The 122,715-nt window shown below is 67.0% G+C and overlaps 2 protein-coding genes across 2 annotated transcripts; both read right to left on the bottom strand.

Annotated features, from left to right (window-relative positions):
* Positions 1–3,088: 3,088 nt before the first annotated feature.
* Positions 3,089–34,965, bottom strand: LOC136002786 (neurexin-2-like; the record flags this gene model as incomplete). Its single annotated transcript, XM_065658013.1, is given in 19 exon segments — positions 3,089–4,217; positions 4,316–4,435; positions 5,428–5,460; positions 5,463–5,600; positions 5,780–5,970; positions 7,479–7,869; positions 10,356–10,475; positions 11,900–11,926; positions 15,013–15,213; positions 16,954–17,232; positions 17,320–17,424; positions 19,285–19,690; positions 22,034–22,195; positions 26,036–26,059; positions 27,504–27,805; positions 28,989–29,018; positions 31,654–31,674; positions 33,235–33,876; positions 34,038–34,965. Coding segments are annotated over 19 exon segments (5,249 nt in total), but the record flags the coding sequence as incomplete, so codon positions are not given.
* Positions 34,966–38,697: 3,732 nt separating this feature from the next.
* Positions 38,698–50,690, bottom strand: LOC136002785 (RAS guanyl-releasing protein 2-like). Its single transcript, XM_065658012.1, has 16 exons — positions 50,661–50,690; positions 48,839–48,981; positions 48,045–48,147; positions 47,761–47,826; positions 47,216–47,344; positions 46,696–46,885; positions 44,948–45,121; positions 44,030–44,146; positions 43,633–43,938; positions 42,552–42,629; positions 41,256–41,360; positions 40,720–40,835; positions 40,058–40,202; positions 39,927–39,963; positions 38,878–39,060; positions 38,698–38,769 (listed from the first exon to the last, which is right to left on the bottom strand). Exons 2-16 carry the CDS (start codon positions 48,909–48,911, stop codon positions 38,714–38,716), a joined length of 1,878 nt encoding a protein of 625 aa, XP_065514084.1. The 5' UTR covers positions 48,912–48,981; positions 50,661–50,690; the 3' UTR covers positions 38,698–38,713.
* Between the last annotated feature and the right edge of the window lie 72,025 nt (positions 50,691–122,715).

Here is a 122,715-nt window from a genome sequence, read left to right as displayed (position 1 = left end):
CCCCGACAGGAGGCCCCTCAGCGCCCGGGCCGGGGGCACCGGGGGCAGCGGGGGGCAGCGGCGGCCCCCCCGGCGCTGGCCCCACGTCCCCCATGGGCCCCTCAGTGCCCCCCCCCCATCGGTGGGGCCCCCAAAGCGGGGGAGGGGAACGGCCGCCCCGGGGAGGCCCCGATTCGGGGGAGACCCCAAAATGGGGGGGGGGGGGCGGGGCGGATGGAGCCCCCAAACGGGGGCGAGGGGAGGGGGTTGTGCCCCAAAAAATGGGCTATGGGGAGGGTTTCGCCCCAAAATTTGGGTTGGGGGGTTGTGGGGCTGGCGGGGGGGGAGTGACCCCCAAACGGGGTCTGAGGCCCCAAAAAGTGGTTTTAGTGGGGGGGGTTGCCCCAAAATGGGTCTGGGGGAGTTGAACCCCAACAAAGGAGTTTTAAGGGGGGGTTTGTGCCCCAAAATGGGGCTGGGGGGTCACGAGCCCCCAGGGGGACCCCGAGTCACCCCAAAAATGGGGCTGGGGGGGGGAGGAGCCCCAAATCTCCCCCAAAGGGCCCAGTGGGGTCCCCGAATTCCAACCCCCCCCCGTTGGGGTCAAAGGGCCCAAAATCCCCCCCGGGGGTGGGGGAGGGGCCCCAGTTACCCCCAGATCCCCCTCAAATGGGGCCGGGGGGGTCAGACACCCCCGATGTGGGGCCAGGGGGGTCCCGCCCCCCCCGGGCAGGGGGGTCCCGATCCCCCCCCCGGGGCTCAGCGCATGCGGGGGGGGGGGCGCGGGGGGGCCCCGGGGCGGGGGGGGCCAGGGCGGGGGGAGGGGCGCGGGGGGGGCTCAGAGGGGGTCGAGCATCGTCTGGGGGGGCGGGGGGGGATGGGGGGCAGCAGGTGGAATGTGTGGGGTGGAGGATGCTGTGGGTCAGCGGGTGGAGGATGTGGGGCTGGGATGGAGGATGTGGGGCTGGGATGGAGGATGTGGGGCTGGGATGGAGGATGTGGGGCTGGGGATGGAGGATGTGGGGCTGGGATGGAGGATGTGGGGCGGGGGGCAATATGGGGTGAGCAATGGAGGATGTGGGGCGGGGGATGGAGGACGTGGGGCTGGGATGGAGGATGTGGGGCTGGGGATGGAGGACGTGGGGCGGGGGGCGATATGGGGTGAGCGATGGAGGATGTGGGGCGGGGGATGGAGGATGTGGGGCTGGGGATGCTGTGGGTCAGAGGATGGATTCCGTGGGGCGGGGGATGGAGGATGCGGGGCTGGGGATGCTGTGGGTCAGAGGATGGATTCCGTGGGGCGGGGGATGCTGTGGGGCGGGGGATGGAGGACGGGGAGTGGACGGTGCTGTGGGTCAGAGGATGGATTCCGTGGGGCGGGGGCCGGGGGGGCTGCGGGAGGATGAAGATGCTGAGGATGAAGATGAGGCCGGGGGGGGCTCTGGCCTGGGCGGCGGCTCCGGCCGTGGGGCGCGGTGGGTCCGGCCGTGGGTCCGGCCGTGGGTCCGGCCGTGGGGCGCGGTGGGTCCGGCCGTGGGTCCGGCCGTGGGGCGCGGTGGGTCCGGCCGTGGGTCCGGCCGTGGGTCCGGCCGTGGGGCGGCGGCGGCGGCGGCTGCTGCAGCGGGAGGGGCGGGGGAGGGGGGAGGGGCCGGGGGGGAGGGGCGGGGGGAGGGGCCACGGGCGCGACCCACACGGTGCGGGGGGAACCCACGGACGCCCCACGGCGGGGGAGACCCACAGAGACCTATAGAGACCTATAGAGACCCACAGAGACCCACAGAGACCTATAGAGACCCACAGAGACCTATAGAGACCTATAGAGACCCACAGAAACCTATAGAGACCCATAGAGACCTATAGAGACCTATAGAGACCTATAGAGACCCACAGAAACCCACAGAGACCTATAGAGACCCACAGAAACCCACAGAGACCTATAGAGACCCACAGAGACCTATAGAGATCCACAGAGACCCACAGAAACCCACAGAGACCTATAGAGACCTATAGAGACCCACAGAGACCTATAGAGACCCACAGAGACCCATAGAGACCTATAGAGACCTATAGAGACCTATAGAGACCCACAGAGACCCACAGAGAACTATAGAGACCCATAGAGACCTATAGAGACCCACAGAGACCTATAGAGACCTATAGAGACCCATAGAGACCCACAGAGACCTATAGAGACCTATAGAGACCCATAGAGACCCACAGAGACCTATAGACACCTATAGAGACCCACAGAGACCCACAGAGACCTATAGAGACCTATAGAGACCCACAGAGACCTATAGAGATCCACAGAGACCCATAGCGACCTATAGCGACCCATAGAGACCTATAGAGACCCACAGCGACCTATAGAGACCCACAGAGATCCATAGCGACCCACAGAGCCCCATGGCAGCCCCACAGTGACCTATAGAGCCCCATAGGGACCCCTGAGACCCACAGTGACCTCCAGAGCTCCATAGAGCCCTATAGAGGCCACCGAGACCCACAGAGACCCACAGAGCCCCATAGAAGCCCATGGAGCCCTATAGAGACCCATAGCGATCCATAGAACCCCATAGGGACCCACAGGGACCCCTGTGATGCACAGAGCCCCACAGCGACCCATAGAGACCCCACAGAGCCCCATAGGGCTCCACAGAGACCCCTGAGACCCCCCCTGTGACCCACAGAGCCCCATAGAGACCCCAGAGCCCCATAGGGCTCCATAGAGACCCCTGAGACCCACGGCAGCCCCATAGGGACCCCCTGTGACCCACAGAGCCCCATAGAGACCCCAGAGCCCCATAGGGCTCCACTGAGACCCCTGAGACCCACGGCAGCCCCATAGGGACCCCCTGTGACCCACAGAGCCCCATAGAGACCCCAGAGCCCCATAGACCTCCACAGAGACCCCTGAGACCCACGGCAGCCCCATAGCGACCCGCAGCAGCACCCAGCGCCCCACCCTGCCCCACGGCGTCACCAGCCCCGTTCTGCCCCACGGCTGCCCCACAGCGCAGTGGGGCGGGGGGGGGCGTCGCGTGAGCAGCCCTCGCACGCCCCTCATGCCCCGCACACGTGTACAAAGGGGGAGGGACCCGGAACTCACCTTGGTGGCGTGTGGGGACACGGGGGCCCCGTGCGAGGGTCCTCGTGCGAGGGACACGGGGTCACAAACTGCTCGTGCAAGGGACTTGGGGACACAGACCCCTCGTGCAAGGGACACGGGGCCACCTGCACCTTGTGCAAGAGATCTGGGGCCACATCGCCCTCGTGCAAGGGGCCTGAGGACACAAACTCCTCGTGCGAGGGACCTGGGCTCACAAACTGCTTGTGCAAGGGACCTGGGGATACCCGCACCTCGCACAAGAGGCTCAGGACCACGTCGCCCTTATGCAAGGGATCCAAGGTCACAAACCGCTTGTGCAAGGGACCTGGGGTCACCTGCACTTTGCACGAGAGACCTGGGGCCACATCGCCCTCGTGCAAGGGACCTGAGAACACAAACTGCTTGTGCAAGGGACCTGGGGTCACCTGCACTTTGCACGAGAGACCTGGGGCCACATCGTGCAAGGGACCTGAGAACACAAACTGCTTGTGCAAGGGACCTGGGGTCACCTGCACTTTGCACGAGAGACCTGGGGCCACGTCGCCCTCGTGCAAGGGACCTGAGAACACAAACTGCTTGTGCAAGGGACCTGGGGTCACCTGCACCTCGCACAAGAGACTTGGGGCCACGTCACCCTCGTGCAAGGGATCCAAGGACACAAACTGCTTGTGCAAGGCACACGGGGCCACCTGCACCTTGCACAAGAGGTTCCGGGCCACGTTGCCCTCGTGCAAGGGACGTGGGGACACGAACCGCCTGTGCAAGCGACCTGGGGTCACCTGCACCTCGCACAAGAGACTTGGGGCCATGTTGCCCTCGTGCAAGGGACGTAGGGGCACGAACCGCTCGTGCAAGGGACCTGGGGTCACCTGCACTTTGCACGAGAGACCTGGGGCCACGTCGCCCTCGTGCAAGGGACCTGAGAACACAAACTGCTTGTGCAAGCGACCTGGGGTCACCTGCACCTCGCACAAGAGACTTGGGGCCACGTCGCCCTCGTGCAAGGGATCCAAGGACACAAACTGCTTGTGCAAGGCACACGGGGCCACCTGCACCTTGCACAAGAGGTTCCGGGCCACGTTGCCCTCGTGCAAGGGACGTGGGGACACGAACCGCTCGTGCAAGGGACCTGGGGTCACCTGCACCTCGCACAAGAGACTTGGGGCCATGTTGCCCTCGTGCAAGGGCCCCGGGGCCCCATCGCCCCTGTGCGAGGGCCCCACTCACGGTCATTGCACGCGGGGCCCCCGTGCGCGGTCATGGTGCAGTCGCACGTGAACCCGTCCCACTGCTGCAGGCACACGCCCTGGTTGGCGCACGAGTCCTCGGTGCACGTCGTGCTGGGGCCTGCGGGTGACGGCGTCACTGGGGCGGCCCCTCGTGCACCCGCGTGCAGCCCCGTGCGCCCGCGTGCACCATCCGCCTTTATGAGCCCTCGTGCACCCTCGTGCAGCCCCGTGCACCCGCGTGCACCATCCGCCTTTATGAGCCCGCGTGCACCCGCGTGCCCCCCAAACACCCTCCTGCCCCCCGTGTCGCCTCTTGCACCCCGGGCACCCCAAACCACCCCCACCCCCCGTGCCCCCCACATCCCATCACCCCCCATCTCCCATTGCCCCCCTGCCCCTCCATGTCCCATTAGCCCCCCATGTCCCCCCATGTCCCCTGTGCCCCCCATCTCTCACTGTCGCAGCCCCTCTGGACGTGCCCCCCCATGTCCCCTATGTCCCCCCATTGCCCCCCACGTCCCCCCCATGTCCCCCATGTCCCCCCATCTCTCACCGTCGCAGCCCCTCCGGACGTGCCCCCCCATGTCCCCTATGTCCCCCTATGTCCCCCATGTCCCCCCATGCCCCCCATGTCCCCTATGTCCCCCCATTGCCCCCCACGTCCCCCCCATGCCCCCCATGTCCCCCCATCTCTCACCGTCGCAGCCCCTCCGGACGTCCCCCCCATGTGCCTCCACGTCCCCCATGCCCCCCATTGCCCCCCATGTCCCCCCATTGCCCCCCATGCCCCCCATGTCCCCCCATCTCTCACCGTCGCAGCCCCTCCGGACGTGCCCCACCATGTCCCCCATGTCCCCCATGTCCCCCATGTCCCCCATGTCCCCCCATCTCTCACCATCGCAGCCCCTCCGGACGTGCCCCCCCATGTCCCCTATGTCCCCCCATGTCCCCCATGTCCCCCATGTCCCCCATGCCCCCCATGTCCCCCCATCTCTCACTGTCGCAGCCCCTCCGGACATGCCCCCCCATGTCCCCTATGTCCCCCATGTCCCCTATGTCCCCCCATGTCCCCCATGTCCCCCATGTCCCCCATGCCCCCCCATCTCTCACCGTCGCAGCCCCTCCGGACGTGCCCCCCCTGCGCAGCGCGTCTCCCAGCAGGTCGGGCAGCCGCCCGTTCAGGTCCAGGGACGCCAAGCAGCCCTGGAAGCCCCCCCGGGAGGCCACGAGCCGGGGCAGGCGGGACAGGAGCGCGGGGGACACCCCCCCCACGTACAGCTCCCCTGGGGGGACACGGGGACGTCGTGGGGACGCCCCCGGGACACCCCCCACGTACAGCTCCCCCGGGGGGACATCGCGGGGACACCCCCGGGACACCCCCCCCATGTACGGCTCCCCCGGGGGGACATCGCGGGGACCCCAACATCGCGTTCCCCCACCCACGGGCGCCCCTCGCGCTCACCCTTGAGGTCGAGGGTCCGGCCCCCCTGGCCGTGCTGCGTGACCGGGCGCCCGTCCACGCGCAGCCCGTGCAGCGTGCCCCCCTCCCGCGCCACCGACACCTCGTGCCAGCGCCCGTCGTGCAGCGGCTGCTCCGAGTTCCCCTTCATGAGCGAGGGCCCGTCGCCCAGGTCGAACACGTAGTGGATGTACCTGCGGGGGCGGGGCCTGAGCCGGGCGGACCCCCGGGGACAGCAGAGTGGAGGGGCCTGGGGAGGGGCGGGGCCTCGGGGGGCGGGGCCTGGGGAGGGGCGGGGCCTGGGGAGGGGCAGGGCCTCGTGGAGGGCGGGGCCTCAAGGGGTGCCCTCAAAGGGAGGGGCGGGGCCTCAAAGGGAGGGGCGGGGCCTCAAAGGGAGGGGCGGGGCCTCAAAGGGAGGGGCGGGGCCTCAGGGGGAACCTCAAAGGGAGGGGCGGGGCCTCGGGGAGGGCGGGGCCTCAAGGGGTGCCCTCAAAGGGAGGGGCGGGGCCTCAAAGGGAGGGGCGGGGCCTCAAAGGGAGGGGCGGGGCCTCAGGGGAACCTCAAAGGGAGGGGCGGGGCCTCGGGGAGGGCGGGGCCTCAAGGGGTGCCCTCAAAGGGAGGGGCGGGGCCTCAAAGGGAGGGGCGGGGCCTCAAAGGGAGGGGCGGGGCCTCAAAGGGAGGGGCGGGGCCTCAGGGGGAACCTCAAAGGGAGGGGCGGGGCCTCGTGGAGGGTGGGGCCTCAAGGGGTGCCCTCAAAGGGAGGGGCGGGGCCTGGGGGGGGCAGGGCCTCAAGGGGGGCAGGGCCTCAAAGGGAGGGGCGGGGCCTCAAAGGGAGGGGCGGGGCCTCGGGGGCCTCAAAGGGAGGGGCGGGGCCTCAGGGGGGGCGGGGCCTCAAGGGGGGCCTCAAAGGGAGGGGCGGGGCCTCAAAGGGAGGGGCGGGGCCGCAAAGGGAGGGGCGGGGCCTCAGGGGTGCCTCAAAGGGAGGGGCGGGGCCTCGGGGGGGCGGGGCCTCAAGGGGGCTCAAAGGGAGGGGCGGGGCCTCAAAGGGGGGCGGGGCCTCAGGGGAACCTCAAAGGGAGGGGCGGGGCTCAAAGGGAGGGGCGGGGCCTCAAAGGGGGGGCGGAGCCTCGGGGGGCCTCAAAGGGAGGGGCGGGGCCTCGAACTCCTAGAAGGTTCCAGGAGGTCAGGAAGGTCCCCAAGATCCCATCAGATTCTAAGGAGCTGAGAAGGTCCCCAGGACCCCCCAGGCGCCCCCAAGGTTCTGGGAGTTCAGACGGTCCCCAAGCCCCCCAGGCGCCCCCAAGGTTCTGGGAGTTCAGAAGGTCCCCAGGACCCCCCAGGCGCCCCCAAGGTTCTGGGAGTTCAGAAGGTCCCCAGGACCCCCCAGGCGCCCCCAAGGTTCTGGGAGTTCAGACGGTTCCCAGGACCCCCAGGCGCCCCCCAAGGTTCTGGGAGTTCAGACGGTCCCCAAGCCCCCCAGGCGCCCCCCAAGGTTCTGGGAGTTCAGACGGTCCCCAAGCCCCCCAGGCGCCCCCCAAGGTTCTGGGAGTTCAGAAGGTCCCCAGGCCCCCCAGGCGCCCCCAAGGTTCTGGGAGTTCAGACGGTCCCCAAGCCCCCCAGGCGCCCCCAAGGTTCTGGGAGCTCGAGCAGGTGCCCAGCGTCCTCCCAAAAGCTCCCCGGTGTCCCCAGGGACCCCCCTCACCCCTTGACGAGCTCGACCACCAGGAAGTCGTTCCCGTTGCCGCCGTTGAAGAGGATGAGCCCGTCGGGCGCCGTGGTCTTGAACTGGAAGAACAGGTGCATGGAGCCGTAGGCCTGGAGCGTGGCCAGCGCCACGAAGGCCCCGCGCCCGCCGAACGCCACCGGGGCGGCCACCAGCACGGCGCGGCGGCCGAACCGCGCGTTGAGCTCGCAGGCGCCGCCGCCCAGGTCGCCGTCGCGGCACAGGTCCAGGTAGGGGCGGCCGTTGAAGAGCAGAGCGCTCAGGTGGCCCAGGAAGGGCGAGGGGACGCTGGCCTGGAAGCGCCGCTCCGTCACCTGCCCCGTCTCCAGGCTGTGCAGCTCCAGCCGCGTGTGGGAGCCCGACAGGTGGCCTGCGGTGGGGACACACGGGGGACACGGGGGACACGGGGGACAAGGGCTCGTGTGCCTGCACACCTTCAGCCACGTCCCCTTGGCCCCATAGACCTTCAACCACGTCCCCTTGGCCCCATGGACCTTCAGCCACGTCCCCATAGACCTTCAGCCACATCCCCATAGACCTTCAGCCACGTCCCCTTGGCCCCATGGACCTTCAGCCATGTCCCCATAGACCTTCAGCCACATCCCCATAGACCTTCAGCCACGTCCCCTTGGCCCCATGGACCTTCAGCCATGTCCCCATAGACCTTCAGCCACATCCCCATAGACCTTCAGCCACGTCCCCTTGGCCCCATGGACCTTCAGCCACGTCCCCTTGGCCCCATGGACCTTCAACCATGTCCCCATAGACCTTCGGCCACGTCCCCTTGGCCCCATGGACCTTCAACCACATCCCCTTGGCCCCATGGACCTTCAGCCACATCCCCTTGGCCCCATGGACCTTCAACCATGTCCCCATAGACCTTCGGCCACGTCCCCTTGGCCCCATGGACCTTCAACCACGTCCCCTTGGCCCCATAGACCTTCAGCCACGTCCCCTTGGCCCCATGGACCTTCAGCCACGTCCCCATAGACCTTCAGCCACGACCCCTTGGCCCCATGGACCTTCGGCCACGTCCCCATAGACCTTCAGCCACGTCCCCTTGGCCCCATGGACCTTCAGCCACGTCCCCATAGACCTTCAGCCACGTCCCCTTGGCCCCATGGACCTTCGGCCACGTCCCCATAGACCTTCGGCCACGACCCCTTGGCCCCATGGACCTTCAGCCACATCCCCTTGGCCCCATGGACCTTCAGCCACGTCCCCATAGACCTTCGGCCACGACCCCTTGGCCCCATGGACCTTCAGCCACATCCCCTTGGCCCCATGGACCTTCAGCCACGTCCCCATAGACCTTCAACCACATCCCCATAGACCTTCAGCCACGTCCCCTTGGCCCCATGGACCTTCAACCATGTCCCCTTGGCCCCATGGACCTTCAGCCACGTCCCCATAGACCTTCAGCCACGTCCCCTTGGCCCCATGGACCTTCAACCATGTCCCCTTGGCCCCATGGACCTTCAGCCACGTCCCCATAGACCTTCAACCACGTCCCCTTGGCCCCATGGACCTTCAGCCACGTCCCCTTGGCCCCATGGACCTTCAGCCATGGCCCCATGGACCTTCAGCCACATCCCCTTGGCCCCATGGACCTTCAGCCACGTCCCCATAGACCTTCGGCCACGACCCCTTGGCCCCATGGACCTTCAGCCACATCCCCTTGGCCCCATGGACCTTCAGCCACGTCCCCATAGACCTTCAACCACATCCCCATAGACCTTCAGCCACGTCCCCTTGGCCCCATGGACCTTCAACCATGTCCCCTTGGCCCCATGGACCTTCAGCCACATCCCCATAGACCTTCAGCCACGTCCCCTTGGCCCCATGGACCTTCAACCATGTCCCCTTGGCCCCATGGACCTTCAGCCACGTCCCCATAGACCTTCAACCACGTCCCCTTGGCCCCATGGACCTTCAGCCACGTCCCCATGGACCTTCAACCATGTCCCCTTGGCCCCATGGACCTTCAGCCACGTCCCCATAGACCTTCAACCACGTCCCCTTGGCCCCATGGACCTTCAGCCATGTCCCCTTGGCCCCATGGACCTTCAACCACGTCCCCATAGACCTTCAGCCACGTCCCCTTGGCCCCATGGACCTTCAGCCATGGCCCCATGGACCTTCAACCACGTCCCCATAGACCTTCAACCACGTCCCCTTGGCCCCATGGACCTTCAGCCATGGCCCCATGGACCTTCAACCATGTCCCCATAGACCTTCGGCCATGTCCCCTTGGCCCCATGGACCTTCAGCCACGTCCCCATAGACCTTCAGCCACGTCCCCTTGGCCCCATGGACCTTCAACCACGTCCCCTTGGCCCCATGGACCTTCAACCACGTCCCCATAGACCTTCAACCACATCCCCTTGGCCCCATGGACCTTCAACCACGTCCTCTTGGCCCCATGGACCTTCAGCCATGTCCCCATGTCCCCATAAATCTTCAGCAACATCCCCATGTCCCCATAGACCTGCATCCACATCCCCTTGTCCCCCTGGATCTTCAGCCATGTCCTCATGTCCCCGTAGATCTTCAACCACATCCCCATGTCCCCATGGACTGGCACCCACGGCCCCTTGTCCCCAGGTCCCCATAGACCTTCACCCACATCCCCACATCTCCTTAGACCTTCACCTATGTCCCCATGTCCCCATAGACCTGTCCCCATGTCCCCATAGACCTTCAGCCCCATCCCCGCGTCCCCGTGTCCCCATGTTCCTGGTGTCTCTGTGCCCCCACTGACCCACCGTGTCCCCTCTGTCCCCACGGCCCCACCGACCCCTCTGTCCCCCCGTGTCCCTGCTGGCCCCCACGTCCCCGTGTCCCCCGTGGTGGCACCTTCCACGGTGACGTTGTCCACGGAGAGCTGGAGGCTGCGCCCGCGCCGCAGCACCCGCACCCAGTGCCACTCGTTGTCATCGAGCCGCTGCCCGGCCACCAGTGTCTCGGGGCCCTTGCCTGGGGACACGGGACACGGGGTCAGTGGGGACATGGGGGGACACGGAGACAGAGGGGACATCGGGACACAGGGGGTCAGTGGGGACACGGGGACATGAGGAGTCAGTGGGGACATGGGTGGGGACACAGGGTCGGCAGGACACAGGGACACGGGGGGACACGGGGAGACAGTGGGGACATGGGGTCAGTGGGGACACGGGGGGTCAGTGGGGACATGGGGGGACACGGAGACAGAGGGGACACCAGGGACATCGGGACACAGGGGGTCAGTGGGGACATGGGGGGACACGGAGACAGAGGGGACACCAGGGACATCGGGACACAGGGGGTCAGTGGGGACATGGGGGGACATGGGGACATGAGGAGTCAGTGGGGACATGGGTGGGGACACAGGGTCGGCAGGACACAGGGACACGGGGGGACACGGGGTCAGTGGGGACATGGGGTCAGTGGGGACATGGGGGGTCAGTGGGGGACAGCAGCACGGGGGGGACAGCAAGGACACAAGGGACATGAGGGTCAGCAGGGACATGGGGACACGTGGGGTCAGTGGGGACATGGGGACATGGGGGGACACACACGCAAACACACATCCGTGCACACGCCTGTGCACACGTGCACACACACCCGTGCGTGCACACGCACCCATGCAAATGCACACGCTCATGCACATGTGCGCACCCATGCGCACACACGTGTGCACACACATGAGCACGTCCCTGCAAATCGTGCACAACCCCTGAAAAACTGCCCTGTGCACACACGTGCGAACGCAGTGCACATGCACACGTGCACGCACGCACACGTGTTTGCACAACTGCCGTACGTGTGCGTGTCCGTGCACGGCCACAGCGCGTGCACTCGCACGTGCACCCGTGCGCAACGCACAGCGTGCCCGTGCACCGTCACAGCCCGTGTGCACATGCGTGTCCGTGAGTGGCTGCAGAACACGTGTGCTCACACGCATGTGCACGCCCACAGCCCGTGTGCGTGTGACACGCGTGACCACCCGTGTGCTCCTCCCCCGCCTCCCCAGGTTGAGCCCCCGGACGCCTGGGTCCCTGCAGGGCACAGAGTGGGGGGCCCGGACGCCTGGGTCCCTCCTGCCCGTGGGGGCGGGGCGGAGCCGTTACACACACGTGTGCACAGCGTGTCCTCGTGTGACACGGAGTGTGTCTGGAGAACCCAGGCGTCCGGGGTGTGACCGGACTCTATAGAGGACCCAGGCGGCTGGGGCAGGGGGGATCAGGCCCTATAGAGGACCCAGGTGTCCAGGGGTGACACGGGGGGACCCAGGTGTCCGGGCGGGACCCAGGAGTTCGGGGGGGAACCCAGGAATCTGGGGGAGACAGGGGGGGACCCAGGAATTCGGGGGGAACCCAGGCGTCCGGGGGGGACCCAGGCGTCCGGGGGGCGACACTTACTGGGGTGGCAGCCCACGCGCACACAGTCTGGGGAGAGAAGAACAGGGTCAGGATCGGGCCCTTCGCAGCCGCTGGCGCCGCCCCGGGGACGAGGGGGGAGGGGCGGCCGGGGGGACGAGGTGCCGGGGGGACTGGGACGGACTGGGATGGACTGGGATGGACTGGGACGGACTGGGATGGACTGGGACGGACTGGGATGGACTGGGAGGGGAACTGGGACAGACTGGGAGGGGAACTGGGATGGACTGGGAGAGGAACTGGGACAGACTGGGATGGACTGGGAGGGGAACTGGGACGGACTGGGATGGACTGGGAGAGGAACTGGGACAGACTGGGATGGACTGGGAGGGGAACTGGGACGGACTGGGATGGACTGGGAGGGGAACTGGGACAGACTGGGAGGGGAACTGGGATGGACTGGGAGGGGAACTGGGACGGACTGGGAGGGGGACTGGGACGGACTGGGATGGGAACTGGGACGGACTGGGGCAGACTGGGAGGGGAACTGGGACAGACTGGGAGGGGAACTGGGATGGACTGGGAGGGGAACTGGGACAGACTGGGAGGGGGACTGGGATGGACTGGGAGGGGAACTGGGACGGACTGGGAGGGGAACTGGGACAGACTGGGACGGACTGGGAGAGGAACTGGGACAGACTGGGAGGGGAACTGGGATGGACTGGGATGGACTGGGATGGACTGGGACGGACTGGGACGGACTGGGAGGGGAACTGGGATGGACTGGGATGGACTGGGAGGGGGACTGGGACAGACTGGGAGGGGAACTGGGACAGACTGGGAGGGGGACTGGGACAGACTGGGAGGGGAACTGGGACAGACTGGGAGGGGGACTGGGACGGACTGGGACAGACTGGGAGGGGGACTGGGACAGACTGGGAGGGGGACTGGGACGGACTGGGACGGACTGGGATGGACTGGGAGGGGAACTGGGACAGACTGGGAGGGGAACTGGGATGGACTGGGACAGACTGGGAGGGGGACTGGGACAGACTGGGAGGGGGACTGGGACGGACTGGGATGGACTGGGAGGGGGACTGGGACAGACTGGGAGGGGAACTGGGACAGACTGGGAGGGGGACTGGGACGGACTGGGATGGACTGGGAGGGGGACTGGGACAGACTGGGAGGGGAACTGGGACAGACTGGGAGGGGGACTGGGACAGACTGGGAGGGGAACTGGGACAGACTGGGAGGGGGACTGGGACGGACTGGGACAGACTGGGAGGGGGACTGGGGCAGACTGGGAGGGGAACTGGGATATGATGGGAACTGGAACTGGGACGGGACTGGGACGGGACTGGGACGGGACTGGGGGTGTGGGGGGTTGGCACCTCGGGGGTCCCGGCCGCCCTGGGGGTCCAGCCTGGGGGGCGGGGGGTCCCCGGGCGGGAGGGGGCGCCCCAGGCTGGACCCCCCTCGTCAACCGCTGCGGGGCGGGGGGGGCACACGCGCCGGGACCGGGGGGAGCCCCGAAACCAGGGGGGGCCCCCAACACCGTGGGGGGGTCACCAAACCCTTGGGGGGACCCCAAATCCATGGGGGGGTCCCCAAAATCACAGGGGGGTCCTCAAACCCGTGGGGGGGTCCCCAACACCACGAGGGAGTCTCCAAACCCATGGGGGGGCCCCAATCTCATAGGGGGTCCCCAACACCATGGGGGGATCCCGAAGCCTGTGGGGGGATCCCCAAACACCACAGGGGTCCCCAAACCCATAGGGGGCCCCAATCCCACGGGGGGGCCCCGGCGCTGAACCCCGAGTTGGCAGCGGGGGGGACACGAAGGCTCCAAACCCGGAGGGGGACGGGACGGGGGGACCCAAGTTGGTTCCAGTGACACTCCCAGAGGTGACAATTGGGAGTCCTGAGGTCTGGGGACATTTGGGGACCTGGGCACCATTTTGGGGGCAGTTTTGGGGTCCCAGGCTCCAACTTCAGCATCGTTTTGGGGCCCCAGGGACCATTCAGGCGCCACTTTGGGGACAGTTTTGGGCTCACAAGCACGGACTTGAGCATCGGTTTGGAAACCATTCTGGGGTCCTGGGCATCAATTTGAGCATCGTCTTGGGGACCGTTTTGGGGTCACGGGAACCGACTCGGGGGCCATTCTGGGGGGCGGGGGCATCAATTTGAGCATCATTTTGGGGACCACTTTGGGGACCACTCTGGGGTCACGGGAACCGACTCGGGGGCCATTCTGGGGTCCTGGGCATCAATTTGAGCATCGTTTTGGGGACCGTTTTGGGGACCACTCTGGGGTCACGGGAACCAACTCAGGGGCCATTCTGGGGGGTGGGGGCATCAATTTGAGCATCATTTTGGGGACCACTCTGGGGTCACGGGAACCGACTCGGGGGCCATTCTGGGGGGTGGGGGCATCAATTTGAGCATCATTTTGGGGACCACTCTGGGGTCACGGGAACCGACTCGGGGGCCATTCTGGGGGGTGGGGGCATCAATTTGAGCATCATTTTGGGGACCACTCTGGGGTCACGGGAACCGACTCGGGGGCCATTCTGGGGTCCTGGGCATCAATTTGAGCATCATTTTGGGGACCGTTTTGGGACCACTCTGGGGTCACGGGAACCGACTTGGGGGCCATTCTGCGAGGCGGGGGCATCAATTTGAGCATCGTTTTGGGGACCACTCTGGGGTCACGGGAACCGACTCGGGGGCCATTCTGGGGGGCGGGGGCATCAATTTGAGCATCGTCTTGGGGACCGTTTTGGGGACCACTCTGGGGTCACGGGAACCAACTCGGGGGCCATTCTGGGGTCCTGGGCATCAATTTGAGCATCATTTTGGGGACCGTTTTGGGACCACTCTGGGGTCACGGGAACCGACTCGGGCACCATTTTGGGGTCCTGGGCATCAATTTGAGCATCGTCTTGGGGACCGTTTTGGGGACCACTCTGGGGTCACGGGAACCAACTCGGGGGCCATTCTGGGGTCCTGGGCATCAATTTGAGCATCATTTTGGGGACCGTTTTGGGACCACTCTGGGGTCACGGGAACCGACTCGGGGGCCATTCTGGGGGCCGGGGCATCGCCCTGTGGGCCGTTCGGGGGCGCCCGGGGCGGGCGCGGGGGCTCACCCAGGTTCACGGTCAGCTTGAGGCGCCCCCCGTCCAGCTCCACGCGCAGCGTGTCGGCCGAGCGGCGCGAGGCCGTGGCCAGCAGCAGCCCGAAGGCGCGCGGCGACGCGAAGCGCAGGGACACGTCCTCGGCCTCCGTCTGCCGCGGCCCCACCTGCACCCGCAGGAACGCGCTGCCGTCGTAGCTCAGCACCGCCGCCTCTGCCGGACCCCGAAAACCGCGTTGGGGGACCCCGAAATGGGGCTGGGGGGGGACCCTGGGGCTGATGGGGATCGCTGGGCAGGGGGATGGGCTGGAGGGACCCAGGCGTCCGGGGAGGGACCCAGGTGTCCGGGGGGGGACCCAGGTGTCCGGGGGGGGACCCAGGTGTCCGGGGAGGGACCCAGGTGTTCGGGGAGGGACCCAGGTGTCCGGGGAGGGACCCAGGTGTTCGAGGAGGGACCCAGGTGTCCGGGGGGGGACCCAGGTGTTGTTCGGGGAGGGACCCAGGTGTCCGGGGGGGGACCCAGGTGTTCGGGGGGGGACCCAGATGTGCGGGGAGGGACCCAGGTGTCCGGGGGGGGACCCAGATGTGCGGGGAGGGACCCAGGTGTTGTTCGGGGAGGGACCCAGGTGTCCGGGGAGGGACCCAGGTGTTCGGGGAGGGACCCAGGTGTCCGGGGAGCGACCCAGGTGTTGTTTGGGGAGGGACCCAGGTGTCCGGGGGGGGACCCAGGTGTCTGGGGAGGGACCCAGGTGTCCGGGGGGGGACCCAGGTGTTGTTCGGGGAGGGACCCAGGTGTTGTTCGGGGAGGGACCCAGGTGTCCGGGGAGGGACCCAGGTGTCCGGGGGGGGACCCAGGTGTCCGGGGAGGGACCCAGGTGTTCGGGGAGGGACCCAGGTGTTCGGGGAGGGACCCAGGTGTCCGGGGAGGGACCCAGGTGTCCGGGGGGGGGACCCAGGTGTTCGGGGAGGGACCCAGGTGTTCGGGGGGGGACCCAGGTGTTCGGGGGGGGACCCAGGTGTTCGGGGGGGGACCCAGGTGTCCGGGGAGGGACCCAGGTGTTGTTCGGGGAGGGACCCAGGTGTCCGGGGAGGGACCCAGGTGTTGTTCGGGGAGGGACCCAGGTGTTGTTCGGGGAGGGACCCAGGTGTCCGGGGAGGGACCCAGGTGTTGTTCGGGGAGGGACCCAGGTGTCCGGGGAGGGACCCAGGTGTCCGGGGGGGGACCCAGGTGTCCGGGGAGGGACCCAGGTGTTGTTTGGGGAGGGACCCAGGTGTCCGGGGAGGGACCCAGGTGTCCGGGGGGGGACCCAGGTGTCCGGGGAGGGACCCAGGTGTCCGGGGGGGGACCCAGGTGTTGTTCGGGGAGGGACCCAGGTGTCCGGGGGGGGACCCAGGTGTTGTTCGGGGAGGGACCCAGGTGTTCGGGGAGGGACCCAGGTGTCCGGGGGGGGACCCAGGTGTCCGGGGGGGGACCCAGGTGTTGTTTGGGGAGGGACCCAGGTGTCCGGGGGGGGACCCAGGTGTCCGGGGAGGGACCCAGGTGTTCGGGGAGGGACCCAGGTGTCCGGGGGGGGACCCAGGTGTTGTTCGGGGAGGGACCCAGGTGTTCGGGGAGGGACCCAGGTGTCCGGGGGGGGACCCAGGTGTCCGGGGAGGGACCCAGGTGTTCGGGGAGGGACCCAGGTGTTCAGGGAGGGACCCAGGTGTCCGGGGAGGGACCCAGGTGTTCGGGGAGGGACCCAGGTGTTCGGGGGGGGACCCAGGTGTTGTTCGGGGAGGGACCCAGGTGTTCGGGGAGGGACCCAGGTGTCCGGGGGGGGACCCAGGTGTCCGGGGGGCGACCCAGGTGCCCGGGGACTCCCTTCCCCAGGGGACCCAGGAGTTCGGGGCAGGAGCCAGGAGTTCGGGCGACACCGTGGGGCAGCGGGGTACCCGCGCTGCCGCCGCCACGCACCGGTCTCGCAGCGCGGCCCCAGGAAGCCGGTGGCCGAGCAGTCGCACACGAAGCGGTTCCAGCCCTCCCGGCACAGCCCTCCGTGGCGGCAGGGGGCGCTGGCGCACAGGCGCGCGGGCTCCCGCGCGCAGGACGCGGCCACGCCCGGGGCCGCCTGCGCCGCCGCCAGCGCGCGCACGTCGCGGCTCCGCCCGTCCACGAAGAGCGCGCGCACGCAGCCCACGAAGCCCCAGCGCAGGGAGCCGGTCCAGAGCTCGGGGGGCAGCGGCGGCGCCGCCCCGGGGCCGCCGTCCGCAGCGGGGCCCCCGTCCCCAGCGGGGCCCCCCGCGGCGGGCGGCGCCGGGGCTGCGTCGTCGTCCTGCCCGCGGCCCGGGGGGAGACCCCCGAGGTACAGCCACGAGTCCAGGTCCAGCACCTCGCTGTCCCCGCTGGCCAGGAACGGCGTGGAGCGGCTGTTCACGGACACCGAGCCTGGGGGGACACGGGGCGTGGGGACATGGGGACATGGGGACATGGGGACATTGGGGGACATTGGGGACATTGGGGGACATGGGGACATCGGGGGACATGGGGACATGGGGACACTGGGGGACACGGGGGCATGGGAACATTGGGGGCATCGGGGGACATGGGGACATGGGGACATGGGGACATTGGGGGACATTGGGGGACATGGGGGACATGGGGACATCGGGGGACATGGGGACATGGGGACACTGGGGGACACGGGGGCATGGGAACATTGGGGGCATCGGGGGACATGGGGACATGGGGACATGGGGACATCGGGGGACATGGGGACATTGGGGTGGAGCAGCTGTTCACGGACACCGAGCCTGGGGGGACACGGGGCATGGGGACATGGGGACATGGGGACATGGGGGACATGGGGACATCGGGGGACATGGGGACATTGGGGGACATGGGGACATCGGGGGACATGGGGACATGGGGACATTGGGGTGGAGCGGCTGTTCACAGACACCGAGCCTGGGGGGACACGGGGCATGGGGACATGGGGACACTGGGGGACACGGGGGCATGGGGACATTGGGGACATGGGGACATTGGGGACATGGGGACATTGGGGGACATTGGGGACATTGGGGGACATTGGGGGACATTGGGGACATGGGGACATTGGGGGACATTGGGGACATTGGGGACATTGGGGGACATGGGAGACATGGGGACATTGGGGGACATGGGAGACATGGGGACATTGGGGACATCGGGGGACATGGGGACATTGGGGGACATGGGGGACATGGGGACATTGGGGGACATGGGGACATTGGGGACATTGGGGGACATGGGGACATCGGGGGACATGGGGACATTGGGGTGGAGCGGCTGTTCACAGACACTGAGCCTGGGGGGACACGGGGGCATGGGGACATTGGGGGACATTGGGGACATGGGGACATCGGGGGACATGGGGACATGGGGACATTGGGGTGGAGCGGCTGTTCACGGACACCGAGCCTGGGGGGACACGGGGCATGGGGACATGGGGACACTGGGGGACATTGGGGACATGGGGACATTGGGAGACATGGGGGACATGGGGACATTGGGGGACATTGGGGGACATTGGGGGACATTGGGGTGGAGCGGCTGTTCACGGACACCGAGTCTGGGGGGACACGGGGACATCGGGGGACATGGGGACATTGGGGGACACTGGGGGACATTGAGGACATGGGGACATTGGGGTGGAGCGGCTGTTCACGGACACCGAGCCTGGGGGGACATGGGGACATTGGGGGACATTGGGGACATTGGGGGACACTGGGGACATGGGGGTGGAGCGGCTGTTCACGGACACCGAGCCTGGGGGGACACGGGGCATGGGGACATGGGGACATGGGGGGACACAGGAACATTGGGGTGCTGCAGCTATTCACGGACACCGAGCCTGGGGGGACACGGGGCATGGGGACATGGGGACATGGGGACATGGGGGGACACAGGAACATTGGGGTGCTGCAGCTATTCACGGACACCGAGCCTGGGGGGACACGGGGCATGGGGACATGGGGGACATGGGGACATTAGGGGATACAGGAACGTTGGGGTGCTGCAGCTGTTCGCTGACACCGAGCCTGGGGGGACACATAGGACATTGGGGACATTGGGGGACACAGGGCACATGGCACCACGGGGGGGTTATGGGGGGACACAGGGATACCCAGCACCACGGGGGGGCAGAAGAACGTTGGGCGACACGGGGACATTTGGGGACACGGGGCAGGTGGCACCACGGGGAGGGTTACGGGGGGACACAGGACCATGGGGACATGGGGGGCCACCCGGGGCCACCCCCCTCACCTCGCCGCCCGTCCCTCTGCACGTCCACGTGGCACCACTCCCCGTCCGTCACCTTGCGCGCCGTGGCCTTGACCTTGACCCCGCCCGACCCCATGTCCAGCAGCAGGTACAGGTGCCCGTCCAGCAGCTCCAGCGCCAGGTAATCGGGGCGGGGGCCGCGGCCGCCCCCGAACAGCAGCAGCCCGTTGGGTTCGGTGGTGCGGAACTCGAAGGACACGGAGCCGGCGCGCGCCGCCCCCCAGCCCGGCAGCGCCAGCACCGCGCGGGGGGTGACGAAGGTGACGGGCTCGGGGGCGGCCACGGCCTCGCAGCGGAACCGCAGGTCCCCGTGCAGCGACACCCGCGCGTCCCCCTCCTGCGCCAGGCGCGACAGCTCCAGCTTGAAGTCGTTGTTCTTGTAGATCACCTGGGGGGCAGGGGGGGCATTGGGGGGTCGCCTGTCCCCAGGAACCCTGGGCGTCCTGTGCCCGTGTCCCCACGCAGCCCCTGTCCCCATGTCCCCATGCAGCCCTTGTCCCCGTGTCCCCATGCAGCCCCTGTGCCCGTGTCCCCACGCAGCCCCTGTGCCCGTGTCCCCATGCAGCCCCTGTCCCTGTGTCCCCATGCAGCCCCTGTGCCCCTGTCCCCATGCAGCCCCTGTCCCCGTGTCCCCACGCAGCCCCTGTCCCTGTGTCCCCACGCAGCCCCTGTCCCCGTGTCCCCATGCAGCCCCTGTCCCTGTGTCCCCATGCAGCCCCTGTCCCTGTGTCCCCATGCAGCCCTTGTCCCTGTGTCCCCATGCAGCCCCTGTCCCTGTGTCCCCACGCAGCCCCTGTGCCCGTGTCCCCACGCAGCCCCTGTCCCCGTGTCCCCATGCAGCCCCTGTCCCCGTGTCCCCATGCAGCCCCTGTCCCTGTGTCCCCACGCAGCCCCTGTCCCCGTGTCCCCATGCAGCCCCTGTGCCCGTGTCCCCATGCAGCCCCTGTCCCTGTGTCCCCATGCAGCCCCTGTCCCCGTGTCCCCATGCAGCCCCTGTCCCCATGTCCCCATGCAGCCCTTGTCCCCGTGTCCCCATGCAGCCCCTGTGCCCGTGTCCCCACGCAGCCCCTGTGCCCGTGTCCCCATGCAGCCCCTGTCCCTGTGTCCCCATGCAGCCCCTGTGCCCCTGTCCCCATGCAGCCCCTGTCCCCGTGTCCCCACGCAGCCCCTGTCCCTGTGTCCCCACGCAGCCCCTGTCCCCGTGTCCCCATGCAGCCCCTGTCCCTGTGTCCCCATGCAGCCCCTGTCCCTGTGTCCCCATGCAGCCCTTGTCCCTGTGTCCCCATGCAGCCCCTGTCCCTGTGTCCCCACGCAGCCCCTGTGCCCGTGTCCCCACGCAGCCCCTGTCCCCGTGTCCCCATGCAGCCCCTGTCCCCGTGTCCCCATGCAGCCCCTGTCCCTGTGTCCCCACGCAGCCCCTGTCCCCGTGTCCCCATGCAGCCCCTGTGCCCGTGTCCCCATGCAGCCCCTGTCCCTGTGTCCCCATGCAGCCCCTGTCCCCGTGTCCCCATGCAGCCCCTGTGCCCCTGTCCCCATGCAGCCCCTGTCCCCGTGTCCCCATGCAGCCCCTGTGCCCGTGTCCCCATGCAGCCCCTGTGCCCCTGTCCCCATGCAGCCCCTGTGCCTGTGTCCCCATGCAGCCCCTGTGCCCCTGTCCCCACGCAGCCCCTGTCCCCGTGTCCCCATGCAGCCCCTGTCCCCGTGTCCCCATGCAGCCCCTGTGCCCGTGTCCCCATGCAGCCCTTGTCCCTGTGTCCCCATGCAGCCCCTGTCCCCGTGTCCCCATGCAGCCCTTGTCCCAGTGTCCCCACGCAGCCCCTGTCCCAGTGTCCCCATGCAGCCCCTGTCCCTGTGTCCCCATGCAGCCCCTGTGCCCGTGTCCCCATGCAGCCCCTGTGCCCCTGTCCCCATGCAGCCCTTGTCCCTGTGTCCCCATGCAGCCCCTGTGCCCGTGTCCCCATGCAGCCCTTGTCCCTGTGTCCCCATGCAGCCCCTGTGCCCGTGTCCCCATGCAGCCCCTGTCCCTGTGTCCCCACGCAGCCCCTGTGCCCGTGTCCCCACGCAGCCCCTGTCCCCGTGTCCCCATGCAGCCCCTGTCCCTGTGTCCCCATGCAGCCCCTGTGCCCGTGTCCCCATGCAGCCCCTGTCCCTGTGTCCCCATGCAGCCCCTGTGCCCGTGTCCCCATGCAGCCCCTGTCCCTGTGTCCCCATCCAGCCCTTGTCCCCGTGTCCCCAGTGCTCCATGTCCCCGTGCACCGTGTTCCTGCGTCCCCACGCACCCCATGTCCCCAAGCACCCCAGCACTTGCTGTCCCCATGTCCTACATCCCTGTGTCCCCCTGCACCCCAGTGCTCGGTGTCCCCATGTCCCCATGCACCACACCCCCATGTCCCCGTGTCCCCATGGACCCCCTGTCCCCACGGACCCCAGTGCTCAGTGTCCCCGTGTCCCCATGCATGCACCCTGTGTCCCCACGCCCCCCAGTGCTCACTATCCCCTTGTCCCCATGCACCCCATATCCTCGAGCACCCCCACGCTCGCTGTCCATGTCCCCAAGCCCCCCGTGTCCCCACGCACCCCAGCGCTTGCTGTCCCTGTGTCACCATGCACCACATCCTTGTGTCCCCAAGTCCTCCATGTCCCCAAGCACCCCGGTGCTCCACGTCCCTGTGTCCCCACGTGTGTCCCCTCGTCCCCTGCCATGTCCCCCCGTGTCCGTGTCCCCACTCACGTCCTTGAGGCAGCCCATGAAGTTGTTGCTGACGGGGGAGCCGGGCAGGTCGGCCGTGTTGGGGGACCCCCCCACGTAGAAAAAGTCGTCGGAGCCCAACATGGTGAAATCCTCCTGCGTGTAGCCCGTGGTCGTCAGGATCCCATCCACCGAGATCGTCACCTGCGGCACGGGCAGCGCTCAGGGGGGGCCCCGGGGGGGACGGGGGGCAGGGTGGGGGTGCCCCAATGCGGGGGACCGCAAACAGGGAAGGGCGGGACCGGGGGTGGGGAGGAGGACCCCAGATGGGGGGGGTGGAGCCCAAATGTGGGGACCACAAAGGGGGGGGGACCCCAAATTGGGGAGGGACCCCAAATGCGTGGGGGGTAGGACCAGACATGGGGGGGGAAGAGGGGGAAGGACCACAAAATGGGGGGGATAGGGACCACAAATGGGGGGACCACAAATCGGGGGGACAAATAGAGGGAGGACCCCAAAATGGGAGGGATGGAGCCCAAATGGGGGGGGACCGCAAATGGGAGAGAGGTGGGAGAGACCCCAATGCGGGGACAGGTGGGGTGGGGGGACCCCGAAGTGGGGAGCAACCACAAATGGGGAGGGACCCCAAATGGAGGGGGGAGTAGGGCCAGAAACAGGGAGGGACAAACAGGTGGAGGGACCCCAAAGAGGGGGAGACCCCAAAGAGGGGGTGGTGCCCGGGGGTAGTGGGGGAGTAATGGGGATGCGGGGGTGATGGGGACACTGGGGGGGCGATGGGGACAGGATGGGGGTGACAATGCAACAGCGATGGGGGCTGGGGGGTGCGGAGGGGACATGGGGGGGACACAAAGGGGGTGCTGGGGACAATGGGGGGGCATGGGCACAACAGGGGGATGGTGGGGGGCAACGGGGGGACACGGAGGGCGATGGGGGGACATGGGGGGGTGATGCTGGGTTGGTGGCCTCGGGGGGGTGGGGGGTCCCCAGGGCGCCCTCGGCCACAGACACGGGACCCCAGGTGGGGGGGGGGGGGGGACACGCCCCTGTGCCCCGCCCCCCCGGGGGACCCAGGCGTCCGGGTACCCCCTGAACCCCGCCCCGCACCCACCCACCTGCTGCCTCCCCAAGGGGACCCAGGCGTCCGGGAGGCTCCGCCCCTTCCTCGAGGGGGAAACCCAGGCGTCCGAGCGCAGCTGAGCCCCGTTCGCGGCTAATCAGGGCTCATTAGCGGCAGCTGCTAATGAGGGTCACGCGGACCCCCGTGCTGACACCTGCGGAGGGGCGGGGCCCGAACGCCTGGGTCCCCTCCTGCCCCACCCACCCCTCCCATTGCCTCCCAAGGGGACCCAGGCGTCCGGGACCCCCCCCAGGGGACAGGGTGGGGAGGGGGTGACCCGAAGGGACATGGGGATGGGGTGACAATGGGGACAGGGTGACTCTAAGGGACATGGGGACAGGGTGACAATGGGGACGGGGTGACAATGGGGACAGGGTGACTCTAAGGGACATGGGGACAGGGTGACAATGAGGACAGGGTGACAATGGGGATGGGGTGACAATGGGGACAGGGTGACTCTAAGGGACATGGGGATGGGGTGACAATGGGGACAGGGTGACAATGGGGACAAGGTGACAATGGGGACGGGGTGACAATGGGGACAGGGTGACAATGGGGACAAGATGACAATGGGGATGGGGTGACAATGGGGACAGGGTGACAATGGGGATGGGGTGACAATGGGGACAGGGTGACAATGGGGATGGGGTGACAATGGGGACAAGGTGACAATGGGGACGGGGTGACAAAGGGGACAGGGTGACAATGGGGACAAGGTGACAATGGGGACGGGGTGACAAAGGGGACAGGGTGACAATGGGGACACAGGGACAGGGAGTCAATGGGGAGGGGGTGACAAAGGGGACACGGGGACAATGGGGACACAGGGACAGGGAGTCAATGGGGAGGGGGTGACAAAGGGGACACGGGGACGATGGGGCCGGGGTGCCGAGGTGGGGGAGGGGCCGGGGGGACACGGGGGGGACACGGGGGTGACACCGGGCGGGGGGCGGGTTAGTAACGAGCTTTGGGGTCCTCAGCCAGAACCGGGACAGACAGACGGCCGTTAGTGAGCGCAGCGTGCGGGGGCGTGCGAGGGGCCGTGCACACGCGCGTGCGGGACGCGGGGAGCAGCGGGGCCGGCTTCGCACTCACGTGTGAGCTCACGAGTGGGAGCGTGCGCTGGGGCACCCTCGTGCGCACACAGAGTCACACGGACCTTGCACCAACGCACACTCGTGCACATCGCACACCAGCATGTTGCACCAGTGCACACCTGTGCACTCACATGCACCTCACGCCAACACACGCCTGAGTGTGCACACGCATCCCTTGCACAGTGCAGCAGCACCACGTTGCACACAGACACACCTTGCACCGATACACACACATGTACATGCACCTTGCATGAGTTCACACCCGTGCACATTGCACGCATGCCCTTGCACCAACACACACCCGTGCACATTGCACACATGCACTTTGCACCAACACACACCCATGCACATTGTGCACATGCACTTTGCACCAACACACACCCATGCACATTGCGCACATGCACTTTGCACCAACACGCACCCATACACATTGCGCACATGCACCTTGCACCAACACACACCCGTGCACATTGCACGCACGCCCTTGCACCAACACACACCCGTGCACATTGCACGCACGCCCTTGCACCAACACACACCCATGCACATTGCACACATGCACTTTGCACCAACGCACACTTGTGCACATTGCACACATGCACTTTGCACCAACACGCACCCGTGCACATTGCGCACCAGCACCTCGCACCAACGCACACTTGTGCACACACACACATTGCACAAGGACACGCTTGTGTACGCACACACCTTGCACCAGCGCACACGCGCGTTGCACGAGGACACAACCGTGCACAGCCGCCCCTCCCCCCCCCGGCCCCGCTGCTCCCCCGGCAGCACCCGGGCGGGGGGGGGGGGAGGGGCGGGGGGGGCAGCGGGGGGGGCGGGGGTCGCGGTGTTAGTGACCGTGCGAAGCCGTGCGGGGCAGCGGGGCCCGATCCTGGCGGGCGGGGGGGGGAGGGGCGGCAGCTTGTCCTGGAAACGCCGTTTCCGTCCTCAAATCGGAGCGGGGGGGGGGTGTGGTATAAAATTGCCCAAAATCTCAAGAATTCACCCCAAAATAGAGGGGTTGGACCCCACATGAACCTTGTAGGGCAAACCCGGCCCCTCCGGGGCGTGATTTTGAGGGAAATTTGGTTCATTCGGGGGGAAAAATCGCCCGAATTTGGCATTGGGAACCCAGACCTGGCTACATACGGGGGGGTGTGGGTGGTCTAAAATTGCCCCAAATCCCAAGAATTCACCCCAAAATAGAGGGGTGAGACCCCACATGACCCCTCCAGGGCAAAAAAGCCCCTTCCGGGGTAGGGGTTTTGGGGGAAAATTGGTTGATTTGGGAGGAAAATCGCCTGATTTCGGCATCGGGGAGCCAAGGCCTGGCTGGGTATGGGAGGGGGGGTGATCTAAAATTGCCTGAAATCCCAAGAATTCACCCCAAAATAGAGGAGTTGGACCCCACATGACCCCTCCAGGGCAAAAAAGCCCCTTCTGGGGTGGGCTTTTTGGGGGAAAATCACCTCATTTTGGGCTAAAATTGCCTGATTTTGGCATCGGGGAGCCCAGACCTGGCTGCATACAGGCGGGGGGGTGGTCTAAAATCGCCCCAAATCCCAAGAAATCACCCGAAAAAAGTGGCATTCGCGACCCCCTCTCCCCAAGGACAAACATCCTCCTCTGACCCCAAAAAGGTGGATTTTTTTGGGGGGGAAACGGGCGGGTTTTGGCGTCAGGGCCCCGTCGGGCGGAGCGGGGGGCTGGAATTTGCCCAAAACGGGCGGATTTGGCCCCGAAAGGCGCGTTCTGGGGGGGTAACAATTAAGTGATAACTACCAGGTAATGCAGTTTGTTTACCATAGCGTGTCCGATCCCTGCGTGCTGGGGGCGCCGGGGGGGGCAGCGGAAAAAAAGGACAAAACACACAAAAAATGATACTTTGCCGCCAGGGGAGGGGGAGGTTTTGGGGCATTTTGGGGGGTTTTAGGGGTGTTTGTTTTTTTTTTTTTTTTCTGAGGGGGGGCCCCCCCTGGATTAGTTGGGGGCGGGTTAGTGGGGGGGGGCCCGAGGGGGGAAGCGTGTTAGTGCACACACAGGGTGGGGGCGGCGCACAAGGGGTTGGGGGAGAGGGACCCAGGCGTCCGGGGGGACCCAGGCATCCGGGGGGGAGCCGGTTGGAGGAGGGACCCCCGTGCCCGGTGTTCCCAGTTGGGGAAGGGTCCAAAGAACCAGCGCTCCCAGTTGGGGAAGGACCCAAGGAACTGGTGCTCCCAGTTGGGAAAGGATACAAGGAACCAGTGCTCCCAGTTTGAGGAGAGACGCCAGTGTCCAGTGCTCCCAGTCTGGGAAGGAGCCAAGGAACCAGTGCTCCCAGTTGGGGAAGGGTCCAAAGAACCAGTGCTCCCAGTTGGGGAGCAGAGTTCAGCGCTCAGTGCTCCCAGTTGGGTTGTTGACTCCAGCATCCAGTGCTCCCAGTTGGGTGGTTGACCACAATGTCCATCACCTCCAGTTGGGTGGCTGACCAAGGCACCCAACACTCCCATTGGGCGCTCCCAGTGCTCCCAGTTGGGTGGTCGACCAAGGCACCCAATGCTCCCATCACCCCATTGGGTTCTCCCAACACTCCCATCACCCCATTGGGTGCTTCCAGTAGGGTGGTTGACCAAGGCACCCAACACTCCCATCGCCTCCAGCTGGGTGCTCCCCCAACACTCTCATCACCCCCATTGGGTGCTCCCAGTTGCGTGGTTGGCCAAGGCGTCCATCACCCCATTGGGCGGTTGACCAAAGTGTCCATCACCCCATTGGGCGCTTCCAGTGCTCCCAGTTGGGTGGTTGACCACGATGTCCATCACCTCCAGTTGGATGGTTGACCAAGGTGTCCATCACCCCCACTGGGCGCTCCCAGTGCTTCCAGTTGGGTGGCTGACCAAGGTGTCCATAACCCCTAGCTGGGTGGTTGACCAAGGCACCCAACACTCCCATCACCCCACTGGGTGCTCCCACCACACCAGTTGGGCACTCTGAGTGCTCCCGGTTGGGTGGTCGACCAAGATGCCCATCACTTCTATTTGGATGGTTGACCAAGGCACCCAACACACCCATCAGCCCATTGGGTGCTCCCAACACTCCCATCACCTCCAGCTGGATGCTCCTCCAACACTCCCATCACCCCATTGGACACTCCCAGTGCTCCCAGTTGCATGGCTGACCAAGATGCACGTCATCTCCAGTTGGATGGTTGACCAAGGCACCCAACACTCCCACCACCCCAGCTGGGCTCTCCCAGTGCTCCCAGTGCGCCCCGTTGCCCCGGCCGCCCTACCTGGCGCAGGTTGCGGGTGACGCGGATGTCGTGCCAGCCGTTGTCGTTGAACTTGCCATTGACGGGCTCCACCAGCGCCTCGAAGGCGCCCGAGCCCAGGTTGATGACGAGCCACACGGCGCCGCTCTTGAGCGACAGGTTGACGTAGTCAGCGGATTTGCCCGTGTGCAGGAGGAGCCCGTTGCGCTGCAGTGTGCGGAACGACAGCGTCAGCTCGTCCGTGCTGCTCTGGATCGGGTTGTGCGACAGGTCGTAGCAGAAGAACTCGTTGCCTTTGAATGTGGCCACATACTCGTCCCGGCCTGCGGGGACAGACGGCACCAAACACGATGGGGAGTTTGCAACGGGGCCTTTGCAACCAGGACCTCGCAACCGAGCTTTGCAACAGGGACGTTGCAACCAGCACCTTGCAACAGGGACCTGCAATGGGGACTTTGCAACCAAGATGTTGCAACAGGGACTTTGCAACGGGGTCTCGCGTGGGGACTTTGCAAGCAAGGCCTTGCAATGGGGACCTTGCAACGGGGACCTTGCAACGGGGACTTTGCAACCAAGATGTTGCAACAGGGACTTTGCAACGGGGTCTCGTGTGGGGACTTTGCAAGCAGGGCCTTGCAATGGGGACCTTGCAACGGGGACCTTGCAACGGGGACCTTGCAACGGGGACCTTGCGACCAAGACACTGCACCAGGGTCTTGCACGGGGACCATGCGCCTGGGATGTTGCAATGGGGTCTTGCACGGGGACTTTGCAATGAGGACATTGCAACGGGGACCTTGCACAGGAACATTGCACCAGGGTCTTGCACGAGGACTTTGCACCAGGGGCTTTGCAATGGGGACATGGCAACCGGGACCTTGCACCAGACACTTTGCACCAGGGCCTTGCACGGAGATGGTGCCCCAGGGGACCCAGGCGTCCGGGGGGTCACTGACCTTTCGCCGCCTGCTGGATCTCGCTGGCACCGGGACCGGGTGACCCCTCGGTGACCTCGGCGGGCCCTGGGTGGGGGAGGGGGGAGGGAGGGAGGGGCGTCAGGGGGTGGGGGGAGGGGCGGGGGGCGCGCGCGTCCGTGCAAGGAGCTGCCCCTCCCCCCTTCCACCCTCCCCCCGTCCCCGTGCAAGGCGGCCGCCCCTCCCCCCCCGCCCCGTGTCGCACGAGCCACAGACACGATGTGGGGGGATGGGGGGGGGGGATGGGGGATGGAAGGTGAGGGGGGTGGGGAGGATGGGGGAGGGGGGGGGGATGGGGGGGATGGGGTGGGGGCGGGGGTGAGGATGATGAAGTGATGGGGGGGGGGATGGGGGGGATGGGGTGGGGGCGGGGTGAGGATGATGAAGTGATGATGGTGGGGGGGGATGGGGGGGATGGGGGGGATGGGGTGGGGGCGGGGTGAGGATGATGAAGTGATGATGGTGGGGGGGTGGGGGGATGGGGGGGATGGGGGGCCCGACGGCGCTCGCGGGGGGAGGGGCGCGTCATTACCTTGGCTCGTGACTCGCAGGTGGGCGGGACCTTGGGGGGGAGGGGGCGGAGCCAAAGCAACGGAAACCAGCGAAAGCGAAAGTGACGGGGAGAAAGCGGAACCGGGCAAGTGAAAGTGGTTTGGGGAAAAAAGGGGGGAGTAACGAAAGCGAAAGTAAAAAGGGTTAAAAAAGCCAAAGTGAATTTTAAAAGATGAAAGCAAGAAAAAAGCACAAGAAAAGTCGTAAAAACAGCGGAAAGAAGAAAATAAGGAAAAAAGGCGGAACAGTAAAAAAGTCAAAGTAATTAGGAAGAGGGAAAGTGAGAAAAGGCAAAAGGTTTTTTTTAAAAATGGGAAAAGAGAGAGAAAATGAAAAAAGAAAGAAAAAGTGAGAAAAGGAAAGAAAAAGGAAAGAAAAAGGTCAAAAGGAGGAAAAAAAGCCAAAGGAATGAAAGGAGGAAAAAATAAAAAGGGGGAAAAATAATAAAAACGGGAAAATAATTTAAAAGGAGAAAATAAATCAAAAAAAGGAAAAATAACCGAGAAAAGGAGAAATAGTTTAAAAAAGCGAAAAAAAACCAAAGGGGAAAAAGAATCAAAGACAAGACAAAATAATTGTAAAAGTCGAAGCAATAATGAAAAAAAGTGAGAAGGTTTTTGAAAGTCAAAATGAGAACGAAAGAAAAAAAGGGTTTAAAAAGAGGGAAAAAAGCAAAAAATGAAAAATTTGGAATGAATGAAATGGTTGAAAATGATGGAAAGAGGAAAAACAATCAAAGAAACCACAAAATGGGCAAAAAGTGAAAAGGATGGAAAAAAATAAGGAGAAAAATGATATTGAAAGAAGGAAAAAAGAAAAATAATTTAAGAGTGAAAAATAATAAAAAAATTAAAATGGTATAAAAAAGAAAAAATAATAAGAAATTAACACAAAAATTAAAAATAATAAAAATTTCAAAATAACACAGTTGTCAAAGATAATAATAATAAATGATGCCATTAGAAAAAAGTAATAGTAATGAAAAAATTTAAAAATTAACACAGAAAATAATAATAAAAATGATGCAATAATAAAATATAATTAAAATAATGTAATAAAAATATAATAAAATTTTAAAAATTAAAATGAACACCAAAAAAAATTATAAAAAATTATGCAAAACCAAAAACGTTAAAAAATAATAACAAAAAATGAACACAATAATAAAAAGTAACAAAAATGATGCGTTAAAAATAACAATAATAAAATTTTTTTTAAAAAAAAATAATACGGTAACAAAAATAATAATAAAAATTACACAATAAAAAATAACGATTAAAAAATGACGCAATAATAATAAAAAAGAGAATAAAAAAATTAATAAGAAATAATAATGACGACAATAATTAAAAAGCCAACAGCCCAAGCGGGGGGAGAGAAGAGGCGTCACCGCGGGCCCCGTCACAACTTAAAGCGCTTTAACTTGTGACGTCATCGAAGGGATGCCGGGGGGGAGGGGCAGGGGACACGGGGGGGCGGGGACAGGCGGGGGGGGGAGGGGCCGCGCGCGCAGCCCCGCCCCTCCCCCCCCTCCACCTTCCCGCGGGTTTTTCCCCGATTTTGGGGGAAAAGCCTGGGGGGGGGGGGGGGGGGGGGAGGGGATGGAGACACGGGGGGGGGGGCGGGGGGAGGGGCGACCCCTCGCGCGGGGACCCCCCATCCCCCCCCTTCCCCCCACACCGGGGTCAGCGGGGGCTCGTGCTCCTTGCACGGCCCTCGTGCGGCCCCCCCGCTCCTTGCACGCGCCCTGTGTGTCGCACGAGCCCCGCCCCTTGCACGCTCGTGTGTCGCACGCGCCTCGTGCAGCCCCACCCCCCCCCCCCCCGCCGTGCGCCGCACAAGCCCCGCCCCTCGCAGCCCGTCCGGCGCCCTCCGCCCCGCCCCCTCCCGGCCCCTCCTCCCCATTGGCCGCCGGCGCCCCTTCATTTGCATCGCCCCTCCCACGCACCCCCCCCCCCCGCGGCGCCCCCCACGTCTCATTGGCTCGGCCGTCCCGCCCTCATTTGCATCCCGCCGTCCCATTGGGCGACCCCGGGGGTGACGTCATTGCCGGAGGGGGCGTGGCCGGGAGCGGCGCGTGAGGAGCCGTGAGCCTTGCACAGGGGCCCAGCTTTGCACGAGCACCGGGCTTTCCACGAGCGCCGTGCTTTGCACGAGCCTTGCACAAGCAATGGGCCTCGTACAAGAACCAAGCTTTGCAGAAGCACCACACCTTGCACGAGGACCAAGCTTTGCACGAGCACCAAGCGCTGTGCCTTGCACAACCCCAAACTTTGCATGAGAACCGAGCCTTGCATGAGAACCGAGCTTTGCACAAGTGTTGTGCCTTGGATGAGTGCTGAGCTTTGCACAAGTGTTGTGCCTTGGATGAGTGCTGCGCTTTGCACAAGTGTTGTGTCTTGCACACGCACTGAGCCTTACACCAGCCCTGCACGATGTGTGAACCCTGCGCTGTGCACGAGAGCGTGCCGAGCTTTGCAGGAGCCCTCGAGCTTTGCACGCTCCCTTGCACGACTGCTCAACCGTGCACAAAGCCCCCATCCAGCTCCGGGTGTGACGCTGCAATTTGCACGTTCCCACCCCTCCTTGCACAACCCCCAGCCTTGCACGACCCCCTTGCACGCCCCTCACACGTCCCCGCTCACCTTCCACCGCAGGTTCTTCCTCTGGGGGTCCCGGGGGGGGCAAGGGGGGGGAAGGGGAAGGATGCGGCGTTAGTGAGCGGGACCCTCGTGCCCCCTCATGCCCCCTGGTGCACGACCCCGGTGACCCCTCCCCCTCCCCGTGACCTTGGCCTGACCTTGGGGGGGGGACACACACGACCTGGGGTCTTGCACGACGGTTGTGTCACATGGGGGGGGGTTTGCACGTCCCCGCCACACGTGCAAGGGGGTTTGCATGCCGGGGGGGGTTGGGGACCCCCAGTGTCCCTGTGTCCCCTCAAGGACGTGGCCAGAGACAAAAATGTCCCCGCGGCGCCGCGGAAACGGTCGCCGGGGTGACAGGCGGCCCGGGTGTCTCCATGGCAACCGGTCGCCATGGCAACCGTCACCGCGAGGAAGCTGGGATGCAGTCGCCACAGCAACGCCCGTGGTTGTCACCGGCGGGGACGTGCGGGGGACACACACGCACGAGTCTTACACGAGGGGACACGCAAAGAGGGGGGGGACACGGGAACATGGAGGGACATGGGGAGACACGAGGACATGGGGACACATGGGGAGATGGGGGGGACACGGGGACGTGGGGGGACACAAGGACATGGGGACACAGAGGGGCACGAGGACACAGGGAGACATGGGGAGGTGGCGGGACATGGGGGGACATGGGGACACGGGGGGACGCGAGAACACACCGGGGGGGACATGGGGACATGGAGACACAGAGGGACACGAGGACATGTGAGGACACGGAGAAACACGTGGACACGGAGGCACGAGGATGTGCGACACCGTGAGGACGTCCAAGGCCATGAGGACAGCAAGAGATGGAGAAACACAAGGGTGCGAAGACACGAGGATGCACAACACCATGGAGAAACATGACATGACACCATGAAGACGTTCAGGGCCAAGAGGATGACCAGGGCCATGATGATGACCAAGGCCAAGAGCATGACCATGGCCAAGAGGGCGTCCAGTGCCATGAAGATGAAGACATCCAAGGCCACAAGGACACCAAGAGATGGAGAAACACAAGAACAGAAAGACACGAGGATGTGCAGCACCATGGAGACATCCAAGGCCATAACGATGACCAAGGCCATAACGATGACCAAGGCCAAGAGGATGTCCAGTGCCATGAAGACAAAGTTGTCCATGGCCAAGAGGATGTCAAGAGATGGAGAAACACAAGAACACAAAGACACAAGGACGTGCAACACCATGAAGACATTCAAGGCCAAGAGAATGTCCAAGGCCATGAAGACACCAAGACATGGTGAAACACAAGAACACAAAGACACGAGGACGTGCAACACCATGGAGATGTCCATGGCCAAGAGGATGTCCAAGACCATGACAACGACCAAGGCCAAGAGGACTCCAAGACCATGAAGACAAAGACATCCAAGGCCGTGAAAACACCAAGAGATGGTGAAACACGAGGGTGCAAAGACATGAGGACGTGCAACATGAGGACGCCCAAGGCCACAAGGACACGGAGCAGCCCCAGCACCCAACACCGTGAGGTTCCCCCGCGCCGCCCCACCGCGTCCCCCCTCTCACCTTCAGCGCAGAAGGGCCCGCGGTAGCCGGTGCCGGCGCAGTCGCACCGCAGCTCCCCCTGGCGCTCAGTGCAGCGGCCGCCGTGGGCGCAGGGCGGGTGGCGCCCGCACCGCGCGTCCCCCTCGCCCCGCACCCCCTGGGCTCCCAGCGGCGTCGCTGGCGCATCCCCGACCTTCAGGTTGGCCAACCAGCCGCGGAACGGCGCCTCGTACTTGACGGTGCTGAGCGTCAGGGCAGACAGACGGACGTCGGGTGGGATCCCCCCCACGAACAGGTCGCTGGCCACCACCATGTCGGCGCGGCGGGACCGCACGGCGCCCGCCCGCGCCTCCCCGTCCACGGCCAACGTGGCCTCGCGCGCACGCCGGGTGACGAGCACCATGTGCCAGCGCCCGTCATTGACTGTCGGCGGGGGCTGGAGGGTGGCGGGCTCGGCGCAGGCGATGCCGAAGCGCAGCCGCAGTCGCCCCTCGGCCACCAGCAGCTCCAGGAAGTCGCAGTTGCCACCGTCGTCCATGTAGAGCAGCAGCGCCCGCGACACGTTGGTCTTGAGGCTGAAGCTCAGTTGGCCGCCGGCACCTGGCGCCCACCGCCCGTAACGGGCCCATTGGCCCGGGGCACCCCCGAACTCCAGCGCCACCCCTGAGGTCCCCGGGATGAGGAGGGGACCCCAAGGTCAAGAGCGCCAAGCTCAGGTGGGCGCCCGAGGGGACGCGGGGACAATGCAGGGGTGGTGTGGCCTGGTTGGACGGGGGGAGGTGTTGGGTCTTGGGTTCTAAACAGGCTGTGGAGTCTTGAGGGACCTTCGAGGCTGGAGGGGCCCCCAGTCCATGGGGGGAACTTGGGTTCTAGGTGGCCCTTGGGGCCTTGCTTGGCCATGGGGTCTTGGTTGGCCATGGTCTCTAGATGGGCTGTGGGGCCTTGGTTGGCCATGGGGTCTTGGTTGGCCTTTGTCTCTAGATGGTCCTTGGAGGCTCCGTTGGCCGTGGGGCCTTGGCTGGCCATTGAGCTTTCATGGACCTTCATGTCCATGGGGCCTTGGTTGACCTTGGGTTCTAGATGGTCCTTGGAGGCTTGGTTGGCCATGGGGTCTTGATTGGCCTTGGTATCTAGATGGGCCGTGGGGATTTGGTTGGCCTTAGAGCTTCCACAGGCCTTCAGGTCTAGCCAGGGCATGGGGTCGTGGTTGACCTTGTTCTCTAGATAGTCCTTGGAGCCCTGGTTGGCTTTGGGGCCTTGGGAGACCTTCCCGTCCAACCGGGCTGCGGAGCCATTGTTGATGTTGGGTTCTAGATGGTCCTGGAAACCTCGGCTGGCCACAGAGCCCTGGTGGGTCATGGAGCCCCCATTGGCTTTCGTCTCTAGGTGGTCCTGGGAGCCCTTGTTGACCATGAGGCCCTGGTTGTCCACAAGGCCTTGGTTGGCCATGGAGACCTGGTTGACCGTGATGCCTTGGTTGGCCGTGAACTCTTGGTGGGCCTTAGTCTTTAGATGGTCCTGGGAGCCCTGGGCAGCCATGAGGCCTCGGTTGCCCATGATGAGGCCCCGGTTGCCCATGATGAGGCCCCGGTTGCCCATGATGAGGCCTCGGTTGCCCCCGACAAGGCCCCGGTTGCCCCCGACAAGGCCCCGGTTGCCCATGAGGCCTCGGTTGCCGGCGGAGCTGCCGTTGCGCTCAGTCTCTGGGTGGCCCTGGGGCCCCACGTGTCCCTCGGTGTCCGGGGGGGTCATGGCCACTGGGGGGCCCTGGGGGGGCCCTGGGGGGGCCCGGCCACCCCCGTCCTCTCACAGCCCCATGTGGGGGGTCCAGTGGGCACCTGGCGGGGATAGAGAGCATGAGAGGGGACCCAGGCGTCGGGGCCCCCCCCCCCACCATCCGTCTCGTTATCAACCCCGTTAATTAACCCCGGTCACCGCAGCAACCCGGGTGCTGCCATTATGCAAATGAGGCCCCAGGTTATTTATAACACCCCCCCCCCCCGGTGGGTAATGGGGCTCATTAACATGCGCTGCATAATTAGCCAATCACATTAACTGCTGCACCTGCAAGGGGGGGAGGGGGATTGACAGCAACGACCCCCCCCATGACACCCCCTCCCCCATCCCGGGGCACCCAGGCATCTGGGTGGGGCACCCCCCCCCTCCCAAAAGGGGACCCAGGCATCCGGGGGGGCTCCCCCTCCCCTCATAGCCCCCCCTGCCCTACCCCCTCCAGGGGAGACCCAGGCATCCGGGTGCCCCCACCACCCCGAGGTGTCCTCAGAGCCTCCTCCCCACACCCCCCCGGCATTAATTAATTCATTAATTGACTGATGCCGCCTGATGGGGGGTGGAGGGGGCACCCGGACGCATCGGTCCCCTTTTAGGGGGAGGGAGGGGTGCCCCACCCGGACGCCTGGGTCCCCTGTGGCTCCCGCGGGCGCCTGAAGGTCATGGGGAGGAGAAGGGACTTGGAGGGGGGGCTCCGGGGGACCAGGCATCCAGAGGGGACCCAGGCCATCCGGGAGGGGACCCAGGCGTCCGGGAGGGGACCCAGGCGTCCGGGTGCTCCAGCCCCTCCCCCCTCCATGAACACGGCCTTGCACACGCACGTGCAGACGTGTGCAAACCCCGTGCAACCCCGCCTTGCACACGCCCGTGCAAACCCTCGTGCACCCCCAGCCACACCCCCCCGGTTCTGCGCCTGCACACTCGTGTGCACCCCGGCTTTGCACACACACATGCACACTCACGTGCACCCCAGTTTTGCACATCCACGCCCTGCACATGTGTGTGCATCCCAGGTTTGCACGCACCACACACTCATGTGCACCCCAAGTGTGCACAGACACACCCTGCGCCTCAGTTTTGCACAGACACACCTTGCACGTGCATGTGCACCCAGGTTTGCACACACACACTCTCGTGTGCACCCCAGGTTTGCGCGCGCACACACACACACACACTAGTATGCACCCTAGGTTTGCACACCCCCCTGCACACACTCGTGTGCACCCCAAGTTTGCATGCACGCTCATGTACACCCCAATTTTGCACAGACACCCCTGCACATGTGTGTGTGCACCCAAATTTTGCACAGACACACTCACACGCGCCCCAGTTCAGCGTGCACCCCCTGCACGCTCATTGCACCCCCGTTTTGCACACGTGCTCCCCTGCACGCTCATTGCACCCCCGTTTTGCATACATGCCCCCCTGCACACTCACGTGCACCCCAATTTTGCACACGTCCCCCCCCTGCACGTGCACGTGCACCGCAGTTTTGTACATGCACACACACACACGTGCACCCCCAGTTCCCCCCTGTCCCCATGCACCCCCAGCACCCCGGGTTCATGCTCCCTGCCCGTGCAGCCCCCTTTTGCACACGCGTGTGCCCGTGGGGAACCCAGGTGTCCGGGCCCTGCACCCATGGGGGGTGGTTGGGAGGGGAGAGGGGCAGGATCGGGCCCCCAGACCCTGCAGTGATGGGGGGGCAGGATGGGGCCCTCACAATAAGGGGTGTCCTGTCCCCCCCCGACCCTGCACGGTGATGGAGGGGAGGGCTGTGACCCCCCGGTACCCTCAAACCTGCCCCCCTACCCGGACCTCTCCAAACCTGCACCCCCGGGTACCCCCAAACCTGCATCTCCGCCTGGACCCCCCAAACCTGCATCATCCCACCAAAATATCCCACATCCCTGGTACCCCCATCTTGCCCCCCCCATCCTGCATCCCCCCTCCATAGTTTCCCCCCACCCCACCACGGGTACCCCCTGTTCTGCACCCCCGGGTACCCCCAAACCTGCATCGCCACCTTGCCCCCCCCAAACCTGCATCTCCATCCTGACCCCCCGTCCTGCATCCTCAGGTACCCCAAACCTGCATCCCCATCCCGGTCCTCCCTGTATCCCCCCATCCTGACTCCCCCATCCCGGGTACCCCAAACCTGCGCCCCCCATCCCGCCCCCCCCGGTCCCCCCATCCCACATCCCCCCCCCAATATCCACATCCCGCCCCCCCATCCCGGGTACCCCCTATTCTGCACTCCCTGGTACCCCAAACCTGCATCTCCATCCCGGTCCCTCCTGTATCCCCCCCCATCCTGACCCCCCATCCCGCGTACCCCAAATCTGCCCCCCCCATCCCGCCCCCCGCAATCCCCCCATCCCGCATCCCCCCCCCAATATCCCCCATCCCTGGTACCCAAACCTGCAACCCCCGCTCCATATCCCCCCCTCCTGCATCCCCATCCCTGGTACCTCCCTGTATCCCCCCCATCCTGCGTCCCCTCCCCAAACATCTCCCATTCTGACCCCCAATTCCCGGTGCCCCCAATTCCTGGTGCCCCCACTCTCTCATCCCCCCCCTCCATCCCCCATTCCCTCCCCCCCCCGCCAAATCCCCCATCCCTGGTACCCCCATCCCGCATCCCCCATCCCCCCCCGGTCCCTCCCTGTATCCCCATCCCCGCCCCGCCCCCCCCCCCCCCCGGTGTGTCCCCCCCCAATATCCCCCCCCCACCTGCCCGGGCGGTGTCCGCGTGTCCGTCTGTCCGTCCGTGCGTCCCCGTGTCCCGGCCCCCGCCGCTTCCGCAGTCCCGCAGCTCCCGCCCCGCCGCGGGCGCGCGCCTCAGCCCCCCCGCGGGCACGCGCTCGGCGACGGGCACGCGCGTCACCGTCCCCCCCCGCGCGCGCGTCCCCGTGACCCCCCCCCCCCCACCCCCATCGGCTGCCCCACAGACACCCTATAGACACCCCCCACAGGGACCCTATTGATACCCCATAGAGACACCGCAGCAGCTCCGTAGGGACCCTGTAAAGACCTTGTAGATACCCCACAGAGACCCCTATAGAGACCCCACAGACATCCCATAAAGATCCCATGGGCACCCCGCAGCTGCCCCATAGACACCCCATGGAGACCCTATAGAGACCTCATGAACACCCTATAGAGACCCTATAGATACCCCATAGGGATCCCACAGCTGCCCCATAGAAACCCCATAGAAACCCCTATAGACACCCCATAGAGACCCCATAGACACCCCTATAGGGACCCTATAGATAGATACCCCATAGACACCCCACAGGGAGCCCATATGGCCCCACAGCTGCCCCATAACCAGTCCCGGCCCCCTTAGTCTACCCAGTACGACCAGTCCCTGTACCCCCAGTTCTGCAGGAGTCCAAGTGCCCCCCGGGGGGACCCAGGCGTCCGGGGGGACCCAGGCGTCCGGGCGCAGCTGAGCCCCATGGGAGGCTAATTAGGGCTCGTTAACGGCAGCTGCTAATGAGGGACCCCCGTACTGAGACGTGGGGAGGGGCGGGGCCCGGACGCCTGGGTCCCTTCCTGCCCCACTCACCCCCCAGCTGGGGACCCAGGTGTCCGGGTGATGAACAGACGGACAGACGGACACAGAGTTTATTCCCGAGGGACAAGCGCTGCCCCCCCCCCCCCATCCCCCTCCCTCCAAAAAGAGGACCCAGGTGTCCAGGCCCTATAGGTGGGTGTCGAACACACCATCCTCCAGCTCCTGCAGCTCCGGGGGGGCTTCTGGGGGGGTGGAATTGGGGGGTGTGAGGGGCCCGGACGCCTGGGTCCCCTCAATGTGGGGGTCCTGGACGCCTGGGTCCCTCCAGGCCGAGGGTTTTGGGACCCCACCTGGAGGGGGCCGCGGGGGGGCCCGTCGGGGCCAGGGCATCGCGAGGCTGAGGGAGCGGCCGCGGGGGGGGCCCGGGGGGGTCTCGGTGACACTCGGGGGGGTCTCGGTGACGCTTTGGGTGCGACGGCGACACGGGAGGCGCAGCCGCTCCCGGCAGCGCGGGTGGCACCGCAGGCCGCAGGCTGGGGGGGGCGCGGAAATGAGCCCTGGGCACCCCAACCCCGCCCCGCACCGCTGACCCCCCATTGCACCCCTGACCCCCCCCATGACCCCCCCATTGCACCCCTGACCCCCCATGACCCCCCATTGCACCCCTGACCCCCCATTGCACCCACAATCCCCCCATGACCCCCCCATTGCACCCCTGACCCCCCCCGGCCCCCCCATAGCACCCCTGACCCCCCCATGACCCCCCCATAACACCTCTGACCCCCCTGGCCCCCCCATAGCACCCCTGACCCCCCCACGACCCCCCATTGCACCCCTGACCCCCCATTGCACCCACAATCCCCCCATGACCCCCCCATTGCACCCCTGACCCCCCCCGGCCCCCCATTGCACCCCTGACCCCCCCATGACCCCCCCATAACACCTCTGACCCCCCCTGGCCCCCCCATTGCACCCCTGACCCCCCCCGGCCCCCCATTGCACCCCTGACCCCCCCATGACCCCCCCATTGCACCCCTGACCCCCCATGACCCCCCATTGCACCCCTGACCCCCCCTGGCCCCCCCATAGCACTCCTGACCCCCCATGACCCCCCATTGCACCCCTGACCCCCCACGACCCCCCCATTGCACCCCTGACCCCCCCACGACCCCCCATAGCACCCCTGACCCCCCATGACCCCCCATTGCACCCCTGACCCCCCCTGGCCCCCCCATAGCACTCCTGACCCCCCATGACCCCCCATTGCACCCCTGACCCCCCATTGCACCCACAATCCCCCCACGACCCCCCATAGCACCCCTGACCCCCCCCGGCCCCCCCATAGCACCCCTGACCCCCCATGACCCCCCAGTTTCCCCCCCCAGTTTCCCCCACTCACCACGGCACTGCAGCCCGGGGCTGGTGAACCCCAAAATCTGGGGGGGACAGGGGGAATTAGGGGGTGCAGGGTGTTATGGGCGCCGGGGGGGGTCGGAAGGGTTTTGGGGTGCAGGTTTTTGGGGTTCTCACCAGGTCCCCACATTGTGCGCAGCGGGCGGGGCGCAGGGTGCTGCTCCCCTCGAAATGGTGGGGGGGTCCCGCGGGGGCCCTGTCCCCCCCTTGGCTGCAGCGCAGGAAATAATCCAGGAGCTCCCCCCGGCTCAGGCTGCCGTCCCTGCCCCACACAATCCATGGGGCCCAGACGCCTGGGTCCCCTGGGGACATGGTGGGGGAGGTGGGGGGGTCTCTATGGGGGTCACTGGGGTGTCCCCCCGGCTCAGGCTGCCGTCCCTGCCCCACACAATCCATGGGGCCCGGATGCCTGGGTCCCTCATGGGGGGGTCCTGGGGAGTTTGGGGGTCCTGGGGTGGGGATCCAGAGGGGTTTGGGGGTCCTGGGGGTGACCTGGGGAGATTGGGGGGTTTGGGGGTGTCCCGGGGACGGGGGTCTCTGATTGGGGGGGTCCCTGTTTTGGGGGGGTCCCTGAGGGGGCCCCTGTTTGTTTTGGGGGGGTCCCTGTTTTGGGGTCCCCACCCGTTTGTGCCCACGTCCCCAAACCCCAGGGGGTTTTGGGGTGTCCCTGTTTTGGGGGGCCCGGGCGGGGTTGGGGGTCCCCATGTTTTGGGAGTCTCTGGGGGGGCCCCGGGGGGGTCCCTGTTTGTTTCGGAGGGTCGCTGTTTCGGGGTCCCCACCCGTCCGTGTCCACGTCCCCGAACAGCCGCAGCTGTGGGAAGTTCCCGCGCACGATCGCGAACTCGGCCTGGGAGATCCGCCCGTCCCCGTCCACGTCGAACTGGCGGAACAGGGTCTGGGGGACCCCCAAAGTCACCCCCGAGCCCCCCAGACCCTCCGGAGCCCCAAAGAGTCACCCCAGGGACCCCCAAACCCCCAGGGGCCCCCGTGAGATCCGCCCGTCCCCGTCCACATGGAATTGGTGGAACAGCGTCTGGGGGACCCCCCCAAAGTCACCCCCAGGTCCCCCAGACCCCCTGCTGCCTCCTCATCCCCCCAAGACCCCCCCATCCCTCCCCAAACACCCCCCAGCCCCCCCAGCGACCCCCGGCCCCTCCCCGGACGCCCAAATCCCCCCGGAACTCCCCCCAGCCCCCTTGCAGCGACCCCCGAATCCCCCCCCGGGCCCCCAGCCCCCCCCGGCCTCCCAGCCCCCCCCCGGCCCCCCAGCCCCCCCCGGCCTCCCAGCCCCCCCCGGGCCCCCCAGCCCCCCCACCTCCACCAGCTGCTCCAGGTGCCCCTGAAGCATCTCCGGGTCGGGCCGGGGGGGGTCGGGCAGGACCCAGGGGGCGGGGGGGGGCAGCGCCGGGGGGGGCCCCGCCTGGGGACACACACACATGGGGGTCAGTGACCCCCCCGCTGCACAGCCCCCCGGTGTTGTGCACCCTCCCCTTTCAGGAACAGCCCTTTTGGCACTCGCCCCCCCCATTGCGCACCTGTGTCGCACTCGGGGGGTCACACCCCCACTTGCACACTCACGGGGGTCACACCCGCGCTTGCACACTGATGTGCACACTCGGGGGGTCACACACCCCCCTGCACACCCATTTGCACAATTGGGGGGTCACACACCCCCCTGCACACCCATTTGCACACTCGGGGGGTCACATACCCCCCTGCACACCCATTTGCACACTCGGGGGGTCACACGTGCACTCGCGCACCCATTTGCACACTCGGGGGGTCACACCCCCCCCTGCACACCCATTTGCACACTCGGGGGGTCACATCCCCCTGCACACCCATTTGCACACTCGGGGGGTCACACCCCCCCTCGCACACCCATTTGCACACTCGGGGGTCACACACCCCCCTGCACACCCATTTGCACACTCGGGGTCACACCCCCCCTCGCACACCCATTTGCACACTCGGGGGTCACACCCCCCCTCGCACATCCATTTGCACACTCGGGGGGTCACACCCCCCTGCACACCCATTTGCACACTCGGGGGGTCACACCCCCCCCGCACACCCATTTGCACACTCGGGGGGTCACACGTGCACTCGCGCACCCATTTGCACACTCGGGGGTCACGCCCCCCTGCACACCCATTTGCACACTCGGGGGTCACACCCCCCTGCACACCCATTTGCACACTCGGGGGGTCACACCCCCCCCTGCACACCCATTTGCACACTCGGGGGGTCACACCCCCCCCGCACACCCATTTGCACACTCGGGGGGTCACACCCCGCTGCACACCCATTTGCACACTCGGGGGTCACACCCCCCTGCGCACCCATTTGCACACTCGGGGGTCACACCCCCCTGCACACCCATTTGCACACTCGGGGGGTCACATCCCCCTGCACACCCATTTGCACAATTGGGGGGTCACACACCCCCCTGCACACCCATTTGCACACTCGGGGGGTCACACCCCCCTGCACACCCATTTGCACACTCGGGGGGTCACACCCCCCCTCGCACACCCATTTGCACACTCGGGGGTCACCCCCCCTCGCGCACCGATCCGCACGCGCCGGGGTCACCCCCACGCACACTCACGGGGGGGCCGGTGCGGGGCTCGCGCTGCAGCGACAGCTGGTAGAGCTGCTGCTCCGACACCGACAGCTCCAGGGACACCTGCGCAGTTGGGGGTGCAGCGGGACTGGGGGGGCTCGGGGGGGCTGGGGTGCGGGGAGGCTCTGGGGAGGATCTGTGTGGTTTTTGGGGTGCAGGGGAGGTCTCAGGGGAGTGGGGGGGGGTTTTGGGGTGCAGGGAGGGTCTTGGGGGGTTGCAGGGTTTTTTGGGGTGCAGGGAGGGTTCCGGGTGGTTTTTGGGGTGCAGGGGGGGTCTCGGGGAGTGGGGGGGGGTTTTGGGGTGCAGGGAGGGTCTTGGGGGGTTGCAGGGTTTTTTGGGGTGCAGGGAGGGTTCCGGTGGTTTTTGGGGTGCAGGGGAGGTCTCAGGGGAGTGGGGGGGGGTTTTGGGGTGCAGGCAGGGTCTTGGGGGGTTGCAGGGTTTTTTGGGGTGCAGGGAGGGTTCCGGGTGGTTTTTGGGGTGCAGGGGAGGTCTCAGGGGAGTGGGGGGGGGTTTTGGGGTGCAGGGAGGCTCTGGGGAGGATCTGTGTGGTTTTTGGGGTGCAGGGGGGGTCTCAGGGGAGTGGGGGGGGGTTTTGGGGTGCAGGCAGGGTCTTGGGGGGTTGCAGGGTTTTTTGGGGTGCAGGGAGGGTTCCGGGTGGTTTTTGGGGTGCAGGCAGGGTCTTGGGGGGTTGCAGGGTTTTTTGGGGTGCAGGGAGGGTTCCGGGTGGTTTTTGGGGTGCAGGCAGGGTCTTGGGGGGTTGCAGGGTTTTTTGGGGAGCAGGGAGGGTTCCGGGTGGTTTTTGGGGTGCAGGGAGGGTCTTGGGGGGTTGCAGGGTTTTTTGGGGAGCAGGGAGGGTTCCGGGTGGTTTTTGGGGTGCAGGGGAGGTCTCAGGGGAGTGGGGGGGGGTTTTGGGGTGCAGGGAGGGTCTTGGGGGGTTGCAGGGTTTTTTGGGGTGCAGGGAGGGTTCCGGGTGGTGTTTGGGGTGCAGGGGGGGTCAGTGAGGCTTGAGGGGTTTCGGGGGTGCAGGGGCGGTCCCGGGTGTTTTTGGGGTTCGGGGGGGTCTCACCGTGAGCAGGTTGAGCAGGTCGGGGTCGGCGCTCACGGGGGGGCCGCCCCCCCCCAGCAGCCCCCCCAGGATGGCGAAGCGCTGCTGCAGTTTGGCCGCGTGGGGGCGCTCGGGCCCCGCCCAGTCCGGCAGCGCCTCCTCCAGGGCCACCAGGTCCCGCAGGTGGATCCCGAGGGCGGGCAGGGGGAACCCCCCCCCGGCGCCGCCCCCCCCGGGACCCCCCGCACCGGGAACCGCCCCCAGCAGCGCCCGGTACCGCCGGTAGTTCCCCCCCGCGCTCATGGTATCGGCCAAGCGGGACCAGAGCTGGGGGGGGAATTGGGGGGACATGGGGGATATTTCGGAGCTGAGCAGGGCAGGGGGCGGCGTGCCCCCCCCCGGCCCCCCCTCGCCCCACCTGAGCGATGTCGGGCGGCAGCAGCGCCACCGTGCGGCGCAGGCGGGTGACGGCGCCGTGTCCCAGCCCCCCAACCACGGACAGGAGCGAATTGAAGTTGCGAAGCTCCAGGAGGCTCTGGGGGGATGTGGGGCAGGTTATGGGGCGGGTTATGGGGCGGGATGGGGGTCAGGGCGCTATGGATCAGGGTTATGGGTCCGGCTATGGGTCATACTGTGGGTCACAGGTGGGTCAGGGTTATGGGTCCTGCTATGGGTCAGGCTATGGGTCAGGGCTGTGGGTCAGAGTTATGGGTCAGGGCTGTGGGTCACACTGAGGGTCATGTGTGGGTCAGAGTTATGGGTCAGGGCTGTGGGTCAGGGCTATAGGGCAGAGTTATGGGTCAGGGCTGTGGGTCACACTGCGGGTCACGTGTGGGCCAGGGTTATGGGTCAGGGCTGTGGGTCAGGGTTATGGGTCAGGGCTGTGGGTCACACTGCGGGTCACGTGTGGGTCAGGGTTATGGGTCCTGCTGTGGGTCAGGGTTATAGGTCAGGGCTGTGGGTCAGGGCTGTGGGTCACACTGTGGGTCACAGGTGGGTCAGGGTTATGGGTCAGGGCTGTGGGTTACACTGAGGGTCACGTGTGGGTCAGGGTTATGGGTCAGGGCTGTGGGTCAGGGTTATGGGTCCTGCTATGGGTCAGGGTTATGGGTCAGGGCTGTGGGTCACACTGAGGGTCACGTGTGGGTCAGGGTTATGGGTCAGGGTTATGGGTCAGGGTTATGGGTCCTGCTATGGGTCAGGGTTATGGGTCAGGGCTGTGGGTCACACTGCGGGTCACGTGTGGGTCAGGGTTATGGGTCAGGGCTGTGGGTCAGAGTTATGGGTCAGGGCTGTGGGTCACACTGCGGGTCACGTGTGGGTCAGGTGACGTCACCTGGGCCGTGCGCAGGAAGCGCTCGACGACGCGCGCGCGCTGGGCGGGGGTGGGCGGGGTCAGCACGAGCAGCTGCACCCAGCGCGCCACGCGATTGGACAGCGCCACCGCCCCCTGCAGGGCGGGGCTGCGCGCGGCCGAGCCGCAGCGGGCGAAGCTGCGGAAATCCTGCAACTGCGGGGACACGTGACCGGGACACGTGACCGGGACATGTGACCGGGGACATGTGACCGGGGACACGTGACGGGGGACACGTGACCGGGACACGTGACGGGGACACGTGACCGGGACATGTGACCGGGGACACGTGACGGGGGACACGTGACCGGGACACGTGACGGGGACACGTGACCGGGGACACGTGACCGGGACACGTGATGGGGACACGTGACGGGGACACGTGACCGGGACACGTGACCGGGACACGTGATGGGGACACGTGATGGGGGACATGTGACGGGGACACGTGATGGGGGACACGTGATGGGGACACGTGACGGGGACACGTGACCGGGACACGTGATGGGGACACGTGATGGGGACACGTGACGGGGACACGTGACCGGGACACGTGATGGGGGACACGTGACGGGGACACGTGACCGGGACACGTGATGGGGGACATGTGACCGGGGACACGTGACCGGGGACACGTGACGGGGACACGTGACGGGGACACGTGACGGGGGACACGTGATGGGGGACACGTGACCGGGGACACGTGATGGGGGACACGTGATGGGGGACACGTGATGGGGGACACGTGACCGGGGACACGTGATGGGGGACACGTGATGGGGGACACGTGACCGGGGACACGTGATGGGGGACACGTGACGGGGGACACGTGACCGGGGACACGTGATGGGGACACGTGACGGGGGACACGTGACCGGGGACACGTGATGGGGACACGTGATGGGGGACACGTGACCGGGGACACGTGACGGGGGACACGCGACCGGGGACACGTGATGGGGGACACGTGACGGGGACACGTGACGGGGACACGTGATGGGGGACACGTGACCGGGGACACGTGACCGGGGACACGTGACGGGGGACACGTGACCGGGGACACGCGACCGGGCACACGTGACCGGGGACACGCCCCTTGCACGAGGGTGTGTGACACAAGGGACCCGCCCCGGGGTTGTGCAGGGGAGGGGACACGGGTGGGACCCCAGGGGCGCGTCAGGGCAGGGCCGGGACAGGGCGTGGCTGGGGAAGGGCGTGGCTGGAGCAGGGTGTGGGCGGGGCCTGCTCAGGGTGTGGGCGGGGCCAGTGCGCTGGGTGTGGGCGGGGCCAGTGCGCTGGGTGTGGGCGGGGCGTGCTCAGGGTGTGGGCGGGGCCGGTGCGCTGGGTGTGGTCAGGGCGCGGTCAGGGTTTGGGAGGGTCCGGTGCGCTGGGTGTGGTCAGGGTGGGGTCAGGGTGGGGTCAGGGCGTGGCCGGGGCGTGGTCAGGGTGTGCCCGGGGTGTGGTCAGGGCGTGGCTGGGGTGTGGTCAGGATGTGCCCAGGGTGTGGCCGGGGCGTGGCCGGGGCGTGGCCAGGGCGGGGTCAGGATGTGCCCGGGGCGTGGCCGGGGCGTGGCCGGGGCGTGGTCAGGGCGTGGCCAGGGCGTGGTCAGGGCGTGCCCGGGGTGTGGTCAGGGCGTGGTCAGGGCGTGGCCGGGGCGCGGTCAGGGCGTGGCCGGGGCGCGGTCAGGGCGTGGCCGGGGCGTGGCCGGGGCGCGGTCGCTGACCCTCACTGCCCCCAGCACCCGCCGCTCCAGCGCCGTCAGCAGCTGCGCCAGCGCCGGAGGCTCCACCCGCTCCAGCAGCAGCGCCGCCTTGCGGCGGGGGGGACACACGGTGGGGGGCACGGGCTCAGGGGGACACGCAGACACGGGGGGACGCACAGGCTTGGGGGGTTCCTGCTGGCCCCCCCCGGGCTGCAACCTGCACATGACACACACTCAGTCCCCCCCAGTCCCCCACCCAGGTCCATGAGGCTTTTGGGGACCCCCCCACCCCCCTTTTGTGTCCCCCCCCACCTCCCCATCCCCACAAACCCCTGAGGATGTTGGGCCCCCCCCGGGCCCCCCGGCTCCCCCTCCAGCCCCACGTACCCGTGAGGGTTTTGGGGACCCCCGTGCCTCCTCCAGTTCCCCCCGCATCCCCATGAGGTTTTTGGGGACCCCCACTCACAGTCTCTCCAGGACTCCGAGGATTTTGGGGACCCCCCCCCCCCATCCCCATGAGGGTTTTGGGGACCCCCCCCCCCCTCACAGTCTCTCCAGGTCCGTGAAGATTTCGGGGTCCCCCCCGGGCCCTTCCAGGGCCCCCCCCAGCTCCCGCAGCCGCTGCAGGAATTCGAGGTCCCCCTCCAGCTCCTCGGGGAATGCGCGGACCCAGTAACTGGGGGGCGAAATGGGGGGTCGGGAGGGGGTCCCCAAATGGGGCTGGGGGGTCCTGGGGTGGGTTCGGGTCCCTGGGGGGATTTGGGGTTCCCAAATGGGGATTGGGGGGTCCTGGGGGGTTTTGGGGGTCCCTGGGGATTTTGGGGGTCCTGGGGGGATTTTGGGGTCCCAGGGATATTTGGGGGTCCCTGAGAATGGTTTGGGGGTCCCTCAGGGGGTTCGTGGTCCTGGGGGTGTTATGGGGGTCCCGGGGCGGGGGGTTGGGCGTCTGGGGGGATTTAGGGGTCCATGGGGGTAGTTTTGGGGTCCCTGGGGGGGTCTGGGGGTCCCAGGGAGGGGTTTGGGGTCCCTGGGAGCAGTTTGGGGATCCCAGGAGTGGTTTTGGGGGTCCCGGGGGGGGTTGGGGTCACTCACCGCACGAGGTGTCTGATTTTGAGGTGCAGGGCGGGACCCTCGGCCGAGCCCCCCGAATCCTCCAGCGTGTGGGGGTTAAGGAGCCTGAGCAGGGGGGTTTTGGGGGGTCCTGGGGGGTTTGGGGAGTCCCCGGGGGGATCCCAGGGGGGTTTTGGGGTCCTGGCGCGTCCAGGGGGATTTAGGGTTGTCCCAGGGATTTGGGAGGTCCTGGGCAGGGTCCCAGGGGTCTGGGGGATTTTGGGGATTCCCGGGGGGGTTTCGTGGTGCAGGGTCCCCCAGGATATATGTGGAGCAGCCGCCGCGCCAGCTCGGGGGGGGGCAGGTACCAGGGGTGCAGCATCAGGAACAGCCGAACCAGGTGGGGGTCGTGAACCTTCCCCTGTGCGTCTGGGGGGGACACCCCGAATTAACACCCGGGGACCCCAAATTAACCCCCCCCGGACACCAAATTAACCCTCAGGGGCCCCAAATTAATCCCTGGAACCCCCAAGTGCCCCCCAGAAACCCAACCCCCCCCCCAAACCCTGGGGACCCCCCAGAACCCAGGGGCCTCCCGCCCCCCCCCAGTGCCCCTCAAACCTTGAGGACACCCCCAGACCCTCAGGCCCCCCCCAGACTTGCCCCCCCATTCCCTGGAGCTCCCCCCACACCAGACCCCCCCCCCCAGGGCCTCCCCCAAACCCCGAGGGTCCCCCCAGCCCGGCCTCCAGGGCCCCCCCAAATCCCGGGGATTCCCCCAGACCCCCAGGGACACCCCGAAACCCACCCCCACAATCCCTGGAGGCCCCCAAATCCAAGCCCCCACCAACCTCCAGGCCCCCCAAAACCCCCGGGCTCTGCACAAGGCTCCAGGGACCGCCCCAAGCCCCCAGGTGCCCCCACCAAAGGCCTCCACACAGCCCCCAGGGCCCCCCCAAATCTCGGGGACCCCCCAAACCCGAGTCCCCACCAGCCCTCCCCCAGAGCTCCCCCCCGTAGACCCTCAAACCCCAGAGGCCCCCAAAGCCCCCGGGGCCCCCCCCAAACTCCAGGGACCCCCTGAGACCCCCAGGCCCCCTCAAAACCCCCGCCCCCCCACCAAAGGCCTCCACGCAGCCCCGCAGCAGCTCGTCCAGCGTGGGGGCGCGATCCAGGTCCAGGGTGCAGCTCATGGTGGGACCTCAAAACCGGGGGGACACCCCGAACTGGGGGGAGGACCCCAAACTGGGGGGACACCTGAAACTGGGGGGAACACCTCAAAACTGGGGGGACACCCCAAAATGGGGGGGGGGGAGGGGGCCTGGGGGGGTCTGGCGGTGCCCTGGTCCAGGGGATCCTGGTTTGGGGGTCCCTGGGGGCCCAATCCCGGTCCAGGGTGCAGCTCATGGTGGGACCCTGAAACTGGGGGGACACCTGAAACTGGGGGGACACCTCAACACAGAAGGTGGGGGTGGGGGGCCCCAGTTTGGGGGTTCATGGGGTCCCGGTTTGGGAGTTCAGGGCGGGGTCCCCTGGCCTGGGGGGGGCTCGTTTTGGGACGCTGTGGGGCCCCCAGTGCTGCCCCCCCCCACTCTTGCACAAGCATCGCATGGGGCCCCCCCCCCGCCCCGCACCCCCAACCCCCCTCCGGGCCTGCGCACCCCGATAAGGCTCCACTTCCTCCACCCCCCCGCTGTCCTGGAGTCGTCCCAGTGTCGGGGTGCGGGGGGAGCTGGGAGGTATGGGGGGGACCGGGGGGCGCTGGGGGGACCAGGAGGAGCTGAGGGCGCTGGAGGGAGCTGGGGACGGGGGGGAAGGCGCCGGGAGCCCTGGGATGCGGGTGCAGGAAGAACTGGGAGGGGGCACCGGGAGCACTGGGATGCGGGTGCAGAAGGAACTGGGAGGGGGGCACCGGGAGCCCTGGGATGCGGGTGCAGGAAGAACTGGGAGGGGGCACCGGGAGCACTGGGATGCGGGTGCAGAAGGAACTGGGAGGGGGCACCGGGAGCACTGGGATGCGGGTGCAGGAGGAACTGGGAGGGGGCACCGGGAGCCCTGGGATGCGGGTGCAGAAGGAACTGGGAGGGGGCACCGGGAGCCCTGGGATGCGGGTGCAGAAGGAACTGGGAGGGGGCACCGGGAGCCCTGGGATGCGGGTGCAGAAGGAACTGGGAGGGGGCACCGGGAGCACTGGGATGCGGGTGCAGAAAGAACTGGGAGGGGGCACCGGGAGCACTGGGATGCGGGTGCAGAAGGAACTGGGAGGGGGCACCGGGAGCACTGGGATGCGGGTGCAGAAAGAACTGGGAGGGGGGCACCGGCAGCACTGGGATGCGGGTGCAGAAGGAACTGGGAGGGGGCACCGGGAGCCCTGGGATGCGGGTGCAGAAGGAACTGGGAGGGGGCACCGGGAGCCCTGGGATGCGGGTGCAGAAGGAACTGGGAGGGGGCACCGGGAGCCCTGGGATGCGGGTGCAGAAAGAACTGGGAGGGGGGCACCGGCAGCACTGGGATGCGGGTGCAGAAGGAACTGGGAGGGGGCACCGGGAGCACTGGGATGCGGGTGCAGGAGGAACTGGGAGGGGGGCACCGGGAGCACTGGGGTGCGGGTGCAGAAAGAACTGGGAGGGGGGCACCGGCAGCACTGGGATGCGGGTGCAGAAGGAACTGGGAGGGGGCACCGGGAGCCCTGGGATGCGGGTGCAGAAAGAACTGGGAGGGGGCACCGGGAGCACTGGGATGCGGGTGCAGAAAGAACTGGGAGGGGGCACCGGGAGCACTGGGATGCGGGTGCAGAAGGAACTGGGAGCGGGGCACCGGCAGCACTGGGGCGCGACTCTGGGGGACACCCCGGGGTTCCCGCTCGCCCCCCCCGCCCCTCACTCCGGCCCCCCCCGCCGCTGCTGGATGCCTGATTCCCCCCCGGACGCCTGGGTCCCCACCTGCTCCAGCGGCTTCGGCGGCGACAGGAGGACACGGGGGGGGGCGGGACGCGGGGGGTGGGGCCGGGGGGGGTGGGGCCGGGGGGGGAAGTGGTTTGTGGTTCAACAGAAACTCCTGCGTCCCCTCCCGGACGCCTGGGTCCACTTGGGTGGGGGGCCCCCGGACGTCCGGACCCCCCTCCCCGTGTCACCCCCGAGGGAACCCAGGCGTCCCGCGGAAGAAAACCAGAGAAAACCCCCAATTTCCTCCATTTATTTTATTTTACTTTATTTTATTTTATTCTACTTCATTTTATTTTGCTTTATTTTATTTTACTTTGTTTTACTTTGTTATTATTTTGTTTTGTTCGTTTCCTTCCTTTTTTTTTTGGCACCCCCTCACCCCAGTTCTCCCAGAAACGCCACTGGGGCCACCCACAGTTCCCTCTGCCGGGGGGGCGTGGAGAAAAAGGCCCTGGGGAGTAGCTCTGGGGTGGGGGGGGCTCCACGCAAACCCCGGGAGCTCCCCAGAGCCCCTCCAAACACCCGAGTCCCCCCAGGGGCCCCCAAACCCCCCCCCAGCCGAGCACCGGATCTCAAAAGTTGGGGCTGGGGAACCCCAGGGGTTCGCGGGGCGGGGGGGGAGGAGGCTCCCTGGCGTCTTCCCGGTGGCGCAGTGGATGAAGCGCTGGCCTTGTAAACCAGCGGTTCTGGGTTTGAGTCCCGGCTGCGCCGAGTCCCGACCCTCGCAGTCCCGGGGGCGCTGGCAGCACCTGCTGCACCTGCAGGAGGGGAGGTGGCGAAAACGCACCCCAAAGTTTTTTAAGGTCAGGTTAGGGGTGTAGGGTCGTTAGGGTTTAGGGTCAGGGTGAAGGTGGAGGCTTAGGGTCACGGTTAGGGTCATGGTCCCCGGGGACACCGAGGGGACCCTCCTGGGAATCACGAAGGCACCTGGATCCGAGTGGGGTGTCACCTTCAGAGCCCCCCCAATGCTGTGGGGGCCCCCCAAATGCCGTGGGGACCCCCCGGCCCCTTCCCCGGTACCCAGGAGCTGCCGTGACCCCCCCAAGGAGTCCCCAACGCCCCCAGGCTGGTGTCAGACCATCACCTGCCCCCCCCTTTTTGTGCACCCCCAAATGGAAGTGGGTTCCCCCCTCCCATCCCCCGAGGGTTGTCCTGGTCCCCGGGGCTGGGGCGGGGGGCGCTAGGACCCAGGGGGAAACCGGACCGAGCCCCGGCTTGGAGACCACGCCCCCATCTTGGAGACCACGCCCCCATCTTGGAGGCCACGCCCCCATCTTGGAGACCACGCCCCCATCTTGGAGACCACGCCCCTGGGCCCGGCAGAATCTGGCAAGGGCCGGCAAAACTTGAAAGAGCACGACAGAGCCCCACAGAACCTGACAGAAGTCAACAGATCCTGACAGCACCTGATAAAGCCCGATAAAGCCCGACAGAGCCCAACAAAGTCCAATAGAGCCTGACAGATCCCAACAAAGCCCGACAAAGAGTGACGGAGCCTGCCAAGGCCTCACACAGCCCCACGGAGCCTTACAGGGCCTGGCAGGGTTCGACAGGGCCTGACAGGCCCGACCGAGTCTGACAGAGTCTGACGGAGGCCTGTAGGGGAGCCTGGGGAGGAATGGGGAGCGCTGGGGAGTCGAGACATGTTTTGGGGAGCTCTGGGGAGGAATGTGGAGCCCTGAGGAACCAAGACACGTTTTGGGGAGCCCTGAGGAACCAAGGCGAGCCCTGGGGAGAACTTGGCAGCCTCGGGGAATCGATGCGAACCCTGGGGAGGACGGTGGATCTCAGGGGAGCCCCAGGGAGACGAGGCGATAGCTGGGGAGGGTCCGGGGAGCCCTGGAAGATGAGGGGGGTCCTGGGGAGACCTTTGGAGTCCTGGGGAGGCAAAGAAAGCCCTGGGTTACTTTTTAGAAGAGATTCTCGTAGAATCTATTTATTACCATATTAATTATTGACCCTGCCCCTTCCCCAGGTGGTTTGGTCAGGGTGGTGGGCGGGGCCTGGGCTGATTGACCCCGCCCCTTCCCCAGGGGATTGTGGGAGGGGGGTGGGCGGGGCCCGGGGTATTTGAGCCCCAGCCCCTGGGCAGGAGCTCATTCTGCTCCAGGGCTGCTTTGGTGCTGGTTCTCTGCTGCTCCTTCAGCAGTGGGCAGCTTTTGAGCTGTTTAGTCAGCATGGACAGACCTGTTTGGAGAAGTGGAGGTGTCTGCTAGAGGTAAGAGCTCCAGGAGCAGCAAAGGTTCAACAGCAGCTGTAACAGAAAGTGTGTTTGTAACTATGTGTAATTTACTAAATCAATTTCAGGTGCTTCACGTTTTCCCAGAACCCCTGACTGCAATGAAAATGGAGCATTGTTTCTTTGGTTTTTACTGCTGTATACCAAGCTGCTGGTATAATCTCTTCTCCTAGGACTGACGCTCAGGTGATCTAGCAGGGGTTAGAGTGAGCGTCTTGTATCTGTAGATGGAGTTCTAGCACTTCTGCAGGAAGCAGCGGGGCCATCAGGCAGAGTGTCTTTCTGGCTCTGGGGTGGCTCATCGCCTCCCTGATCACCCACAGAACACGGTGTTGTCCCCAGAACCCTTGCAGCGGGCGGTGGCCCCTGGTGGATGGATCATTCAAATGTCCTTCCCAGAACTCAGCCAAGGTGAGCAGTGGCTACTAGACTAGTACTGGTAAATATTACCCTGGTGCTCAATAGTGTGTGTCTGTTTTCTTTTCTTATTGCAGGGGATGAAGGGGAAACTGGCAACTGCAGGAAGATCCCCGTGAGCCCATGTGGTGTTTTCCTCCCCGGATGGATTCAGTCCCTTGGCCCTCTGAAAGCTAAGTGGAGGCACGGGGGCTGGGAAGGGGCTGGGAACTGCAGGGACGAGGGGCTAAAGGTCTCAGAGGGGGAAGGGCCGTCCAGGACCAGTTCCCTTTGGGTGGGTAAAGGGCGCAGGGAACCTTACAGTGCGATGCCAGCTTGGGCAGGGCAGCTCCAGCCTGTGTCTGCGTTGTTGTGCACTGCGGGAAGCCTGCCTTGCGCCGTTCAGACGATCCTGGGGTCTCGTCGTGCCCGAGGGGCATGACAGACATCTCAGGCGCCATCCCCGGGTCTGGAATGCGGGTGCCGATTGGCCTATCGCCAATTGGGTGCCAGTTTTCTTGTATCAGCACCGTAAGTGTGGATGGTTCTTGCGCCTTGGACATTTCTGGTCAGTTGTTTTATGGTGGTGTTCAGGGCTGCGTGGGCAGCTCTCCTCTCTACCCATCCAGTCTAAGGGACTGGCACTTCAGGATGCTGGGAAGAAGTTCTTAGGTCTTGCGGGAGCGTTTTGCCAGTGCCGCCATCTCGGTCGGTTGGTTGGTTTGTGCCAGTGCCGCCATCTCGGTCGGTTGGTTGGTTTGTGCCAGTGCCGCCGTCTCGGTTGGTTGGTTGGTTTGTGCCAGTGCCGCCGTCTCGTAAGGGGCCGTGACGTTCGGCTCCTTTTTGTTTTGGGGTTGCAGTAGAGGCTTCTCGCCTCTCTTCTGCCTCCCCACAGGTTCTTTTGATTGATGCAGTCTCTGGTCTTGGAGTCATTCTCATTGTCGAGCGTTTTTGGTGCTGTTGCAGTCGTGCTGTTTGTAGCGTTCTGTGGAGCGTCAGTCTTTGCATGTGCGCGTTTGGCTCGGAGCTGCTCTGCCTGGAGACGTAGAGTCATGGGTGGGTGGACTGAGCCCTAGGAGTCCATGGTTAATCTCTTGATATATGTAATAGTGTGGGCAAAGGTTGTTCAGTCATCTAGGACGGAGCAGCTGTGGGCAGGGGCAGTGGGCAGTCCCTTCACCAGTAATTTAGGGGCTCGATTAGAGCTTCTGGTGTTATTTGTGAATAGAAAGCAGACCTGTGGAATGGTCAAGCTGTTGATCAGCATCTGGGTGACCTGTTGAATACCTTGATTTCAGATGCAGAGGGAAAACTTGGCCTAAAAGAGCGACGGAAGAGGCAAGCCGAGCGCCGTGAGCAGGTGGGCCGGTGCGAGGTCTCAGAGGGAATGTGTGCCATGTGCCTCTATGTAAGTTTGGTTGTTTCTCTATTTTATAGGTGCGAAGCGAGGAGGAAAGCCGGGTATTGGCACCGCAGCTCCTCGGTCGAGGTGAGCAAGGAGCGCTGGGCCGAAGCAGCGTCTCATTTCAGGTGTTGTGTTTCTGGTGCAGGTCTCAGCATCCTTTGCTTGTGTTTTACAGGTGGTAGCTGGGCCTCAACGTGGTCAACAGCGTGGCAGGTGAAGGTGACGGAGGCCAGGTGGGCGAGCAGCCCAGGTAAAGGGGCGGGACATGGGACCGTCTGCGGGCAGGCTGTGCTTTTGGGCAGTATCTGAGCATGCGCCTTTGTTTTAGCAGGCGCTACAGGCAAGCTCGGAGGGGCGAAGCCGCACGCCGACCAGCAGCCAAGAAGGTGAGGAGGTGGCTGGTGTTCAGGAGCACAGCATTGCCTGGTGACTCGGTTCAGCGTTTCCTTCTTGTTTTGCAGGGGCTTTGTGGACCCCTTTGGACTCAGAGGACCGTTTGCGGTGAGCAGGGGTAGGGGTGAGGAGGAGTGTGGGGCTGGGGACTTGTCCCAAGCACTAGAGCTCTTTTTCTGCTGTCTTAGGTGCAACGAGTGATGAGGGTTTCTGCCTGCGCCCATGGCACGAGAGGCTGAATGGAACGCCTGGGAACTTCGGGGGAGGTGGGTGCTGTGGATGTTGTCGGTGTTGATGCACATGATATTTAGTGCTGGCACTGCTTAGTGAGTGTGTGTTAACTTGTGTTGTTGCAGATGTTGATGAGGAACCCGGCAATGCAGGAAGATCCCCGTGAGCCCATGTGGTGTTTTCCTCCGTGGATGGATTCGGTCCCTCAGCCCTCTGAAAGCTAAGTGGAGGCACGGGGGCTGGGGAGGGGCTGGGAACTGCAGGGGCGGGGGGCTAAAGGTCTCAGAGGGGAAAGGACTGTCCAGGAACAGTCCCCTTTGGGTGGGTAAAGGGCGCAGGGAACCTTACAGTGCGATGCCAGCTTGGGCAGGGCAGCTCCAGCCTGTGTCTGCGTTGTTGTGCACTTCGGGAAGCCTGCCTTGCGCCGTTCAGACGATCCTGGGGTCTCGTCGTGCCCGAGGGGCATGACAGACATCTCAGGCGCCATCCCGGGGTCTGGAATGCGGGTGCCGATTGGCCTATCGCCAATTGGGTGCCAGTTTTCTTGTATCAGCAGCCGAAAGTGTGGATGGTTCTTGCGCCTTGGACATTTCTGGTCAGTTGTTTTATGGTGGTGTTCAGGGCTGCGTGGGCAGCTCTCCTCTCTACCCATCCAGTCTAAGGGACTGGCACTTCAGGATGCTGGGAAGAAGTTCTTAGGTCTTGCGGGAGCGTTTTGCCAGTGCCGCCGTCTCGGTTGGTTGGTTGGTTTGTGCCAGTGCCGCCATCTCGGTTGGTTGGTTGGTTTGTGCCAGTGCCGCCGTCTCGTAAGGGGCCGTGACGTTCGGCTCCTTTTTGTTTTGGGGTTGCAGTAGAGGCTTCTCGCCTCTCTTCTGCCTCCCCACAGGTTCTTTTGATTGATGCAGTCTCTGGTCTTGGAGTCATTCTCATTGTCGAGCGTTTTTGGTGCTGTTGCAGTCGTGCTGTTTGTAGCGTTCTGTGGAGCGTCAGTCTTCGCATGTGCGCGTTTGGCTCGGAGCTGCTCTGCCTGGAGACGTAGAGTCATGGGTGGGTGGACTGAGCCCTAGGAGTCCATGGTTAATCTCTTGATATATGTAATAGTGTGGGCAAAGGTTGTTCAGTCATCTAGGACGGAGCAGCTGTGGGCAGGGGCAGTGGGCAGTCCCTTCACCAGTAATTTAGGGGCTCGATTAGAGCTTCTGGTGTTATTTGTGAATAGAAAGCAGACCTGTGGAATGGTCAAGCTGTTGATCAGCATCTGGGTGACCTGTTGAATACCTTGATTTCAGATGCAGAGGGAAAACTTGGCCTAAAAGAGCGACGGAAGAGGCAAGCCGAGCGCCGTGAGCAGGTGGGCCGGTGCGAGGTCTCAGAGGGAAGGTGTGCCATGTGCCTCTATGTAAGTTTGGTTGTTTCTCTATTTTATAGGTGCGAAGCGAGGAGGAAAGCCGGGTATTGGCACCGCAGCTCCTCGGTCGAGGTGAGCAAGGAGCGCTGGGCCGAAGCAGCGTCTCATTTCAGGTGTTGTGTTTCTGGTGCAGGTCTCAGCATCCTTTGCTTGTGTTTTACAGGTGGTAGCTGGGCCTCAACGCGGTCAACAGCGTGGCAGGTGAAGGTGACGGAGGCCAGGTGGGTGAGCAGCCAAGGTAAAGGGGCGGGACATGGGACCGTCTGCGGGCAGGCTGTGCTTTTGGGCAGTATCTGAGCATGCGCCTTTGTTTTAGCAGGCGCTACAGGCAAGCTCGGAGGGGCGAAGCCGCACGCCGACCAGCAGCCAAGAAGGTGAGGAGGTGGCTGGTGTTCAGGAGCACAGCATTGCCTGGTGACTCGGTTCAGCGTTTCCTTCTTGTTTTGCAGGGGCTTTGTGGACCCCTTTGGACTCAGAGGACCGTTTGCAGTGAGCAGGGGTAGGGGTGAGGAGGAGTGTGGGGCTGGGGACTTGTCCCAAGCACTAGAGCTCTTTTTCTGCTGTCTTAAGTGCAACGAGTGATGAGGGTTTCTGCCTGCGCCCATGGCACGAGAGGCTGAATGGAACGCCTGGGAACTTCGGGGGAGGTGGGTGCTGTGGATGTTGTCGGTGTTGATGCACATGATATTTAGTGCTGGCACTGCTTAGTGAGTGTGTGTTAACTTGTGTTGTTGCAGATGTTGATGAGGAACCCGGCAATGCAGGAAGATCCCCGTGAGCCCATGTGGTGTTTTCCTCCGTGGATGGATTCGGTCCCTCAGCCCTCTGAAAGCTAAGTGGAGGCACGGGGGCTGGGGAGGGGCTGGGAACTGCAGGGGCGGGGGGCTAAAGGTCTCAGAGGGGAAAGGGCCGTCCAGGAACAGTCCCCTTTGGGTGGGTAAAGGGCGCAGGGAACCTTACAGTGCGATGCCAGCTTGGGCAGGGCAGCTCCAGCCTGTGTCTGCATTGTTGTGCACTTCGGGAAGCCTGCCTTGCGCCGTTCAGACGATCCTGGGGTCTCGTCGTGCCCGAGGGGCACGACCGGCATCTCAGGTGCCATCCCGGGGTCTGGAATGCCGGTGCCAATTGGCCTGTTGCGAGTTGGGTGCCGGTTTTCTTGTATCAGCAGCTGAAAGCGTGGATGGTTCCTGCATCTCGGACATTTCTGGTCAGTCGTGTTTTATAGTGTAGTTCTGGGCTGCGTGGGCAGCTCTGCTCCCTACCCATCCAGTCTAAGGGACTGGCACTTCTTCCCAGCATCCTGAAGTCTTTAGGTTTTGCAGGAGTTACTTGCACTTGCGCCGTCTTTGTTTGTTGTGCCAGTGGCGCCGTCTCCGTTTGTTTGTTGTGCCAGTGGCGCCGTCTCGTAAGGAGCCGTGATGTTCGGCTCCTTTTTGTTTTGGGGTAGCAGTAGAGGCTCCTCGCCTCACCACTGCCTCCCTGTAGTTTGTTTTGGTGCCGTCTCTGTTGTTCTCATGGTTGAATGACTTTGGTCCTGTTGGAGTGGTGGTGTTTGTAGCGTTCTGTGCAGCATCAGTCTGCACATGTGCGTGTTTGTCTTGGAGCTGCTCTGCCCAGAGGCATGGAGTCAGGTGTGGGTGGACCGAGCCCCAGGCGTCCATGGTTAATCTATTGACACATTCAAGTCTGTAGGCAAAATTTGTACCATCATCCAGGCTAGAGTATCCATGGGCAGGGGGAGTGGACAGTCCCTTCACTTGTGTTTTACAGTTGATACCAAAGATCATTGTTGACTAGCGTGCTGTTATTTCACAGACAGTGTCTTAACTAATTTTTTTTCTTTGTAGGTGACCGCGTTGTCAATAAGAGGCATTTTTCTTTAGCTAAAAAGACTCTTAAGAGTATATCACTTGTCATTATGACCTTTGCTTCACGGCAACAAAAGCAGCTACAGACTACGATCGCCACCTGTGAGATCAGGCCCGCATTGCACTTCTTTGAACAAATAGGATTCATTCACAGAAAACACTACATTCAAGGCTGGCATGAAGTGCCTATGGACCGTAAACCGTATCTAGAGCTGCACAAAGCAAAGGCCTGTCTGAGGTCAGTGCAAAGGATCCACTAAGAAGCAAGAAGACTCCAGACACAACTGTTGCTATTGTTGCTATCATGGTGTGAGGGGTGGGTAAATAGTGTGTAAGGGTATAAATACCCAGGAATTTCTACACTCGGGTGGGACCTCAGCAAAGGCAGCAGTTCGAGTCAGCCCTCCCGCCGTACCACTCTGTTCGGTTACTTGTTTTCATGGACTTTGCCTGAGAGTTTGCCTCCAGGGACCAAGGATCCGGACCGCAATCCACCAGACCCCAGGCCCCTGGAGGGGAGGTAAGGACGTCGAGGTGCAGAATGATGAAACTCTGAAATCCCAGCTAAGTGATATAAGGGGTTGAGTGAGCACATGCAGTCCTTTGGCCATATATAAATGTAATCCCTTAGGTGTTTCCCCTACGCTCTGTGTATTGTAGACATGAGCTGTAGATCCATCTGGGGCTAAGTTTGGATCCAGCCGCACCTAGACTCTTCTCCGAGGAAGAGTTTAGAAAGCAAGGGGGTCCATTCCGAACCTCACAACAGACACAAAGCGTAGATCCATCCTGGGGCTAAGTTTGGACCCTGCTGCACTTAGACTCCTCTCTGAGCAGGAGTTTAGTAAGCAAGGGGGTCCCATCTGAACTTCGACTCAACAGAAGCGCCCCCCTTTAGCTTTTGGCATTTCCCGTCCAGGTACAGATCACTCTGAATCGAGTCTCACCTGAATATGCCCGGCATATTTTGTCAAAGCAGTAATAGTCCCCCTTGCCATCACTCTAACGTCGCACGGTAAGCGATCTAAAACCGCTCTCGGCCAGCAGCGCCCCGAGTCACTCACCCGACACCAACCGATGGCGGCAGGATGGCAGGCGCCGTCCCCGATTACTGATGGAGGCACCGGGCGAGTTAGAGGTCCAGATTCTCGGAGGAATGAGCCCGTGGTAATAGCCACGATTGGAAAGCTGTGGAAGAAAAGCTCACTATGCTCAAGAGCCATAGGAATGATGGAAAGGGAATTAATAGCAAAGTGTACCTTAGGGAACCAAGACACGTTTTGCAGAGCGCTGGGGAGGAATGGGGAGCCCTGAGAAACCAAGACACGTTTTGGGGAGCCCTGTGGAGGAATGCGGAGCTCTGAGGAAGCTAGACATGTTTTGAGGAACCCTGAGGAACCAAGACACGTTTTGGTGAGCCCTGGGGAGTAATGGGGATCCCCGAGGAAGTAAGACACGTTTTGGGGAGCTCTGAGGAAGCAAGACATGTTTTGGGGAGCCCTGAGAAACCAAGAAACGTTTTGGGGAGCCCTGAGGAGGAAGGGGGAGCTCTGAGGATCCAAGACACGTGTTGGGGTGCCCGGCGGAGCAATGGGCAATGAGCTCTGGCGGGCTCTCTTGGGCACGGTCGGGCGCTGTGGGGGCGCTGTGGGGGCGCTGTGGGGGCGCTGTGGGGGCGCTGTGGGGGCGCTGTGGGGGCGCTGTGGGGGCGCTGTGGGGGCGCTGTGGGGGCGCTGTGGGGGCGCTGTGGGGGCTCTACTGGGCTCTACTGGGCTCTACTGGGCTCTACTGGGCTCTACTGGGCTCTACTGGGCTCTACTGGGCTCTACTGGGCTCTACTGGGCTCTACTGGGCTCTGTCGGGCTCTACTGGGCCCTGTAGGGCCCTGTCGGGCTCTGTCGGGCTCTACTGTTCCCTGTCGGGCTCTGTCGGGCGCTGTCGGGCGCTGTCGGGCGCTGTCGGGCGCTGTCGGGCTCTACTGTTCCCTGTCGGGCGCTGTCGGGCGCTGTCGGGCGCTGTCGGGCGCTGTCGGGCGCTGTCGGGCGCTGTCGGGCTCTACTGTTCCCTGTCGGGCGCTGTCGGGCGCTGTCGGGCGCTGTCGGGCGCTGTCGGGCGCTGTCGGGCTCTACTGGGCTCTACTGGGCTCTGTCGGGCTCTACTGTTCCCTGTCGGGCTCTGTCGGGCTCTACTGTTCCCTGTCGGGCGCTGTCGGGCGCTGTCGGGCCCTGTCGGGCGCTGTCGGGCGCTGTCGGGCCCTGTCGGGCCCTGTCGGGCCCTGTCGGGCTCTGTCGGGCTCTGTCGGGCTCTGTCGGGCTCTGTCGGGCTCTGTCGGGCCCTGTCGGGCCCTGTCGGGCCCTGTCGGGCCCTGTCGGGCTCTACTGGGCCCTGTCGGGCTCTGTCGGGCTCTACTGGGCCCTGTCGGGCCCTGTCGGGCCCTGTCGGGCCCTGTCGGGCTCTGTCGGGCTCTGTCGGGCTCTACTGGGCTCTACTGGGCTCTACTGGGCTCTACTGTTCCCTGTCGGGCCCTGTCGGGCTCTGCTGGGCTCTGTCGGGCTCTGTCGGGCCCTGTCGGGCTCTACTGTTCCCTGTCGGGCGCTGTCGGGCTCTACTGTTCCCTGTCGGGCCCTGTCGGGCTCTACTGGGCCCTGTCGGGCTCTACTGGGCCCTGTCGGGCTCTGTCGGGCTCTACTGGGCCCTGTCGGGCTCTACTGGGTTCTACTGTTCCCTGTCGGGCTCTGTCGGGCTCTGTCGGGCTCTGTCGGGCTCTGTCGGGCTCTGTCGGGCTCTGTCGGGCTCTGTCGGGCTCTGTCGGGCTCTGTCGGGCTCTGTCGGGCTCTGTCGGGCTCTGTCGGGCTCTGTCGGGCTCTGTCGGGCTCTGTCGGGCTCTGCTGGGCTCTGTCGGGCTCTGTCGGGCCCTGTCGGGCTCTACTGTTCCCTGTCGGGCGCTGTCGGGCTCTACTGTTCCCTGTCGGGCGCTGTCGGGCTCTACTGGGCCCTGTCGGGCTCTACTGGGCCCTGTCGGGCTCTACTGGGCCCTGTCGGGCTCTGTCGGGCTCTACTGGGCCCTGTCGGGCTCTACTGGGCCCTGTCGGGCTCTACTGGGTTCTACTGTTCCCTGTCGGGCTCTGTCGGGCTCTGTCGGGCTCTGTCGGGCTCTGTCGGGCTCTGTCGGGCTCTGTCGGGCTCTGTCGGGCCCTGTCGGGCCCTGTCGGGCTCTGTCGGGCCCTGTCGGGCCCTGTCGGGCCCTGTCGGGCCCTGTCGGGCTCTGTCGGGCTCTACTGGGCTCTACTGTTCCCTGTCGGGCTCTGTCGGGCTCTGTCGGGCTCTACTGGGCTCTACTGTTCCCTGTCGGGCTCTGTCGGGCTCTGTCGGGCTCTGTCGGGCTCTGTCGGGCTCTGTCGGGCTCTGTCGGGCTCTGTCGGGCTCTGTCGGGCTCTGTCGGGCTCTGTCGGGCTCTGTCGGGCTCTGTCGGGCTCTGTCGGGCTCTGTCGGGCTCTGTCGGGCTCTGTCGGGCTCTGTCGGGCTCTGTCGGGCTCTGTCGGGCTCTGTCGGGCTCTGTCGGGCTCTGTCGGGCTCTGTCGGGCTCTACTGGGCTCTACTGGGCCCTGTCGGGCCCTGTCGGGCCCTGTCGGGCTCTGTCGGGCTCTGTCGGGCTCTGTCGGGCTCTACTGTTCCCTGTCGGGCCCTGTCGGGCTCTGTCGGGCTCTGTCGGGCTCTACTGGGCTCTTCTGTTCCCTGTCGGGCTCTGTCGGGCTCTGTCGGGCTCTACTGGGCTCTTCTGTTCCCTGTCGGGCCCTGGCGGGCCCTGGCGGGCCCTGGCGGGCTCTGTCGGGCTCTGGCGGGCTCTGTCGGGCTCTGTCGGGCTGTACTGGGCTCTACTGTTCCCTGTCGGGCTCTGTCGGGCTCTGTCGGGCTCTGTCGGGCTCTGTCGGGCTCTGTCGGGCTCTGTCGGGCTCTGTCGGGCTCTGTCGGGCTCTGTCGGGCTCTGTCGGGCTCTGTCGGGCTCTGTCGGGCTCTGTCGGGCTCTGTCGGGCTCTGTCGGGCTCTGTCGGGCTCTACTGGGCTCTGTCGGGCTCTACTGGGCTCTACTGTGCCCTGTCGGTCCCTGTCGGTCCCTGTCGGTCCCTGTCGGTCCCTGTCGGTCCCTGTCGGGCTCTGTCGGGCTCTGTCGGGCTCTACTGGGCTCTACTGTTCCCTGTCGGGCTCTGTCGGGCTCTACTGGGCTCTAGTGGGCTCTACTGTTCCCTCGCGGGCTCTGCCGGGCTCTGCCGGGCCCTGTCGGGCTCTACTGGGCCCTGTCATGCCCTGTCGGGCTCTACTGGGCCCTGTCGGGCTCTGTCGGGCTCTACTGGGCTCTGTCGGGCTCCACTGGGCTCTGTCGGGCTCCACTGGGCTCTGTCGGGCTCCACTGGGCTCTGTCGGGCTCTACTGGGCTCTGTCGGGCTCTACTGGGCTCTACTGTTCCTTGTCGGGCCCTGTCGGGCTCTGTCGGGCTCTACTGGGCTCTACTGTTCCCTGTCGGGCTCTGTCTGGCCCTGTCGGGCTCTGACGGGCTCTACTGGGCTCTACTGGGCCCTGTCAGGCTCTGTCGGTCTCTACTGGGCTCTGTCGGGCCTTGTCGGGCTCTGTCGGGCCCTGTCGGGCTCTACTGGGCCCTGTCGGGCCCTGTCGGGCTCTACTGGGCTAAACTGGGCCCTGTCGGGCTCTACTGGGCTCTACTGGGCCCTGTCGGGCTCTACTGGGCCCTGTCGGGCTCTACTGGGCTCTACTGGGCCCTGTCGGCCTCTGTCGGGCTCTACTGGGCTCTGTCGGGCTCTACTGGGCTCTGTCGGGCTCTACTGGGCTCTACTGTTCCCTGTCGGGCTCTGTCGGGCTCTGTCGGGCTCTGTCGGGCTCTGTCGGGCTCTGTCGGGCTCTGTCGGGCTCTGTCGGGCTCTGTCGGGCTCTGTCGGGCTCTGTCGGGCTCTGTCGGGCTCTGTCGGGCTCTGTCGGGCTCTGTCGGGCTCTGTCGGGCTCTGTCGGGCTCTGTCGGGCTCTGTCGGGCTCTGTCGGGCTCTGTCGGGCTCTGTCGGGCTCTGTCGGGCTCTGTCGGGCTCTGTCGGGCTCTGTCGGGCTCTGTCGGGCTCTGTCGGGCTCTGTCGGGCTCTGTCGGGCTCTGTCGGGCTCTGTCGGGCTCTGTCGGGCTCTGTCGGGCTCTGTCGGGCTCTGTCGGGCTCTGTCGGGCTCTGTCGGGCTCTGTCGGGCTCTGTCGGGCTCTGTCGGGCTCTGTCGGGCTCTGTCGGGCTCTGTCGGGCTCTGTCGGGCTCTGTCGGGCTCTGTCGGGCTCTGTCGGGCTCTGTCGGGCTCTGTCGGGCTCTGTCGGGCTCTGTCGGGCTCTGTCGGGCTCTGTCGGGCTCTGTCGGGCTCTGTCGGGCTCTGTCGGGCTCTGTCGGGCTCTGTCGGGCTCTGTCGGGCTCTGTCGGGCTCTGTCGGGCTCTGTCGGGCTCTGTCGGGCTCTGTCGGGCTCTGTCGGGCTCTGTCGGGCCCTGTCGGGCCCTGTCGGGCCCTGTCGGGCCCTGTCGGGCCCTGTCGGGCCCTGTCGGGCTCTACTGGGCCCTGTCCGGCTCTACTGGGCTCTACTGGGCCCAGTTGGGCCCTGTCGCGCTCTACTGGGCCCTGTCGGGCTCTACTGGGCCCTGTCGGGCTCTACTGGGCCCTGTCGGGCTCTACTGGGCCCTGTCGGGCTCTACTGGGCCCTGTCGGGCCCTGTCGGGCCCTGTCGGGCTCTGTCGGGCCCTGTCGGGCCCTGTCGAGCTCTAGTGGGCTCTGTCGGGCTCTGTCGGGCCCTGTCGGGCCCTGTCGGGCTCTGTCGGGCTCTGTCGGGCCCTGTCGGGCTCTGTCGGGCTCTGTCGGGCCCTGTCGGGCCCTGTCGGGCTCTGTCGGGCCCTGTCGGGCCCTGTCGGGCTCTGTCGGGCTCTGTCGGGCTCTGTCGGGCCCTGTCGGGCTCTGTCGGGCTCTACTGGGCTCTACTGGGCTCTACTGTTCCCTGTCGGGCTCTGTCGGGCTCTGTCGGGCTCTGTCGGGCTCTGTCGGGCTCTGTCGGGCTCTGTCGGGCTCTGTCGGGCTCTGTCGGGCCCTGTCGGGCCCTGTCGGGCCCTGTCGGGCCCTGTCGGGCTCTGTCGGGCTCTGTCGGGCTCTACTGGGCTCTACTGTTCCCCGTCGGGCCCCGTCGGGCCCCGTCGGGCTCTGTCGGGCTCTGTCGGGCTCTGTCGGGCTCTGTCGGGCTCTGTCGGGCTCTGTCGGGCTCTACTGGGCTCTACTGTTCCCTGTCGGGCTCTGTCGGGCTCTGTCGGGCTCTGTCGGGCTCTGTCGGGCTCTGTCGGGCTCTGTCGGGCTCTGTCGGGCTCTGTCGGGCTCTGTCGGGCTCTGTCGGGCTCTGTCGGGCTCTGTCGGGCTCTGTCGGGCTCTGTCGGGCTCTGTCGGGCTCTGTCGGGCTCTGTCGGGCTCTGTCGGGCTCTGTCGGGCTCTGTCGGGCTCTGTCGGGCTCTGTCGGGCTCTGTCGGGCTCTGTCGGGCTCTGTCGGGCTCTGTCGGGCTCTGTCGGGCTCTGTCGGGCTCTGTCGGGCTCTGTCGGGCTCTGTCGGGCTCTGTCGGGCTCTGTCGGGCTCTACTGGGCCCTGTCGGGCCCTGTCGGGCCCTGTCGGGCTCTACTGGGCTCTATTGTTCCCTGTCGGGCCCTGTCGGGCTCTGTCGGGCTCTGTCGGGCTCTGTCGGGCTGTACTGGGCTAAACTGGGCTCTGTCGGGCTCTGTCGGGCTCTGTCGGGCTCTGTCGGGCTCTGTCGGGCTCTGTCGGGCTCTGTCGGGCTCTGTCGGGCTCTGTCGGGCTCTGTCGGGCTCTGTCGGGCTCTACTGGGCTCTACTGTTCCCTGTCGGGCCCTGTCGGGCTCTGTCGGGCTCTGCCGGGCTCTACTGGGCTCTACTGTTCCCTGTCGGGCTCTGTCGGGCTCTGTCGGGCTCTACTGGGCTCAACTGTTCCCTGTCGGGCTCTGTCGGGCTCTGTCGGGCTCTGTCGGGCTCTGTCGGGCTCTGTCGGGCTCTGTCGGGCTCTGTCGGGCTCTGTCGGGCTCTGTCGGGCTCTGTCGGGCTCTGTCGGGCTCTGTCGGGCTCTGTCGGGCTCTGTCGGGCTCTGTCGGGCTCTGTCGGGCTCTGTCGGGCTCTGTCGGGCTCTGTCGGGCTCTGTCGGGCTCTGTCGGGCTCTGTCGGGCTCTGTCGGGCTCTGTCGGGCTCTGTCGGGCTCTGTCGGGCTCTACTGGGCTCTACTGTTCCCTGTCGGGCTCTGTCGGGCTCTGTCGGGCTCTGTCGGGCTCTGTCGGGCTCTGTCGGGCTCTGTCGGGCTCTGTCGGGCTCTGTCGGGCTCTGTCGGGCTCTGTCGGGCTCTGTCGGGCTCTGTCGGGCTCTGTCGGGCTCTACTGGGCTCTACTGTTCCCTGTCGGGCTCTGTCGGGCTCTGTCGGGCTCTGTCGGGCTCTGTCGGGCTCTGTCGGGCTCTGTCGGGCTCTGTCGGGCTCTGTCGGGCTCTGTCGGGCTCTGTCGGGCTCTGTCGGGCTCTACTGGGCCCTGTCGGGCCCTGTCGGGCTCTGTCGGGCTCTACTGGGCCCTGTCGGGCCCTGTCGGGCTCTGTCGGGCTCTACTGTTCCCTGTCGGGCCCTGTCGGGCTCTGTCGGGCTCTGTCGGGCTCTACTGGGCTCTTCTGTTCCCTGTCGGGCCCTGGCGGGCCCTGGCGGGCCCTGGCGGGCTCTGTCGGGCTCTGGCGGGCTCTGTCGGGCTCTGTCGGGCTGTACTGGGCTCTACTGTTCCCTGTCGGGCTCTGTCGGGCTCTGTCGGGCTCTGTCGGGCTCTGTCGGGCTCTGTCGGGCTCTGTCGGGCTCTGTCGGGCTCTGTCGGGCTCTGTCGGGCTCTGTCGGGCTCTGTCGGGCTCTGTCGGGCTCTGTCGGGCTCTGTCGGGCTCTGTCGGGCTCTGTCGGGCTCTGTCGGGCTCTGTCGGGCTCTGTCGGGCTCTGTCGGGCTCTGTCGGGCTCTGTCGGGCTCTGTCGGGCTCTGTCGGGCTCTGTCGGGCTCTGTCGGGCTCTGTCGGGCTCTGTCGGGCTCTGTCGGGCTCTACTGGGCTCTGTCGGGCTCTACTGGGCTCTACTGTGCCCTGTCGGTCCCTGTCGGGCTCTGTCGGGCTCTGTCGGGCTCTACTGGGCTCTACTGTTCCCTGTCGGGCTCTGTCGGGCTCTGTCGGGCTCTACTGGGCTCTAGTGGGCTCTACTGTTCCCTCGCGGGCTCTGCCGGGCTCTGCCGGGCCCTGTCGGGCTCTACTGGGCCCTGTCATGCCCTGTCGGGCTCTACTGGGCCCTGTCGGGCTCTGTCGGGCTCTACTGGGCTCTGTCGGGCTCTACTGGGCTCTGTCGGGCTCTACTGGGCTCTGTCGGGCTCCACTGGGCTCTGTCGGGCTCTACTGGGCTCTGTCGGGCTCTACTGGGCTCTACTGTTCCTTGTCGGGCCCTGTCGGGCTCTGTCGGGCTCTACTGGGCTCTACTGTTCCCTGTCGGGCCCTGTCGGGCTCTGTCTGGCCCTGTCGGGCTCTGACGGGCTCTACTGGGCTCTACTGGGCCCTGTCAGGCTCTGTCGGTCTCTACTGGGCTCTGTCGGGCCTTGTCGGGCTCTGTCGGGCCCTGTCGGGCTCTACTGGGCCCTGTCGGGCCCTGTCGGGCTCTACTGGGCTAAACTGGGCCCTGTCGGGCTCTACTGGGCTCTACTGGGCCCTGTCGGGCTCTACTGGGCCCTGTCGGGCTCTACTGGGCTCTACTGGGCCCTGTCGGCCTCTGTCGGGCTCTACTGGGCTCTGTCGGGCTCTACTGGGCTCTGTCGGGCTCTACTGGGCTCTACTGTTCCCTGTCGGGCTCTGTCGGGCTCTGTCGGGCTCTGTCGGGCTCTGTCGGGCTCTGTCGGGCTCTGTCGGGCTCTGTCGGGCTCTGTCGGGCTCTGTCGGGCTCTGTCGGGCTCTGTCGGGCTCTGTCGGGCTCTGTCGGGCTCTGTCGGGCTCTGTCGGGCTCTGTCGGGCTCTGTCGGGCTCTGTCGGGCTCTGTCGGGCTCTGTCGGGCTCTGTCGGGCTCTGTCGGGCTCTGTCGGGCTCTGTCGGGCTCTGTCGGGCTCTGTCGGGCTCTGTCGGGCTCTGTCGGGCTCTGTCGGGCTCTGTCGGGCTCTGTCGGGCTCTGTCGGGCTCTGTCGGGCTCTGTCGGGCTCTGTCGGGCTCTGTCGGGCTCTGTCGGGCTCTGTCGGGCTCTGTCGGGCTCTGTCGGGCTCTGTCGGGCTCTGTCGGGCTCTGTCGGGCTCTGTCGGGCTCTGTCGGGCTCTGTCGGGCTCTGTCGGGCTCTGTCGGGCTCTGTCGGGCTCTGTCGGGCTCTGTCGGGCTCTGTCGGGCTCTGTCGGGCTCTGTCGGGCTCTGTCGGGCTCTGTCGGGCTCTGTCGGGCTCTGTCGGGCTCTGTCGGGCTCTGTCGGGCTCTGTCGGGCTCTGTCGGGCTCTGTCGGGCTCTGTCGGGCTCTGTCGGGCTCTGTCGGGCTCTGTCGGGCTCTGTCGGGCTCTGTCGGGCTCTGTCGGGCTCTGTCGGGCTCTGTCGGGCTCTGTCGGGCTCTGTCGGGCTCTGTCGGGCTCTGTCGGGCTCTGTCGGGCTCTGTCGGGCTCTGTCGGGCTCTGTCGGGCTCTGTCGGGCTCTGTCGGGCTCTGTCGGGCTCTGTCGGGCTCTGTCGGGCTCTGTCGGGCTCTGTCGGGCTCTGTCGGGCTCTGTCGGGCTCTGTCGGGCTCTGTCGGGCTCTGTCGGGCTCTGTCGGGCTCTGTCGGGCTCTGTCGGGCTCTGTCGGGCTCTGTCGGGCTCTGTCGGGCTCTGTCGGGCTCTGTCGGGCTCTGTCGGGCTCTGTCGGGCTCTGTCGGGCTCTGTCGGGCTCTGTCGGGCTCTGTCGGGCTCTGTCGGGCTCTGTCGGGCTCTGTCGGGCTCTGTCGGGCTCTGTCGGGCTCTGTCGGGCTCTGTCGGGCTCTGTCGGGCTCTGTCGGGCTCTGTCGGGCTCTGTCGGGCTCTGTCGGGCTCTGTCGGGCTCTGTCGGGCTCTGTCGGGCTCTGTCGGGCTCTGTCGGGCTCTGTCGGGCTCTGTCGGGCTCTGTCGGGCTCTGTCGGGCTCTGTCGGGCTCTGTCGGGCTCTGTCGGGCTCTGTCGGGCTCTGTCGGGCTCTGTCGGGCTCTGTCGGGCTCTGTCGGGCTCTGTCGGGCTCTGTCGGGCTCTGTCGGGCTCTGTCGGGCTCTGTCGGGCTCTGTCGGGCTCTGTCGGGCTCTGTCGGGCTCTGTCGGGCTCTGTCGGGCTCTGTCGGGCTCTGTCGGGCTCTGTCGGGCTCTGTCGGGCTCTGTCGGGCTCTGTCGGGCTCTGTCGGGCTCTGTCGGGCTCTGTCGGGCTCTGTCGGGCTCTGTCGGGCTCTGTCGGGCTCTGTCGGGCTCTGTCGGGCTCTGTCGGGCTCTGTCGGGCTCTGTCGGGCTCTGTCGGGCTCTGTCGGGCTCTGTCGGGCTCTGTCGGGCTCTGTCGGGCTCTGTCGGGCTCTGTCGGGCTCTGTCGGGCTCTGTCGGGCTCTGTCGGGCTCTACTGTTCCCTGTCGGGCTCTGTCGGGCTCTACTGTTCCCTGTCGGGCTCTGTCGGGCTCTACTGGGTTCTACTGTTCCCTGTCGGGCCCTGTCGGGCCCTGTCGGGCCCTGTCGGGCTCTGTCGGGCTCTGTCGGGCTCTGTCGGGCTCTACTGTTCCCTGTCGGGCCCTGTCGGGCCCTGTCGGGCCCTGTCGGGCTCTACTGTTCCCTGTCGGGCCCTGTCGGGCTCTGTCGGGCTCTGTCGGGCCCTGTCGGGCTCTGTCGGGCTCTACTGGGCTCTACTGGGCTCTGTCGGGCTCTACTGGGCTCTGTCGGGCTCTACTGGGCCCTGTCCGGCCCTGTCGGGCTCTGTCGGGCTCTACTGGGCTCTACTGGGCCCAGTTGGGCCCTGTCGCGCTCTACTGGGCCCTGTCGGGCTCTACTGGGTCCTGTCGGGCCCTGTCGGGCTCTACTGGGCCCTGTCGGGCTCTGTCGGGCCCTGTCGGGCCCTGTCGGGCTCTACTGGGCCCTGTCGGGCCCTGTCGGGCCCTGTCGGGCTCTGTCGGGCCCTGTCGGGCCCTGTCGGGCTCTACTGGGCTCTGTCGGGCTCTGTCGGGCCCTGTCGGGCCCTGTCGGGCTCTACTGGGCCCTGTCGGGCCCTGTCGGGCCCTGTCGGGCTCTGTCGGGCCCTGTCGGGCCCTGTCGGGCTCTACTGGGCTCTGTCGGGCTCTGTCGGGCCCTGTCGGGCCCTGTCGGGCTCTACTGGGCCCTGTCGGGCTCTGTCGGGCTCTGTCGGGCTCTGTCGGGCTCTGTCGGGCTCTGTCGGGCTCTGTCGGGCTCTGTCGGGCTCTGTCGGGCTCTGTCGGGCTCTGTCGGGCTCTGTCGGGCTCTGTCGGGCTCTGTCGGGCTCTGTCGGGCTCTGTCGGGCTCTGTCGGGCTCTGTCGGGCTCTGTCGGGCTCTGTCGGGCTCTGTCGGGCTCTGTCGGGCTCTGTCGGGCTCTGTCGGGCTCTGTCGGGCTCTGTCGGGCTCTGTCGGGCTCTGTCGGGCTCTGTCGGGCTCTGTCGGGCTCTGTCGGGCTCTGTCGGGCTCTGTCGGGCTCTGTCGGGCTCTGTCGGGCTCTGTCGGGCTCTGTCGGGCTCTGTCGGGCTCTGTCGGGCTCTGTCGGGCTCTGTCGGGCTCTGTCGGGCTCTGTCGGGCTCTACTGGGCTCTACTGTTCCCTGTCGGGCCCTGTCGGGCCCAGTCGGGCCCTGTCGGGCTCTGTCGGGCCCCGTCGGGCCCCGTCGGGCCCCGTCGGGCTCTGTCGGGCTCTGTCGGGCTCTACTGGGCTCTACTGTTCCCTGTCGGGCCCTGTCGGGCCCTGTCGGGCCCTGTCGGGCCCTGTCGGGCCCTGTCGGGCTCTGTCGGGCTCTGTCGGGCTCTGTCGGGCTCTGTCGGGCTCTACTGGGCTCTACTGTTCCCTGTCGGGCTCTGTCGGGCTCTGTCGGGCTCTGTCGGGCCCTGTCGGGCCCTGTCGGGCTCTGTCGGGCTCTGTCGGGCTCTGTCGGGCTCTGTCGGGCTCTGTCGGGCTCTGTCGGGCTCTGTCGGGCTCTGTCGGGCTCTGTCGGGCTCTACTGGGCCCTGTCGGGCCCTGTCGGGCTCTGTCGGGCTCTACTGGGCTCTATTGTTCCCTGTCGGGCCCTGTCGGGCCCTGTCGGGCTCTGTCGGGCTCTGTCGGGCTGTACTGGGCTAAACTGGGCTCTGTCGGGCTCTGTCGGGCTCTGTCGGGCTCTGTCGGGCTCTGTCGGGCTCTGTCGGGCTCTGTCGGGCTCTGTCGGGCTCTGTCGGGCTCTGTCGGGCTCTGTCGGGCTCTGTCGGGCTCTGTCGGGCTCTACTGGGCTCTACTGTTCCCTGTCGGGCCCTGTCGGGCCCTGTCGGGCCCTGTCGGGCCCTGTCGGGCTCTGTCGGGCTCTGCCGGGCTCTACTGGGCTCTACTGTTCCCTGTCGGGCTCTGTCGGGCTCTGTCGGGCTCTACTGGGCTCAACTGTTCCCTGTCGGGCTCTGTCGGGCTCTGTCGGGCTCTGTCGGGCTCTGTCGGGCTCTGTCGGGCTCTGTCGGGCTCTGTCGGGCTCTGTCGGGCTCTACTGGGCTCTACTGTTCCCTGTCGGGCTCTGTCGGGCTCTACTGGGCCCTGTCGGGCCCTGTCGGGCTCTGTCGGGCCCTGTCGGGCTCTGTCGGGCTCTGTCGGGCTCTGTCGGGCTCTGTCGGGCTCTGTCGGGCTCTGTCGGGCTCTGTCGGGCTCTGTCGGGCTCTGTCGGGCTCTACTGGGCTCTACTGGGCTCTACTGGGCTCTACTGGGCTCTACTGGGCCCTGTCGGGCTCTGTCGGGCTCTGTCGGGCTCTGTCGGGCCCTGTCGGGCTCTGTCGGGCCCTGTCGGGCTCTGTCGGGCTCTACTGTTCCCTGTCGGGCCCTGTCGGGCTCTGTCGGGCTCTACTGGGCTCTTCTGTTCCCTGTCGGGCCCTGTCGGGCTCTACTGGGCTCTTCTGTTCCCTGTCGGGCCCTGTCGGGCCCTGTCGGGCTCTGTCGGGCTCTGTCGGGCTCTGTCGGGCTCTGTCGGGCTCTGTCGGGCTCTGTCGGGCTCTACTGGGCTCTACTGTTCCCTGTCGGGCTCTGTCGGGCTCTACTGGGCCCTGTCGGGCCCTGTCGGGCTCTGTCGGGCTCTGTCGGGCTCTACTGGGCTCTACTGTTCCCTGTCGGGCTCTGTCGGGCTCTGTCGGGCTCTGTCGGGCTCTGTCGGGCTCTGTCGGGCTCTGTCGGGCTCTGTCGGGCTCTGTCGGGCTCTGTCGGGCTCTGTCGGGCTCTGTCGGGCTCTGTCGGGCTCTGTCGGGCTCTGTCGGGCTCTGTCGGGCTCTGTCGGGCTCTGTCGGGCTCTGTCGGGCTCTGTCGGGCTCTGTCGGGCTCTACTGGGCTCTGTCGGGCTCTACTGGGCTCTGTCGGGCTCTACTGGGCTCTGTCGGGCTCTACTGGGCTCTGTCGGGCTCTACTGGGCTCTGTCGGGCTCTACTGGGCTCTGTCGGGCTCTACTGGGCTCTACTGTGCCCTGTCGGGCTCTACTGTTCCCTGTCGGGCCCTGTCGGGCCCTGTCGGGCTCTACTGTTCCCTGTCGGGCTCTGTCGGGCTCTGTCGGGCTCTGTCGGGCTCTGTCGGGCTCTGTCGGGCTCTGTCGGGCCCTGTCGGGCCCTGTCGGGCCCTGTCGGGCCGTGTCGGGCCGTGTCGGGCCGTGTCGGGCCGTGTCGGGCCGTGTCGGGCCGTGTCGGGCCGTGTCGGGCCGTGTCGGGCCCTGTCGGGCCCTGTCGGGCTCTGTCGGGCTCTGTCGGGCTCTACTGTTCCCTGTCGGGCCCTGTCGGGCCCTGTCGGGCCCTGTCGGGCTCTGTCGGGCTCTACTGGGCTCTACTGTTCCCTGTCGGGCCCTGTCGGGCCCTGTCGGGCCCTGTCGGGCTCTGTCGGGCCCTGTCGGGCTCTGTCGGGCTCTACTGGGCTCTGTCGGGCTCTACTGGGCCCTGTCGGGCTCTACTGGGCTCTGTCGGGCTCTGTCGGGCTCTACTGGGCTAAACTGGGCCCTGTCGGCCTCTGTCGGCCTCTGTCGGCCTCTGTCGGCCTCTGTCGGCCTCTGTCGGCCTCTGTCGGCCTCTGTCGGCCTCTGTCGGCCTCTGTCGGCCTCTGTCGGCCTCTGTCGGGCTCTGTCGGGCTCTGTCGGGCTCTGTCGGGCTCTACTGGGCTCTACTGTTCCCTGTCGGGCTCTGTCGGGCTCTGTCGGGCTCTGTCGGGCTCTGTCGGGCTCTGTCGGGCTCTGTCGGGCTCTACTGGGCTCTACTGGGCCCTGTCGGGCTCTGTCGGGCTCTACTGGGCTCTGTCGGGCTCTACTGGGCCCTGTCGGGCTCTGTCGGGCTCTGTCGGGCTCTGTCGGGCTCTGTCGGGCTCTGTCGGGCTCTGTCGGGCTCTGTCGGGCTCTGTCGGGCTCTGTCGGGCTCTGTCGGGCTCTACTGGGCTCTACTGTTCCCTGTCGGGCGCTGTCGGGCCCTGTCGGGCGCTGTCGGGCCCTGTCGGGCCCTGTCGGGCCCTGTCGGGCCCTGTCGGGCTCTGTCGGGCCCTGTCGGGCTCTGTCGGGCTCTGTCGGGCTCTGTCGGGCCCTGTCGGGCCCTGTCGGGCTCTGTCGGGCTCTGTCGGGCTCTGTCGGGCTCTGTCGGGCTCTGTCGGGCTCTACTGGGCTCTACTGTTCCCTGTCGGGCCCTGTCGGGCCCTGTCGGGCCCTGTCGGGCTCTGTCGGGCTCTGTCGGGCTCTGTCGGGCTCTGTCGGGCTCTACTGGGCTCTACTGTTCCCTGTCGGGCCCTGTCGGGCCCTGTCGGGCTCTGTCGGGCCCTGTCGGGCTCTGTCGGGCCCTGTCGGGCTCTGTCGGGCTCTACTGGGCCCTGTCGGGCCCTGTCGGGCCCTGTCGGGCTCTGTCGGGCTCTATCGGGCTCTACTGGGCCCTGTCGTGCCCTGTCGGGCTCTGTCGGGCTCCACTGGGCTCTGTCGGGCTCTGTCGAGCTCTGTCGGGCTCTACTGGGCTCTACTGTTCCCAGTCGGGCTCTGTCAGGCTCTACTGGGCTCTGTCGGGCCCTGTCGGGCTCTGTCGGGCTCTGTCGGGCCCTGTGGGGCCCTGTGGGGCTCTGTCGGGCTCTGTCGGGCTCTGTCGGGCTCTGTCGGGCTCTGTCGGGCCCTGTCGGGCTCTACTGGGCTCTGTCGGGCTCTGTCGGGCTCTGTCGGGCTCTGTCGGGCTCTGTCGGGCTCTGTCGGGCTCTACTGGGCTAAACTGGGCCCTGTCGGGCCCTGTCGGGCCCTGTCGGGCCCTGTCGGGCTCTGTCGGGCTCTGTCGGGCTCTGTCGGGCTCTGTCGGGCTCTACTGTTCCCTGTCGGGCCCTGTCGGGCCCTGTCGGGCCCTGTCGGGCCCTGTCGGGCTCTGTCGGGCTCTGTCGGGCTCTGTCGGGCTCTACTGGGCTCTACTGGGCTCTACTGTTCCCTGTCGGGCCCTGTCGGGCCCTGTCGGGCCCTGTCGGGCCCTGTCGGGCTCTGTCGGGCTCTGTCGGGCTCTGTCGGGCTCTACTGGGCCCTGTCGGGCCCTGTCGGGCCCTGTCGGGCTCTGTCGGGCTCTGTCGGGCTCTGTCGGGCTCTGTCGGGCTCTGTCGGGCTCTGTCGGGCTCTGTCGGGCTCTGTCGGGCTCTGTCGGGCTCTGTCGGGCTCTGTCGGGCTCTGTCGGGCTCTGTCGGGCTCTACTGGGCTCTACTGGGCCCTGTCGGGCTCTGTCGGGCTCTGTCGGGCTCTGTCGGGCTCTGTCGGGCTCTGTCGGGCTCTGTCGGGCTCTGTCGGGCTCTGTCGGGCTCTGTCGGGCTCTGTCGGGCTCTGTCGGGCTCTGTCGGGCTCTGTCGGGCTCTGTCGGGCTCTGTCGGGCTCTACTGGGCTCTACTGTTTCCTGTCGGGCTCTGTCGGGCTCTGTCGGGCTCTGTCGGGCTCTGTCGGGCTCTGTCGGGCTCTGTCGGGGTGTACTGGGCTAAACTGGGCTCTGTCGGGCTCTGTCGGGCTCTGTCGGGCTCTGTCGGGCTCTGTCGGGCTCTGTCGGGCTCTGTCGGGCTCTGTCGGGCTCTGTCGGGCTCTGTCGGGCTCTACTGGGCTCTACTGTTCCCTGTCGGGCTCTGTCGGGCTCTGTCGGGCTCTGTCGGGCTCTGTCGGGCTCTGTCGGGCTCTACTGGGCTCTGTCGGGCTCTGTCGGGCTCTGTCGGGCTCTGTCGGGCTCTGTCGGGCTCTGTCGGGCTCTGTCGGGCTCTGTCGGGCTCTGTCGGGCTCTGTCGGGCTCTGTCGGGCTCTGTCGGGCTCTGTCGGGCTCTACTGGGCTCTACTGGGCTCTACTGTTCCCTGTCGGGCCCTGTCGGGCCCTGTCGGGCTCTGTCGGGCTCTGTCGGGCTCTACTGGGCTCTGTCGGGCTCTACTGGGCCCTGTCGGGCCCTGTCGGGCCCTGTCGGGCCCTGTCGGGCTCTGTCGGGCCCTGTCGGGTTCTGTCGGGCTCTGTCGGGCTCTGTCGGGCTCTGTCGGGCTCTGTCGGGCTCTGTCGGGCTCTACTGGGCCCTGTCGTGCCCTGTCGGGCTCTGTCGGGCTCTGTCGGGCTCCACTGGGCTCTGTCGGGCTCTGTCGAGCTCTGTCGGGCTCTACTGGGCTCTACTGTTCCCAGTCGGGCTCTGTCGGGCTCTGTCGGGCTCTGTCGGGCTCTGTCGGGCTCTGTCGGGCTCTGTCGGGCTCTACTGGGCTCTGTGGGGCCCTGTCGGGCTCTGTGGGGCCCTGTCGGGCCCTGTCGGGCCCTGTCGGGCCCTGTCGGGCTCTGTCGGGCTCTGTCGGGCTCTGTCGGGCTCTGTCGGGCTCTGTCGGGCTCTACTGGGCTAAACTGGGCCCTGTCGGGCCCTGTCGGGCCCTGTCGGGCTCTACTGGGCTCTGTCAGGCTCTACTGGGCCCTGTCGGGCTCTACTGGGCTCTGTCGGGCTCTGCTGGGCTCTACTGTTCCCTGTCGGGCTCTGTCGGGCTCTGTCGGGCTCTGTCGGGCTCTGTCGGGCTCTGTCGGGCTCTGTCGGGCTCTGTCGGGCTCTGTCGGGCTCTGTCGGGCTCTGTCGGGCTCTGTCGGGCTCTACTGGGCTCTGTCAGGCTCTACTGGGCTCTACTGGGCCCTGTCGGGCTCTGTCGGGCTCTGTCGGGCTCTACTGGGCTCTGTCAGGCTCTACTGGGCTCTACTGGGCCCTGTCAGGCTCTGTCGGGCTCTGTCGGGCTCTACTGGGCTAAACTGGGCCCTGTCGAGCCCTGTCGAGCCCTGTCGGGCCCTGTCGGGCTCTGTCGGGCTCTGTCGGGCTCTGTCGGGCTCTGTCGGGAACTGTCGGGCTCTGTCGGGCACTGTCGGGCACTGTCGGGCTCTGTCGGGCTCTACATGGCCCTGTCGGGCTCTGTCGGGCTCTACATGGCCCTGTCGGGCTCTATCGGGCTCTACTGGGCCCTGTCGGGCCCTGTCGGGCTCTGTCGGGCCCTGTCGGGCTCTGTCGGGCTCTGTCGGGCTCTGTCGGGCTCTACTGGGCCCTGTCGGGCTCTGTCGGGCTCTGTCGTGCTCTACTGGGCCCTGTCGGGCTCTGTCGGGCTCTACTGGACTCTACTGTTCCCTGTCGGGCCCTGTCGGGCTCTGTCGGGCTCTACTGGGCTCTGTCGGGCTCTACTGGGCTCTGTCGGGCTCTACTGGGCTCTGTCGGGCTATACTGGGCTCTGTCGGTCTCTGTCGGTCTCTGTCGGTCTCTGTCGGTCTCTGTCGGTCTCTGTCGGTCTCTGTCGGTCTCTGTCGGTCTCTGTCGGTCTCTGTCGGGCCCTGTCGGTCTCTGTCGGTCTCTGTCGGTCTCTGTCGGTCTCTGTCGGTCTCTGTCGGGCCCTGTCGGGCCCTGTCGGGCCCTGTCGGGCCCTGTCGGGCTCTGTCGGGCTCTGTCGGGCTCTACTGGGCTCTGTCGGGCTCTACTGGGCTCTACTGGGCCCTGTCAAGCTCTGTCGGGCTCTGTCGGGCTCTACTGGGCTAAACTGGGCCCTGTCGGGCTCTGTCGGGCTCTGTCGGGCTCTGTCGGGCTCTGTCGGGCTCTGTCGGGCTCTGTCGGGCTCTGTCGGGCTCTGTCGGGCTCTGTCGGGCTCTGTCGGGCTCTACTGGGCCCTGTCGGGCCCTGTCGGGCTCTGTCGGGCTCTGTCGGGCTCTGTCGGGCTCTGTCGGGCTCTGTCGGGCTCTACTGGGCCCTGTCGGGCGCTGTCGGGCTCTACTGGGCCCTGTCGGGCTCTGTCGGGCTCTACTGTTCCCTGTCGGGCCCTGTCGGGCCCTGTCGGGCTCTGTCGGGCTCTGTCGGGCTCTGTCGGGCTCTACTGGGCTCTGTCGGGCTCTGTCGGGTTCTACTGGGGTCTGTCGGGCTCTACTGGGCTCTACTGGGCCCTGTCGGGCTCTACTGGGCTCTACTGGGCTCTGTCGGGCTCTACTGGGCTCTGTCGGGCTCTACTGGGCTCTACTGTTCCCTGTCGGGCTCTGTCGGGCTCTGTCGGGCTCTACTGGGTTCTACTGTTCCCTGTCGGGCTCTGTCGGGCTCTGTCGGGCTCTGTCGGGCTCTGTCGGGCTCTGTCGGGCTCTGTCGGGCTCTGTCGGGCTCTGTCGGGCTCTGTCGGGCTCTGTCGGGCTCTGTCGGGCTCTGTCGGGCTCTGTCGGGCTCTGTCGGGCTCTACTGTTCCCTGTCGGGCTCTGTCGGGCTCTGTCGGGCCCTGTCGGGCTCTACCGGGCTCTACTGTTCCCTGTCGGGCCCTGTCGGGCTCTGTCGGGCTCTACTGGGCTCTGTCGGGCTCTACTGGGCTCTGTCGGGCTCTACTGGGCCCTGTCGGGCCCTGTCGGGCCCTGTCGGGCTCTGTTGGGCTCTACTGGGCTCTACTGGGCCCTGTCGGGCCCTGTCGCGCTCTACTGGGCCCTGTCGGGCCCTGTCGGGCTCTACTGGGCCCTGTCGGGCCCTGTCGGGCTCTGTCGGGGTCTGTCGGGCTCTACTGGGCTCTACTGGGCCCTGTCGGGCCCTGTCGGGCCCTGTCGGGCTCTGTCGGGCTCTGTCGGGCTCTGTCGGGCTCTGTCGGGCTCTGTCGGGCCCTGTCGGGCCCTGTCGAGCTCTAGTGGGCTCTGTCGGGCTCTGTCGGGCTCTACTGGGCTCTACTGGGCTCTACTGGGCTCTGTCGGGCTCTACTGGGCTCTACTGTTCCCTGTCGGGCTCTGTCGGGCTCTGTCGGGCTCTGTCGGGCTCTGTCGGGCTCTGTCGGGCTCTGTCGGGCTCTGTCGGGCTCTGTCGGGCTCTGTCGGGCTCTGTCGGGCTCTGTCGGGCTCTGTCGGGCTCTGTCGGGCTCTGTCGGGCTCTGTCGGGCTCTGTCGGGCTCTGTCGGGCTCTGTCGGGCTCTGTCGGGCTCTGTCGGGCTCTGTCGGGCTCTGTCGGGCTCTACTGGGCTCTGTCGGGCTCTGTCGGGCTCTACTGGGCTAAACTGGGCCCTGTCGGGCCCTGTCGGGCCCTGTCGGGCTCTGTTGGGCTCTGTCGGGCTCTGTCGGGCTCTACTGGGCTCTACTGTTCCCTTGCGGGCCCTGTCGGGCTCTGTCGGGCTCTGTCGGGCTCTGTCGGGCTCTGTCGGGCTCTGTCGGGCTCTACTGGGCTCTACTGTTCCCTGTCGGGCCCTGTCGGGCCCTGTCGGGCTCTGTCGGGCTCTACTGGGCTCTACTGTTCCCTGTCGGGCCCTGTCGGGCTCTGTCTGGCCCTGTCGGGCTCTGACGGGCTCTACTGGGCTCTACTGGGCCCTGTCGGGCTCTGTCGGTCTCTACTGGGCCCTGTCGGGCCCTGTCGGGTCCTGTCAGGCTCTGTCGGGCTCTACTGGGCCCTGTCGGGCCCTGTCGGGCTCTACTGGGCTAAACTGGGCCCTGTCGGGCCCTGTCGGGCTCTACTGGGCTCTACTGGGCCCTGTCGGGCTCTACTGGGCTCTACTGGGCCCTGTCGGGCTCTACTGGGCTCTACTGGGCCCTGTCGGGCGCTGTCGGGCGCTGTCGGGCGCTGTCGGGCGCTGTCGGGCGCTGTCGGGCGCTGTCGGGCTCTGTCGGGCTCTGTCGGGCTCTACTGGGCTCTACTGGGCTCTGTCGGGCTCTACTGGGCTCTGTCGGGCTCTACTGGGCTCTGTCGGGCTCTACTGGGCTCTACTGTTCCCTGTCGGGCTCTGTCGGGCTCTGTCGGGCTCTACTGGGTTCTACTGTTCCCTGTCGGGCCCTGTCGGGCCCTGTCGGGCCCTGTCGGGCCCTGTCGGGCCCTGTCGGGCCCTGTCGGCCTCTGTCGGCCTCTGTCGGCCTCTGTCGGCCTCTGTCGGCCTCTGTCGGCCTCTGTCGGCCTCTGTCGGCCTCTGTCGGCCTCTGTCGGCCTCTGTCGGCCTCTGTCGGCCTCTGTCGGCCTCTGTCGGCCTCTGTCGGCCTCTGTCGGCCTCTGTCGGCCTCTGTCGGCCTCTGTCGGCCTCTGTCGGCCTCTGTCGGGCTCTGTCGGGCTCTGTCGGGCTCTGTCGGGCTCTACTGTTCCCTGTCGGGCCCTGTCGGGCCCTGTCGGGCTCTGTCGGGCTCTGTCGGGCTCTACTGGGCTCTACTGTTCCCTGTCGGGCTCTGTCGGGCTCTACTGGGCTCTGTCGGGCTCTACTGGGCTCTGTCGGGCTCTACTGGGCCCTGTCGGGCTCTGTCGGGCTCTACTGGGCTCTACTGGGCCCTGTTGGGCCCTGTCGCGCTCTACTGGGCCCTGTCGGGCCCTGTCGGGCTCTACTGGGCCCTGTCATGCCCTGTCGGGCTCTACTGGGCCCTGTCGGGCTCTGTCAGGCTCTACTGGGCTCTGTCGGGCTCTACTGGGCTCTGTCGGGCTCTACTGGGCTCTACTGTTCCCTGTCGGGCCCTGTCGGGCCCTGTCGGGCTCTGTCGGGCTCTACTGGGCTCTACTGTTCCCTGTCGGGCCGTGTCGGGCCCTGTCGGGCTCTGTCTGGCCCTGTCGGGCTCTGACGGGCTCTACTGGGCTCTACTGGGCCCTGTCGGGCTCTGTCGGTCTCTACTGGGCCCTGTCGGGCTCTGTCGGGCTCTACTGGGCCCTGTCGGGCTCTACTGGGCTAAACTGGGCCCTGTCGGGCCCTGTCGGGCTCTACTGGGCTCTACTGGGCCCTGTCGGGCTCTACTGGGCCCTGTCGGGCCCTGTCGGCCTCTGTCGGGCTCTACTGGGCTCTGTCGGGCGCTGTCGGGCGCTGTCGGGCTCTGTCGGGCTCTACTGGGCTCTACTGGGCTCTGTCGGGCTCTACTGGGCTCTTTCGGGCTCTACTGGGCTCTGTCGGGCTCTACTGGGCTCTACTGTTCCCTGTCGGGCTCTGTCGGGCTCTGTCGGGCTCTGTCGGGCTCTGTCGGGCTCTGTCGGGCTCTACTGGGTTCTACTGTTCCCTGTCGGGCCCTGTCGGGCCCTGTCGGGCCCTGTCGGGCCCTGTCGGGCTCTGTCGGGCTCTGTCGGGCTCTGTCGGGCTCTACTGTTCCCTGTCGGGCCCTGTCGGGCCCTGTCGGGCTCTGTCGGGCTCTGTCGGGCTCTATTGGGCTCTACTGTTCCCTGTCGGGCTCTGTCGGGCTCTACTGGGCTCTGTCGGGCTCTACTGGGCCCTGTCGGGCCCTGTCGGGCCCTGTCGGGCTCTGTCGGGCTCTACTGGGCTCTACTGGGCCCTGTTGGGCCCTGTCGCGCTCTACTGGGCCCTGTCGGGCTCTACTGGGCCCTGTCGGGCCCTGTCGGGCTCTACTGGGCCCTGTCGGGCCCTGTCGGGCCCTGTCGGGCTCTGTCGGGCTCTACTGGGCCCTGTCGGGCCCTGTCGGGCTCTGTCGGGCTCTGTCGGGCCCTGTCGAGCTCTAGTGGGCTCTGTCGAGCTCTAGTGGGCTCTGTCGGGCTCTGTCGGGCTCTGTCGGGCTCTGTCGGGCTCTGTCGGGCTCTGTCGGGCTCTGTCGGGCTCTGTCGGGCTCTGTCGGGCTCTGTCGGGCTCTGTCGGGCTCTGTCGGGCTCTGTCGGGCTCTGTCGGGCTCTGTCGGGCTCTACTGGGCTCTACTGTTCCCTGTCGGGCCCTGTCGGGCCCTGTCGGGCCCTGTCGGGCTCTGTCGGGCTCTGTCGGGCTCTACTGGGCTCTACTGGGCTCTACTGTTCCCTGTCGGGCTCTGTCGGGCTCTGTCGGGCTCTACTGGGCTCTACTGGGCTCTACTGTTCCCTGTCGGGCTCTGTCGGGCTCTGTCGGGCTCTGTCGGGCTCTGTCGGGCTCTGTCGGGCTCTGTCGGGCTCTACTGGGCCCTGTCGGGCCCTGTCGGGCCCTGTCGGGCTCTACTGGGCCCTGTCGGGCTCTGTCGGGCTCTGTCGGGCTCTGTCGGGCTCTGTCGGGCTCTGTCGGGCTCTGTCGGGCTCTGTCGGGATCTGTCGGGCTCTGTCGGGCTCTGTCGGGCTCTGTCGGGCTCTGTCGGGCTCTGTCGGGCTCTACTGGGCTCTACTGTTCCCTGTCGGGCCCTGTCGGGCTCTGTCGGGCTCTGTCGGGCTGTACTGGGCTAAACTGGGCTCTGTCGGGCTCTGTCGGGCTCTGTCGGGCTCTGTCGGGCTCTGTCGGGCTCTGTCGGGCTCTGTCGGGCTCTGTCGGGCTCTGTCGGGCTCTGTCGGGCTCTGTCGGGCTCTGTCGGGCTCTGTCGGGCTCTGTCGGGCTCTGTCGGGCTCTGTCGGGCTCTGTCGGGCTCTGTCGGGCTCTGTCGGGCTCTGTCGGGCTCTGTCGGGCTCTGTCGGGCTCTGTCGGGCTCTGTCGGGCTCTGTCGGGCTCTGTCGGGCTCTGTCGGGCTCTGTCGGGCTCTGTCGGGCTCTGTCGGGCTCTGTCGGGCTCTGTCGGGCTCTGTCGGGCTCTGTCGGGCTCTGTCGGGCTCTGTCGGGCTCTGTCGGGCTCTACTGGGCTCTACTGGGCTCTGTCGGGCTCTACTGGGCTCTTTCGGGCTCTACTGGGCTCTGTCGGGCTCTACTGGGCTCTACTGTTCCCTGTCGGGCTCTGTCGGGCTCTGTCGGGCTCTGTCGGGCTCTGTCGGGCTCTGTCGGGCTCTACTGGGTTCTACTGTTCCCTGTCGGGCCCTGTCGGGCCCTGTCGGGCCCTGTCGGGCCCTGTCGGGCTCTGTCGGGCTCTGTCGGGCTCTGTCGGGCTCTACTGTTCCCTGTCGGGCCCTGTCGGGCCCTGTCGGGCTCTGTCGGGCTCTGTCGGGCTCTATTGGGCTCTACTGTTCCCTGTCGGGCTCTGTCGGGCTCTACTGGGCTCTGTCGGGCTCTACTGGGCCCTGTCGGGCCCTGTCGGGCCCTGTCGGGCTCTGTCGGGCTCTACTGGGCTCTACTGGGCCCTGTTGGGCCCTGTCGCGCTCTACTGGGCCCTGTCGGGCTCTACTGGGCCCTGTCGGGCCCTGTCGGGCTCTACTGGGCCCTGTCGGGCCCTGTCGGGCCCTGTCGGGCTCTGTCGGGCTCTACTGGGCCCTGTCGGGCCCTGTCGGGCTCTGTCGGGCTCTGTCGGGCCCTGTCGAGCTCTAGTGGGCTCTGTCGAGCTCTAGTGGGCTCTGTCGGGCTCTGTCGGGCTCTGTCGGGCTCTGTCGGGCTCTGTCGGGCTCTGTCGGGCTCTGTCGGGCTCTGTCGGGCTCTGTCGGGCTCTGTCGGGCTCTACTGGGCTCTACTGTTCCCTGTCGGGCCCTGTCGGGCCCTGTCGGGCCCTGTCGGGCTCTGTCGGGCTCTGTCGGGCTCTACTGGGCTCTACTGGGCTCTACTGTTCCCTGTCGGGCTCTGTCGGGCTCTGTCGGGCTCTACTGGGCTCTACTGGGCTCTGTCGGGCTCTGTCGGGCTCTGTCGGGCTCTGTCGGGCTCTGTCGGGCTCTGTCGGGCTCTGTCGGGCTCTACTGGGCCCTGTCGGGCCCTGTCGGGCCCTGTCGGGCTCTACTGGGCCCTGTCGGGCCCTGTCGGGCTCTGTCGGGCTCTGTCGGGCTCTGTCGGGCTCTGTCGGGCTCTGTCGGGCTCTGTCGGGCTCTGTCGGGCTCTGTCGGGCTCTGTCGGGCTCTGTCGGGCTCTACTGGGCTCTACTGTTCCCTGTCGGGCCCTGTCGGGCTCTGTCGGGCTCTGTCGGGCTGTACTGGGCTAAACTGGGCTCTGTCGGGCTCTGTCGGGCTCTGTCGGGCTCTGTCGGGCTCTGTCGGGCTCTGTCGGGCTCTGTCGGGCTCTGTCGGGCTCTGTCGGGCTCTGTCGGGCTCTGTCGGGCTCTGTCGGGCTCTGTCGGGCTCTGTCGGGCTCTGTCGGGCTCTGTCGGGCTCTGTCGGGCTCTGTCGGGCTCTACTGGGCTCTACTGGGCTCTACTGGGCTCTACTGTTCCCTGTCGGGCCCTGTCGGGCCCTGTCGGGCCCTGTCGGGCCCTGTCGGGCCCTGTCGGGCCCTGTCGGGCCCTGTCGGGCTCTGTCGGGCTCTGTCGGGCTCTGTCGGGCTCTGTCGGGCTCTACTGGGCTCTACTGGGCTCTACTGTTCCCTGTCGGGCCCTGTCGGGCCCTGTCGGGCTCTGTCGGGCTCTGTCGGGCTCTACTGGGCTCTGTCGGGCTCTACTGGGCTCTGTCGGGCTCTACTGGGCCCTGTCGGGCTCTGTCGGGCTCTGTCGGGCTCTGTCGGGCTCTGTCGGGCTCTACTGGGCCCTGTCGTGCCCTGTCGGGCCCTGTCGGGCTCTGTCGGGCTCCACTGGGCTCTGTCGGGCTCTGTCGGGCTCTGTCGGGCTCTGTCGGGCTCCACTGGGCTCTGTCGGGCTCTGTCGAGCTCTGTCGGGCTCTACTGGGCTCTACTGTTCCCTGTCGGGCCCTGTCGGGCCCTGTCGGGCCCTGTCGGGCGCTGTCGGGCGCTGTCGGGCGCTGTTGGGCGCTGTCGGGCTCTGTCGGGCTCTACTGGGCTCTACTGGGCTCTGTCGGGCTCTACTGGGCTCTGTCGGGCTCTACTGGGCTCTGTCGGGCTCTACTGGGCTCTACTGTTCCCTGTCGGGCTCTGTCGGGCTCTGTCGGGCTCTGTCGGGCTCTGTCGGGCTCTGTCGGGCTCTGTCGGGCTCTGTCGGGCTCTGTCGGGCTCTGTCGGGCTCTACTGGGTTCTACTGTTCCCTGTCGGGCCCTGTCGGGCCCTGTCGGGCCCTGTCGGGCCCTGTCGGGCCCTGTCGGGCTCTGTCGGGCCCTGTCGGGCTCTACTGTTCCCTGTCGGGCCCTGTCGGGCCCTGTCGGGCTCTGTCGGGCTCTGTCGGGCTCTACTGGGCTCTACTGTTCCCTGTCGGGCTCTGTCGGGCTCTACTGGGCTCTGTCGGGCTCTACTGGGCCCTGTCGGGCCCTGTCGGGCCCTGTCGGGCTCTGTCGGGCTCTACTGGGCTCTACTGGGCCCTGTTGGGCCCTGTCGCGCTCTACTGGGCCCTGTCGGGCTCTACTGGGCCCTGTCGGGCCCTGTCGGGCTCTACTGGGCCCTGTCGGGCCCTGTCGGGCCCTGTCGGGCTCTACTGGGCCCTGTCGGGCCCTGTCGGGCTCTGTCGGGCTCTACTGGGCTCTACTGGGCCCTGTCGGGCCCTGTCGGGCCCTGTCGGGCTCTGTCGGGCTCTGTCGGGCCCTGTCGAGCTCTAGTGGGCTCTGTCGGGCTCTGTCGGGCTCTGTCGGGCTCTGTCGGGCTCTGTCGGGCTCTGTCGGGCTCTGTCGGGCTCTGTCGGGCTCTGTCGGGCTCTGTCGGGCTCTGTCGGGCTCTGTCGGGCTCTGTCGGGCTCTGTCGGGCTCTGTCGGGCTCTGTCGGGCTCTGTCGGGCTCTACTGGGCTCTACTGTTCCCTGTCGGGCCCTGTCGGGCCCTGTCGGGCCCTGTCGGGCCCTGTCGGGCTCTGTCGGGCTCTGTCGGGCTCTGTCGGGCTCTGTCGGGCTCTGTCGGGCTCTGTCGGGCTCTACTGGGCTCTACTGGGCTCTACTGGGCTCTACTGTTCCCTGTCGGGCTCTGTCGGGCTCTGTCGGGCTCTGTCGGGCTCTGTCGGGCTCTACTGGGCTCTACTGGGCTCTACTGTTCCCTGTCGGGCTCTGTCGGGCTCTGTCGGGCTCTGTCGGGCTCTGTCGGGCTCTGTCGGGCTCTGTCGGGCTCTACTGGGCCCTGTCGGGCCCTGTCGGGCTCTACTGGGCCCTGTCGGGCTCTGTCGGGCTCTGTCGGGCTCTGTCGGGCTCTGTCGGGCTCTGTCGGGCTCTGTCGGGCTCTGTCGGGCTCTGTCGGGCTCTACTGGGCTCTACTGTTCCCTGTCGGGCCCTGTCGGGCTCTGTCGGGCTCTGTCGGGCTGTACTGGGCTAAACTGGGCTCTGTCGGGCTCTGTCGGGCTCTGTCGGGCTCTGTCGGGCTCTGTCGGGCTCTGTCGGGCTCTGTCGGGCTCTGTCGGGCTCTACTGGGCTCTACTGGGCTCTACTGTTCCCTGTCGGGCCCTGTCGGGCCCTGTCGGGCCCTGTCGGGCTCTGTCGGGCTCTGTCGGGCTCTGTCGGGCTCTGTCGGGCTCTACTGGGCTCTACTGGGCTCTACTGTTCCCTGTCGGGCTCTGTCGGGCTCTGTCGGGCTCTGTCGGGCTCTGTCGGGCTCTGTCGGGCTCTGTCGGGCTCTGTCGGGCTCTGTCGGGCTCTACTGTTCCCTGTCGGGCCCTGTCGGGCTCTGTCGGGCTCTGTCGGGCCCTGTCGGGCTCTACCGGGCTCTACTGTTCCCTGTCGGGCCCTGTCGGGCTCTGTCGGGCTCTACTGGGCTCTGTCGGGCTCTACTGGGCTCTGTCGGGCTCTACTGGGCCCTGTCGGGCCCTGTCGGGCCCTGTCGGGCTCTGTTGGGCTCTACTGGGCTCTACTGGGCCCTGTCGGGCCCTGTCGCGCTCTACTGGGCCCTGTCGGGCCCTGTCGCGCTCTACTGGGCCCTGTCGGGCCCTGTCGGGCTCTACTGGGCCCTGTCGGGCCCTGTCGGGCTCTGTCGGGGTCTGTCGGGCTCTACTGGGCTCTACTGGGCCCTGTCGGGCCCTGTCGGGCCCTGTCGGGCCCTGTCGGGCTCTGTCGGGCTCTGTCGGGCTCTCTCGGGCTCTGTCGGGCTCTGTCGGGCCCTGTCGGGCCCTGTCGAGCTCTAGTGGGCTCTGTCGGGCTCTGTCGGGCTCTGTCGGGCTCTACTGGGCTCTACTGGGCTCTACTGGGCTCTGTCGGGCTCTACTGGGCTCTACTGTTCCCTGTCGGGCTCTGTCGGGCTCTGTCGGGCTCTGTCGGGCTCTGTCGGGCTCTGTCGGGCTCTGTCGGGCTCTACTGGCTCTACTGTTCCCTGTCGGGCTCTGTCGGGCTCTGTCGGGCTCTGTCGGGCTCTGTCGGGCTCTGTCGGGCTCTGTCGGGCTCTGTCGGGCTCTGTCGGGCTCTGTCGGGCTCTGTCGGGCTCTGTCGGGCTCTGTCGGGCTCTGTCGGGCTCTGTCGGGCTCTGTCGGGCTCTGTCGGGCTCTACTGGGCTCTGTCGGGCTCTACTGGGCTAAACTGGGCCCTGTCGGGCCCTGTCGGGCCCTGTCGGGCTCTGTTGGGCTCTGTCGGGCTCTGTCGGGCTCTACTGGGCTCTACTGTTCCCTTGCGGGCCCTGTCGGGCTCTGTCGGGCTCTGTCGGGCTCTGTCGGGCTCTGTCGGGCTCTGTCGGGCTCTGTCGGGCTCTACTGGGCTCTACTGTTCCCTGTCGGGCCCTGTCGGGCCCTGTCGGGCTCTGTCGGGCTCTACTGGGCTCTACTGTTCCCTGTCGGGCCCTGTCGGGCTCTGTCTGGCCCTGTCGGGCTCTGACGGGCTCTACTGGGCTCTACTGGGCCCTGTCGGGCTCTGTCGGTCTCTACTGGGCCCTGTCGGGCCCTGTCGGGTCCTGTCAGGCTCTGTCGGGCTCTACTGGGCCCTGTCGGGCCCTGTCGGGCTCTACTGGGCTAAACTGGGCCCTGTCGGGCCCTGTCGGGCTCTACTGGGCTCTACTGGGCCCTGTCGGGCTCTACTGGGCTCTACTGGGCCCTGTCGGCCGCTGTCGGCCGCTGTCGGGCGCTGTCGGGCGCTGTCGGGCGCTGTCGGGCGCTGTCGGGCGCTGTCGGGCGCTGTCGGGCTCTGTCGGGCTCTGTCGGGCTCTACTGGGCTCTACTGGGCTCTGTCGGGCTCTACTGGGCTCTGTCGGGCTCTACTGGGCTCTGTCGGGCTCTACTGGGCTCTACTGTTCCCTGTCGGGCTCTGTCGGGCTCTGTCGGGCTCTACTGGGTTCTACTGTTCCCTGTCGGGCCCTGTCGGGCCCTGTCGGGCCCTGTCGGGCTCTGTCGGGCTCTGTCGGGCCCTGTCGGGCCCTGTCGGGCCCTGTCGGGCTCTGTCGGGCTCTGTCGGGCCCTGTCGGCCTCTGTCGGCCTCTGTCGGCCTCTGTCGGCCTCTGTCGGCCTCTGTCGGCCTCTGTCGGCCTCTGTCGGCCTCTGTCGGCCTCTGTCGGCCTCTGTCGGCCTCTGTCGGCCTCTGTCGGCCTCTGTCGGCCTCTGTCGGCCTCTGTCGGCCTCTGTCGGCCTCTGTCGGGCTCTGTCGGGCTCTGTCGGGCTCTGTCGGGCTCTGTCGGGCTCTGTCGGGCTCTGTCGGGCTCTACTGTTCCCTGTCGGGCCCTGTCGGGCCCTGTCGGGCTCTGTCGGGCTCTGTCGGGCTCTACTGGGCTCTACTGTTCCCTGTCGGGCTCTGTCGGGCTCTACTGGGCTCTGTCGGGCTCTACTGGGCTCTGTCGGGCTCTACTGGGCCCTGTCGGGCCCTGTCGGGCCCTGTCGGGCTCTGTCGGGCTCTACTGGGCTCTACTGGGCCCTGTTGGGCCCTGTCGCGCTCTACTGGGCCCTGTCGGGCCCTGTCGGGCTCTACTGGGCCCTGTCATGCCCTGTCGGGCTCTACTGGGCCCTGTCGGGCTCTGTCAGGCTCTACTGGGCTCTGTCGGGCTCTACTGGGCTCTGTCGGGCTCTACTGGGCTCTACTGTTCCCTGTCTGGCCCTGTCGGGCCCTGTCGGGCTCTGTCGGGCTCTACTGGGCTCTACTGTTCCCTGTCGGGCCGTGTCGGGCCCTGTCGGGCTCTGTCTGGCCCTGTCGGGCTCTGACGGGCTCTACTGGGCTCTACTGGGCCCTGTCGGGCTCTGTCGGTCTCTACTGGGCCCTGTCGGGCTCTGTCGGGCTCTACTGGGCCCTGTCGGGCTCTACTGGGCTAAACTGGGCCCTGTCGGGCCCTGTCGGGCTCTACTGGGCTCTACTGGGCCCTGTCGGGCTCTACTGGGCCCTGTCGGGCCCTGTCGGCCTCTGTCGGGCTCTACTGGGCTCTGTCGGGCGCTGTCGGGCGCTGTCGGGCTCTGTCGGGCTCTACTGGGCTCTACTGGGCTCTGTCGGGCTCTACTGGGCTCTTTCGGGCTCTACTGGGCTCTGTCGGGCTCTACTGGGCTCTACTGTTCCCTGTCGGGCTCTGTCGGGCTCTGTCGGGCTCTGTCGGGCTCTGTCGGGCTCTGTCGGGCTCTGTCGGGCTCTGTCGGGCTCTGTCGGGCTCTGTCGGGCTCTGTCGGGCTCTGTCGGGCTCTGTCGGGCTCTACTGGGCTCTGTCGGGCTCTACTGGGCCCTGTCGGGCCCTGTCGGGCCCTGTCGGGCTCTGTCGGGCTCTACTGGGCTCTACTGGGCCCTGTTGGGCCCTGTCGCGCTCTACTGGGCCCTGTCGGGCTCTACTGGGCCCTGTCGGGCCCTGTCGGGCTCTACTGGGCCCTGTCGGGCCCTGTCGGGCTCTGTCGGGCTCTGTCGGGCTCTGTCGGGCTCTGTCGGGCTCTGTCGGGCTCTGTCGGGCTCTGTCGGGCTCTGTCGGGCTCTGTCGGGCTCTGTCGGGCTCTGTCGGGCTCTACTGGGCTCTACTGTTCCCTGTCGGGCCCTGTCGGGCCCTGTCGGGCCCTGTCGGGCTCTGTCGGGCTCTGTCGGGCTCTACTGGGCTCTACTGGGCTCTACTGTTCCCTGTCGGGCTCTGTCGGGCTCTACTGGGCTCTACTGGGCTCTACTGGGCTCTACTGTTCCCTGTCGGGCTCTGTCGGGCTCTGTCGGGCTCTGTCGGGCTCTGTCGGGCTCTGTCGGGCTCTGTCGGGCTCTGTCGGGCTCTACTGGGCCCTGTCGGGCCCTGTCGGGCCCTGTCGGGCTCTACTGGGCCCTGTCGGGCTCTGTCGGGCTCTGTCGGGCTCTGTCGGGCTCTGTCGGGCTCTGTCGGGCTCTACTGGGCTCTGTCGGGCTCTGTCGGGCTCTGTCGGGCTCTGTCGGGCTCTGTCGGGCTCTGTCGGGCTCTGTCGGGCTCTACTGGGCTCTACTGTTCCCTGTCGGGCCCTGTCGGGCTCTGTCGGGCTCTGTCGGGCTGTACTGGGCTAAACTGGGCTCTGTCGGGCTCTGTCGGGCTCTGTCGGGCTCTGTCGGGCTCTGTCGGGCTCTGTCGGGCTCTGTCGGGCTCTGTCGGCCTCTGTCGGCCTCTGTCGGGCTCTGTCGGGCTCTGTCGGGCTCTGTCGGGCTCTGTCGGGCTCTGTCGGGCTCTGTCGGGCTCTGTCGGGCTCTGTCGGGCTCTGTCGGGCTCTGTCGGGCTCTGTCGGGCTCTACTGGGCTCTACTGGGCTCTACTGTTCCCTGTCGGGCCCTGTCGGGCCCTGTCGGGCTCTGTCGGGCTCTACTGGGCTCTGTCGGGCTCTACTGGGCTCTGTCGGGCTCTACTGGGCCCTGTCGGGCTCTGTCGGGCTCTGTCGGGCTCTGTCGGGCTCTGTCGGGCTCTGTCGGGCTCTACTGGGCCCTGTCGTGCCCTGTCGGGCCCTGTCGGGCTCTGTCGGGCTCCACTGGTCTCTGTCGGGCTCTGTCGGGCTCTGTCGGGCTCCACTGGGCTCTGTCGGGCTCTGTCGAGCTCTGTCGGGCTCTACTGGGCTCTACTGTTCCCTGTCGGGCCCTGTCGGGCCCTGTCGGGCCCTGTCGGGCGCTGTCGGGCGCTGTCGGGCGCTGTCGGGCGCTGTCGGGCTCTGTCGGGCTCTACTGGGCTCTACTGGGCTCTGTCGGGCTCTACTGGGCTCTGTCGGGCTCTACTGGGCTCTACTGTTCCCTGTCGGGCTCTGTCGGGCTCTGTCGGGCTCTGTCGGGCTCTGTCGGGCTCTGTCGGGCTCTGTCGGGCTCTGTCGGGCTCTACTGGGTTCTACTGTTCCCTGTCGGGCCCTGTCGTGCCCTGTCGGGCCCTGTCGGGCTCTGTCGGGCTCTGTCGGGCTCTGTCGGGCCCTGTCGGGCCCTGTCGGGCCCTGTCGGGCCCTGTCGGGCCCTGTCGGGCCCTGTCGGGCTCTGTCGGGATCTGTCGGGCTCTACTGTTCCCTGTCGGGCCCTGTCGGGCCCTGTCGGGCCCTGTCGGGCTCTGTCGGGCTCTGTCGGGCTCTACTGGGCTCTACTGTTCCCTGTCGGGCTCTGTCGGGCTCTACTGGGCCCTGTCGGGCCCTGTCGGGCCCTGTCGGGCCCTGTCGGGCTCTGTCGGGCTCTACTGGGCTCTACTGGGCCCTGTTGGGCCCTGTCGCGCTCTACTGGGCCCTGTCGGGCTCTACTGGGCCCTGTCGGGCCCTGTCGGGCTCTACTGGGCCCTGTCGGGCCCTGTCGGGCCCTGTCGGGCTCTACTGGGCCCTGTCGGGCCCTGTCGGGCTCTGTCGGGCTCTACTGGGCTCTACTGGGCCCTGTCGGGCCCTGTCGGGCCCTGTCGGGCTCTGTCGGGCTCTGTCGGGCCCTGTCGAGCTCTAGTGGGCTCTGTCGGGCTCTGTCGGGCTCTGTCGGGCTCTGTCGGGCTCTGTCGGGCTCTGTCGGGCTCTGTCGGGCTCTGTCGGGCTCTGTCGGGCTCTGTCGGGCTCTACTGGGCTCTACTGTTCCCTGTCGGGCCCTGTCGGGCCCTGTCGGGCCCTGTCGGGCCCTGTCGGGCCCTGTCGGGCTCTGTCGGGCTCTGTCGGGCTCTGTCGGGCTCTGTCGGGCTCTGTCGGGCTCTACTGGGCTCTACTGGGCTCTACTGGGCTCTACTGTTCCCTGTCGGGCTCTGTCGGGCTCTGTCGGGCTCTGTCGGGCTCTGTCGGGCTCTACTGGGCTCTACTGGGCTCTACTGGGCTCTACTGTTCCCTGTCGGGCTCTGTCGGGCTCTGTCGGGCTCTGTCGGGCTCTGTCGGGCTCTGTCGGGCTCTGTCGGGCTCTACTGGGCCCTGTCGGGCCCTGTCGGGCTCTACTGGGCCCTGTCGGGCTCTGTCGGGCTCTGTCGGGCTCTGTCGGGCTCTGTCGGGCTCTGTCGGGCTCTGTCGGGCTCTGTCGGGCTCTGTCGGGCTCTGTCGGGCTCTACTGGGCTCTACTGTTCCCTGTCGGGCCCTGTCGGGCTCTGTCGGGCTCTGTCGGGCTGTACTGGGCTAAACTGGGCTCTGTCGGGCTCTGTCGGGCTCTGTCGGGCTCTGTCGGGCTCTGTCGGGCTCTGTCGGGCTCTGTCGGGCTCTGTCGGGCTCTGTCGGGCTCTGTCGGGCTCTGTCGGGCTCTGTCGGGCTCTGTCGGGCTCTGTCGGGCTCTACTGGGCTCTACTGGGCTCTACTGTTCCCTGTCGGGCCCTGTCGGGCCCTGTCGGGCCCTGTCGGGCCCTGTCGGGCTCTGTCGGGCTCTGTCGGGCTCTGTCGGGCTCTGTCGGGCTCTGTCGGGCTCTGTCGGGCTCTGTCGGGCTCTACTGGGCTCTACTGGGCTCTACTGTTCCCTGTCGGGCCCTGTCGGGCTCTGTCGGGCTCTGTCGGGCTCTGTCGGGCTCTGTCGGGCTCTGTCGGGCTCTGTCGGGCTCTACTGTTCCCTGTCGGGCCCTGTCGGGCCCTGTCGGGCTCTGTCGGGCTCTGTCGGGCTCTACTGGGCTCTACTGTTCCCTGTCGGGCTCTGTCGGGCTCTACTGGGCTCTGTCGGGCTCTACTGGGCCCTGTCGGGCCCTGTCGGGCCCTGTCGGGCTCTGTCGGGCTCTACTGGGCTCTACTGGGCCCTGTCGGGCCCTGTCGCGCTCTACTGGGCCCTGTCGGGCTCTACTGGGCCCTGTCGGGCCCTGTCGGGCTCTACTGGGCCCTGTCGGGCCCTGTCGGGCCCTGTCGGGCTCTACTGGGCCCTGTCGGGCCCTGTCGGGCTCTGTCGGGCTCTACTGGGCTCTACTGGGCCCTGTCGGGCCCTGTCGGGCCCTGTCGGGCTCTACTGGGCCCTGTCGGGCCCTGTCGGGCTCTGTCGGGCTCTACTGGGCTCTACTGGGCCCTGTCGGGCCCTGTCGGGCCCTGTCGGGCTCTGTCGGGCTCTGTCGGGCTCTGTCGGGCTCTGTCGGGCTCTGTCGGGCTCTGTCGGGCTCTGTCGGGCTCTGTCGGGCTCTGTCGGGCTCTGTCGGGCTCTACTGGGCTCTACTGTTCCCTGTCGGGCCCTGTCGGGCCCTGTCGGGCCCTGTCGGGCCCTGTCGGGCCCTGTCGGGCTCTGTCGGGCTCTGTCGGGCTCTGTCGGGCTCTGTCGGGCTCTGTCGGGCTCTGTCGGGCTCTGTCGGGCTCTGTCGGGCTCTGTCGGGCTCTACTGGGCTCTACTGGGCTCTACTGGGCTCTACTGTTCCCTGTCGGGCTCTGTCGGGCTCTGTCGGGCTCTGTCGGGCTCTACTGGGCTCTACTGGGCTCTACTGTTCCCTGTCGGGCTCTGTCGGGCTCTGTCGGGCTCTGTCGGGCTCTGTCGGGCTCTGTCGGGCTCTGTCGGGCTCTACTGGGCCCTGTCGGGCCCTGTCGGGCCCTGTCGGGCTCTACTGGGCTCTGTCGGGCTCTGTCGGGCTCTGTCGGGCTCTGTCGGGCTCTGTCGGGCTCTGTCGGGCTCTGTCGGGCTCTGTCGGGCTCTGTCGGGCTCTGTCGGGCTCTACTGGGCTCTACTGTTCCCTGTCGGGCCCTGTCGGGCTCTGTCGGGCTCTGTCGGGCTGTACTGGGCTAAACTGGGCTCTGTCGGGCTCTGTCGGGCTCTGTCGGGCTCTGTCGGGCTCTGTCGGGCTCTGTCGGGCTCTGTCGGGCTCTACTGGGCTCTACTGGGCTCTACTGGGCTCTACTGTTCCCTGTCGGGGCCTGTCGGGCCCTGTCGGGCTCTGTCGGGCTCTGTCGGGCTCTGTCGGGCTCTGTCGGGCTCTGTCGGGCTCTGTCGGGCTCTGTCGGGCTCTGTCGGGCTCTGTCGGGCTCTGTCGGGCTCTACTGGGCTCTACTGGGCTCTACTGTTCCCTGTCGGGCCCTGTCGGGCCCTGTCGGGCTCTGTCGGGCTCTGTCGGGCTCTACTGGGCTCTGTCGGGCTCTGTCGGGCTCTGTCGGGCTCTGTCGGGCTCTACTGGGCCCTGTCGTGCCCTGTCGGGCTCTGTCGGGCTCTGTCGGGGTCTGTCGGGCTCTGTCGAGCTCTGTCGGGCTCTACTGGGCTCTACTGTTCCCAGTCGGGCTCTGTCGGGCTCTGTCGGGCTCTGTCGGGCTCTGTCGGGCTCTGTCGGGCCCTGTCGGGCTCTGTCGGGCTCTGTCGGGCCCTGTCGGGCCCTGTCGGGCCCTGTCGGGCTCTGTCGGGCCCTGTCGGGCCCTGTCGGGCCCTGTCGGGCCCTGTCGGGCCCTGTCGGGCCCTGTCGGGCTCTGTCGGGCTCTGTCGGGCCCTGTCGGGCCCTGTCGGGCTCTGTGGGGCCCTGTCGGGCCCTGTCGGGCCCTGTCGGGCTCTGTCGGGCCCTGTCGGGCCCTGTCGGGCCCTGTCGGGCCCTGTCGGGCTCTGTCGGGCTCTGCTGGGCTCTGCTGGGCTCTGTCGGGCTCTGTCGGGCTCTGTCGGGCTCTGTCGGGCTCTGTCGGGCTCTGTCGGGCTCTGTCGGGCTCTACTGGGCTCTGTCGGGCTCTGCTGGGCTCTACTGTTCCCTGTCGGGCCCTGTCGGGCCCTGTCGGGCCCTGTCGGGCTCTGTCGGGCCCTGTCGGGCTCTGTCGGGCTCTGTCGGGCTCTGTCGGGCTCTGTCGGGCTCTACTGGGCTCTGTCAGGCTCTACTGGGCTCTACTGGGCCCTGTCAAGCTCTGTCGGGCTCTGTCGGGCTCTGTCGGGCTCTGTCGGGCTCTGTCGGGCTCTGTCGGGCTCTGTCGGGCTCTGTCGGGCTCTGTCGGGCTCTACTGGGCTAAACTGGGCCCTGTCGGGCCCTGTCGGGCCCTGTCGGGCTCTGTCGGGCTCTGTCGGGCTCTGTCGGGCTCTGTCGGGCTCTACTGGGCCCTGTCGGGCTCTGTCGGGCTCTACTGGGCCCTGTCGGGCTCTGTCGGGCTCTGTCGGGCTCTGTCGGGCTCTGTCGGGCTCTGTCGGGCTCTGTCGGGCTCTGTCGGGCTCTACTGGGCTCTGTCGGGCTCTGTCGGGCTCTACTGGGCCCTGTCGGCCCCTGTCGGGCCCTGTCGGGCTCTGTCGGGCTCTGTCGGGCTCTGTCGGGCTCTGTCGGGCTCTACTGGGCGCTGTCGGGCTCTGTCGGGCTCTGTCGGGGTCTGACGGGCTCTACTGGGCTCTGTCGGGCTCTGTCGGGCTCTGTCGGGCGCTGTCGGGCTCTGTCGGGCTCTGTCGGGCTCTGTCGGGCTCTGTCGGGCTCTGTCGGGCTCTGTCGGGCTCTGTCGGGCTATACTGGGCCCTGTCGGGCTCTGTCGGGCTCTGTCGGGCTCTACTGGGCCCTGTCGGGCTCTGTCGGGCTCTGTCGGGCTCTACTGGGCTCTACTGTTCCCTGTCGGGCCCTGTCGGGCTCTGTCGGGCTCTACTGGGCTCTGTCGGGCTATACTGGGCTCTACTGGGCCCTGTCGGGCTCTGTCGGGCTCTGTCGGGCTCTGTCGGGCTCTGTCGGGCTCTGTCGGGCTCTACTGGGCTCTACTGTTCCCCGTCGGGCCCCGTCGGGCCCTGTCGGGCCCTGTCGGGCTCTACTGGGCTCTACTGGGCCCTGTCGGGCTCTGTCGGGCTCTGTCGGGCTCTGTCGGGCTCTGTCGGGCTCTATCGGGGTCTACTGGTCCCTGTCGGGCCCTGTCGGGCCCTGTCGGGCTCTGTCGGGCTCTACTGGGCCCTGTCGGGCCCTGTCGGGCTCTGTCGGGCTCTGTCGGGCTCTGTCGGGCTCTGTCGGGCTCTGTCGGGCTCTGTCGGGCTCTGTCGGGCTCTGTCGGGCTCTGTCGGGCTCTGTCGGGCTCTGTCGGGCTCTGTCGGGCTCTGTCGGGCTCTACTGGGCTCTACTGTTCCCTGTCGGGCTCTGTCGGGCTCTACTGGGCTCTGTCGGGCTCTACTGGGCTCTGTCGGGCTCTACTGGGCTCTACTGGGCCCTGTCGGGCTCTGTCGGGCTCTGTCGGGCTCTGTCGGGCTCTGTCGGGCTCTACTGGGCTCTACTGTTCCCTGTCGGGCTCTGTCGGGCTCTGTCGGGCTCTGTCGGGCTCTGTCGGGCTCTGTCGGGCTCTGTCGGGCTCTGTCGGGCTCTGTCGGGCTCTGTCGGGCTCTACTGGGCTCTACTGGGCCCTGTCGGGCCCTGTCGGGCTCTGTCGGGCTCTACTGGGCCCTGTCGGGCCCTGTCGGACTCTGTCGGGCTCTGTCGGGCTCTACTGTTCCCTGTCGGGCCCTGTCGGGCCCTGTCGGGCTCTGTCGGGCTCTGTTGGGCTCTACTGGGCTCTTCTGTTCCCTGTCGGGCCCTGTCGGGCCCTGTCGGGCTCTGTCGGGCTCTACTGGGCTCTTCTGTTCCCTGTCGGGCTCTGTCGGGCTCTGTCGGGCTCTGTCGGGCTCTGTCGGGCTCTGTCGGGCTCTGTCGGGCTCTGTCGGGCTCTGTCGGGCTCTGTCGGGCTCTGTCGGGCTCTGTCGGGCTCTGTCGGGCTCTGTCGGGCTCTGTCGGGCTCTGTCGGGCTCTACTGGGCTCTACTGGGCCCTGTCGGGCCCTGTCGGGCTCTGTCGGGCTCTACTGGGCTCTGTCGGGCTCTACTGGGCCCTGTCGGGCTCTGTCGGGCTCTGTCGGGCTCTACTGGGCTCTACTGGGCCCTGTTGGGCCCTGTCGCGCTCTACTGGGCCCTGTCGGGCCCTGTCGGGCTCTACTGGGCCCTGTCGGGTCCTGTCGGGCTCTACTGGGCCCTGTCGGGCTCTGTCGGGCTCTGTCGGGCCCTGTCGGGCCCTGTCGGGCCCTGTCGGGCCCTGTCGGGCTCTACTGGGCTCTACTGGGCCCTGTCGGGCCCTGTCGGGCTCTGTCGGGCCTTGTCGGGCCCTGTCGAGCTCTACTGGGCTCTGTCGGGCTCTACTGGGCTCTGTCGGGCTCTACTGGGCTCTACTGGGCTCTGTCGGGCTCTGTCGGGCTCTGTCGGGCTCTGTCGGGCTCTGTCGGGCTCTGTCGGGCTCTGTCGGGCTCTGTCGGGCTCTGTCGGGCTCTACTGGGCTCTACTGGGCTCTACTGTTCCCTGTCGGGCCCTGTCGGGCCCTGTCGGGCCCTGTCGGGCTCTGTCGGGCCCTGTTGGGCTCTGTTGGGCTCTGTCGCTCGCTGTCGGGCTCTACTGGGCTCTGTCGGGCTCTACTGGGCTCTGTCGGGCTCTACTGGGCTCTGTGGGGCTCTGTCGGGCTCTACTGGGCTAAATTGGGCCCTGTCGGGCCCTGTCGGGCTCTGTTGGGCTCTGTCGGGCTCTGTCGGGCTCTACTGGGCTCTACTGTTCCCTGTCGGGCTCTGTCGGGCTCTGTCGGGCTCTGTCGGGCTCTGTCGGGCTCTGTCGGGCTCTGTCGGGCTCTGTCGGGCTCTGTCGGGCTCTGTCGGGCTCTGTCGGGCTCTGTCGGGCTCTACTGGGCTCTGTCGGGCTCTGCTGGGCTCTACTGTTCCCTGTCGGGCCCTGTCGGGCCCTGTCGGGCCCTGTCGGGCTCTGTCGGGCTCTGTCGGGCTCTGTCGGGCTCTACTGGGCTAAACTGGGCCCTGTCGGGCCCTGTCGGTCTCTGTCGGGCCCTGTCGGGCCCTGTCGGGCCCTGTCGGGCCCTGTCGGGCTCTGTCGGGCTCTGTCGGGCTCTGTCGGGCTCTGTCGGGCCCTGTCGGGCTCTGTCGGGCCCTGTCGGGCTCTGTCGGGCTCGACTGGGCTCTACTGGGCCCTGTCGGGCTCTGTCGGGCTCTACTGGGCCCTGTCGGGCTCTGTCGGGCTCTACTGGGCCCTGTCGGGCTCTGTCGGGCTCTACTGGGCCCTGTCGGGCCCTGTCGGGCTCTGTCGGGCTCTACTGGGCGCTGTCGGGCTCTGTCGGGTTCTACTGGGGTCTGTCGGGCTCTGTCGGGCTCTGTCGGGCTCTGTCGGGCTCTGTCGGGCTCTACTGGGCTCTGTCGGGCTCTGTCGGGCTCTGTCGGGCTCTACTGGGCCCTGTCGGGCTCTGTCGGGCTCTGTCGGGCTCTACTGGGCTCTACTGTTCCCTGTCGGGCCCTGTCGGGCTCTGTCGGGCTCTACTGGGCTCTGTCGGGCTCTACTGGGCTCTACTGGGCTCTGTCGGGCTCTGTCGGGCTCTGTCGGGCTCTGTCGGGCTCTGTCGGGCTCTGTCGGGTTCTGTCGGGCTCTACTGGGCTCTACTGTTCCCCGTCGGGCCCTGTCGGGCCCTGTCGGGCTCTACTGGGCTCTACTGGGCCCTACTGGGCTCTGTCGGGCTCTGTCGGGCTCTGTCGGGCTCTGTCGGGCTCTGTCGGGCTCTACTGGTCCCTGTCGGGCCCTGTCGGGCCCTGTCGGGCTCTGTCGGGCTCTACTGGGCCCTGTCGGGCCCTGTCGGGCTCTGTCGGGTTCTGTCGGGCTCTACTGGGCCCTGTCGGGCTCTGTCGGGCTCTGTCGGGTTCTGTCGGGCTCTACTGGGCCCTGTCGGGCCCTGTCGGGCTCTGTCGGGCTCTGTCGGGCTCTGTCGGGCTCTGTCGGGCTCTGTCGGGCTCTACTGGGCTCTGTCGGGCTCTACTGGGCTCTCCTGGGCCCTGTCGGGCCCTGTCGGGCCCTGTCGGGCCCTGTCGGGCCCTGTCGGGCTCTGTCGGGCTCTGTCGGGCTCTGTCGGGCTCTACTGGGCTCTGCTGTTCCCTGTCGGGCTCTGTCGGGCTCTGTCGGGCTCTGTCGGGCTCTGTCGGGCTCTGTCGGGCTCTGTCGGGCTCTGTCGGGCTCTGTCGGGCTCTGTCGGGCTCTACTGGGCTCTACTGGGCCCTGTCGGGCCCTGTCGGGCTCTGTCGGGCTCTACTGGGCCCTGTCGGGCCCTGTCGGACTCTGTCGGGCTCTGTCGGGCTCTACTGTTCCCTGTCGGGCCCTGTCGGGCTCTGTCGGGCTCTACTGGGCTCTTCTGTTCCCTGTCGGGCCCTGTCGGGCCCTGTCGGGCTCTGTCGGGCTCTACTGGGCTCTTCTGTTCCCTGTCGGGCTCTGTCGGGCTCTGTCGGGCTCTGTCGGGCTCTGTCGGGCTCTGTCGGGCTCTGTCGGGCTCTGTCGGGCTCTGTCGGGCTCTGTCGGGCTCTACTGGGCTCTACTGGGCTCTACTGTTCCCTGTCGGGCTCTGTCGGGCTCTGTCGGGCTCTGTCGGGCTCTGTCGGGCTCTACTGGGCTCTACTGTTCCCTGTCGGGCTCTGTCGGGCTCTGTCGGGCTCTGTCGGGCTCTGTCGGGCTCTGTCGGGCTCTGTCGGGCTCTGTCGTTCTCTGTCGGGCTCTGTCGTTCTCTGTCGGGCTCTGTCGGGCTCTGTCGGGCTCTACTGGGCTCTGTCGGGCTCTACTGTGCCCTGTCGGGCTCTGTCGGGCTCTGTCGGGCTCTGTCGGGCTCTGTCGGGCTCTACTGGGCTCTACTGTTCCCTGTCGGGCCCTGTCGGGCCCTGTCGGGCTCTGTCGGGCTCTGTCGGGCTCAACTGGGCTCTAGTGGGCTCTACTGTTCCCTGGCGGGCCCTGCCGGGCTCTGCCGGGCCCTGTCGGGCTCTACTGGGCCCTGTCATGCCCTGTCGGGCTCTACTGGGCCCTGTCGGGCTCTGTCGGGCTCTACTGGGCTCTACTGTTCCCTGTCGGGCCCTGTCGGGCCCTGTCGGGCTCTGTCGGGCTCTACTGGGCTCTACTGTTCCCTGTCGGGCTCTGTCTGGCCCTGTCGGGCTCTGACGGGCTCTACTGGGCTCTACTGGGCCCTGTCGGGCTCTGTCGGTCTCTACTGGGCCCTGTCGGGCTCTGTCGGGCTCTGTCGGGCTCTACTGTTCCCTGTCGGGCCCTGTCGGGCTCTGTCGGGCTCTACTGGGCTCTACTGTTCCCTGTCGGGCCCTGTCGGGCTCTGTCGGGCTCTACTGGGCTCTGTCGGGCTCTACTGGGCCCTGTCGGGCCCTGTCGGGCTCTGTCGGGCTCTACTGGGCTCTACTGGGCCCTGTCGGGCCCTGTCGGGCTCTACTGGGCCCTGTCGGGCCCTGTCGGGCTCTACTGGGCCCTGTCGGGTCCTGTCGGGCTCTACTGGGCCCTGTCGGGCCCTGTCGGGCCCTGTCAGGCCCTTTCGGGCACTGTCGGGCTCTACTGGGCTCTACTGGGCCCTGTCGGGCTCTGTCGGGCCTTGTCGGGCCCTGTCGAGCTCTAGTGGGCTCTGTCGGGCTCTACTGGGCTCTGTCGGGCTCTGTCGGGCTCTGTCGGGCTCTGTCGGGCTCTGTCGGGCTCTGTCGGGCTCTGTCGGGCTCTACTGGGCTCTACTGTTCCCTGTCGGGCCCTGTCGGGCCCTGTCGGGCCCTGTCGGGCTCTGTCGGGCTCTGTCGGGCTCTGTCGGGCGCTGTCGGGCGCTGTCGGGCTCTACTGGGCTCTGTCGGGCTCTACTGGGCCCTGTCGGGCTCTGTCGGGCTCTACTGGGCTCTGTGGGGCTCTGTCGGGCTCTACTGGGTTAAACTGGGCCCTGTCGGGCCCTGTCGGGCCCTGTCGGGCTCTGTTGGGCTCTGTCGGGCTCTGTCGGGCTCTACTGGGCTCTACTGTTCCCTGTCGGGCCCTGTCGGGCTCTGTCGGGCTCTACTGGGCTCTGTCGGGCTCTAATGGGCCCTGTCGGGCCCTGTCGGGCTCTGTCGGGCTCTACTGGGCTCTACTGGGCCCTGTTGGGCCCTGTCGCGCTCTACTGGGCCCTGTCGGGCCCTGTCGGGCTCTACTGGGCCCTGTCGGGTCCTGTCGGGCTCTACTGGGCCCTGTCGGGCCCTGTCAGGCCCTTTCGGGCTCTGTCGGGCTCTACTGGGCTCTACTGGGCCCTGTCGGGCCCTGTCGGGCCCTGTCGGGCTCTGTCGGGCTCTGTCGGGCCTTGTCGGGCCCTGTCGAGCTCTAGTGGGCTCTGTCGGGCTCTAGTGGGCTCTGTCGGGCTCTACTGGGCTCTGTCGGGCTCTGTCGGGCTCTGTCGGGCTCTGTCGGGCTCTGTCGGGCTCTGTCGGGCTCTGTCGGGCTCTGTCGGGCTCTACTGGGCTCTACTGGGCTCTACTGTTCCCTGTCGGGCCCTGTCGGGCCCTGTCGGGCTCTGTCGGGCCCTGTCGGGCTCTGTTGGGCTCTGTCGGGCGCTGTCGGGCTCTACTGGGCTCTGTCGGGCTCTACTGGGCCCTGTCGGGCTCTGTCGGGCTCTACTGGGCTCTGTGGGGCTCTGTCGGGCTCTACTGGGCTAAACTGGGCCCTGTCGGGCTCTGTCGGGCTCTACTGGGCTCTACTGTTCCCTGTCGGGCCCTGTCGGGCCCTGTCGGGCCCTGTCGGGCGCTGTCGGGCGCTGTCGGGCTCTGTCGGTCTCTGTCGAGCTCTGTCGGGCTCTGTCGGGCTCTGTCGGGCTCTGTCGGGCTCTACTGTTCCCTGTCGGGCTCTGTCGGGCTCTGTCGGGCTCTGTCGGGCTCTGTCGGGCTCTGTCGGGCTCTGTCGGGCTCTGTCGGGCTCTGTCGGGCTCTTCTGGGCCCTGTCGGGCCCTGTCGGGCTCTGTCGGGCTCTGTCGGGCTCTGTCGGGCTCTACTGGGCCCTGTCGGGCCCTGTCGGGCTCTGTCGGGCTCTACTGGGCCCTGTCGGGCTCTACTGGGCCCTGTCGGGCTCTACTGGGCCCTGTCGGGCTCTGTCGGGCTCTGTCGGGCTCTGTCGGGCTCTACTGGGCTCTACTGTTCCCTGTCGGGCCCTGTCGGGCCCTGTCGGGCCCTGTCGGGCTCTGTCGGGCTCTGTCGGGCTCTGTCGGGCTCTACTGGGCCCTGTCGGGCTCTGTCGGGCTCTGTCGGGCTCTGTCGGGCTCTACTGGGCTCTGTCGGGCCCTGTCGGGCCCTGTCGGGCTCTGTCGGGCTCTACTGGGCTCTGTCGGGCTCTACTGGGCCCTGTCGGGCTCTACTGGGCCCTGTCGGGCTCTACTGGGCCCTGTCGGGCTCTGTCGGGCTCTGTCGGGCTCTGTCGGGCTCTGTCGGGCTCTGTCGGGCTCTGTCGGGCTCTGTCGGGCTCTACTGGGCCCTGTCGGGCCCTGTCGGGCCCTGTCGGGCCCTGTCGGGCTCTGTCGGGCTCTACTGGGCTCTACTGTTCCCTGTCGGGCTCTGTCGGGCTCTCTCGGGCTCTCTCGGGCTCTGTCGGGCTGTACTGGGCTAAACTGGGCCCTGTCGGGCTCTGTCGGGCTCTGTCGGGCTCTGTCGGGCTCTCTCGGGCTTTCTCGGGCTCTGTCGGGCTGTACTGGGCTAAACTGGGCCCTGTCGGGCTCTGTCGGGCTCTGTCGGGCTCTGTCGGGCTCTGTCGGGCTCTACTGGGCTCTACTGTTCCATGTCGGGCCCTGTCGGGCCCTGTCGGGCTCTACTGGGCTCTGTCGGGCTCTACTGGGCTCTACTGGGCCCTGTCGGGCTCTGTCGGGCTCTGTCGGGCTCTGTCGGGCTCTTTCGGGCTCTACTGGGCTCTACTGGGCTCTGTCAGGCTCTGTCGGGCTCTGTCGGGCTCTGTCGGGCTCTGTCGGGCTCTGTCGGGCTCTGTCGGGCTCTACTGGGCTCTACTGGGCTCTACTGTTCTCTGTCGGGCTCTGTCGGGCTCTGTCGGGCTCTGTCGGGCTCTGTCGGGCTCTGTCGGGCTCTGTCGGGCTCTGTCGGGCTCTGTCGGGCTCTGTCGGGCTCTGTCGGGCTCTACTGGGCTCTACTGGGCTCTACTGGGCTCTACTGTTTCCTGTCGGGCTCTGTCGGGCTCTGTCGGGCTCTGTCGGGCTCTGTCGGGCTCTGTCGGGCTCTGTCGGGCTCTGTCGGGCTCTGTCGGGCTCTGTCGGCCTCTGTCGGGCTCTACTGGGCTCTACTGTTCCCTGTCGGGCCCTGTCGGGCTCTGTCGGGCTCTGTCGGGCTCTACTGGGCCCTGTCGGGCCCTGTCGGGCCCTGTCGGGCCCTACTGGGCCCTGTCGGGCTCTGTCGGGCTCTGTCGGGCTCTGTCGGGCTCTGTCGGGCTCTGTCGGGCTCTGCTGGGCTCTACTGTTCCCTGTCGGGCTCTGTCGGGCTCCGTCGGGCTCCGTCGGGCTCTGTCGGGCTCCGTCGGGCTCTGTCGGGCTCTGTCGGGCTCTGCCGGGCTCTACTGGGCTCTGCCGGGCTCTGCCGGGCTCTGTGGGGCCCTGTCGGACTCTGTGGGGCCCTGTCGGACTCTGTGGGGCCCTGTCGGGCTCTGTCGGGCTCTGTCGGGCTCTGTCGGGCTCTGTCGGGCTCTGTCGGGCTCTGTCGGGCTCTGTCGGGCTCTGTCGGGCTCTGTCGGGCTCTGTCGGGCTCTGTCGGGCTCTGTCGGGCTCTGTCGGGCTCTGTCGGGCTCTGTCGGGCTCTACTGGGCCCTGTCGGGCCCTGTCGGGCTCTGCGGGGCTCTGCGGGGCTCTGCGGGGCTCTGCGGGGCTCTGCGGGGCTCTGCTGGGCTCTGCGGGGCTCTGTCGGGCTCTGTCGGGCTCTGTCGGGCTCTGTCGGGCTCTGTCGGGCTCTGTCGGGCTCTGTCGGGCTCTACTGGGCTTAACTGGGCCCTGTCGGGCCCTGTCGGGCTCTACTGGGCTCTGTCAGGCTCTACTGGGCCCTGTCGGGCTCTGTCGGGCTCTGTCGGGCTCTGTCGGGCTCTGTCGGGCTCTGTCGGGCTCTGTCGGGCTCTGCTGGGCTCTGTCGGGCTCTGCTGGGCTCTACTGTTCCCTGTCGGGCCCTGTCGGGCCCTGTCGGGCTCTGTCGGGCTCTACTGGGCTCTGTCAGGCTCTACTGGGCTCTACTGGGCCCTGTCAAGCTCTGTCGGGCTCTGTCGGGCTCTGTCGGGCTCTGTCGGGCTCTACTGGGCCCTGTCGGGCTCTGTCGGGCTCTGTCGGGCTCTGTCGGGCTCTGTCGGGCTCTGTCAGGCTCTGTCGGGCTCTGTCGGGCTCTGTCGGGCTCTGTCGGGCTCTGTCGGGCTCTGTCGGGCTCTACTGGGCCCTGTCGGGCCCTGTCGGGCTCTGTCGGGCTCTGTCGGGCTCTGTCGGGCTCTGTCGGGCTCTGTCGGGCTCTGTCGGGCTCTGTCGGGCTCTACTGGGCTCTACTGGGCCCTGTCGGGCGCTGTCGGGCTCTACTGGGCCCTGTCGGGCTCTGTCGGGCTCTACTGGGCCCTGTCGGGCCCTGTCGGGCTCTGTCAGGCTCTGTCGGGCTCTGTCGGGCTCTACTGGGCTCTACTGGGCCCTGTCGGGCCCTGTCGGGCCCTGTCGGGCTCTACTGGGCTCTACTGGGCTCTGTCGGGCTCTACTGGGCTCTGTCGGGCTCTACTGGGCTCTACTGTTCCCTGTCGGGCTCTGTCGGGCTCTGTCGGGCTCTACTGGGTTCTACTGTTCCCTGTCGGGCTCTGTCGGGCTCTGTCGGGCTCTGTCGGGCTCTGTCGGGCTCTGTCGGGCTCTGTCGGGCTCTGTCGGGCTCTGTCGGGCTCTGTCGGGCTCTACTGTTCCCTGTCGGGCCCTGTCGGGCCCTGTCGGGCCCTGTCGGGCCCTGTCGGGCTCTGTCGGGCTCTGTCGGGCTCTGTCGGGCTCTGTCGGGCTCTACTGGGCTCTACTGTTCCCTGTCGGGCCCTGTCGGGCTCTGTCGGGCTCTACTGGGCTCTGTCGGGCTCTACTGGGCTCTGTCGGGCTCTACTGGGCCCTGTCGGGCCCTGTCGGGCTCTGTCGGGCTCTACTGGGCTCTACTGGGCCCTGTCGGGCCCTGTCACGCTCTACTGGGCCCTGTCGGGCCCTGTCGGGCTCTACTGGGCCCTGTCGGGCCCTGTCGGGCTCTACTGGGCCCTGTCGGGCCCTGTCGGGCTCTGTCGGGCCCTGTCGGGCCCTGTCGGGCCCTGTCGGGCTCTGTCGGGCTCTACTGGGCTCTACTGGGCCCTGTCGTGCCCTTTCGGGCCCTGTCGGGCCCTGTCGGGCTCTGTCGGGCCCTGTCGGGCTCTGTCGGGCTCTGTCGGGCTCTGTCGGGCCCTGTCGGGCCCTGTCGGGCCCTGTCGAGCTCTAGTGGGCTCTGTCGGGCTCTGTCGGGCTCTGTCGGGCTCTGTCGGGCTCTGTCGGGCTCTGTCGGGCTCTGTCGGGCTCTGTCGGGCTCTGTTCGGCTCTACTGGGCTCTACTGTTCCCTGTCGGGCCCTGTCGGGCCCTGTCGGGCTCTGTCGGGCTCTGTCGGGCTCTGTCGGGCTCTACTGGGCTCTACTGTTCCCTGTCGGGCTCTGTCGGGCTCTGTCGGGCTCTGTCGGGCTCTGTCGGGCTCTACTGGGCTCTGTCGGGCTCTACTGGGCCCTGTCGGGCTCTGTCGGGCTCTACTGGGCTCTGTCGGGCTCTACTGGGCTAAACTGGGCCCTGTCGGGCCCTGTCGGGCCCTGTCGGGCCCTGTCGGGCTCTGTCGGGCTCTGTCGGGCTCTACTGGGCTCTACTGTTCCCTGTCGGGCCCTGTCGGGCCCTGTCGGGCCCTGTCGGGCCCTGTCGGGCTCTGTCGGGCTCTGTCGGGCTCTGTCGGGCTCTACTGGGCTCTACTGTTCCCTGTCGGGCCCTGTCGGGCCCTGTCGGGCCCTGTCGGGCTCTGTCGGGCTCTGTCGGGCTCTGTCGGGCTCTACTGGGCTCTACTGTTCCCTGTCGGGCCCTGTCGGGCCCTGTCGGGCTCTGTCGGGCTCTGTCGGGCTCTACTGGGCCCTGTCGGGCCCTGTCGGGCCCTGTCGGGCTCTGTCGGGCTCTGTCGGGCTCTGTCGGGCTCTACTGGGCCCTGTCCGGCTCTGTCGGTCCCTGTCGGGCCCTGTCGGGCCCTGTCGGGCCCTGTCGGGCCCTGTCGGGCCCTGTCGGGCCCTGTCGGGCTCTGTCGGGCTCTACTGGGCCCTGTCGGGCTCTACTGGGCCCTGTCGGGCTCTGTCGGGCTCTGTCGGGCTCTGTCGGGCTCTGTCGGGCTCTACTGGGCCCTGTCGGGCCCTGTCGGGCTCTGTCGGGCTCTGTCGGGCTCTACTGGGCTCTACTGTTCCCTGTCGGGCTCTGTCGGTCTCTGTCGCGCTGTACTGGGCTAAACTGGGCCCTGTCGGGCTCTGCCGGGCCCTGTCGGGCTCTGCCGGGCCCTGTCGGGCTCTACTGGGCCCTGTCGGGCTCTGTCGGGCTCTGTCGGGCTCTGTCGGGCTCTGTCGGGCTCTGTCGGGCTCTACTGGGCTCTACTGTTCCCTGTCGGGCCCTGTCGGGCTCTGTCGGGCTCTGTCGGGCTCTGTCGGGCTCTGTCGGGCTCTGTCGGGCTCTGTCGGGCTCTGTCGGGCTCTGTCGGGCTCTACTGGGCTCTACTGTTCCCTGTCGGGCCCTTTCGGGCTCTGTCGGGCTCTACTGGGCCCTGTCGGGCCCTGTCGGGCTCTGTCGGGCTCTGTCGGGCTCTACTGGGCCCTGTCGGGCCCTGTCGGGCCCTGTCGTGCTCTGTCGGGCCCTGTCGGGCCCTGTCGGGCTCTGTCGGGCTCTGTCGGGCTCTGTCGGGCTCTGTCGGGCTCTGTCGGGCTCTGTCGGGCTCTGTCGGGCTCTGTCGGGCTCTACTGGGCTCTACTGTTCCCTGTCGGGCTCTGTCGGGCTCTGTCGGGCTCTGTCGGGCTCTGTCGGGCTCTGTCGGGCTCTACTGGGCTCTGTCGGGCTCTGTCGGGCTCTGTGGGGCCCTGTCGGGCTCTGTGGGGCTCTGTGGGGCCCTGTCGGGCTCTGTCGGGCTCTGTCGGGCTCTGTCGGGCTCTGTCGGGCTCTACTGGGCTAAACTGGGCCCTGTCGGGCCCTGTCGGGCCCTGTCGGGCCCTGTCGGGCCCTGTCGGGCTCTGTCGGGCTCTGCTGGGCTCTGTCAGGCTCTACTGGGCTCTACTGGGCTCTGTCGGGCTCTACTGGGCTCTGTCGGGCTCTGCTGGGTTCTACTGTTCCCTGTCGGGCCCTGTCGGGCCCTGTCGGGCCCTGTCGGGCTCTGTCGGGCTCTGTCGGGCTCTGTCCGGCCCTGTCGGGCCCTGTCGAGCTCTAGTGGGCTCTGTCGGGCTCTGTCGGGCTCTGTCGGGCTCTGTCGGGCTCTGTCGGGCTCTGTCGGGCTCTGTCGGGCTCTACTGTTCCCTGTCGGGCCCTGTCGGGCCCTGTCGGGCCCTGTCGGGCCCTGTCGGGCTCTGTCGGGCTCTGTCGGGTTCTACTGGGCTCTACTGTTCCCTGTCGGGCTCTGTCGGGCTCTGTCGGGCTCTGTCGGGCTCTGTCGGGCTCTGTCGGGCTCTGTCGGGCTCTGTCGGGCTCTGTCGGGCTCTGTCGGGCTCTGTCGGGCTCTGTCGGGCTCTACTGGGCCCTGTCGGGCTCTGTCGGGCTCTACTGGGCTTTGTCGGGCTCTGTCGGGCTCTACTGGGCTAAACTGGGCTCTGTCGGGCCCTGTCGGGCCCTGTCGGGCTCTGTCGGGCTCTGTCGGGCCCTGTCGGGCCCTGTCGGGCTCTGTCGGGCTCTGTCGGGCTCTGTCGGGCTCTACTGGGCCCTGTCGGGCTCTGTCGGGCTCTGTCGGGCTCTGTCGGGCTCTGTCGGGCTCTGTCGGGCTCTGTCGGGCTCTGTCGGGCTCTCTCGGGCTCTACTGGGCTCTACTGGGCCCTGTCGGGCGCTGTCGGGCTCTACTGGGCCCTGTCGGGCTCTGTCGGGCTCTACTGGGCCCTGTCGGGCCCTGTCGGGCTCTGTCAGGCTCTGTCGGGCTCTGTCGGGCTCTGTCGGGCTCTACTGGGCTCTGTCGGGCTCTGTCGGGTTCTACTGGGGTCTGTCGGGCTCTACTGGGCTCTACTGGGCCCTGTCGGGCCCTGTCGGGCCCTGTCGGGCTCTACTGGGCTCTACTGGGCTCTGTCGGGCTCTACTGGGCTCTGTCGGGCTCTACTGGGCTCTACTGTTCCCTGTCGGGCTCTGTCGGGCTCTGTCGGGCTCTACTGGGTTCTACTGTTCCCTGTCGGGCTCTGTCGGGCTCTGTCGGGCTCTGTCGGGCTCTGTCGGGCTCTGTCGGGCTCTGTCGGGCTCTGTCGGGCCCTGTCGGGCTCTGTCGGGCTCTGTCGGGCTCTGTCGGGCTCTGTCGGGCTCTGTCGGGCTCTGTCGGGCTCTGTCGGGCTCTGTCGGGCTCTACTGGGCTCTACTGTTCCCTGTCGGGCCCTGTCGGGCTCTGTCGGGCTCTACTGGGCTCTGTCGGGCTCTACTGGGCTCTGTCGGGCTCTACTGGGCCCTGTCGGGCCCTGTCGGGCCCTGTCGGGCTCTGTCGGGCTCTACTGGGCTCTACTGGGCCCTGTCGGGCCCTGTCGCGCTCTACTGGGCCCTGTCGGGCCCTGTCGGGCTCTACTGGGCCCTGTCGGGCCCTGTCGGGCTCTACTGGGCCCTGTCGGGCCCTGTCGGGCCCTGTCGGGCTCTGTCGGGCTCTGTCGGGCCCTGTCGGGCCCTGTCGGGCCCTGTCGGGCTCTGTCGGGCTCTACTGGGCTCTACTGGGCCCTGTCGTGCCCTTTCGGGCCCTTTCGGGCCCTGTCGGGCCCTGTCGGGCTCTGTCGGGCCCTGTCGGGCTCTGTCGGGCTCTGTCGGGCTCTGTCGGGCTCTGTCGGGCCCTGTCGGGCCCTGTCGGGCCCTGTCGAGCTCTAGTGGGCTCTGTCGGGCTCTGTCGGGCTCTGTCGGGCTCTGTCGGGCTCTGTCGGGCTCTGTTCGGCTCTACTGGGCTCTACTGTTCCCTGTCGGGCCCTGTCGGGCCCTGTCGGGCTCTGTCGGGCTCTGTCGGGCTCTGTCGGGCTCTGTCGGGCTCTACTGGGCTCTACTGTTCCCTGTCGGGCTCTGTCGGGCTCTGTCGGGCTCTGTCGGGCTCTGTCGGGCTCTACTGGGCTCTGTCGGGCTCTACTGGGCCCTGTCGGGCTCTGTCGGGCTCTACTGGGCTCTGTCGGGCTCTACTGGGCTAAACTGGGCCCTGTCGGGCCCTGTCGGGCCCTGTCGGGCCCTGTCGGGCTCTGTCGGGCTCTGTCGGGCTCTGTCGGGCTCTGTCGGGCTCTACTGGGCTCTACTGTTCCCTGTCGGGCCCTGTCGGGCCCTGTCGGGCCCTGTCGGGCTCTGTCGGGCTCTGTCGGGCTCTGTCGGGCTCTGTCGGGCTCTACTGGGCTCTACTGGGCTCTACTGTTCCCTGTCGGGCCCTGTCGGGCCCTGTCGGGCTCTGTCGTTCTCTGTCGGGCTCTACTGGGCCCTGTCGGGCCCTGTCGGGCTCTGTCGGGCTCTGTCGGGCTCTGTCGGGCTCTGTCGGGCTCTGTCGGGCTCTGTCGGGCTCTACTGGGCCCTGTCGGGCCCTGTCGGGCCCTGTCGGGCTCTACTGGGCCCTGTCGGGCTCTACTGGGCCCTGTCGGGCTCTGTCGGGCTCTGTCGGGCTCTGTCGGGCTCTACTGGGCCCTGTTGGGCCCTGTCGGGCCCTGTCGGGCTCTGTCGGGCTCTGTCGGGCTCTACTGGGCTCTACTGTTCCCTGTCGGGCTCTGTCGGGCTCTGTCGGTCTCTGTCGGGCTGTACTGGGCTAAACTGGGCTCTGCCGGGCTCTGTCGGGCCCTGCCGGGCCCTGTCGGGCCCTGTCGGGCTCTGTCGGGCTCTGTCGGGCTCTGTCGGGCTCTGTCGGGCTCTGTCGGGCTCTACTGGGCTCTACTGTTCCCTGTCGGGCCCTGTCGGGCCCTGTCGGGCTCTGTCGGGCTCTGTCGGGCTCTGTCAGGCTCTGTCGGGCTCTACTGGGCTCTACTGTTCCCTGTCGGGCCCTTTCGGGCTCTGTCGGGCTCTACTGGGCTCTGTCGGGCTCTACTGGGCCCTGTCGGGCCCTGTCGGGCTCTGTCGGGCTCTGTCGGGCTCTGTCGGGCTCTGTCGGGCTCTGTCGGGCTCTGTCGGGCTCTACTGGGCCCTGTCGGGCCCTGTCGGGCCCTGTCGGGCCCTGTCGGGCCCTGTCGGGCCCTGTCGGGCTCTGTCGGGCTCTGTCGGGCTCTGTCGGGCTCTGTCGGGCTCTGTCGGGCTCTGTCGGGCTCTACTGGGCTCTACTGTTCCCTGTCGGGCTCTGTCGGGCTCTGTCGGGCTCTACTGGGCTCTGTCGGGCTCTGTCGGGCTCTGTGGGGCCCTGTCGGGCTCTGTGGGGCTCTGTGGGGCCCTGTCGGGCTCTGTCGGGCTCTGTCGGGCTCTGTCGGGCTCTGTCGGGCTCTGTCGGGCTCTGTCGGGCTCTACTGGGCTAAACTGGGCCCTGTCGGGCCCTGTCGGGCCCTGTCGGGCCCTGTCGGGCCCTGTCGGGCTCTGTCGGGCTCTGCTGGGCTCTGTCAGGCTCTACTGGGCTCTACTGGGCTCTGTCGGGCTCTGTCGGGCTCTGTCGGGCTCTGTCGGGCTCTACTGGGCTCTGTCGGGCTCTGCTGGGTTCTACTGTTCCCTGTCGGGCCCTGTCGGGCCCTGTCGGGCTCTGTCGAGCTCTAGTGGGCTCTGTCGGGCTCTGTCGGGCTCTGTCGGGCTCTGTCGGGCTCTGTCGGGCTCTGTCGGGCTCTGTCGGGCTCTACTGGGCTCTACTGTTCCCTGTCGGGCCCTGTCGGGCCCTGTCGGGCCCTGTCGGGCTCTGTCGGGCTCTACTGGGCTCTACTGTTCCCTGTCGGGCTCTGTCGGGCTCTGTCGGGCTCTGTCGGGCTCTGTCGGGCTCTACTGGGCTCTGTCGGGCTCTACTGGGCCCTGTCGGGCTCTGTCGGGCTCTACTGGGCTTTGTCGGGCTCTGTCGGGCTCTACTGGGCTAAACTGGGCTCTGTCGGGCCCTGTCGGGCTCTGTCGGGCTCTGTCGGGCTCTGTCGGGCTCTGTCGGGCTCTACTGGGCTCTACTGTTCCCTGTCGGGCCCTGTCGGGCCCTGTCGGGCTCTGTCGGGCTCTGTCGGGCTCTACTGGGCTCTGTCGGGCTCTGTCGGGCTCTGTCGGGCTCTGTCGGCCTCTACTGGGCTCTGTCGGGCTCTGTCGGGCTCTGTCGGGCTCTGTCGGGCTCTGTCGGGCTCTGTCGGGCTCTACTGGGCCCTGTCGGGCTCTGTCGGGCCCTGTCGGGCCCTGTCGGGCTCTGTCGGGCTCTACTGGGCCCTGTCGGGCTCTACTGGGCCCTGTCGGGCTCTACTGGGCTCTGTCGGGCTCTACTGGGCTCTACTGTTCCCTGTCGGGCTCTGTCGGGCTCTGTCGGGCTCTGTCGGGCTCTACTGGGTTCTACTGTTCCCTGTCGGGCCCTGTCGGGCCCTGTCGGGCTCTGTCGGGCTCTACTGGGCTCTGTCGGGCTCTGTCGGGCTCTACTGTTCCCTGTCGGGCCCTGTCGGGCCCTGTCGGGCCCTGTCGGGCTCTGTCGGGCTCTGTCGGGCTCTGTCGGGCTCTACTGTTCCCTGTCGGGCCCTGTCGGGCCCTGTCGGGCCCTGCCGGGCTCTGTCGGGCTCTGTCGGGCTCTACTGGGCTCTACTGTTCCCTGTCGGGCCCTGTCGGGTTCTGTCGGGCTCTACTGGGCTCTGTCGGGCTCTACTGGGCCCTGTCGGGCCCTGTCGGGCCCTGTCGGGCTCTGTCGGGCTCTACTGGGCTCTACTGGGCCCTGTTGGCCCCTGTCGCGCTCTACTGGGCCCTGTCGGGCCCTGTCGGGCTCTACTGGGCCCTGTCGGGTCCTGTCGGGCTCTACTGGGCCCTGTCGGGCTCTGTCGGGCCCTGTCGGGCCCTGTCAGGCCCTTTCGGGCCCTGTCGGGCTCTGTCGGGCTCTACTGGGCTCTACTGGGCCCTGTCGGGCCCTGTCGGGCTCTGTCGGGCTCTGTCGGGCCTTGTCGGGCCCTGTCGAGCTCTAGTGGGCTCTGTCGGGCTCTGTCGGGCTCTGTCGGGCTCTGTCGGGCTCTGTCGGGCTCTACTGGGCTCTACTGTTCCCTGTCGGGCCCTGTCTGGCTCTGTCGGGCCCTGTTGGGCTCTGTTGGGCTCTGTCGGGCGCTGTCGGGCTCTACTGGGCGCTGTCGGGCTCTACTGGGCGCTGTCGGGCTCTGTCGGGCTCTACTGGGCTCTGTCGGGCTCTGTCGGGCTCTACTGGGCTAAACTGGGCCCTGTCGGGCCCTCTCGGGCCCTGTCGGGCTCTGTTGGGCTCTGTCGGGCTCTGTCGGGCTCTACTGGGCTCTACTGTTCCCTGTCGGGCCCTGTCGGGCTCTGTCGGGCTCTACTGGGCTCTGTCGGGCTCTACTGGGCCCTGTCGGGCCCTGTCGGGCTCTGTCGGGCTCTACTGGGCTCTACTGGGCCCTGTTGGGCCCTGTCGCGCTCTACTGGGCCCTGTCGGGCCCTGTCGGGCTCTACTGGGCCCTGTCGGGTCCTGTCGGGCTCTACTGGGCCCTGTCGGGCCCTGTCGGGCCCTGTCAGGCCCTTTCGGGCTCTGTCGGGCTCTACTGGGCTCTACTGGGCCCTGTCGGGCCCTGTCGGGCCCTGTCGGGCTCTGTCGGGCTCTGTCGGGCCTTGTCGGGCCCTGTCGAGCTCTAGTGGGCTCTGTCGGGCTCTACTGGGCTCTGTCGGGCTCTACTGGGCTCTGTCGGGCTCTGTCGGGCTCTGTCGGGCTCTGTCGGGCTCTGTCGGGCTCTGTCGGGCTCTGTCGGGCTCTACTGGGCTCTACTGGGCTCTACTGTTCCCTGTCGGGCCCTGTCGGGCTCTGTTGGGCTCTGTCGGGCGCTGTCGGGCTCTACTGGGCTCTGTCGGGCTCTACTGGGCCCTGTCGGGCTCTGTCGGGCTCTACTGGGCTCTGTGGGGCTCTGTCGGGCTCTACTGGGCTAAACTGGGCCCTGTCGGGCCCTGTCGGGCCCTGTCGGGCTCTGTCGGGCTCTGTCGGGCTCTACTGGGCTCTACTGTTCCCTGTCGGGCCCTGTCGGGCCCTGTCGGGCTCTGTCGGGCCCTGTCGGGCCCTGTCGGGCCCTGTCGGGCCCTGTCGGGCTCTGTCGGGCTCTGTCGGGCTCTGTCGGGCTCTGTCGGGCTCTGTCGGGCTCTGTCGGGCTCTGTCGGGCTCTACTGGGCTCTACTGTTCCCTGTCGGGCTCTGTCGGGCTCTGTCGGGCTCTGTCGGGCTCTGTCGGGCTCTGTCGGGCTCTGTCGGGCTCTGTCGGGCTCTTCTGGGCCCTGTCGGGCCCTGTCGGGCTCTGTCGGGCTCTGTCGGGCTCTGTCGGGCTCTGTCGGGCTCTACTGGGCCCTGTCGGTCCCTGTCGGGCTCTGTCGGGCTCTGTCGGGCTCTGTCGGGCTCTGTCGGGCTCTGTCGGGCTCTGTCGGGCTCTAGTGGGCTCTACTGTTCCCTGTCGGGCCCTGTCGGGCTCTGTCGGGCTCTGTCGGGCTCTGTCGGGCTCTGTCGGGCTCTGTCGGGCTCTGTCGGGCTCTACTGGGCCCTGTCGGGCCCTGTCGGGCTCTGTCGGGCTCTACTGGGCTCTGTCGGGCCCTGTCGGGCCCTGTCGGGCTCTGTCGGGCTCTACTGGGCTCTGTCGGGCTCTACTGGGCCCTGTCGGGCTCTACTGGGCCGTGTCGGGCTCTGTCGGGCTCTGTCGGGCTCTGTCGGGCTCTGTCGGGCTCTGTCGGGCTCTGTCGGGCTCTACTGGGCTCTGTCGGGCTCTGTCGGGCTCTGTCGGGCTCTACTGGGCCCTGTCGGGCCCTGTCGGGCCCTGTCGGGCTCTGTCGGGCTCTGTCGGGCTCTACTGGGCTCTACTGTTCCCTGTCGGGCTCTGTCGGGCTCTGTCGGGCTCTGTCGGGCTCTGTCGGGCTCTGTCGGGCTCTGTCGGGCTCTCTCGGGCTCTGTCGGGCTGTACTGGGCTAAACTGGGCCCTGTCGGGCTCTGTCGGGCTCTGTCGGGCTCTGTCGGGCTCTGTCGGGCTCTGTCGGGCTCTACTGGGCTCTACTGTTCCCTGTCGGGCCCTGTCGGGCCCTGTCGGGCTCTACTGGGCTCTGTCGGGCTCTACTGGGCTCTACTGGGCTCTGTCGGGCTCTACTGGGCTCTACTGGGCTCTACTGTTCCCTGTCGGGCTCTGTCGGGCTCTGTCGGGCTCTGTCGGGCTCTGTCGGGCTCTGTCGGGCTCTACTGGGCTCTACTGTTCCCTGTCGGGCCCTGTCGGGCTCTGTCGGGCTCTGTCGGGCTCTACTGGGCCCTGCCGGGCTCTGTCGGGCTCTGTCGGGCTCTGTCGGGCTCTGTCGGGCTCTGTCGGGCTCTGTCGGGCTCTGTCGGGCTCTACCGGGCCCTGTCGGGCCCTGTCGGGCTCTGTCGGGCTCTGTCGGGCTCTGTCGGGCTCTGTCGGGCTCTGTCGGGCTCTGTCGGGCTCTGCTGGGCTCTACTGTTCCCTGTCGGGCTCTGTCGGGCTCTGTCGGGCTCTGTCGGGCTCTGTCGGGCTCTGTCGGGCTCTGTCGGGCTCTGTCGGGCTCTACTGGGCTCTGCCGGGCCCTGTCGGGCTCTGTGGGGCCCTGTCGGGCTCTGTGGGGCCCTGTCGGGCTCTGTCGGGCTCTCTCGGGCTCTGTCAGGCTCTGTCGGGCTCTACTGGGCCCTGTCGGGCCCTGTCGGGCTCTGCGGGGCTCTGCTGGGCTCTGTCGGGCTCTGTCGGGCTCTGTCGGGCTCTGTCGGGCTCTGTCGGGCTCTACTGGGCTTAACTGGGCCCTGTCGGGCCCTGTCGGGCCCTGTCGGGCTCTACTGGGCTCTGTCAGGCTCTACTGGGCTCTACTGGGCCCTGTCGGGCCCTGTCGGGCTCTGTCGGGCTCTGTCGGGCTCTGTCGGGCTCTGTCGGGCTCTGTCGGGCTCTGTCGGGCTCTGTCGGGCTCTGTCGGGCTCTGTCGGGCTCTGCTGGGCTCTGTCGGGCTCTGCTGGGCTCTACTGTTCCCTGTCGGGCCCTGTCGGGCTCTGTCGGGCTCTACTGGGCTCTGTCAGGCTCTACTGGGCTCTACTGGGCCCTGTCAAGCTCTGTCGGGCTCTGTCGGGCTCTGTCGGGCTCTGTCGGGCTCTACTGGGCTAAACTGGGCCCTGTCGGGCTCTGTCGGGCTCTGTCGGGCTCTGTCGGGCTCTGTCGGGCTCTGTCGGGCTCTGTCGGGCTCTGTCGGGCTCTACTGGGCTCTGTCGGGCCCTGTCGGGCTCTGTCGGGCTCTGTCGGGCTCTACTGGGCCCTGTCGGGCTCTGTCGGGCTCTGTCGGGCTCTCTCGGGCTCTACTGGGCTCTACTGGGCCCTGTCGGGCGCTGTCGGGCTCTACTGGGCCCTGTCGGGCTCTACTGGGCCCTGTCGGGCCCTGTCGGGCTCTGTCGGGCTCTGTCGGGCTCTGTCGGGTTCTACTGGGGTATGTCGGGCTCTACTGGGCTCTACTGGGCCCTGTCGGGCCCTGTCGGGCCCTGTCGGGCTCTACTGGGCTCTACTGGGCTCTGTCGGGCTCTACTGGGCTCTGTCGGGCTCTACTGGGCTCTACTGTTCCCTGTCGGGCTCTGTCGGGCTCTGTCGGGCTCTGTCGGGCTCTACTGGGTTCTACTGTTCCCTGTCGGGCTCTGTCGGGCTCTGTCGGGCTCTGTCGGGCTCTGTCGGGCTCTGTCGGGCTCTGTCGGGCTCTGTCGGGCTCTACTGTTCCCTGTCGGGCCCTGTCGGGCCCTGTCGGGCTCTGTCGGGCCCTGTCGGGCTCTGTCGGGCTCTGTCGGGCCCTGTCGGGCCCTGTCGGGCTCTGTCGGGCTCTACTGGGCTCTACTGTTCCCTGTCGGGCCCTGTCGGGCTCTGTCGGGCTCTACTGGGCTCTGTCGGGCTCTACTGGGCCCTGTCGGGCCCTGTCGGGCTCTGTCGGGCTCTACTGGGCTCTACTGGGCCCTGTCGGGCCCTGTCGCGCTCTACTGGGCCCTGTCGGGCCCTGTCGGGCTCTACTGGGCCCTGTCGGGCCCTGTCGGGCTCTACTGGGCTCTGTCGGTCCCTGTCGGTCCCTGTCGGTCCCTGTCGGTCCCTGTCGGGCCCTGTCGGGCCCTGTCGGGCTCTGTCGGGCTCTATTGGGCTCTACTGGGCCCTGTCGGGCCCTGTCGGGCCCTGTCGGGCTCTGTCGGGCTCTGTCGGGCTCTGTCGGGCCCTGTCGGGCCCTGTCGAGCTCTAGTGGGCTCTGTCGGGCTCTGTCGGGCTCTGTCGGGCTCTGTCGGGCTCTGTCGGGCTCTACTGGGCTCTACTGTTCCCTGTCGGGCCCTGTCGGGCCCTGTCGGGCCCTGTCGGGCTCTGTCGGGCTCTGTCGGGCTCTGTCGGGCTCTACTGGGCTCTACTGTTCCCTGTCGGGCTCTGTCGGGCTCTGTCGGGCTCTGTCGGGCTCTGTCGGGCTCTACTGGGCTCTGTCGGGCTCTACTGGGCCCTGTCGGGCTCTGTCGGGCTCTACTGGGCTCTGTCGGGCTCTGTCGGGCTCTACTGGGCTAAACTGGGCTCTGTCGGGCCCTGTCGGGCCCTGTCGGGCCCTGTCGGGCTCTGTTGGGCTCTGTCGGGCTCTGTCGGGCTCTACTGGGCTCTACTGTTCCCTGTCGGGCCCTGTCGGGCCCTGTCGGGCCCTGTCGGGCTCTGTCGGGCTCTGTCGGGCTCTGTCGGGCTCTGTCGGGCTCTGTCGGGCTCTACTGGGCTCTGTCGGGCTCTGTCGGGCTCTGTCGGGCTCTGTCGGGCTCTGTCGGGCTCTGTCGGGCTCTACTGGGCTCTACTGTTCCCTGTCGGGCCCTGTCGGGCCCTGTCGTGCTCTGTCGGGCTCTGTCGGGCTCTGTCGGGCTCTGTCGGGCTCTGTCGGGCTCTGTCGGGCTCTGTCGGGCTCTGTCGGGCTCTGTCGGGCTCTGTCGGGCTCTACTGGGCCCTGTCGGGCCCTGTCGGGCCCTGTCGGGCCCTGTCGGGCCCTGTCGGGCCCTGTCGGGCCCTGTCGGGCTCTACTGGGCCCTGTCGGGCTCTACTGGGCCCTCTCGGGCTCTACTGGGCCCTGTCGGGCTCTGTCGGGCTCTGTCGGGCTCTGTCGGGCTCTACTGGGCTCTGTCGGGCTCTACTGGGCTCTGTCGGGCTCTACTGGGCCCTGTCGGGCCCTGTCGGGCCCTGTCGGGCTCTGTCGGGCTCTGTCGGGCTCTACTGTTCCCTGTCGGGCTCTGTCGGGCTCTGTCGGGCTCTGTCGGGCTGTACTGGGCTAAACTGGGCTCTGTCGGGCTCTGTCGGGCTCTGCCGGGCCCTGTCGGGCTCTGCCGGGCCCTGTCGGGCTCTACTGGGCCCTGTCGGGCTCTGTCGGGCTCTGTCGGGCTCTGTCGGGCTCTGTCGGGCTCTGTCGGGCTCTGTCGGGCTCTACTGGGCTCTACTGTTCCCTGTCGGGCCCTGTCGGGCTCTGTCGGGCTCTGTCGGGCTCTGTCGGGCTCTGTCGGGCTCTGTCGGGCTCTACTGGGCTCTACTGTTCCCTGTCGGGCCCTTTCGGGCTCTGTCGGGCTCTACTGGGCTCTGTCGGGCTCTACTGGGCCCTGTCGGGCCCTGTCGGGCTCTGTCGGGCTCTGTCGGGCTCTACTGGGCCCTGTCGGGCCCTGTCGTGCTCTGTCGGGCCCTGTCGGGCTCTGGCGGGTCCTTTCGGGCCCTGTCGGGCCCTGTCGGGCTCTACTGGGCCCTGTCGGGCTCTGTCGGGCTCTGTTGGGCTCTGTCGGGCTCTGTCGGGCTCTGTCGGGCTCTGTCGGGCTCTACTGGGCTCTACTGTTCCCTGTCGGGCTCTGTCGGGCTCTGTCGGGCTCTGTCGGGCTCTGTCGGGCTCTGTCGGGCTCTGTCGGGCTCTACTGGGCTCTGTCGGGCTCTGTCGGGCTCTGTGGGGCCCTGTCGGGCTCTGTGGGGCCCTGTCGGGCCCTGTCGGGCCCTGTCGGGCCCTGTCGGGCTCTGTCGGGCTCTGTCGGGCTCTGTCGGGCTCTGTCGGGCTCTACTGGGCTAAACTGGGCCCTGTCGGGCCCTGTCGGGCTCTGTCGGGCCCTGTCGGGCCCTGTCGGGCTCTGTCGGGCTCTGCTGGGCTCTGTCAGGCTCTACTGGGCTCTACTGGGCCCTGTCGGGCTCTGTCGGGCTCTGTCGGGCTCTGTCGGGCTCTGTCGGGCTCTGTCGGGCTCTACTGGGCTCTGTCGGGCTCTGCTGGGTTCTACTCTTCCCTGTCGGGCCCTGTCGGGCTCTGTCGGGCCCTGTCGGGCTCTGTCGGGCTCTGTCGGGCTCTGTCGGGCTCTGTCGGGCTCTGTCGGGCCCTGTCGGGCTCTGTCGGGCCCTGTCGGGCCCTGTCGAGCTCTAGTGGGCTCTGTCGGGCTCTGTCGGGCTCTGTCGGGCTCTGTCGGGCTCTGTCGGGCTCTGTCGGGCTCTACTGGGCTCTACTGTTCCCTGTCGGGCTCTGTCGGGCTCTGTCGGGCTCTGTCGGGCTCTACTGGGCTCTGTCGGGCTCTACTGGGCCCTGTCGGGCTCTGTCGGGCTCTACTGGGCTCTGTCGGGCTCTGTCGGGCTCTACTGGGCTAAACTGGGCTCTGTCGGGCCCTGTCGGGCCCTGTCGGGCCCTGTCGGGCTCTGTCGGGCTCTGTCGGGCTCTACTGGGCTCTACTGTTCCCTGTCGGGCCCTGTCGGGCTCTGTCGGGCTCTGTCGGGCTCTGTCGGGCTCTGTCGGGCTCTACTGGGCTCTGTCGGGCCCTGTCGGGCCCTGTCGGGCCCTGTCGGGCCCTGTCGGGCTCTGTCGGGCTCTGTCGGGCTCTGTCGGGCTCTGTCGGGCTCTACTGGGCCCTGTCGGGCTCTGTCGGGCCCTGTCGGGCCCTGTCGGGCTCTGTCGGGCTCTACTGGGCCCTGTCGGGCTCTACTGGGCCCTGTCGGGCTCTGTCGGGCTCTGTCGGGCTCTCCTGGGCCCTGTCGGGCTCTGTCGGGCTCTGTCGGGCTCTGTCGGGCTCTACTGGGCCCTGTCGGGCCCTGTCGGGCTCTGTCGGGCTCTGTCGGGCTCTACTGGGCTCTACTGTTCCCTGTCGGGCTCTGTCGGGCTCTGTCGGGCTCTGTCGGGCTGTACTGGGCTAAACTGGGCTCTGTCGGGCTCTGTCGGGCTCTGTCGGGCTCTGTCGGGCTCTGCCGGGCTCTGTCGGGCTCTACTGGGCCCTGTCGGGCTCTGTCGGGCTCTGTCGGGCTCTGTCGGGCTCTGTCGGGCTCTGTCGGGCTCTACTGGGCTCTACTGTTCCCTGTCGGGCCCTGTCGGGCCCTGTCGGGCTCTGTCGGGCTCTGTCGGGCTCTGTCGGGCTCTGTCGGGCTCTACTGGGCTCTACTGTTCCCTGTCGGGCTCTGTCGGGCTCTACTGGGCTCTGTCGGGCTCTACTGGGCCCTGTCGGGCTCTGTCGGGCTCTACTGGGCTCTGTCGGGCTCTGTCGGGCTCTGTCGGGCTCTGTCAGGCTCTACTGGGCTCTGTCGGGCTCTGTCGGGCTCTGTCGGGCTCTGTCGGGCTCTGTCGGGCTCTGTCGGGCTCTGTCGGGCTCTACTGGGCTCTACTGTTCCCTGTCGGGCCCTGTCGGGCCCTGTCGTGCTCTGTCGGGCTCTGTCGGGCTCTGTCGGGCTCTACTGGGCCCTGTCGGGCCCTGTCGGGCCCTGTCAGGCTCTGTCGGGCTCTGTCGGGCTCTGTCGGGCTCTACTGGGCCCTGTCGGGCTCTGTCGGGCCCTGTCGGGCCCTGTCGGGCCCTGTCGGGCCCTGTCGGGCTCTACTGGGCCCTGTCGGGCTCTACTGGGCCCTGTCGGGCTCTACTGGGCCCTGTCGGGCTCTGTCGGGCTCTGTCGGGCTCTGTCGGGCTCTGTCGGGCTCTGTCGGGCTCTGTCGGGCTCTGTCGGGCTCTGTCGGGCTCTACTGGGCTCTGTCGGGCTCTACTGGGCTCTGTCGGGCTCTACTGGGCCCTGTCGGGCCCTGTCGGGCCCTGTCGGGCCCTGTCGGGCTCTGTCGGGCTCTGTCGGGCTCTACTGGGCTCTACTGTTCCCTGTCGGGCTCTGTCGGGCTCTGTCGGGCTCTGTCGGGCTGTACTGGGCTAAACTGGGCTCTGTCGGGCTCTGCCGGGCCCTGTCGGGCTCTGCCGGGCCCTGTCGGGCTCTACTGGGCCCTGTCGGGCTCTGTCGGGCTCTGTCGGGCTCTGTCGGGCTCTGTCGGGCTCTGTCGGGCTCTGTCGGGCTCTACTGGGCTCTACTGTTCCCTGTCGGGCCCTGTCGGGCCCTGTCGGGCCCTGTCGGGCTCTGTCGGGCTCTGTCGGGCTCTGTCGGGCTCTGTCGGGCTCTACTGGGCTCTACTGTTCCCTGTCGGGCCCTTTCGGGCTCTGTCGGGCTCTACTGGGCTCTGTCGGGCTCTACTGGGCCCTGTCGGGCTCTGTCGGGCTCTGTCGGGCTCTACTGGGCCCTGTCGGGCCCTGTCGGGCTCTGTCGGGCCCTGTCGGGCTCTGTCGGGTCCTTTCGGGCCCTGTCGGGCTCTGTCGGGCTCTGTCGGGCTCTGTCGGGCTCTGTCGGGCTCTGTCGGGCTCTACTGGGCTCTACTGTTCCCTGTCGGGCTCTGTCGGGCTCTGTCGGGCTCTGTCGGGCTCTGTCGGGCTCTGTCGGGCTCTGTCGGGCTCTACTGGGCTCTGTCGGGCTCTGTGGGGCCCTGTCGGGCTCTGTGGGGCTCTGTGGGGCCCTGTCGGGCTCTGTCGGGCTCTGTCGGGCTCTGTCGGGCTCTGTCGGGCTCTGTCGGGCTCTACTGGGCTAAACTGGGCCCTGTCGGGCCCTGTCGGGCCCTGTCGGGCCCTGTCGGGCCCTGTCGGGCTCTGTCGGGCTCTGCTGGGCTCTGTCAGGCTCTACTGGGCTCTACTGGGCCCTGTCGGGCTCTGTCGGGCTCTGTCGGGCTCTGTCGGGCTCTACTGGGCTCTGTCGGGCTCTGCTGGGTTCTACTGTTCCCTGTCGGGCCCTGTCGGGCTCTGTCGGGCTCTGTCGGGCTCTGTCGGGCTCTGTCGGGCTCTGTCGGGCTCTGTCGGGCCCTGTCGGGCCCTGTCGAGCTCTAGTGGGCTCTGTCGGGCTCTGTCGGGCTCTGTCGGGCTCTGTCGGGCTCTGTCGGGCTCTGTCGGGCTCTGTCGGGCTCTGTCGGGCTCTGTCGGGCTCTGTCGGGCTCTACTGGGCTCTACTGTTCCCTGTCGGGCCCTGTCGGGCCCTGTCGGGCCCTGTCGGGCTCTGTCGGGCTCTGTCGGGCTCTGTCGGGCTCTGTCGGGCTCTACTGGGCTCTACTGTTCCCTGTCGGGCTCTGTCGGGCTCTGTCGGGCTCTGTCGGGCTCTACTGGGCTCTGTCGGGCTCTACTGGGCCCTGTCGGGCTCTGTCGGGCTCTACTGGGCTCTGTCGGGCTCTGTCGGGCTCTACTGGGCTAAACTGGGCCCTGTCGGGCCCTGTCGGGCCCTGTCGGGCCCTGTCGGGCTCTGTCGGGCTCTGTCGGGCTCTACTGGGCTCTACTGTTCCCTGTCGGGCCCTGTCGGGCCCTGTCGGGCTCTGTCGGGCTCTGTCGGGCTCTGTCGGGCTCTGTCGGGCTCTACTGGGCTCTGTCGGGCCCTGTCGGGCCCTGTCGGGCCCTGTCGGGCTCTGTCGGGCTCTGTCGGGCTCTGTCGGGCTCTGTCGGGCTCTGTCGGGCTCTGTCGGGCTCTGTCGGGCTCTACTGGGCCGTGTCGGGCTCTGTCGGGCCCTGTCGGGCCCTGTCGGGCTCTGTCGGGCTCTACTGGGCCCTGTCGGGCTCTACTGGGCCCTGTCGGGCTCTACTGGGCCCTGTCGGGCTCTGTCGGGCTCTGTCGGGCTCTCCTGGGCCCTGTCGGGCTCTGTCGGGCCCTGTCGGGCTCTGTCGGGCTCTACTGGGCCCTGTCGGGCTCTGTCGGGCTCTGTCGGGCTCTGTCGGGCTCTACTGGGCTCTACTGTTCCCTGTCGGGCTCTGTCGGGCTCTGTCGGGCTCTGTCGGGCTGTACTGGGCTAAACTGGGCTCTGTCGGGCTCTGTCGGGCTCTGTCGGGCTCTGTCGGGCTCTGTCGGGCTCTGTCGGGCTCTGTCGGGCTCTGTCGGGCTCTGTCGGGCTCTACTGGGCTCTACTGTTCCCTGTCGGGCCCTGTCGGGCCCTGTCGGGCTCTGTCGGGCTCTGTCAGGCTCTGTCGGGCTCTGTCGGGCTCTACTGGGCTCTACTGTTCCCTGTCGGGCCCTTTCGGGCTCTGTCGGGCTCTACTGGGCTCTGTCGGGCTCTACTGGGCCCTGTCGGGCCCTGTCGGGCCCTGTCGGGCTCTGTCGGGCTCTGTCGGGCTCTACTGGGCCCTGTCGGGCCCTGTCGTGCTCTCTCGGGCCCTGTCGGGCTCTGGCGGGTCCTTTCGGGCCCTGTCGGGCCCTGTCGGGCTCTACTGGGCCCTGTCGGGCTCTGTCGGGCTCTGTCGGGCTCTACTGGGCTCTACTGTTCCCTGTCGGGCTCTGTCGGGCTCTGTCGGGCTCTGTCGGGCTCTGTCGGGCTCTACTGGGCTCTGTCGGGCTCTGTCGGGCTCTGTCGGGCTCTGTGGGGCTCTGTGGGGCCCTGTCGGGCCCTGTCGGGCTCTGTCGGGCTCTGTCGGGCTCTGTCGGGCTCTGTCGGGCTCTACTGGGCTAAACTGGGCCCTGTCGGGCCCTGTCGGGCCCTGTCGGGCTCTGTCGGGCTCTACTGGGCTCTGTCAGGCTCTAGTGGGCCCTGTCGGGCTCTGTCGGGCTCTGTCGGGCTCTACTGGGCTCTGTCGGGCTCTGCTGGGTTCTACTGTTCCCTGTCGGGCCCTGTCGGGCCCTGTCGGGCTCTGTCGGGCTCTGTCGGGCTCTACTGGGCTCTGTCAGGCTCTACTGGGCTCTACTGGGCCCTGTCAAGCTCTGTCGGGCTCTGTCGGGCTCTACTGTGTTCTACTGTTCCCTGTCGGGCTCTGTCGGGCTCTGTCGGGCTCTGTCGGGCTCTGTCGGGCTCTGTCGGGCTCTGTCGGGCTCTGTCGGGCTCTAGTGTTCCCTGTCGGGCCCTGTCGGGCCCTGTCGGGCCCTGTCGGGCCCTGTCGGGCTCTGTCGGGCTCTGTCGGGCTCTACTGGGCTCTACTGTTCCCTGTCGGGCCCTGTCGGGCTCTGTCGGGCTCTACTGGGCTCTGTCGGGCTCTACTGGGCCCTGTCGGGCCCTGTCGGGCTCTGTCGGGCTCTACTGGGCTCTACTGGGCCCTGTCGGGCCCTGTCGCGCTCTACTGGGCCCTGTCGGGCCCTGTCGGGCTCTACTGGGCCCTGTCGGGCCCTGTCGGGCTCTACTGGGCCCTGTCGGGCCCTGTCGGGCTCTACTGGGCTCTGTCGGGCCCTGTCGGGCTCTGTCGGGCCCTGTCGGGCCCTGTCGGGCTCTGTCGGGCTCTACTGGGCTCTACTGGGCCCTGTCGGGCCCTTTCGGGCCCTGTCGGGCCCTGTCGGGCTCTGTCGGGCTCTGTCGGGCTCTGTCGGGCTCTGTCGGGCCCTGTCGGGCCCTGTCGAG

Source organism: Caloenas nicobarica, unplaced genomic scaffold, assembly GCF_036013445.1.
Source record: "Caloenas nicobarica isolate bCalNic1 unplaced genomic scaffold, bCalNic1.hap1 Scaffold_365, whole genome shotgun sequence".
In the NCBI taxonomy this organism is placed as follows: Eukaryota; Metazoa; Chordata; class Aves; order Columbiformes; family Columbidae; genus Caloenas; species Caloenas nicobarica.
The sequence above is the reverse complement of the archived record's forward strand: the minus strand, read 5'-3'. Positions and strand labels throughout refer to the sequence as shown.

Coding starts and splice junctions, on each gene's coding strand:
- LOC136002785 (XM_065658012.1), bottom strand. CDS start 48,911: ATGAGCTGCACCCTGGACCTGGATCGCGCCCCCACGCTGGACGAGCTG. Junction 47,827..48,044: donor GCGCGGCGGCTGCTCCACAT/ATATCCTGGGGG, acceptor TAACCCCCACAC/GCTGGAGGATTCGGGGGGCT. Junction 39,964..40,057: donor GCGCACAATGTGGGGACCTG/GTGAGAACCCCA, acceptor TGTCCCCCCCAG/ATTTTGGGGTTCACCAGCCC.